General features: G+C 38.8%; 2 protein-coding genes and 1 long non-coding RNA gene across 9 annotated transcripts; 1 reads left to right on the forward strand and 2 right to left on the reverse strand.

Annotated features, from left to right (window-relative positions):
* Window positions 1-6,219: 6,219 nt before the first annotated feature.
* On the reverse strand, window positions 6,220-96,870 carry ZNF275 (zinc finger protein 275). 7 transcript variants are annotated; one of them, XR_001625484.2, is made up of 5 exons: window positions 96,583-96,746; window positions 20,589-20,782; window positions 19,835-19,890; window positions 14,155-14,221; window positions 6,220-10,128 (listed from the first exon to the last, which is right to left on the reverse strand). XR_001625484.2 is itself a non-coding variant. In XM_016426726.2 (4 exons), exons 2-4 carry the CDS (start codon window positions 37,713-37,715, stop codon window positions 33,221-33,223), a joined length of 1,413 nt encoding a protein of 470 aa, XP_016282212.1. In that variant the 5' UTR covers window positions 37,716-37,808; window positions 96,583-96,870; the 3' UTR covers window positions 30,237-33,220. The 7 variants fall into 7 exon arrangements, 2 of the variants coding, with proteins under 2 accessions (XP_016282212.1, XP_016282209.2); XR_474698.2 differs by having other exon boundaries at window positions 20,154-20,782; window positions 96,583-96,695; XR_008914396.1 differs by having other exon boundaries at window positions 14,155-14,216; window positions 96,583-96,692.
* A 20,359-nt stretch (window positions 96,871-117,229) lies between these two features.
* Window positions 117,230-118,788, reverse strand: LOC107650334 (uncharacterized). Its single transcript, XR_008914344.1, has 2 exons — window positions 118,517-118,788; window positions 117,230-117,850 (listed from the first exon to the last, which is right to left on the reverse strand). It is a non-coding gene; the product is annotated as an uncharacterized LOC107650334 (long non-coding RNA).
* A 17,993-nt stretch (window positions 118,789-136,781) lies between these two features.
* On the forward strand, window positions 136,782-139,227 carry LOC100026632 (transmembrane emp24 domain-containing protein 2-like). The gene is made up of 3 exons (XM_007507337.3): window positions 136,782-137,636; window positions 138,093-138,145; window positions 138,996-139,227. Exons 1-2 carry the CDS (start codon window positions 137,014-137,016, stop codon window positions 138,115-138,117), a joined length of 648 nt encoding a protein of 215 aa, XP_007507399.2. The 5' UTR covers window positions 136,782-137,013; the 3' UTR covers window positions 138,118-138,145; window positions 138,996-139,227.
* The last annotated feature ends 4,952 nt before the right edge of the window (window positions 139,228-144,179 follow it).

Below are 144,179 nucleotides of genomic sequence, written 5' to 3' on the forward strand. Positions count from 1 at the left end.
CTGTATCTCACGAACTTATCTGAGGACGATGGAGCTTACGTGGCACAGATGGTTGTCGTGAGACTTGTTCTACAGACCTGGAGCAGGACAGTCTTCCTTCGAGAAGCCCCTGGAAGAAAAATCCTCAGTACCTGTGTCTTTGACCTTTGATATCTCATCAGAGATCCCAGCTGATAGAAAAAAATACCTTTCAATTAATTTCATTAGGTTACATGAGTTTGGGGGGAGAGGTGCAGGTAGGCAGATATAGGGCTATAATTCATATTTCTGGCATTTGAGTGAACTTACCACATAAATAATCCATTTAGAAGTCATTTTCTGACAGTTGGTGAATAGGATAGATGAATCACCTCTTCAATGCCCCCCCAAAAGTCCTCAGAACCTAACACATGAATATCCTGGACTCAGATCTCCTGACCCCAGAAAAAGAATTCAGGCTTAGCAAAATCATAAGAGTAAACTATTATATGAACAATGAGGGGGAAAAAAGGTAAATTCAAAAAAAGACGCCTTCATTGAGTATTATTAGTAGTAGTAATATAAATGTTCACTTAAGTGAATATTTACTATTAAAAGAAAATGAGCAAATAGGGAAAACAAAGGAGAAATGCAATAATATAGCTCTTATGAATATTATACAAGTATTTCAAGACAGACCTTTTGTTCTTAAAAGTGGTTTAGAGATCTTAATGCTTCCACTACTCTAGAGGGAAATGATATAAGAACATTAGAGTAAGTAGGAAATTTATAGTAGCCAGAGAAAATAGTAAGCATATTCATATAGAGTGAGAAAACAAATTAAGAAAAATTACTTACATACATTTTCTAGTAATATAACTTAGATTATTTAAAAACGCTCACTTAGAAATAACCTCTAATTTATAGGAATATTAGAAGATGGGAAAAGAATATGCAAGAGATGCAAACGGTCAAAATAGTCTGTAAAATGGATTAATATTAATGGAAGAATTTTTAAAAAATAAGAAAAATTCAAAATGAACAACATCCATTCAGGGGCAAAATTCTTTATCTTCAAATTTAAGGAAACTATCTAAATAGAAAAAAAATTACTGCATAAAAATAACCACCAATTTTGCAAGAGCCATGCTGTTTAAAAAAATATGCGTCTGTATAAACTTCTATGCTTCAATAGTGTCACAGAAAGAGAAATCTAAGAAACCTCCCAAATAATTTCTAGCTAAAATAATCTAATGACAAAAGGAAAGCTTTTTTTGTACCAATTTAAAATCCACAAAAGTTCACGAGTATTCAGAAGATTGGCATCAGAAAAAAGATATGTTCCCAAAGAGAATAAAACTGTTTTAACACAATCACAAAAGGGGCAAATATAACAAATTAATTAGGAGGAAAGGAAAGCACTCTCTCCTCTCCCTTTCAGTAGACAGTATAATAACTCACGAAGTTAAAAAAAGGAGTTAAACCTCTATCAAGAAATAGGAGAAAGGGACAGATCCACTGTTTGATGCAAATGAAGTAATATGAACCAAGAAGAGAAAGCAAGGTTCTCTTTTGTTATCTTCTTGATTGTGGACAATGGCCTACAGACAGAAAAGGGTAGGAAAAAAACTTTAAAGGGATCCAAAGCCTGAGATGGGCAAGAAAACACTGAGCTAATCATCTACCTGCTTTAAATAATTTCAAGTCTCCAGGTCCATCCTAACATACTGAAAAACCTTGTAGAGAAAATTATTAAACTGCTGTTGGCAATCTCTGAGGAGTCATAATGAATATGAGAGGTACCACTGAAGAAATAGGAAATAGTCCAATTTGGAAAATGGCAAACTACATAAAAATGGACTAGTGAGCTTACTGCCAGGCCTTGGCAAAATTCTAAAATGAATTTTAAAAATCTAATTTGTAAGCAGTAAGAAAACAATGATCATTAGAAAGCAGGTTCAACAAGAATCCAGGGTAACTACCTCATGTGAAGAACAAACAGTTGGAGGAACAAAAGGTACTGAGAATAGAAAAGAGAAGACATATGAGTAGATGTGATCACCCTTCAAATACCCTGGGACTATCATATGGAGGAAAACTTTTTCTTTAAGTTCCAAAAAGGGGCAGAACTGTGACCAAATGTGATATGCAGGAAGATAAGACTATGTATGACTCAGTAAACTAACCTTACCTTTCTAAAACTGTACTAAGAGGCACAGTGACAGTCCTTGTCACTAGAAAATGTTCAAAATGTGGATGTTTATAACAACCTGTCAGGGAAGTGGTAGCTTGGATTTTTCTTCAACAGATGGTGAGAAGTTGGACTACATGATCTAGGAAGTTCCTCACAATTCTTATCATTTTATATAGGATTTCGGCTCTTAAAGACTGAACTGCATGGTACATAAAAGACCAACTGATACGAGGGAGAAAAAAATCTAAAAGAGGTAGTAAATCAATATTAAAAAGAGTATTTTTTTATTTTTTAATTACCTAAATAACATGTTAAAAAACACATTACTAATAGCTAAATAGAATTTTAAGAACACATCACTAATATGTAAGTAAACTAAACTGCCCTGATATAGTTGAGCAGGCATACTAAGAATATTAATATACATAAATTTAATCAATATTCCTAGAATCAAACTGGATATAGATTTACCACATTGAGAAAATGGCAGCTTTAAAACCACGAAAACAACTCAGTACCAGCTATTCAGGTAAGTGCATGTAATATTATGACATATCGAAGAAACTATATAGGGTCATTTTAATTTTTTTTTTTAACCCTTATCTTCCATCTTGGAGTCAATACTGTGTATGGCTCCAAGGCAGAAGAGTGGTAAGGGCTAAGCAATGGTCACTAAGTGACTTGCCCAGGGTCATGCAACTTGGAAGTGACTGAGATCAGATTTGAATCCAGGACCTCCCGTCTCTAGGTCTGGCTCTCAATCCACTGAGCCACCCAGCCGCCCCCACCATTTTAATTTCTAAGAAAAAGCAAAGTTAGTCTCTACTGCGGGGGGTGGAGGAGTGGGAGGGAATAGCAATTAATACTAAGTATAAATAAATGGTATAACAGAATTAGCTCAGACAAAAAAACCCAGCAAAAATATTATAATGAATTAAATATAAATTCTCATATCTGCAAAAGCAAAGTAAATTCCTAAAAAAAGAATCCATCATACCGTTATAAATAAGTTATAACAATTGCTGGAACCAATTTGACCAAATGCAGCTAAAAAGCAGAGGGCACTAAACTGGCAGATAATCTGTGATGGCCTCCCCTTCTACCTCCAATCCCACCTCCACTTGAACTGACCACTGAACTCTTCCTACACCACTAAGCCTGCTGAATTACCCAGGAAATAGGAAGATCTTTATGCAATATCCTATTTGGGGCCTTTTAACTCTTTCTGGCCCTTAATTCCATTTGCAAATTCTCTGCTTATACTATAAGCTACTGAGCACTCCTTATTCTGTAGCTAGCAGATTTTTAACCTCCAGCTCCCCATAAATCATCCTGAACTACTACATAACTACAAAATTCTCTTTCACTGCTACTTTTCTCCACTCTCATCCAGATCCACCCATGGCCTATAGATAGCATTTTGTTCTGTGCTTCTCATGTAATACTGTGTTTTCCAATTATTTATATTGGCTAGACTGGTACAGGGACTGTATCTTATCCAAAATTTACATCTCTCTAGTGCTCATTTTAACTCTTTACCCATTTCCACTGCGATCTCTGGAAAACCCTTTTCCCTGTTAATATCCTCAATTTCCTCCATTTCTTCTACCTACTAGCACTAACTGAAAGCTGGCTTTATCTTCTTTGATGGTCACCTCATTGACTTACAGGACTCATCCATCAATCAGTATATCTGTGTTGGCATAATTTTTGCTGACTTGCATTTGGTAATCTGCTGCCACCTTCAACTATCACTTAACAGCCTCTTCCCCCTGTTGGAGTACAGGGGATCTAATTTTACTTACCTCTCCTTAAGCCTTGGATACACTCTCACCTTCCTGGATAACTTTGGAACTTGGGTTCCTTTTTTCCACCCTTACTCGACATCATATTCAGTGGCTTCAGCAGTCTATTGACTCCAACCACCCTAACCTCCTGGTTTGTCAAAATCAATTGAATTCAGTAACATCAAGCGGTCACAGAATCAACTCTACTATTACTTGAAACTTTCACCTACATGAGGCTAACCTCTGAAATTCCCAAGTCTTTCATTCTCTCATTCCTCCTAGAGGTCCTCTTCACTCCCAATCTCTTCTTCCTTGCTCTCATCACTATTCTAAATCTTAAGAGTTCGCCATTGCAATAAAGTATTCTTTCCATTTTTAAATCCTGTCCACCATTCCATCATTCCCACTCCGATAATCCATAGTCCCTACTTCTTCACCTTATTACCTGATTTCTCTACTTTTTCAACTGCAAAGTCACAAAACTGAGATGACTCCCCAAGAATACCATGCTATTTTTTGTATGTGGCAATTCTTCACGATTATCTCCTTACCTCACCATGATGAAATTTTTCTTGTGTCTCTATTCCATCTTTACAGTAGGTAACTTTGACTTCTTTTTAAATACTGAATCCACCAGACATTAGCTTCATTTTTCTCCACATCTCAAAACTCCTTTATCTCTTCATTCATCCAGTTCCAGAATTAAGTGGACCTCTTGATCCCATGCCAACCCATTTAGCATTTTCTAGGACCTTGCTCTATCAATTTTTCTGCCTCATGTTTAATCCTCATCCTTTCTAATGATTCCTTTCCTTCTGCCTACAAGCTTTCATCTTCTCTAGCCTAAAAGAAGCAAGAGTTTCCTTGACTCAAATATCCCTTCAAGCAATTCTTTATCTCTCCTAACTGCTAAACTTCCAGGAAAAGTAGTCATGTTTTTCTCTTAGTCACCAATTCTCAACCTTCTACAACCAGTGTCAATAACCTCCACCCTTGAAAATTTCTCTTCTTTTAGCTGTCATGATATTGCTCTTTCTGGGATATTCTTCCAAGTGAACATTCATTATTACTATCCTTTGGTTCTTCTCCTTTTGCTAATCTCATCCATTCCTATGACTTCAATTACCTATACAGCCAAATGAACTGGTGGAGTAAGACAATTCCAGCCAATACACCAGATATCACATGTCCTACTAGAAATCCCAATCCAAGAAATCTAAAACTGAACTCATTTGCTCACTTAAACCTGCCCCTTGCTCTCAAACATTTCTATAAACATACTACCATCCTTTGAAGTCATGTAGCCTCAAAACTTGAGTTTCCTTTAGATCTTCTTTCTCCCCATCTAGCAAATTGCTTAATCCCATTAATACTATATTCATAAATCTCTTCAATCTATCTCTTTCAATCTGAGGCCACTGCCTTGATTCAGACCTTATCTCCTATCCCTTGAATTCTTATGATCACATTATTTTTCCTAGATTTAGTCTAATTCATCCTTTACACACCTGCAAAATCCTAAAGCACAGGTCTGCTCTTATTCCTCTACCTAAAACACCTTTAGTGTCTCTAAACTGTCTACTATATGATAAAAAAAAAATACACTCCTCATCTGGCACCAACTTACCTTTCCAGTTAAACTGGATTACAAGATGTTTCTCAGTCTCTTCTTGCTTATTCCCGCCTCTATCATCCACCAACCATACCTAGAGGCTCCCGTTATTACAATACCTATTGAACTGCATCTCATCCTTCAAGGCCCAGCTTAGTAACCACCTCATTTGAAAAGTCTTCCCAGATTCTCCATCTGAAGATAGGGATAGTCAAATAAAGATTTTACCTGAGGCTCCAACCTCTTCCCCATAAACCCTCTCAATGTAGTGTTATCCACTTATTTCTAAGAGTTTTATCTCAACCTTTTTCTTTGCTTTCATTCCATACCTATCTCACACTTGCTTGTGTATATATAGACCCCTCCCTGAGCAAACATTGTCTTGTTTTACCACCTACCTACCACAGTGCCTTAGGCAAGCATTACATTTTGTTGAATCAAATATGTTGACCAGCTTCATAACTGGTGGACATGTAAAACTAGTATTGTTCGGGGGGGGGGGGGGGCTACATAATAAAAGTGATAAAAGACATATCCCCTGCTGTGCACAAGTTGTTCCATAGGAGGACAGGACCTAAAGAAATTCAAGACAGAAAATTGAAACATATTACATTAAGAATGACATTGGCAGCAAATTTATTTTGCAGCGCAATGAAGGAAGAGTTGTACCATCTTTAAATGCACAGTTTAATAAACTATATATTTTTATAACATTAGGAACATAAACCACAATATAATAAACAAGACATGTAACAAATCTGAGATGCCAAAACCTACATTTAATATAATGAAAAATATCTAAGTTCAGAGAAAAGTTCAGAAAAACATTTTGTACCATCCTAAAATAAATTTCAGAAATACCAAAGGGGCAATTAAAAGCAAACACAAATACTTTAGTCAAAGAAAACTACACTCATCAACCTCTCTTTTCAAGTTCACACTATGAAAATATGATCTATTGATTTCCAGGATATTTGTCAATCCTGCTCAATGCTATCAACAAATGGCTCAGTCTTCCTCTTCATCCTGTCCCTTTATCATCCTCATTGATTGCAGAATCCACATGATGGCCCTCTTAATACTCTGACCTCAAAGTTCCTGAATCTCTTCAACTCTTCAATTTATCTCCATTTCATTTCTATTACTGCCTAGCATCCTATTATTTCTTTGAAAAATTCCCATTTACAACTTCCTAACTTCTAACATTCCCATTTGCTGACTCTAAACCTGATTTTCACCTTCACTTTGACTTCTGGTCCATTCAACCTTCCCCAGTCACTTGCCTCCCAACCTGGCCTGGAGCCCATGGTCAGATACCATGATTTCAAAAATAGAACTTTAGAATTTCTTGTCCCCATTTGAGGGCAAGAGGCATATATTGCCAATCTTCAACTTTGAGTAGCACTCAAAAGCAGGACTAGTGGCCTTGCACATGGTATCTTACTAATAACTCCAAGTAGTATATGGGATATTTACTTAGAGGACTCAGCTAGCTTAGACTGCCTTGCTTAGGGAAAGGGGTATCTTTACAGAAAGGTTTATATATAATGGCAAATGCTGTCACAATACAGACACAAAATGACCAGCCATGGGTCACGGGTTTCTTCTCTGCTTAAGTAAGGTGAGAGGCTGGTCAAGCCCAGCTACATGAGTCTGGCCCTGTCTAGACACAACACTAAGCTAAGAGAAATGGGCCAATACAATGTAGGGAGAGAACTCTACCTAAGAGCATATTTGCCTTTCAACTTGGAGAAAATGGTTTACTATTCTCTGAAACCTGAACCTGAAGCAGGTTATTCTCATTCAGGTCTTTGAGACCCCTACTTGGTGAACTATCTTAACTTCTTATAATTCAGATCTTGGATACATAACTTGAAGAGACTTGAAGATCTAAAACAGTTTTATGACCTTACTGTGGGTACTAAACCCAGCAGTTAGCAGCCTCCTTCTATTGTAGGTCTTTGTAAGTTCATTTGACTTCTCTGAGGAAAAGCTACTTAGAAGTCCAATCCTGGGCTGTAGCCCAAAAGAAAAAATTAGAAAGTCTTACATCAGAGTTTCAACAGCACACCCAGAGAAGATCTATTCAAAAGATGACTGGATAGATACAGCTTGATGAAGAGTTTGTTCAGGGCTAAAAACCCAGATGACAAATTTAAGGTAGAGTCAAATTTTGAGAGATCAGTGATTCAACATTCGATCCTCGAGAACATGTGAGATGGATCCATGCGTCTCGGAGCTGTGATTTCAAGGTGGTGCATTGCCCAGACAGTAAAGTTGGTCCTGCAGAGGTGTTTTCCACTAACCAGCCTGCAGGATCCTTACACATGACTTTATAATACAGACAGGTACCTCCAGGCTCTTACAATTTATTTAGTCCCAGAAGTCAAAAATGAAAAAATTCAGAGATTGGGGATATATATATATATATATATACACACACACACACACACACAGATATACAGATCTATCTACCTATCTATATCCACATACAAATGTACATGTGGATATATATCTCTCAAATAGCTACTAACTCAATCTAGGGTTCTCAACCTAGGGTATGCCCCACCTTGACAGGGCACAGGGGTTCAGCCCTGATTGTCCTGAACTTCTAGCATTAAATACATCCACATTGTCATTCCATTGTCAGTAAACCTTCCAAATCCAAAACTCCCCTCCCTCCTTGATCTCTGCCCTCTGGTTTCTGATCATAAAGAAAATATCCCAAGAAAATAAAGTATCTTTTCTTGGGAAAAGGTGAGGGCTTAGTTCTACCTTAAGGAAGGTCAGCACAAACCTTTGCCAAAACACAAAACTGTGGTAACAGATATCTAAACAATCTTATAAAACTTGCCCATTTCCCAAACATCCCAGAAAGCACACATAGATAGGCACTACCCCAAACCCAGGACAGCAATAGCACAAAGTTGATAATCAAAGATACTCAATCAAAAGTTTTCCCAAACATCATGGCACCCTCCCCATCCTGTCAAGTAGTTGAGGCAAAATTCCTTGGCTTGAGCTAGGAGGAGCCTCTGTGGATGTGGGTGGAGCACAGAACCAAACCTGGTGTTTTTGTCGTCGTTGTTGTTGTTGTTGGGAAAAAGAGCAAAGCAGGTCAGACTAAAAAGAGAGGTGGTCAACAGGTAAAAGCTAAGCTGACGGGGGTATGACTTCTTCGAGAGGCTTGAAAGGGTTGTTTCATACGTTCGAGGTCATCAACTTGATAATATGCAGGGAAGGCAGCGTCTACAGGGCTCACTGTAGTAAGAGTGCTTAGGGAGAGCAGTTGCGTCAAGAAAGAAACTCGCAGGTTCTATTCTAGTCTTTTACCCTGGGAATGTCAGGGTCTTAAATATCAAAAGCTTTATAAAATCTAGGGCTAGTCTGGATACTTTGAATTGCAACAAATCGTAAGTCTCATTCCTATATTACTTTCATCAAAGGTTCAAATATCAGATTTGAATTTTTCTGATGCTGAATGAAGTCCAAGCTCTAGATGAGAACTTTAACACTGTTATGTACATTCATAGGGTTATTTTTCACTCAGACATTTAATAGCATCAAAGATCTACGTGAAGACTTTCCAACATTCTTTCCATTCATGGGATATTTCTCAAATATGATTTATCTTAAATGTAATAAAGATGTGCTCCATGAAGGCTTTCTCATATTTGTTACTAAGAAAGTCAATCTAGTGTGAATTTCCTGATCAAGGCATGCTGAACTCAGTTTGAAGAGCTTCCCACATTACTTACATTCACGGGGCTCCATTGCAAATTCTGATATCTAATGAGGTTTGAAATGATAGGAGGCTTTCCCATATCCATGATCTTCACAGAGTTCCTTTCCACTGCCAATTCTCTGGTATTCATTCAAAAACCTACTGTTAAAAGGCTTCTCCACACTCAAGTCTAGGATTTAATTTCAATGTAGATTCTCTGATGTTTAATGTCATCTGAGCTCCTGCTGGACTCTTCTATAGTCTTTATAGTCAAAAGGTAGTCTCTTTCTAGAATGAATTTTCTGGGGTTCAGATAACTGTTTGAGTCAATCCTGATGCCTTTCTCACATTCATAACACTCAAAAGGTTTCTCTGTACTATGCAATTCCTGATGATGAATAAGAAATTCTGATTTATCTTTGTAGAAGGTTGTTGGGGGGTTTTCTCCCCACATTCGTTTCACAAAGTTTCTTTCTGTCATCTTAAAAGTTCTGCATTCTACTTGAAGCTGGGGTCATATAAACCATTCCTGGGCTCTCCCTCCTATAGGCTCTCTCTTATGTAAATTGTCTCACATTCGATAACATACATAGCCTCTCTCCCCAGTGAGGACACTCTTGTGCTAAACGTTACATGACTGAAACCTTTTTCCTGAGAATGATCGCGAGAGACTGTTGCAGTGGCGTTTTAGGCTGTGTCTCTAACCTACAATCACTGCCAGAGGCTTGTCCACAGTTGGGACCCATGAGAATGTTCCTTGGGAATCCTGATGATAATATGCCCTGTGATTGGACTTCTTCAGAAATTTCCCACTTCGGAACAGACTCCATTCTCTCAGTCTCAGTCCTGTCATCTGAAATGATAAATAGAAAACACCAATGGGGCGCAGTAAGAGTACAAGGGAGCCAAGCTCCTCATGATTCCCCGGAAAAACTATCAATAGAAATGTCTCATAGAAACCATATCACTCAACATTCACACAAAATTTTAAAAAGACAATGAGTAAACCAAAGAGCTATAATATAATACAAAAATAAGGAAAGCAATGATAAACAGAGCAAGAAATGTACATCAAAAGGAGAAACAGCACAAGAAATCCTGAGAGATCTTCAAAATGGAGGCATTCAAAGAATTTAGGGAAGAATTGGCAGGAAAATAATTAAAAGATGTCAATGAAGCTAAAAATACCTAGAAAAACCCCTCAAATTCCACCCATAAAGACTGATTATAGTCTGAAAACACTGATGTTTAAAAGTAAAAGCAAAATGAATGCAACTGAAGATCAAAACATAGCGGTGAAAGCAGAAAAAACAAGCCTCAAAATAACCAAACTGGAAAGAGATTAGGAAACCATTTAGCTGGCAGCCATAGATCTGCAAGATAATTCAAGAGCACCCAACATCAGGGGCTCCAATAAAACATTAAAGAGTCTTACCCATAGGTAACTGTTCTGCTCAAGAAAAGCAATTGACACTGCAAATGGGAAGAATCTACATAATCAAAGGAAAGCAGAAAACTCAACTCTCCTAGGTAGCTGCCAGAAGGAAGATAGATGCTAGCTATCAAAACACATCAATTAAGCACAACTAGATCTTTCTAAGAGAACCAAGAAAGAACAGAAAAGTACACAACAGAATACAAATTTTAAAACCATGGGCTACAGCCCAGGTTAAATTTCCCAGAAATTCTAAATAAAAGATTTGAAAGGCAAGAGATGGACATTTAAGAAGGAATACAACTCTCAAGAATTTGGATATGTATGTATTTCAAATAGAGGCTTCAACACTTAAGTGGCAAGTAGTAAGATTAACTATTCCAAATCTGTCATAAAACTAGTATATTTGCTAAACACTACAAAAGGGAGCCCAATGGCTCAGATGGAAAAAGAGTTGGGAGGAGAAAGGGAGGGGCAAAGCACAGCAATACCCGGAACTGAAGCTACAATCTTTGAGAGAAAATAATAATGATAGCATAATAGAGAAATCTTCTTACGTGTTGTTTTGTTGTTTGATTTGATAATAGAACTTAATATTCCTTTCTGACAAAAAGTAATTTAACTATCAAAGGCCAGAAGTCAAATTTAACTGCAATATTTAATATAAACATACAGAGCACTGCTAACAAGAAAATGGGCCACAGAATGGATCAAAAAGAAGAAAATTCAACTACATCTGATCTATAAGAAGCACATTTAGTATAGGTTTATAAAACTTTAGAAGTTAAGTTTGCCACTTAAAATAAAGAAAAATAAGACTGGTGACTTCTGACAAAGGCGAATGCAAACCATAAAGCATTAAGAGAAATAAGGAAATTATATTGTCTAAATCGGAATACAAATTTTAAATATGTATGCAACAAATTTGACAGCCTTTTAGAAAGAAATGCCTGCATTCTTGCAACAAGTGGTAAGACATATATAGCATTAAGAGATTTCAATACCTTAGTATCGGAGTTTGATAAATCAAGCTAGAAGATTGATAAGAATTTTACAATGGATTAAATAGTTATACTAAGAAAATAATGGGAAAGGCTAAGAATTACTAGTCAGAGGAATCATAAAAGTGAATTCTAGAAGGCAAAAATTATACATATTAAATTTATGGACCATAATGCATTGAATTAAACTCTTTATTAAATATGTCTAGGCTGAAAGAGGAAGTGATAAAAGATTTCTCAAAGTTATGGACAGCATAAATCTATAGGATGTTGTTATGGTCATGTTCAGATGTAAATTTCTAACACAGAATATATATATCTTAAAAAAAGAGAATTAAAGAATTCAGAAAAGGATCAAAGCAACACCAAAGGAAAAAGCATAAAAACAAGAGCAGATGGAATGGAAAATAAGATCAAGTGAAATCATAAATAAAATGAAGTGCTGTTTTTCTTTTAAACAATCATTAAAACTAATAAGCAATTAGTAAAAAAAAAAAGGAAGACCCTCAAATGATATGGGAAAGGGAAGATCACAATAAATTCCAAAGAAATTAAGAAAATTATCAGAGACTACATGTATAGGATTATACTAATAAATCCTTTCATGAGCCATGAAGAAATGGATGAAAATCTATCAAAATACAAAATGTCCAAAAACTGGCAAAACAGGAAAAAAAATCTAAAATGAGAAATCAGGCAGACCATTTAAGAAGCTATACTTCCCCAATCCCCTCAAAGGATACCAATCCCAAACCAAGTCCAATAAATTCTCCCAAACCTTCAAAAACCAAACCATCCCCATATTACATAGACTACTTCTAATTAAAAATATTACATGCAACCTAGTTCTTTTTATGAGGTATATATGGTTTTGGTCCTCAAATCTGGCAAAGATAAAGCTGAAAAAGAAAATTAATGTCCAACATCATTAATGAATGATGCATAAATATTTAATTAAAATCCTAGCAAACAGAATCCATCAACATATTTTCCCCCCACCCAACCAAAATTATTTATCATGACAAAGTAGGATACCTGGTATAATCAATATAATATATCATATCAACCAAAAAAAAATCCCTATATATCAACAGATGCAGAAAGTCTTTGATAAAACATAGCAATGACTTGTTTTAAAAATGTAATATAGTCATCAAAGGGCCAAAATATGAAAAAGAAAAAGAGTAAAATATCTCAATTTGCCAGTGACATAACTATGTATCTAAAATATCTAAGAGACTAGACCAAAAAAAAAAATATTTGAGGTAATAACCATAGCAAGTTAGTAGGATATAGGATAAACCTATAAAAATGAGTTGCATCTTTGTCACCAACAAAATGGATAAAAAGTGACAAGAAAACAAATTATCACTAGCCAAGACACAAGAGACAAATTTGAAACAATCTTTAACTTAAATTAGATATCACCTCCAAAGGGTTAGAGGCAAATCTAACATAAGCATCACTACTTCCTAAACTAATGAATAGATTTAATTCAATACCAATCAAAATACTAATGAGCTACTTCATCAAATTAGATAAACCTATTAAAAATTCATTAATGTAAACTCAAGTAAGAATATCAAAAGAAAATATGGGAGGGAAAGGCTGTTGAAGAAATAGGACTCACTCCTATCATTTTTCAAATAACTAAAACTGTCATTTGATTAAAAAAAATATCAATAGGAAAAAACCCAGAAAATTCAAAAAGCTAGTATATATAAGTGCCAGATATAAAACCAAAAGGAAAAAAAAGATGCATTAAAAAAAATTTTTTTTTTCAGAAATCTGAATAGCAATACAGGAAAAATATTTTTTGAGGCATGTCACACCACATATTTACTAAAGTAAATTTCATCTGGAACAGTGATCTAATGATTTTTAAAAGTCATAATAAAATTCACCTCAATTGTGGAAAAAACAAAAACTTTTTGTCTACTATCAAATGGCCTAGAACTAGAAAGTAGAGAAAAATGACAAAAATAAAAAGAACTATTATTTCAATTGAGAAGTGGTTAAAGGAGATGAAATATAGTTCCCAAAAGGAAAAACAATGTCTTCGTCAATAACCACTTGAAAAGTGGTTCAAACTCTCTACAAGTCACAGAAATACCAAATGAAAACAACTTTTAGGATATTTCCTTATAATACCCAAATCAACTGGGAAAAAAAGGCCCCAAACCATCAAAATTCAAGTCAGTGGGAATGTGGGAGGAAAAAGGCATTTTATTTCATTGTTAGTGAAATTATAAACTTTTGAGGTGACTGATCTGGCAATACACAATAAGAATTAGAAAATCAGTCATATTCTTCAGTCAAGTGATCCATCCCACTGCTGGGAATATGTTGAAAAGATGCTATCCATTTAAAGGAAAAATGCACTACCCATACAAATATAGTCATAATTCTCATTTGTAATAATGAAAAACTGGAAACAACTTACATGTCCAACGACCAGGAAACAGATGAATAAATTGTAGTATAGCAATGTATGATGGACTATGGCTGCACTGTAAAAAATAACAGTTATGAAGAATACAAACAAATATAGACATACAATTGAATAAAAACCAAAGATAGTAGAATTAAGCTAACTGTGCACAATAACTATTACATAAAAAAGACAACAAAAATAATTATAGTCAGAAAATAAACTGAAAAATGATATAAAAAATAAATCACTATTAATTATTTTTCAATTAAAATGTAACTAGATCCTATTTTATGGATTTAATAATATGGATATAATTCCAAATTCTGTTTACCACTTAAGAATGCTAGTTTTGTTTTAAATTTGTTTTAAAACAAATTAACAAAAAGGAAAGCACCAATGCTAGCAGTCTCCCACAAAAGGAATCAATTCATCTGAAACTGGACAAAAATACCAAGGAACTAACAACAAGTTTTCAGACAGTTCAATAAATATTTACTAAACACTACCCAGGGAGAATGACAACAGAGCATGATTCATTCAACAAGCATTTGAGAGCCTACTAGGTATTCAACACTGGGCTAGCTGTTGGGGATACAAAGGCAAAAACAAAACTGTCCCTGTCCTCAAGAAGCTTATATTCCATTGGAGGAAAATGCACATAAATAGAAAATTATATACAAAGAAAGTAATTCTCTAGGTGAAGACACTAACAAATGGGGACTATTAGGGTAAGATTCCTATAGGAGTTGGCAAGTGAGCTCAGCTTTTAAGGAGGGATGAGGTAGACTGTCACATGCAAGGAAGGGAAAGCAGGTTAGCTTAGCTGGAGAATAGTTATAAATGAGAATAATGTGCAACAAGTCTAGAAAGGCAGGCTGGATCCAGATTATTGTGTGGTCATTCCTCACTACAAGATCACTTTGGCAGATGATTGGAGAGAGAAGAGACTTGAGGTAGGCAGACTTGCCAGTGTCTAGGGGCAGCTAGGTAGTGCTGCTTAAGTGAGGAAGACTCCTCCTCCTACATCCAAATCTGACCTCAGATTTATTAGCAGCATGACCCTAGGCAAGTCACTGAACTCAGTTTCCTCATCTGGAAAATGGCAAGCCATCCAGCATTTTTGCCAAGAAAACCCCAAATTGGGTCACAAAGAGTCTGACATGAATGAAAACAACTGAACAACAGAGGGATGATGTCCACACCAGGGTGGTGGCAGAAATAGTTAAGTATTAAAAATATAGTAAGTATGGTAGCAAAGTAAATTACTAAATTTAGTAAGGTCAGTGTTGTGTAAATTAGGATAATAACCCTATATGGGCAATTGGTGAGTGAGCTAAGATTTTTCTTAAGTGTGTTTTGGTTAAGGATTCCTCGTCCACCTAGAATAGCTGATAGGATGCTTAGGGATAGAAGTACTAGTATATTTCAAGATGGTAAATTTTGATGTAGAATTGAGATTGAGGTAATTTTTTGTCAGATGAGTAGTATCATACCTAATACTACTCAAACCTGTCTTGACATCTGGGTGTCATCTGGATGGGTGACATCTGGAATCAAAAGTGGAAAGGAGCAAATCCTAATTTTAATTTTATAGCTAGGAATGTTATTAGATGTGATGCTCATGGATGATTAGAGTTGGAATAGGGTTCATTGGTTGGTTATTGAGGCATGGTAAATAATAGAAAATATAATAATTATAGATGCTGTAGCTTGAGCTAAGAAGTATTAGATTGTGGATTCTATGTGTGTGGTGTGGGTAGGTTATTATTGGAATAATGGCTAATGTGTTCATTTCTAGACCTATTCAGGCAGGCAGTCAATGGTTACTAATTAGTGTAATTGATGTACCTATCAGTAGGCTAAGTGAGACGATTAATACATGAGAAGACATTAGGATGGGAAGGATGTAAACCAACATTTCAGGGTATGAGTCTGATAGCTTATTTAGCTGATCTTACTAGAATGTGGTGTAAAGGAAACAGAGAATTTTGAGTTCTTAGATGTAGGTTCAATTCCTATTGTTCTAGAAATAAGGGAATTTAAACTCCTATAATTTATCCTATCAAGATAATTCTTTTGTCAGACATATTTCTTATATTTGTGGGAGATGCTTAATAGTGCAATTGTATTAAAGATAAATCATAAGCAGAGTACTAGTGTAATCGGTAGGAAGTTTTTTCATAATGAGTATGTTAATTGGTCATATGATGCTTGAATTCATAAAAAGGCTACTGTTAGAAGTAGTTTTAATTATAAAGGTTGTTGTATTGAGTTAAGGGAAGTTGTAATCAATAGGTGATCCTAGAAAGAAGATAATTCTTATGACATTACAATATTAGCATTCTGCTATGGAAAATATGGCAAATGGTCCTATAGCGTGTTCTACATTAAAACCTGATACGAGTTCTGATTCTTCTTCTATCAGATCAAATGGAGCTCAGTTTGTTTTGGCTAGTGTGAAAGTATGCCATATTACAGCTAAGGGCCATGTTGAGGTGATTAGTCATGTTTTCTTGGGTAATTTTTAGTTTTTTTAAGGGAGAAAGAGACATTTTCAGAGATGTTACATTTGAGAGAGGTTACAAAGGTAGAATCCACAGGACTTGGGAACTAATTGGATACAGGAGTCAGATTGAGGATAATACTCAGTGTGAGCCTGAGAGGAAAGTGGTGCCCTCAACAACAATAGGTAAGTTAAATGGGAAGGTTGGAGGAAAAGATGAGTTGAATTTTTCACATGTCATCCAGACTGAGATGTTCAAAAGGCTGTTAGAGATGCAAGTCTGGAGGTAAGGAGAGAAGGTGAGGCCAGATAAATAGATAGGATATTTGCATAAAGGTGAAAGGTGAATCCACAGGAGTTGGATCACAAAGCAAAAATAGTTTAGAAGAAGACAAAGTCTAGAGGGAACATTGGATCCAGCAAGGACTAAGGAGACTCATAGAGGTAAGAAGAGGACAAGATGAAAACAATGAACCCAGAAAGAAGAATTATGGCAGATAATAAAATCTGTAAGTTTCAAGGATAAGGACCTTAGAAGAGGATATTAGATTAGGCAATTAAAAAATAACTGGAGGGGAAAAAAAAGAAAATTGCTAACTGTGAAGAGAGCAATATCAATTGATGAGGTCAGAAGCCAGACTGTATAAAGTTAAGAGAAGGAAGGAGGTACTATTAGTAGAGGGCTTTCAAGAAGGTTAGCCACATAAAAGATAGGACAGTAGCTAGCAGAAACAGTGATCAAATGAGAATTTAAGAATGCAGGTAACATGGGTTTGTTTGTAGGCAGCAGGGAAGCAGCCAGTAAATAAGGAGATGTGAGAGTGAGGATAAATGAGGCAGGAATTTGCTGCAAAAGATAGGATTGGATGGGATCAAAGGTACATGTAAAGAGTCTACCTTGACAAGAAGGTCTGTCTCTTCATGTGAGATAAGGTAAAGATAGCAGAAGAAGGTATCTGAATGATGGAAGACTGGAGAAGGGGGAAAGATGCTCACTGAAAGGTCTTGTTTTTTTTCAAAGAAACATGAGGCAAGACTTGTAGCTGAAAGGGTTAAAGGAGAGCAAAGAAATGACTGAGGGAGAAAAACAGTTTGGAAAAGTCACGGTGATGAGTGGTCTTTTAGAGAAGTGTCACAGTGAGGGCTCAAGTTGAAACTATGTAATATAAATCTGGAGTGGATCCAGGCACAGCACAGGTGTGATTTTTTTTTTCCTAGCTGCTTTCAGTAACACATAAACAGGATCAAAGGCAATAGATGATGGGAGTAATCTGAGATTGAAGACTGGCAGGGCAAGATTGGCAATAAGATAAAAGAAGAGAGGACTAAAAATATCAAAGTGTAGAGCTGAACAAGTCCAAGCACAGAAGGTAGAAAAGCATAACCAAAGAAGGAATGATGACCTAGGAAAAAAGTGAGGCTAGAGAGATTAGAGGTCACAGTGGACTAACATGTAAGTAGAACATTTATGGGCAATAGAAAGAATAAGGGTATGACCATTTCGATGTGGACCAGAAGTAGGGTAATGGAGTAGGTCAAAAGAAATTAGTAAATTGAGAAACTGTGAAGTTATGGTGTTTGAGGGCATATCAATATCATTAAAGACCTCAATTATGAAAACAGGAGAAGGGGAGGAGAGAAAAACTGAATCAGGCACTGAATCAAGAATGTAAGTTAACCTGGAAATTGGAAAAGCTAAGTCCCCCCCCCTCAAAAAAAAAATGTTGGCCCAAAGCAGAGACAAAATTTAATTCAAGACTCCAAGCATAACAAACCAAAAAACTCGCCTTGCCCTCCCAAATCCATTTCTAGAAATAGATGTATTTCATAAAGATATTTGACATGAGAAACATGATTCCCAGAGGCAGAGAATTTGAGATATTAGGGTAAATTGCATGATGGAGAATCCCAATTTAAACCCCATTTAAGCCTATAATGCAGCATACCAAATGAATCTTTGATGACAACATCCTTCAAGTTCACAAGATAGTAATTTCCTTGTTAAAACAGAGCTTCCTCCCCCACTTAAAAATAAGAAAAATCCTGCATTTTGATTCACTTTCTATTGGAAAAATAAGTAGATACAAACATTCTCAATTACCTAAAAGCTCTTTCGATAAATGCTGGTCCTTTTTATCTTTAGCACAGTTCCTTTCACATAGTAGGAGCTTCCTAAGTGTTTTGATAAACTGAATAAACTAGTAATTCCAGTCTGAAGGCTCTTTCAGTTACAATATCAAAATAAAAATTGTAAAAAGCTTTCAAAATTATTTCAGTTTTTTAAACTGATCTTGCTTCCAAACTGCCTTTCAACGCCCAAGAATGAAGGATGAGGTGAAAGGGGGGGAAACATCTTATTTTGAGACTATTAAAACTAAGTAAACTCCTTGAAGGTAGGGCCCAACTGACTTCATTTCTATCCCCAGCACTTATGTGTGGCACATGGCAGTCTTCATAAATGTTGACTAACAGATACTTTAGGACCACAAAATTTACTCTTTATAAGGGCCCCCTAAACTCTCAGAAATGGCTTACTATTCAAATCACACTCAAGTCAGTTTTTTAGAGGGCAGCAAACTCACTATGTACAAGGAAATCACGTAATTACTGATGCCAGCTTTGACCAATATAAAGAATTGTTTTATTTAAGGATTCCTCTGGCCTAGGTACTTGGTCTTTTGCAAACCAACTAACTGGTAAAGGGTAAACTATCTTAAAGGGGCTTTGCAGCAATTATCCAATTACTGGGTCTTACAATATGGGGACAAAGGCTAATCTTAACAGAAAGAACCAGTTAAGGCAAATACCTTTTTAAATCCATTGCCTCCATGAAAATACCTAGTAACTCAATTTTGTTTAGAGGTACCTCCTCCCCAGGTATAGGAAATATTTGCCATGTGATCTCAGACAAAACTAATCTCTCTGAATCTGTTTTTTTTTAATTGATAAAAACAAAGAATTTGGTCAAGATGAACTTTGGGCTCCCTTCCAGCTCTAAAGTTGTCTGAATATCCGATCTGGAGAAATGGAATGCTATTGTCCCAACCTAGATCGTAAATCTCGGCCAATAGCTCCTCCTCCTTTTGTAGCCCCATATGGTACCTAGTAAAACTGTATTTGTTTAGAATTTTCTAAATCACATTCATAGAACACTATTTATAAAGACGTTCTAGAATCCAAACTTACCAAAAAGATCTATTGGACGAGTCTTTGCCGTACAAAAGACTGGACCCCAAGTTCCCCTAAATAGTGAAAATACAAAGGCTGAAGTTTATCACTCAAAAATTACAGTTCTGAGCAAGAAGAAAGGGAGACTTTGGGTGAGGCGCATTATGGCTTAGGCCATAGGCCTCCAGGGGAGTACGATGAGGTGCATTTAACAATAATCCTAGCTCATAGCAATAAAGCCCTCTAAAGGTTAAAATCGATTATTTCACAACGTTGCAAAATATTTTATTCTCCACTTTAGAGGGAAAATAAGGCTAAAAGATATTAAGTGACTTACCCGAAAGCACGCATCGGGATTGCGTAGGATAGATAAACTCTAAACTCCTTAGTCGGATCAATTCCGGCCTTCCCCAGGTCGGGCCTCGATATATTTTTCCAGCCTTACCTCCACGCCAGGAAGCCCTGCTCCCGCCAAACTGGGGCCCTCATGGCAATAAGGGCGGGGTCTCGATTTGTAACTCGGGAGGAAGGCAGGGGAAGCCACGGGGCAGGGCGAAAAGGACGAGATCGGCCTGCGCAAGGGGGGGGGGGGGGGAGGCCGCATGGCGTGGGCTGGGGGCGGCCGTAGGACGGGGGGAGGGGAGGAGGGGAAGAGAAGGACAGCACCGGGAGCCAAGGGAAGAGACCAAGTGTCCCCGTCGGCTCCGGGAGCGAGGGCCAAGCCCGGGAAGAAAGTTAGAGAAGCAGCTTTGGCACCAGCAAACCCACTCACCTGAGGCGCGAAAGGACAATGGCACCTGGGTTCCGACTGGGCGAGGCGCGGACTATAGAGTCTTCCGACGCGCCTCCCTCTCTCTCTCTCTCTCTCTCTCCCTTCGAGGGCACTTCCGGCTCCGCTCTAGGACGCTCTGGAGGACTCCCTTTCTCATTGGTCCAGCCCACCAACTGCAGCGAGGAGGAGGGGCCCTGAAAGAGAAAGGACCTAGTTGGGAGGGGGGGGAGGAGGACTGCGCCCCCAAAATGAAGGGGGAGGCGAAATGGTGCGAGGAGGAAAAGGGAAGAGCGGACAGAGTTGCTGCCTAAGAGGGAAGATCGATTGGGGACTCGTTGAGTCAAAGATCCTAGTTCTGGATGGGCCCCCAAAGATTATCTAGTCCAAACCCCTTGCTTTACAGATGGGGGGTGGGGTGGGGGAGGGGTTACTGTCTTGCCTTGGGTCATCCTTTTTTGGAAGTATTGAAGTCGTTATTCAAACCCAAGTTCTTGGATTCCAGATACAAGGCCCTTCCCACTGTACCACGGTATGGTTCCAAATCTCTCCATCTCCAGTTTCCAAGGAACGGTAACCAAGGATACCAAATTGGAATGACTATTTTGAGGGCTCACAAGATCATAGAATCATAGATTTCGAGCTGTTAGAGATCTCAGAAAATCATATGCCAATCCTCTTGTTTGATGGAGAAGGAAACAGGCCAAAGGAGGGGAGGGACTCACTATAAGGTCACATAGATAAGTTTATAGTGGATTCCCTCCACCTACTCTGAAAAACTAGGCATCTCTCCTTGAAAAATTATGTCTTTGGATGCCTTTATATGTCTGATTTATTGGGGGCTCACCCTGAGAGGTGTCTCTCTTCACTGCCCTAACACCTTTCCTAATAAAATATGAAATCTTTGGAAGATCGGTGAATCAACCCATTCTGGCACCAATCCTCAAAACTTCAAAGAAAAGGAGTTGTGTCACAGAATCCTAGAGTCTTAAAGTAATAAGCAAGATATTAGAGATCTAGTCCCACTCTCCTTCTAAGTGAAAGAATCCCAATTGTAGCATTCCTGACAGCCCAACTCCTCCAAATCCCACCATAGCTCTCAAGGAACAATTCCCCTGGTCTAGTGGTACTGGGGCCAGAAATGGCTTTGCCAAGGCTAAATTTCAAATAAGGGCCCATTCCTCATCCTAAGAGCCCATACCTCATCACCTGCCAACAAGTGCTTTAAGCTCTCTTCCAATGATGCTAGAACAGAGAAATTAAATTTGGGTGGGTGGGGAAAAGCAGTTGCACTAATATGGACAAAAATCCATTTATTAAACTAGCTGTGGGGACAGGATTGTTGTTGAGGCTCCTCTGAAGCTGCTAAAATTCTTATAACTCAGAGAGCCAAGAATCCAAGAGTCTCAAATAGTACACTTTAGTGTAAAACAAAACAAACAACAACAAAAAAAACCTCCCAGATGCCTGAAATTTCTGTAATTACACAAAGCTATTAATTCCCCAGAGAGAGATAAGGGATAAAGGGACTATCTCTCACTCACAAGTTACTGTGAATTCCTCCAGTGAGATTATACCATTATTATACACCACAATGAGAGGGAATGGGTATTTCCAAAGGGGAAGAATAGTAGAGAGAGGTATTTTGGAGTCTGGAGAAAACTTTGAGGTGGGGGATTTGGCAGCCTGAGTGGTGGCTTCTGGACACTAGGCATTTGGCAAGAAGGAAAAAGGAGACACCCCAAAGCTGAAAGAAGAGCAAAAAGGGAAGTGATATGATGCTAATATTTATAAGCACCAGTCCTTGCATCTTCTTGAGACTGGTCAGTCACCTAATTTTTATTGAATGCCTACAATGCACCAGGCACTGTACTAAATTCTGTGGATACAAAGTGTGTCAATGAAGCTCATCCCCTCCCCTTCCAAAAGAGAGGCAAAAGATATTCCCTGTTCTCAAGAGGTTCATGGTCTACTTGGGGAGACAATTTGCAAACAACTGTGTACTAACAAGATAAGAAACAAGATAAATTGTGGGGTAATCTCAGAGGGAAGGCACTAAGATTAAGGACTAGGAAATGTTTCTTGCAGAAGTTGGACCTTTGGCTAAGGCTGGAGAGAAGCCAGAAGGCAGAGGTGAAGAGAAAGAGAATTCTTAATGTGGGGGACAGCCAGTGAAAATGTTTAGTCAGGAGAGAAAGTGTTCACTGAGAGAAACAACTTCTGTCCCTGAGGGAAAAGGATTAAAAAAGAAGGAAGGAGGCAGCTAAGTAGATCAGTGAATTGAGAACCAGGCCTGCCTAGAGATGAGAGGTCCTGGGTTCTAATCTGACCTCAGACACTCTCTAGCTATGTGACCCTGGGCAAGTCACTTGACCCCCATTGCTTAGCCCTTACCACTCTTCTGCCTTAGAACCAATACACAGTATTAAATAAGATTCTAAGACAAGATGGAAAATAAGGGTTAAAAAAAAAAAGTTGAAAGTCCCCTGGCCTTTTGTTCCCATTAGGTAAGGTTATCTAATCCCAGTGTAGTTGTAAGGATTGGATGAGGTAACTTTGCAAATCTTCAAGGGTTATCTCCATGCTACCTGTTCTTATTTCTTAGTTTCATATGGAATTTGATCTTCCTCTAACAATTCTGTGATATATGGTCAGATGGATGAAAATGACTCCCACATTGGTAACCAGTCATTTCCTATTAAAATAGAATCATTTACATTTTGACTTGATTTGGGGTTTAATATATGCAGTCCCTCTTGCCTCCCTCAAAGAAAGGATTCACAATTTATAGGCACATCAATATCTCTTCTGCCTATTTTTGCATTGAAATCACCAACTATTCAAGAATACATCGACTTAAATTGGAGAGCCTGATATTCTTCTATGATTTCTCTACCCCCTCATCCTCTGCAAAAGATGCTGGTATATAAACTGCAGTTATCACCATCAGAATCTTGTCAAAGTTTTGCTAGAGCACTGTAATGTGAGATGATGAAAGAGCTCATGAAATCATGTCTCTTGTGCTTGTGGCATGGGACCTTATACCCCCAAATTATAGGAGTGTTTCAGGTCAAACTGTAAGCAAGAAAATTCCTTTGCTTCCTTGAATTCTTGTGACTGCTAACCCTAAAACATTAAAGAACTCTTGATAAGGCCCCAGACATCCAAGGGAAAGTCCCTTGAGACAATTATCCTCCTTGGATTGTCCCCTAGGTTTCTAGATGGACGCAGATACACCTCCAGGCTATGCTTTAATACCATTGAGTTGTATCTAAGACATTTATTTGTCTCCTAAATTATGAGGGTCACCCCCTATGTTTTCAGGACACAAGACGCCACTTGGAATGTCAACAGACTATAAGTTGTTCCTGGGCATCCTCTGCCCACTTTTCTGTCACTCTCACTGCAGAATCAGAAGAGGGCTGTAAAGGAGTAAGAGTCTTTTTGTATCTTCCTTTGGTTTGTGACCTGGATACTGAAAAGTGGGGGGATGCAAGAGGGTTACTACTAACCAATCTGGGTTCTTGAGGTAGCTGTAACAATTCAACTAAGAATAAGGCTAGACATCTCAGTGTATTGAGAGTCAGACCTGGAGACAGGAGGCCCTGGGTTCAAATCTGCCTTTAGATACTTCCTAGCTGAGTGACTCTGGGCAAATCACTTGATGCCCACTGCCTAGCCTTTACTATTCTTCTGCCTTAGAACCAATACAAAGTATTGATTCTGAGACGGAAGGTAAGAGTTGTTTGTTGGTTTATTTTTTTTAAAGAGTGAAGCAATAAGTCTTCTATTTCTAGCCAGGGTACATACTAAGGTGGCAGAAATCTACAAGGAACCTGATGTGAGAGGTTCCTTAAGTACAAAATTTTAAGGCAACAAATAAACTAAACAGTATTCAATGCATCACTGCCTAAAACAAAGAAAAGAGGGCTATCATTGAAACACAGGTGATTAGACCAAAAAAGGATAGTATACGTATTGAAAAATGCAGATTATTAGTTGTGGGATCTGTTTAAAGGCGTCATGGGCTTTCCCAAAATCAAAGAAAACTACCTGATAAAAGGAGACACTGAAACTCACTTGACTGCTATGGTTGGGTTTGTAGTTCGCTAGAGGTGTGTTACAGCAAATTCAGTGATAAAGAACAAGATGCAGTCAGCATGCCCTCAGGCAGGGCTACTTCTAAGAAGGGGACCATCTATGTATCACAAATATGTCAGAGGAGTTTGTAATACAATAAGGAGGGTTGGTAGAGGGGTTTTGAAAGACAGATTAAGGCAGGGGTGGTGAGGAGGCTCATTAGAAGCTGTCAATCTCGGGAAAACTGCTTTAGTCAGTCTCTGGGGGCCATCTGGGAAGAGTAAATTCGGTCCACTTCTCTCACAGCTGCCATGACCAAAGAGCCTCTCCATGTTTGGCTAGGCTGGTCCTCAAGAAGCAGATATAGTCTAATGCTAGGATCAAACTCTCCTATTGTCTATTATTATTAATAAACTAATATAATAAGGTAGTTTTGAGGAAATACATATGCTATATCACTTGAGAGGCTAAGAATTTGCTGAAAAAGTCACCATTTCTCAAAGTAGAAGATAAAAACTGGTAAGAAATAGATAAATTAGAGACCTTAAAACTACTGAATGGAGTTATGGTCCTGGAGAAGTCTCCCAAGTCCCAGTTTCAAGTTTTGCTTCTGATGCACACAGGTTGTGTGACCTCCTGAGCAAGTCACTTAAACCCTCACTGTTCCAGGCAATTCTCTTAAGACTAAGTTGTTAGTCAGATGAATCTCTGCATTGGTAAAGGAGTTTTTCTTCCTGGGAGCTGTCTAGGCCAATGAAGTCACAGTTTTGATCAGAACAAACCAACAAAAAAAACCCTCTCTTCTATCAGAATGAAAACTCAAATAGACAAAAAAGAAAATAAACCGGGAATTGGAAGAGAAATAAATAAGGCAGAGTCCATTCAATTCCATTTAAAACTATTTATTGAATACTTTCTAGACACAAGGCACTGTGCTAGACTGGAGGGGGGGGGGTTACAATGATCAATAGGAGACCTAATCCTGGCCCTCCAGGAACTGACAACTGTAAGGGAGAATGACACAGATCAACCAATTAAGAGTTCAAGGCAAACTATGCCAGAAAAGTGGGACCAACAAATCAAATGTTATTTCACAGATTCTTTGCTTGGGACTAAGGGAAAGTCTCATCAAGGAAGGTGCATTTGATCTATGTTTTGAAGAATGGGAAGAATGGGAGAGGCATCAGCAGAGGCACTGGAAACTGGTCTGGGTTTGGTGTCTGAACACTGGGGAGGAATTACACTTGGAATACTGATTTTCTATGTGACCCGGAGCAAGTCATAAACTGAAATGCCACCTACCAAATGTCTTCTTTCTCTCTCTTTCTCATTACACCTATTTCACATGAAGAGTTGGCCCACCTCAAGGCAAAGCATTCTAAGTGTATAAGCAGTCCTGTTCTTTCCTGTCTTGTCTGGCAGGTTACCCCCTCTAACATTCCTATTCTCCCACTTACCTTCCATCGCTCCCCAGCCATTGGGGCTTCACTAGTGCCTAAGAACATATCTCCCCCATCCTCAAAAAAGCCCTCACTTCATTTGACAGTTCCTACCAGCTATCATCCCAGTGACTTCTTCCTTTTGTGGTTAGATTCCTTGAGGCCAACTATAACTGATACTTTCACCTCCTTTCCTCTCACTCTTATTAACTCTATACTGTGGCTGCCACCCCCATTATTCAACCAAAAACGTTCGCTCTAAAGTTATCAATAATCTCTTGATGGCCTTTTTTCAGTTTCTATCTGATTATTACATCCTGCATCCTATCATTGTCGAGGGCACCACTATCACCCAAGCCCACAAATTCTCATTCTCACCTCACCGTATCTCATCTCTTTCTAAGGCCTGTGCATTCCATGTTTGGGACATCCCTTGTATACACCACACCACCTTCTCTTCTCTTGACACTGCCTCCACCCTGCTACAGGCCTTCATCACTCATACCTGGACTACTGCATTAGCCTGCTAGTGGGTCTGCCTGCCACAAATCTCTCCCAAGTCAGGTCCATCCTCCTATACTCAGCTGTCAAACTAATCTTCCTAAAGCACAGATCTGAACAAATTCTCCACTCCGTTGGCTCCCTATCACCTTCAGAATTAAATATAAATCCTGTTTGACATTCAAAGTCCTTCACAATCCAGCCTCTTCCTGCCTTTCCAATCTTCTTACATTTTACACACCTTTCTCACCCATGCCATTGCCCCTCATCCCACACACACTTCCCCTATACTGGAAAATCCAGTGACAATGGCCTTCTTGCTGTTCCTTGAACAAGACTCTGGGTGTTTCCATTGGCTGCTCCCCACCCCAGAACACTCTTCCTCCTCATCCCTAGTTCCTTCAAGCCCTAATTAAAATCCCACCTGCTATACAGTCTTTCCTGATCTGCCTCCCCAACTAATTCTAGTGCCTTTCCTTTGTTATTTCCCATTTATCCAAAGAATACATAGCTTGTTTGGACCTATTTGCTTGCTACTTGTCTCAATTAGATTATAAGCTTCTTGAGGGTAGGAGCTATCTTTTTCCTCTTTTCATGATGTTAGAGTGGGTACAGTGCCTAACACATAGTAGGTGCTTAATAAATCTTATTGACTTACTGACTTTAGAGGTCCCTTTATGGATTACCAACTGAAGCCAAGAGAAGTTAAGTGGATTGCCCGGTTCATATGAGTAAAAAGCACAAGACAGAATTTAAACCCGAGTCATATCCTTCAACAATAGACCCAACTCTCTACTTATTGCCTTGCCAACCAATTTCTGCCATCCTAGTCACCTCTCAGAAGTCTGAATTTTCTTGTCTGTAAAATGAGGAAAGTAAGATTTGTCCAGTTTGGCTCAAAATGCTCTTCTCAGGAAAAATGAGGTGTTTCAAAAGGCTTAGTGCAACAGTAAGACTTTTGGGACAACTTGTATACTTGTGAATCATTATTATTATCATTCCAAAAAATCCTAATGGAATAAGCCAAAGCATATTAGAGAAGGAGTGAGGAAGGGAAATATGGCTGGGGAGTAGCATATACAGAAGAAAGTAGTAGAAGAAAAATCTGGAAAAATAATATATTTAAGAGTTGGAAGGGACATTCATAATTCACAGAGGAGACTGACCTTAGAAGTCATCTGGTCTGACTTGTTCATTTCACAGATGAAGAAACTAAGGCCCAAGGAGGAGAAATGACTTGTCTAAGGTCACACAGAGTCAGGCTTTGGACCTAGATCCTCAGCCTCAAAATAAAGTACTCTTCCCTCCAGATTATGCTACCTCCCAAAGTGCCCTCACACAGTTCCAACTCTTTGTTTTTCTTCTGAAGAAACTAAGACTCAGAGTGACTTGTCAAAAGTCACATTCTTAACAAGTACTTGGGCTAGAATTTGAATCCAGGTTCCTTGTTTACAAATCCAGTACCTTTCCAATTAGCACCTCATGTCTCTAAATTGGGATCAAAAGTGTGGAGGGCCTCCAGTACAACCATGATAGAACTACTGAAGGTTTGTTTGCAAGGGAGTAACGTTATGAATGATAATACAAGGAATGGATCAAAAGGCAGGAAGAGAAAATAAAGACTCCCCCCCCAAAATATATATATATATAGAAGTGTCATTCCCTAAAATCAGTTTGATTGGAGGCCAAAAAGGTGCTCCTAGCAAATACAAAAAGGCACAGATTTTACACATTCTCAGATTATAATCCAGTACAATGAAAAATAAAAACCAGACAGAATTCAAAGGCATACAGAGAGACACTCCAAAATACTCACTTTAAGAACTACCAGGGTCAAAAAGGAAAAGGGGACAGAGACACAAGACACAAGAACATATTACAGTGAAATATGAGGGAGGAGCTTCTCAGCCGGTTAGTCATTGCTCTAAATACTTCTAGTAGTACAAAATAAACAGTGAAATAGAGCCAAGTCAGACTCTCCCTACAAAACTTCAATCAACAAACCACAACAAATAATAGATATAAGTGTGAAGAGAGAGTGGTAAACAAAATCAACCTTTGGTTTTTCACAAAAATTAACAAAAATGCCAATCTCAGAGCACAGTTACTAGAGAGGAGGAAGGAAAAAAATAAACAAAATCATGAACAAGAGGGGAGCTATCACAATATAATAAAATAAATGGGACATAATAAATACGAAGGGTGTTTAGGGGACAGACTTTAATGAATATACAGTAAGATGTTGAGAATCAAGGAAAAAAACAGTGAATATTTAACAACTGACAAGAGACTAAAGAAACAGAGAACAGGAACAAATGAGTAATAGAAGAAGAAATGGATTCTCTGGCAAATTTGTCTAAATTTTCCCAGAACAAAAATGTTTTAAATGGCCTGAAGGGTTTTTCATCTTAACTTACTAAATAGTATATAGTTAAAACAAGTTGCTAACATTACACTTGATGTAGAGTACTAGCATCATTTTTTTTTAAAAACCCTGACCTTCTGTCTTAGAATCAATGCTGTGTATTGGTTCCAAGGCAGAAGAGTGGTAAGGGCTAGGAAATGGGGGTGAAGTGACTTGCCCAGGGTCATACGGCTAGGAAGTGTCTGAGACCACATTTGAACCCAGGACCTCCCATCTCTGGGCCTGGCTCTCAATCCACTGAGCCACCCAGCTGCCCCGGCATCATTCTTGAAAACAGAAAGAAAACAAGGTGTGTCCTATCCACTTTCATCTAACTGCTAGTTAAAACAATTCAAGAAAAAGCAGGCCCCTAAAAACATGTTTATTATTGGAAAAGAATTAATATGGAAGTGAGTATGTAACCTTGAAGGAAATCAATCCCCAATTTACTACCAATAGAGAATAAGCTCAACAACACTGAAGGTTATAGAAATCTACAAAAATCTGCTGCACTCATTACAAAGGGATGCCAAGCAGAATATCAACAAGAAACAAATCATTTGAGTATAAGCTTAACTTAGGACAGAGGGATTTGATCTCCTAAAAGGGAAAATAAAGGAAGATATGAATAAATGAAAAGAAATGAAAAGTCTTTTGCTTCTGGTAAAGCTTAAAATATTACAGAAGTTGATATATACATTTAATAAAATGCTGATTAGTGTTCCTGTGGGATGTTTTAAGGAAAATGAAAAATTAATAGTAACGTGTAACTGGAAGAATAAGCAGACAAGAATACCAAAGGAAAACTTAATGAAAAGAATTAAAAAAGGTATTCATCCTACCAGATTTTAAAACATATTATGGACAATTAGCAAAAACCACACGATTACTGAATAAGACAGAAAAAAATTACTAGTTCCATAGAATAGATTCTGGAAAAAGAATCAAAGTATTATTCCACGATTTAATGAATTACATATCAAAAATAGGGAAGAATTAACTTGAATTCATACGCCACATTCCAAAAAATCTGAATGGTTCAAAGAGTTTACATTTTTAACTATATTAAAATAGAAGAATAACATTTCTCCCAGATAGAGGGGTAATTTCTGAATATTAAAGAGTTGGAGGCGATAAGACAAGATGATGTTTATACATATAAAATTCCTGCACAATTTAATTTACTAACACAGATATCAAAAGAAAAATCAATAGGATAGGAAAATATTTTTTAAAAACTGATACATTTTTATTAACTGAGAGAATGCATGTGAGAGCACTTTTGTAAAACACAAATCACCATATACATATAAACTATGATAAAAAAGATTCTGTAACCAAAACATATAGAGAATTGACACAAATATATGTAGTCAATACCTAGATTCCATTCAATCCATGACATAAAAAGTTTACACCAGAGGAAATATACATAATAAATTACTGAATTAAAGCATTTCTGAGTTGAAAGGGACTAGACAATGGTGCAGTCTGGTCCACTCATTAAGGGCACTGAGGCCTAGAGAGGGCAAACGGTTACATCGATAGGGAGTGGCAGAATCAGGAGTAAAATCCATTTCTCTTGACTGCCAAGACATCAAAACAATAACTTCACAATCAAACATAGAAATGCACATCAAAACTTTAAAGTGACACTCATACTACACTTCTGAAACTAGGCAAACAAATGAATAAAACAATATTGGTAGGGACATGGAAGAAAAGGCCAGTGGAGCCAAGACTGAGGTTGATGTCTTGATTCTGTGGAGGAAAGACCTCAACAAGAAAAGGGACTTGCACTACAATTTGCAAAGTCCCACTATAGCAGAGAAACTGACAGCAAGATAGTCAATAACACAGCATATTCAAGCAAGTTATAGCATATTAAGGCAATGCTTATTTTTAAATAACTCAGATGAGGATTATATTAATACACACAAGTAGACATAGGAAAAACCATTAAGTGAAAAAATCAGTATATAAAACAGAAAAAAATAGACCCAGAGAATTAGGAGGGACCTTCAAGGTCATCTAGTCCAACCTCTTCCTTTCAGAGATGAGTGGAAATGACTTGCCCAAGATCACACGAGAAGTAGCAGCGTCATTATTCAAACCTAGATCCTCGACTTCAGAAGAGAATCTAGATGGTTACAAATAGGGCTTAAACATTTATTAGGCTATTTTTGTTTTACAAGGATACTGAAGATTCATAATATTTATTTAAATGCATTGCAACAAAACATTTAGTGTTTCTGGAGGGTCCATTGCCCTGCAACTTATATTTATGATGCAAGTAGAAAAGAAAGTAAAGAGAAACTGCCATTTCTGGGCAATACGCTATTTTTAGTACAGCTATCCACAAGCCATCACATTAGATGCCACCATCCTGAAGAAAAGGGTGATAGGATGACTTTCTAACTTCCAAAATGTAGGTCATTGATATTGTAAACCAATAGCTAAGGTCAGAAGGTAGCTTCCCCTGAGCTCAGCCATAGGATCAGATACTTAGAGCTAAAAAGAGACCTTAGGGGGCAAAGCCCAATTCTTCTCCTCCTCCCATCATTTTCCTGATGATGAAACTGAGGCTCAGAGAAGCTAAATGACTTTGCCATCATCATACAACTAATAAATGTCTGAGCTGGGATCTGAACCCAGGTCCCCTTGACTTTAAGTCTAGGGCCCTATCTGTTAGCAGAGGTGTCTAGCTCATGGAGGCTATCAGAGAGAGGTAAAAATGTAACTGGAAATGTTTAACGAAGTAAATTAAATTACCATGCAACATAATATTCAGTTGTGATTGACTGCCTACAGGGATCCGTTTCTACTTGAGTTTGACACCACAGCACTATAGCATACAGATTTAGAAACTTGTCAGTCTATTTGGAAGTAGCAGGATCCAGTCAGTGGATTCAAGCTAAATAAACTGGTAAGGGTGTAATTTATATTTAAAGATACTTATTTATTAAATTACAATCATAAATAAAATTGCCACATTGACAAGAGGTACATTTTTCTTTCCATGAGGAAAATCTGCATAGAGAAACTGATTTAAGAGCCCTGGTTACTTGGACCACTGCCTGTCTGTTTGCATTTGTTACTACTCTTTTACATCTCAAAAGACTCTCATAATAGATTACTTATGATTCCCAAGTGTACAGATTTTTCATTTATGACATTTTAGGCTAGTTGCATACTGATAACATGGAGCGATATCTTAATTTCATCAGTAAATATTATCCAATTGATACCGTTCAATGGCTAGATTACTGCTGGGATGTTTTCCTATAGAGAGCTAATCTCCATTCTGTGAGAATCATTGTTAGTCTCAATCACAGAGGACAGATGGCCTTTCCACAAAGTGAATGCCCAGGACTCTTCTTAAACTTTTGGTATATATAATGTCCATACCACACATAGGTCTTTTATGTGGTATGGCATACAATTAGATGCCATTGCCAAGTCAGGTTCTTGAGCAGTAGAGTGTGGCATGATGAAATCTTCTCTGCAGATTAATCTGAAAGCTGGGAGCAAATGGATTATAGGAAAGAAACACTGGAAACATACAACCAGAGGGAAAGTAATGAGAGCCTGGTCTACAGTGGTGGGATTGGAAGAGATGAACTGAATAAATATTGAAGAATATTTACTATTACATTGTCACTGGAGTGTTCTTCTCTCCGTACTGGGCAAGAGAAAAATGTGGTATGTGCTTTCCAAAAGCTTCAAAGTGTTTGCTAGAGATTGGCTCAACTGTAATTGTAGTGCTTCATAAACTGTAAAGTGCCATGTGAATGTGAATTACTGTCAGTCATATTTTTGGGTATGCAGGCTGTGACAATGCTACCTTTAAAGAGCAGTTTGTGCTTTGTATTTGCTAATATGATTGAGGCCTACACTCTGACTGAAGGGTTTTTCCACATTCACTACATTCACAAAGTTTCACTCCACCATGAATTTTCTGATGATCTATATACAGTGACCTCAGACAGTCCATAAGACTGCAGCAATAATAATGATTAAGCATAATTCATTGGGTTCTTCTCCCACATGAATTCTCAAATAATGATTAATCCCTGATTTTTTCCAAAAGGCTTTCCACATTCATTACATCATCAGGGGTTTGCTTTACAATAGTAAAATTGTGTCTAATGTTTAACAAAATCCAAGTGCTTTCTGAAAGTTTACACAAACTGAATACTTCCAGTGGATTTTTAACTACTGTGAGTTTTTTGGTGTCTGTAAAGGGCTGAACTCTTCTTAAAGGCTTTCCCACACTCACTGCATGCATGGAGTGAGGCTACACTATGAATTCTCCGATGTCGATTAAGACCTGAACTCCTCCTGAAAGTTTTCCCACATTCGTTACATTCATAAGGTTTTGCTCCACTATGAATTCTCCTATGTTTAATAAGGTCTGAAGGTCCCCGGAAGGTTTTCCCACATTCAATACATTCATAAGGTTTCTCTCCTGTATGAATTCTCTGATGTTCCAGAAGGCTTGAGCTCTGCCTGAAAGGTTTCCCACATTCCTTACATTCATAGGGTTTTTCTCCTGTATGAATTCGCCGATGTTTGGTAAGCTCTGAACTCCTTCTAAATGCTTTCCCACACTGAATACACTCAAATGGTTTTGCTCCACTATGAATTCTCTGATGTTCAAGAAGACCTGATTGGCCCCGAAATGCTTTACCACATTCATCACACTTAAAGGGTTTTTCTCCAGTATGAATTCTCTGATGCTTAATAAGGTCTGAATGTTCCCTGAAGCCTTTTCTACAGTCACTACATTCAAAAGGTTTCTCACCACTGTGAATTCTCTGATGCCTAATAAGGTGTGTGCTAACCTTGAAGGCTTTCCCACATTCATTACATTCATAGGGCTTCTCTCCACTATGGACTTTCTGATGTTGACTAAGGCCTGTACTTCTCTTAAAGGATTTCCCACATTCATTACATCGATAGGGTTTTACTATACTATGAATTCTCCTATGTCTACTAAGGCCTGAGCTCCTCCTAAAGGCTTTCCCACATTCCTTACATTTATAGGGTTTTGCTCCACTGTGAATTCTCTCATGTTCAATAAGTTCTGAGTGTCCCTTGAAGGTTTTCCCACATTCCTCACATTCATGGGGTTTCTCTCCACTATGTATTCGCTCATGCTGAATAAGTTCTATGTTAAGTCTGAAGGCTTTCCCACAGTCTTTACATTCATAGGGATTCTCAACCCTTTGCTCCCATTTCTGCTGCTGTTTCATAAGGTCTGAATTATTTGTGGGGTTGCCACATGAATCAGATGTCTGGGCTATATCTCCAACAAAGTTTCTCTGCTGCCTCTCTAACCTGCCCTCAACATCATAGAGTCCTCCAGCTACAGAGTCCTGGTGAATCCCCTGTGGGGATCCTGCTGATAATATTCCCTGGGTTTTCACTTCTTCACCAACTTCCTGCTGTGGAATAGATGTCTCTTTCTCAGTCACAGAGCTCCTAGCTGAAATGATAAATAGAAAATACCCAGATCAATAGGGTGTGAGAACCATTATATAAATGAATGCCTACTAGAGGCAGATCTTTGAAAGGACTTCATTACAATCCCTAAACAAGGCAACAGATGAGAATTTAGGCGAGTAAAGAAAGGAAATGAAGACACAAGAACAACAGCTGGCACAAATGGCAAAGTAAGTAAAGAGATGGGACCATCAAAAAAAGGTGGGCATCATAACAAAAGTAGAAGATGGGAGAATGAGAAGTAAGAAGAGAAGTAAGGAAAAGCAAAAGAGAGAAGGCAGGCCAAGAGTTGTGGTCAAGAGGAGAGAAGTGATCAGGAAAGGTGAGAATGCCTGTTAGTAGAAGTATAAAGTAGTGGAGCATCTATGATGAAATGGGCCCCAAAAGTGCCAGCACTGCTCCTTGCCCAAGGATTACTGGATCTCCTTTTCAGGATGCCAAAAAGCAGAGGTGGACAAAGCAAAGGCTCTGCCTTCCTGGATGCCACATCCCAAGTAGTACAACATCTGTTTATCTCCTTCACAACTCTTCCTCCATTTCAGTCAAAGAAATCTAGCATTAGCAAGACCACCAGCCAGATAATAACCTTTACTATATAAAGGGCTGACTCCAAGGATATTTTTTACAACTAAGAAATATTAGCTTATGAGTCCAATATAATTTAGTACTTAATTGTCTTGCTTGCTCATATTGGCATCCCCAGTTCATAGCACAATGTCTGGCATATAGGAAATTCTTCTGCTCTATATATTTAGCCAGTCACCACAGCAGGAATAGCCTTAGGCTCTTTCCTAATGCATAAATGACTTTCACAAAAAATGTCTTTCCTAATGAGACAATATTTAATCCAAGTTTGTTTTTTTTTACAAGATAGTTCTGTAAGCTCAGACATTTACATTTGAGCCCAGACAAGCTCCATTTATCCCAGCGCCCATGGTATATTTCCCAAACACTCCAAATTTGGGGGGAAGAAGTGGTCCTTTTTTTTTAAAAATGACATGGGATAGGAACCACTGGGGTCTAAGGAAGAGATGATCAGAAGAAGAAATGGAAAGGGAGATACTGTTAGGCATAATGGCACCTTTTACTTTGACAGACAAAAGTAGCATCAAGGAGACTATGCCCATATATCTATAGATATAGATAGATCACACAACTGTCCCCACTTTATTGAATAACTAGGCTTCTGTGTATTCACTCACCACCATGGATCTCTGGAACCTCAGTTCTGGGAAGATCTGGCAAGCATGGTACTTCCCCTTGCTCCAGCTGGGAAATCAGGTCAGGTTTGGAAACAGGAAAGCCTGGTCATGGGAAAGGAAGCCACATGTGGCCATTTGGTCTTAGGACTGCCCCAGTCAGACTGTGTTAAGGGATTGTACAGAGAGACTAACAAGGTCCAGATGAAGACTACCTACCCAGAGCAAGGTTTATAATAAGCATCCTCTCCACTACTAGAACCTAAAGTTAAGTGGGTGAGGGATAACCATCACAACCGAGATTTTACTGATTTAGGAAACTTAGGTTCTACCAATGCAGTTTAGCACTTAGTTTGCAACTTAAGAGCCTTTCCTGGATCACTGAAAAATAAAGTAACTTGCCCAGTATTACAGAGCCTCCATTTTACTAGCTGTCAGAGGCAGAACTTGATCCCAGAGCTTTCTATAACTCCAAGGCCATTCTCAGGAGTCCACAAAATGGATTGAATAAAAAATGTTTACAGTGTTTCAAAGACTCCACAATAGGAAAAGCAGAGTACTTTAAGTCCAGAGATCCAGGCTCCAGTTAGTTGTGGAAGTTCAGGCAAATCAGCTTCCATGATCTCTGTGAAATGAGTCTTAAGTGAGATAATCTCTTGAATCCTCTCTGTTCTCTGAGTCTAAATGTGAGTGATTCAGAAACACCTGGACCAGGACCACCACCATGCACACTCAAAAAAAGGCCAAAGCGTACAGAGGAAGTCAATGACAATGATAATTAAGGGGAAGGAACCCTCTTGTCCTTTATGCAAAAGACACTAAAAAAGATAATTATTCTTCAGCTCAAAAAGAACAAACCTGATAGGGGATGTTATCAAAGTGGAAAAGGAGGAACTCCACTCCAACCCTAAATTTGAGTGAAGCAACTTTTAAGACAAAAGGAAGTCCTATTTTACACATAGAAGCATATAGGAAAAATTCAATTCAAGTTTGTATACTTTCAAAAAGAATTCTTTGAAGTGTTGGGTGTAAAGCAGTACTTATTTCCTCTGGTTTATCCCCTTATTTGGGTAGTTCTTTGCCAATTTGAGGAGCAGCCATAACTCAAGAGGCCCAATAATGATGAATGCTAACCACCTCCTAATGGCTTGGGGATTCAGGGCAGAGGAGGAAATTGAGGTTTGGGGGCACGGTCAATTACGGAACTGCTTTTGCTTGAATTTTGTTTATTTTTTACATGAGTTTTGTTGTTCTTTTCCCTTTTTCTAGTGGGGAGGCGGGTTGGAGAGAGAAAAAATGTTTAATCAATGAAAAGAAAATGAAAAAGAACTAAAAGAGTTAGAAAAGCTTCATTCCAGTCTTAGAGAATATGAAGAATAAAGCCATGCTCCTCTGGTCATCTGACTCATGGTTTTATAATTTTCAGCCACATCCATTCATGCCTGCTACTTTTTATCGCCTAAAAATTCACTAAGTCACTTCTCATGTAGAAAATGCCACATTTTTTCATTTCATTTCACATCATTTCAAATGTGTTTTCCTTTGGATGGTCTATAGATTTTCTGTGTCTTTCTTTAAGTGTGGTGACCAAATTCTATTCAGCATCCCAGGTACCCAACCAATGCAAAGTGGGCAGAAGGCTATGCTATGCTAAACTCTCTCTGAAACAAAGTGGAACAAGCTTGACATTTAACCTTCAAAATTATTTAGGAAATCTAAAAAAGTAGTCTATGAGTAATATTTTTAGCTAAGGAGATTTAGGATTACCTCTAATCTTTAGTAGTCCACATCACGGAGAGAAACGACTGCACATTAGCTGCTGGAGGCTCTGGTTGCCAAAGGCAGAATCCTGGACTGAAGGGTTATTGGTAGGACTCTTCCCGGACATTTATGTGCACATGTGTTTCCAAAAACGGAAACCAAAGAAGAGATTATGACTCCAGTGGTAAGGCTAGAGGGGGTCCTTACCCAATGAAACGACATTCTCATAATTCTCCAGCATCACGTCCCTGTAGAGCCTTCTCTGAGCAGGGCCCAGGTGTTCCCATTCCTCTTTTGTGAGATACACGGCCACATCCTCAAATGTCACCAACTCCTAAAAGAAAAGGTTCCTGCTGCCTCCAACAATAATCCCATCAGCCAGGACTAGGGGCAAAGTAAGCAGCCCCACAAGGGTTAGGTCAAGATGGCTCAGGGTCTGGAGGGTGGCTGTGTGTGCACAGCTGGGGACAGGATTTGGGGAGAGGGAGAGAATGAAGGTAGAAATACAGGGACAAGGAAACCTAAGTCACATGATATAATACAAAGAACATGTGACTGTAAGTCCTGAAGCCTGGCTTCCAGTTTGAAATCTCTTAAGAACTTGTCAAAATCTCCAAGACCCTGAAACAGTTTTCCATTTCATGAAGTGACAGTGACAATAGTTACATCCTCTACTCAGTGTGAGAACTCGGGCTCGGGTCATTGGATTCAACACCATCAGAAGAGATGCTGAGTGAAGGAGCCTTGAGCTATCCTCAGGGAATAGCAATATTCTCACATCTTGAGAAAGGAAGAGAGAACCACAGCTCACCTGGGGCCTGGCTGTCAGAAGAAGAGCTGCCATCAGTTCCGCTCCTGTGCTCCCCTTTCGGGAAAGTGTTAGACTCTGGGGAAAAGGCAAAGCTAAGAAAGTGAATAAAGGCATGAATGAGACCCAACCCTGCCCTGTGGGTCTCCCACTAATGAGACACAGCATCCTCTTGCTGAATTTTAGCTTTAAATGTAATGGATGGAGTCAAGACACAAAGCAAAATGGGTTAACCCAATAAAACTCCTTTAAAGAACAGAAGAAGTGAGCAAGAAAACAAAAGACCAGAAAGATAGTGAGAAGGAAAGGAAAGAGAAGGAAAGGAAAGGAGAGAAGGAGGGAGAGAGAGAGGGAGGGAGAGAGAGAGAGAGAGAGAGAGAGAGAGAGAGAGAGAGAGAGAGACAGAGAGAGAGACAGAGAGAGAGACAGAGAGAGAGAGAGACAGAGAGAGAGAGAGAGACAGAGAGAGAGAGAGACAGAGAGAGAGAGGGAGAGAGAGAGAGAGAGAGAGAGAGAGAGAGAGAGAGAGAGAGAGAGAGAGAGAGAGAAAAGGAAAGGAGATTAGAAGAGAGGAAAGAGATGAAAGAAGACACCGATTCCTTCAAAGTCTATTACTAATAGTTATTATGATGGGAAAGAACAAAGAAATAGATGAGAAAAGGAAAAAATGGCTGAACCAAGAAGTTCTGAAAGGCCCAAAATATTAGGAAGCAGGATGTAAAAGAATCAAATGCTCAAATGACACAGTGAAGAAATCATACAAGAAAGATTGGAAAAGTAACAATGAATAAACCTGAAATCATATCAATCAAATCAATCAATAAATAAGTATGGATTAAATGCCCATTCTGTGCTAGGAACTGTAGAAGGTGCTGAGATTTAAAGCAAAAATTAAATAGTCCCTCTGTTCAAAGAAAATAATAGGAAATTCCCTAAATAGATACAAAGTGTAAGTATAAGCAATTTTATGAATGTAGACTCAACAAGTGGCCTATGATCAGAAATGATGGAGATCTAGAACAAACCCCTGGTTGGGAGGTTGGGTGACTGGCTAATGATGGACATGTTCAACCCAAATAGGAAAGTTCTGTGGCGAGATGGGTTTGGGGGAAAACATCATGAGTTCTCCCAGGAGAAGACATCATACACTAATAGCATGATAAAGAAAAACAACTCAGAGAGATTTGAGGATTGTGATTAATGCAAAGGACCAATGATGAAGTATGTTACACCTCCACTGACACAGACACATGATGGGATCAGAGTGCAGAATGAGACAGACATCTCTAGACCTAGCTAATATGGGAATTATTTTGCTTCACTCTGTGTACTTGTTATAAGGGCTTTGTTCTTTTCTTTTTTCTAACAGTAAAATAGGGATGGGGTAGCCAAAAAAGGGAAAAAGAAAATATGATAATTTGGATGGGTATCTTTTTAAAATGTACGGAAGAAAAGAAAAGGCAGGCCAGAAAGCAGCAGAGATGTGTAGCACAGTTTAAGAGTTCTAGGTGGAGGGAAGCTTTTTCTTTGTCTTCTACTATGGCCATTTCATTTGATGTTTCTGAAGTTCAGAATAAAAGTTAATACTTTTGAAAAGGTCTGTTCAAATTCCATCTTCTGTAGCAGGCCTTTTCCAGTTCTCCAGCTGTCAGCACCTTCTCCTGTAAGATGACCTTTCTTCTTATACGTATCTATGTGTTGTCTCCCTCATTGGTCAGTCGATAATCATTTACTGAGGACCTACTTTGTGCCAGGCACTGTGCTAAGTACTGCGCATATGAAAAGAGGCAAAAGATAGTCCTTTTCCTCAAAGAGCTCCCAAGGTAATGGAGGAGACAACAAGCAAACAGATATGTACAAACAAGTTAAATAGTGGAAAAGGGCACAAAATAGTTTTGCTTTTCTTTATATTCCTAGCACTTATTAGTACAGTGCCTGGCACAGAGTAAGCACTTAACAAATTCTTCATAATGAGCTGGAGTGTGGGAGGGATTTAGGAATGAGAGGAGAGGGAGGGGGATGGAAGGAAGGAAGGAAGGAAGGAAGGAAGGAAGGAAGGAAGGAAGGAAGGAAGGAAGGAAGGAAGGAAGGAAGGAAGGAAGGAAGGAAGGAAGGAAGGAAGGAAGGAAGGAAGGAAGGAGGGAGAGAGGGAGGGAGGGAGGGAGGGAGGGAGAGAAGGAAGGAAGGAAGGGAGGAAGGGAGGGAGGGAGGGCCAAAGGAAGGGAGATGAGTTCTTTTTGGATATGTTGAGTTTGAGATGCCTATGGACACCTAGCAACCAGTGATTCAAAACTGGAGCTCAAGAGAAAATAGATGGAGATAACAGCAAAGTAGCTTATGAAAGTAGAAGGCAAGAAAGAGGAAGAAAGCAGAAACAAAAATCTCTTCAACCTAGGCAATGAGCAATAAGACTTGAAAACCCCTAAAAATCAGCCAAGGAGAAATATCTTCTCTAATTCACAGAAATGTCTGTGACATGAGAGAAGGTCCCAAAAGAAATCATCACAAATGTTCTGTAATATGAGCAGGTGAATGAAGAAATGATTACTGGAAGCATACCCAAAATGAAGCAGTATGAAAACAAAACAGGGCAAAAATTTTTAAGGAAACAGAAAAGATTTTTTAAAACACAATCTTGTGTAACTCAAATAGTCCCAGACCTCCCAACAATCATGCCAGCAAATTGGTCACAGTCCCCACAGTTCAATCAATTAAACCATAAAAACAGGATCAATAAAGGGCAAAAAAGATTGATTTTATACCTTATATTCTATCTCTAATACATGCTTCAGTTTCCTAAGTGTGTAAAAGTCTTCTGATGCACACACACACACCTAGCTTTAGTGTAACTTCATAGATGAGTCTTTGAAAGGTGTTCAAGGCTCAGAGAGGTGTCAGAAAAAGGATCCTCAGAAGTTCTTGACTCTTGAGACTAGCTCTCCATTCAACAATATAACAAAAGTCTTTAGAGTCAAGATTGCTTTTGTAACAAATATGGAAAAGGAAAGGGGGAAATGGAAACTGAGGACACTAAATACTGTAGTATCTGTTTGCATATTCTGTTAATAGGAAAAGGAAAAAGTCAGATTTGAGGATACAATGCTAGTTTGCCTTCTACTGAAGTCCTGCTCAGAGACTGCAATCACAGCTTGGAGGTGATCCTGGGGTCTTAGAGGCTACACCAGCACAGGCCAAGCTCTGGCAAGTCTAACAAATCTGGAGAAGTTCTAGTAGAGGCCAACAAATGAACCTCAGTCATTTCCTCAATTACCAATCAACCTAGCTAAATTCAGACAGGAATTCAGACAGCAAAGGTTGGTCATGAGGTGAGGGATGGTAAAATCCATGAAGTAAGCTTCTACATCCCTAAATTATTATAGTATGGTAGATTTACACATGAAATGTGTTCTGTTGATAGCATGCAGGAAGAGGCTTTGAGAACAATAAGATGACCTATAGATTATTTATGTAATCGAAGCACTGCTAATTCAATTTAAAAAGATGTATCGCGGGTCTACTATGTGCAAAGGAGGGGCAAAATGGTACCAGTCTGACCCAGGAAGATCTGAGTAAAGTTCCACCCCCAACACATACTAACAGTGTGACGTTGAGCAATACACTTAGCTTCTTAGGACCCCTAGACAACTCTTTAGACTCCAAATTACAGATGAGTTGCTAATCTGTGGTGGAAGGACTTTTCACAGTGAGAACCTTCATACTCCAGTCGATTCATAGGTCTTGAAGTATAAGTTACTGTGGGTGCAATCAAGACAAAACTGAAAATCTCTGCCCTTAAGGAGTGAACTTTATACTGGGGAGATTACAACCTTAACAAAGACAAGCCAGCTCAAAGCAATTCTAGGAAAGAAAGTGCTCTAACACCCACGGAGGATCTCGGGAAAGGCCAGTAGCCCAGAACAAAGGAGCTGAGGCAAGGCATTCTGTGTCGGGGAGACAACCTTGTTGAGGGCATGGAGGGAGACATGGCCATCAAAGCAGGGTCAGGACACTGCACAGGCCAGTTTGGGAAGAATGTAAAGTGTCCAGAGTGGAGCAATGTGAAACGTCTAGAAGGGTGGGTACAAGCCTGACTGTGTGCCTGTCACAAGGGCTTATATTTTGTCCTATAGCTAAAGGAGACTCTGACTAGAGGGTGGAATGGTGGCCTGTCATCCAGAAAAGAGGGAGGTTCAAATCCCGTTTCTGCCTTATAATGGTTATATATGTGACCCAGGGTTAGTCATAACTCCTATGTGCCCCAAGCAACTTCCTAGGACTGTATAATGAAAAGTACAAGCAAAACTGTATTGGTAGAAGTAATTCTTCACCCTACAGCAAAGAAATCATAGGAAAAAAGATAGCCGGAGGCACTAAAGATTCTAAAGCAGAAGAGTGGCATAATCAGACTTGGGAATTAATTACAAAGAGCAAGCCAGCTAGCTATGTGAGGGATGGGTTTGAGAGAAGACAATCAAACGTATGGAAACCAATTGGGAAGCTGCTGGAATAGTTCAGGAAAGAGATTACCAGGACCTGAACCTGGTGATGGAGGTGAGGTGTTGTGGAGGCAGACTCAAAGACAACACTTGGCAAATAATTAAATGGGCATAGAGAGTGAGAGAGAGAAGAGTCACGGGTGGGCGGGCGACTGAAATGATCGACCTGGGTGAATGGAAAGATGTTGGTACACTCCACCGAAATTGCTAAAAATTAAAAAAAAAGATTTGATACAGAAGGAGGAGAGACAAAGAAGCAAAATTGAACACAAGTTTTGTTTCCTTAATTATGAAAGAAATGAATGATACAAAGCAATGTCAAAGGTCTAGAGAGTAGATTAAAGACAAACAAAACAATGCATGCTATACATAGAAAACTGGTTTCATAAAAAGATTCATTTACAGACTAATATCAATCAATCAACAAATATTTATTGAAGGTGGCCTACTATGATCAAAGCACTGTTCCTGCCCTCTAGGAATCACAGCACACTCTTGGAAGCAAAGTATAAATTCAACAAAAATTAAATAAAGATGCAAAAGTTTGGAAGCAATTAAAGCAGTGCAGGACAAGTCACAAAGTACTACATGAGTAACTGCCAAATGATGGAGACAATGAGTGCTGAGAGTCCCAGAATTTCAAGGAGCTACCAGCAAAGGAAAATTCATAGGCTGGCCTTAAAGAATGCACCAAGACCAAAGACCAGTTAAGATCAAAGGCATGCATTAAGGAGCAACATTCCAGGGGGAATTTTTCAATGCTAAAAAAAATGCTTAATCAGGTCAACAGGGAAAAGTAGGTGACTAACTTCATATACTAAATAGGAAATCTTATGAATTTACTTTAATTTGCATGATGAAACTGCTGAAATTGCTTAGGGATACATGCAATGACATAAAAATTGCCAAATAGATGATCAATTATCCTTTTATAAATAGCAACATACCAGTCCCTTTCGTGGAAATCAGGGAGTCTAATCTGCCTAGAGAAATGCAGCCTCCTGGCACCCATTTGACATATCAGCTTTCTGCCAGCCCCACAAGGAACTTTCCAGCTCCAAAGCAGGCAACCCTCTTTTGGGCCTCTTGCTTTTCAGGTTCAACAAAGACAAAAAGTAGGTATACACACTTTAAATCAGAATTATTTTAAAGCAAAAAAGGTCACAAGATGAACAGCATGCTACTTAACAATAAATGAAGTCATTTTAATAGCCTGCTTCTAATGAGAAGTCCTCCAAATTCTGCAGAAAATTTAAAATAAAACTAGCACAAAAACAATGGGAAAGCCAATAAGTAGCATAAATAACAACAGGATATATGTACATCTTGCTTTTGGACAAGCATAGCAAATTATGAATATCAAAAACAGTAGGAGAGGTAGCCAAATATAGTGGATCATGCTAGACTTGGAGTCAAGAAGAACTAAGTTCAAATCCTACCTCCAAAACTCGGTAGTTAAGTGATAAACAGTTTCCTTATCGGTAAAGGAGGAAAATAGCAGCACCTACCTCCCAGAGTTGTTCATAGGCTCAAAAGATTATCTATAGCACTTCACTGACTTGAGGATGCTATACAAATGTGATCTACTTTTTCTTGAATTAAATCAAGTCCTAGAGTAAAGTCAGACTATCTAGATAACCCATAGAGAGAGAAATCAAGCAAACCTTTCTCTCCCCACTGAGGAACCTTGCCTGAAACAGGTCACTGATCAGCAGACAATTAAGAAGTGTACAAGAGAAACCTATAAATTAGCATTTGGGGGCTGAATCAGAGTGCAGTGCCACAATGGAAAAAAATAGAGCAGGTCAGTATAGCTATTACACATAGAAATGGAGAAAAACATAGAAATGGAGTAACTGCTTATGTTGGAAGGAAATATAGGAGATGGTGAAAACAATGAATGATTTACCAGAGATGAAACCAGCAATTAGGGAAGGCAGCCAAAGCAGAACTAAGGGAAAAAGCAATTCCTATGTTACCAAAATTAAAAAAATAAAAAGCACACACCATCTAATCAAGGAAACAGAACCTAGAAAATGAGTAATTACCTCAACTCCCTACCCTCTCACTCTCAATCCCTTCCTTCCATCCCTACCAGACCCAAGAGAATACTATAAGGATTAGAACAGAAATCAATCCATTTAAACCAAGAAAAAAGCAGTAGCCAAAAGAAAGAAATCTAAGCATTGGTCATGCAATGGGGCACTTCACAAAGTGAGCCCAGACACCTGGAAATTCAATTATTGGAACCGTGATTTATTGATAAAATAAAGAATAAAGAATCTACCAGCTAGGACAGCCTTCCCTAGTGGAAGCTGTATCAGACTGACATTACAGGGTAGTTTATATAGTTACAAGATACAAAGTCATTTCCTTTCACTTATAGGTTCATATTTGAGAATCAATCAAACCTTATCACAAACACAGTCAGTGACAATACTCCGGTTATTCAGGAGTGGTTAACTTTCACAGGTACTTAATTCACTTATCCCTAGTTAGCTAACTGTTATCTTGCCTTCCATCCTGACCTCTTTGATGTTCCTGATGTTCCTTTGTTTCCTAACCTTCATGATTCTCATCCTTAGGCTAATTAGAGTCTAGTCTGCCACCTGCATAAGTTGCTTGGCCTTCTGGGGCGGCTGGGGTTGTTTCCTAAAAATGCAGGAAGGGATTGATCTGCTTTATCGACTTCAATTTTCTTATCTTCCCTTATTCAGAAGACTTCAGTCATTTGGGCCAGACTATAAAAAATGAAAAGAGGGCAACAAGAATTAGATAAAGAGACATTATCATACCAGGAAGCAAAATAATTCTTTTTAAAAAGCCTTGCTCAATTTCACATGTTTTAATAGTCTTAGTGCTGCTTAAGAGGGGGAGGGGTGTGTGTCCATGTGTATCCTGAGATAGACTATGAGGCCATTTAAAAATTCTTAAATGCCTTGAATACCGAACCTTAACAGGTCTGTCATAAAAGAATTCAATGTCCGCACTACAGAATTTGAATCAATCAAGGAAAGGAAAAAAGCTCCCTTGCCAACAACATCCCAAATGCTGTCAAAGTCATGCCAATATTATAAACCATTTAAATGAGGGATGTGAAGATGGGATTAACTCCACCCTACTTATTCTTTAGATTTTTAGCCACTAGGGATGTATACACCCCCACTTAAGGATTAAGTGCGGGGGGGGGGGGGGGGGGGGGTCTATGACCCACATGTGCTGGCAAGTGACAAATCAGAAACAACTGACTGCGCCCTGAGCAGTCCGAGGCCAAGCTTAAGCTGCCATTAGTACACGTAAAGGTGGACCACAGGCATAGGAAGTGACACAAAGAACTGCCTTTAAATTTGGTGGTCACTTCCTGTGAGGGTCTCTCTCTCTCTCTCTCTCTCTCTCTCTCTCTCTCATTTCACTTTCTTTCTCTTTCTGACTTGGGCAATTCATTGAAATTTAGTAATTAAATTCCTGGAGACCATACTCTCAAATATTCAGTCCAACCATAATTTTTACCCCTTACAGTCTGGCTAATCCACGAAGGTTGTGACAAGAACCTTCAATCTCCCTAAATTTTCTTTCTTCTTTCTCTCTTTACTACCTCCTCAAATCAGTCTTTTAAATAACTGAGTCTGCAGTTCCAAAGCTGCCAGATCAGGTGAGTTCAAACTTTTTTTTCTCCTTAAAATAAATAGAACACAGCCGTTTTTAATCTTAGCAAAAGGGCCATGAGGTCTCAGCTGGGGAAGCTGTTTCCAATGTCCCTTGCCTTAGGGAACAAACAACCCAATTAGCTGACCCTCAGGTTGGGGGGCAGGGGGCTCCATATTACAAAAACAAAACAAAAACTGCTAGACCACTGGAGTAAAGGCAGTGAATCAGCTCAGCAAGTTTTTCATTAGACAGAGTGATTGTATTAAAGTTTTAGCCTTGTTCTGCTCTTGGAAGTCTATTTTCCTTTTTTCCAAGCCCCATGTGTCTTTAGGTTTTTTAAATTTAAGTGAAAAGTAAAAAAAACCTGGAGAGGCCAGCTAGGAAAAGCAGCAGTTTTTGCCCCAAAGAGGGAGGCACGGAATAATAGTGGTTTTAGCCTGAGGGGGAAGGATAGAAAAAACTTTCCAAAAACCTCTTAATTAAACTACAAGCTGCAAAAGCTTGGGCTGTCTCTCCTTGCCCCTCCTAAATTTAGCCTCTCTAAAAAAAAACTCAGCCTTGAGCTAAAGGCTTTCTTCTTCTGCCTGCCCTCCACCCAGAAAGTTAATGGGATTAAGGTATCAGCAACAAAAGGACCACACTCCACCACCTAGCTGAGAGAAAGAAAAAAAACCTAGTCAATAGCACCATCTACTGATAAAAAAAAGCAAAATTACAAGCATTTTAATAATTAAATTTTAAAAAATATGGTTACAGCCAATGAACAGCTTACTTAACAACTGCTTTTCAACAGCATAACCAAATTTGGATAAATATTGTTCCTTTTCTATTTGAATTGGCTCATAATCCCAGAGAACATATCACAATGGTTATACTCAGCACTGTTCCTGGGTTTGATTGTAACTGTAGGATGTGGAGTGTTTTATCTCTTCCTCTCTAGGAGAGACCTGGCAAATACCCTAAGTATGCTAGAGAATCAAATAAGAGATTCATGTCAGTCTCTAAAGTGTGTACAGCCTGCTCTACCTGCCAAGCATATAACCAATATACCTTTCGTGGCAAGACTTTTGGTGGGCGTTCTCTGGCTTACACACCTTTTGAGCACCTGCAAATAGATTTCGTAACAATGCCAAAGGCTGGACATTATAAATTTTGTCTAGTCAGAGTGGATCAACTGACCAGATGGCTAGAAGCATTCCCTACTACCCGAGCCACAACGACTTTTGTTATCAAGGTGCTTTTAAAAGAGAGTATTCCTTGCTTTGGCCTGCCAGCACATATTGATTCAGACAGGGAAAGTCATTTTATGACTCAGTTTTATCTCAGATACATTCTTATTTGGGGACAACTCCCAAATTCCATGTACCATGTCAACCCAAGAGCTCAGGCCAAGTTGAAAGAATGAACAGAGAACTTAAAACTACGATTGGCAAATTATGCACTGAGACACATTTAAAATGGCCTGAAATTCTCCCTCTGGCCCTATTTTATCTTAGAAGCATGCCCAGGAGAGATCTATAAATCTCACAATTTGAGATGCTTTTTGGACATCCACCTGTATAGGCTAAGCCTTTCCCCCCCCCTGCATATACATCACTAGTAGGGGGAGATACTTCTATTGCTTCCTATATACATGAATTACAGCACAAACTGCATGAACTCTATGAATCTGGAGCTGCAGTACAAGAAGGACCAACAGAATTTTCACTTCATAATCTGAACCCAGGAGACTTCCAGCACACTGGAGCAACTTGGCCTTCCTGGGAAGGGCCGTTTCAAATATTGTTAACAACTCCAACAGCTATAAAAATTGGAGAAAAGGACTCTTAGATTCATTGCTCACATGTAAAGAGAGCATCTTCTATTGAAACTGATTGACTGTATCCTATCACATGCATTGGAGATAATACTCCATAGACAAGTGGATACTGTTTTTGGGAACACATTGAATTCCTGAATTTTTATTTTATTATTGCCTTTCTTTTATTTTAATTAGAATATTTGATTTTTTCCCTTTTCTAATTTCTTGTACTTAAGTACATACAATCATTATTAATTTTTTTATTATTCTACAGTAATAAAGTTATGTATATATTCTATAATATTATTGCATAACCAAAAGCTTTAGACTATGGAAACCTGCCAATTTATTGATAAATATTATGGGACTGTGATTAATGATTGTGTCTGATTCCAGAAGGGAACAAAAGAGCCATTATCCAGTACCAAGGAGCACAAGGTCAAGGAGACCAACCAATCCCAATGGGGTTGATGAGAATCTGCACAGTGCCTAGGAACACAAGGTCAAAAGGACCAAACCAATTCAGGTAGGATTGATGAACTTCTAAGCCAATACAAAAGGACTTGAACCTAGTGTGACACTTGAGGTTTCGTCCCTTAACATATGTTAAGATGCAGGATGCCTTGTACCACACTCCTTGTGAAATACTCACAGACAAGTACCGAAGTTTGGTTATCATCCTAGCTCCCCCTATCTGTGAAAGTAAAGGTAAAATCATACCAGGGAATGACACTTCCCTATCACACAAAAATCTAGTCCTTTTTTCTCTCTTATAGTATGGCAACTTCCTGTAGTCTTGGCTGGAAATAGATAAGTGAAATATTACTATATTTTGTCCTACTTGTGGGATTAAGAAGACTTGTGGGATAAAAATTACTTTAATTGGACCCTAATACAAGGGCCTGTTATGAATTTATTAAATTGGACCCTCATATAAGGGCCTGGTATGAATTTATTCTTGTTTATTCAAAATTTTATATACATAGATTTTTTATTTATTTTGATTCTGATTTTGAATTTTTTCTTTCTCCCCAAAAGTTTAATTTTTTTCCATTTGTTTTTCTTTTATGTTTTTTGGTTTTTCTTTTGATAATTGACTCATACACCCCATAACTCAACCATGCATACTGAGCTGAACTGGGTGTTGGTCAACACCCTCTTCAGGGGGAACTGTACTTTCATAAAAATCTAAGATTTAAAATTTTGTTCAAAAAAAATTTTTCAGGGAAAGAATCTTGCTCACTCCTTAAATCCAGAGAATGAACTGTTTGCAAAAAGATGCCTGCAGAAACCAAGAAGATCCAGAATGAACTTTGGGGTATAGTTGATTGAACTGAAGGGGGTTGGACATTTATTTTGAATGTACACTCTTATGCCAAAGGGGACTGCCCCCCTAATTGGTTTTTATCAATGTGCCCAGCAAAACATTGGTTTTGCTTTCTCTCTTCTATTTTCCTCTTATCTCTAATTATTGTAGATTCCTCTTAGAAGGTGCAATATTGTATGCACCTCTAGTTAGAAGATTTTTAGAGGTACAAGATAATTATGTTAAATGATCAATTGGGGAGATTGGTCAACCAAATGATCATCAGGGGGATTGTGAAGATGGGATTAACTCCACCCTACTTATTCTTAGGTTTTTAGCCACCAAGAATGTATATGCCCCCACTTAAGGATTAAGTGGGGGGGAGGGAAGGTCTATGACCCACATGTGCTGGCGAGTGACAAATCAGAAACAACTGACTGCCCCCTGAGCAGTCCGAGGCCAAGCTTAAGCTGCCATTGGTACATGTAAAGGTGGACCACAGACATAGGAAGTGACACAAAGAACTGCCTTTAAATTTGGTGGTCACTTCCTGTGAGGGGGTCTTCGCCTTTGAACTTGGCCTTGGAAGAGCTCAGGCTTGAGACCTCAGACTGCTTCCCTTTGGACTGACACATGGTGAGTGAACAGGGTTGACTCCCTTTCCTTGGCTTTTCTGGAGGCACTAGCCTCTGGAGAGGCCCCTTGTCTTGGAAGAAGTCTTGTATCTGGAAGCCTTGTTAATCTAATCCTGAATCACTGCCTGGTTTAGACCAGGCCAGAGCAGCTCTCTCTAGCTCTCTCTCTCTCTCTCTCTCTCTCTCTCTCTCTCTCTCTCTCTCTCTCTCTCTCTCTCTCTCATTTCCCTTACTGTCTCTCTATTTGTAAATAAACTACCATGAAAGCCATTCTGATTTGAACAATTCAGTGGAATTTAGTAATTAAATTCCTGGAGACCATACTCTCAAATATTCAGTCCAACCATAATTTCTCCCCCTCGATTTGTAGTGGATGAACAAATTGTGATATTTGATGGTGATGGAATACTATTGTGCTATAAGGAATGATGAACTGCTTGATTTCTATAAGAACTAGAAAGACCTACATGAACTGATGCAGAGTGAAATGAGCAGAACCAGGAGAACACTGTACACAGTAATTGAAATATTGTGTGACCATCAAATGTAATAGACTTTATTACTAATGGCAATGCAATGATCCAGGACAACTCTGAGGGACTTATAAGAAAGAACACTATTCACATCAAGAAAAAGAACTGTGGGAGTAGAAATGCAGAAGAAAAACATGTGATTCATCACTTGTTTATATGGGCATAGGATTTGGTGTTTTGGTTTTAAAATATTTCTCTATTATAAAAATAAGTAATATGGAAATGGGTATTGATTGATAATGCATGTATAACCCAGCGGAATTGCTTGTCAGCTCCAGGAGTGGGGAGGGGAGAGGAGAGGAAGAGAATATGAATTATATAATCAAGGGGAACTACTTAAAAATAAATAAAATTTTTATAAACCATTCTACAATATCCTAATGAAAGGGTGCCAGAAATCAATGCTACTTCTGAAATGAGGGTTAACACAAATGCTAATGTCAGGTCCTAAACATAAAGAAAATGACTTTCTATTTAGAGCGAAAAGAGAGTTGGGAGGTAGTTTAACCCATACACTCATTTTGTAGATGGAGGAATGGAAATTAAAGGTCTTGCCCATGGTCACACAGGTTGCAAATGGCCAATCTTAGATTTGCACCCAAATCCTCCGATTCCAAATCCAGCCTTTTACTGTACATCTAACAGAAAAAACAATAACCACTAACTAAATATAAAAGACAACTGTTTGTACTAGCAACACATTAAAAATGATGTAGAGCACAGCACAAAGCTTACTTTAAAACCTTAGAAACATAGAGCATATAGTGTATAGGGTAACTCTTATATTTCCTTAAAATAACTGGAAAATAGCCATTCTGGGGGGGCAATTTGGAACCATGCCCAAAGGGCGCTAAAAGACTGCTTGCCCTTTGACCCAGCCATAATACTGCTGGGTTTGTACCCTAAAGAGATAATAAGGAAAAAGACTTGTACAAGAATATTCATAGCTGCGCTCTTTGTGGTGGCAAAAAGATTGGAAAACGAGGGGATGCCCTTCAATTGGGGAATGGCTGAACAAATTGTGGTATATGTTGGTGATGGAATACTATTGTGCTCAAAGGAATAATAAAGTGGAGGAATTCCATGGAGACTGGAACGACCTCCAGGAATTGAGAGAGTGAAGCGGAGTGAGAGGAGCAGAACCAGGAAAACATTATACACAGAGACTGATACACTGTGGTACAATCGAACGTAACAGAATTCTCCACTAGTGGAAATGCAGTGAACCTGAGCAATTTGGAGGTATCTACAAGAAAGAACACTATCCACATTCAGAGGAAACACTGTGGGAGTAAAAACACCCAAGAAAAACAACTGCTTGATTACATGGGTCTAGGGGACATGGTTGTGGATATAGACTCTAAATGATCATCCTAGTGCAAACATCAACAATATGGAAATAGGTTATGATCAAGGACACACATAATACCCGGTGAAATTGTGCATTGGCTATGGGAAGGTGTGGGGGAGGGGAGGGAGGAATAGAATATGATTCTTGTAACCAAGGAATAATGTTCTAAATTGACTAAGTAAAATTAAAAAAAAAAAGAATCTTCCAGTCTAATGGAAGTGACAACATGAACATATAGGAATATACAAAACACATGTGAAGAAGGTATGCAGTAACCTTAGAGAAGGGGAATGAAGGAGAAAGAGCCAGTAAAGATCTCATGTAGGAGGCACTTGTGCTGCATCTTGAAGGATTCTAAGAGGTGGGTGTGAGAAAGAAGATCATTCTAAGCATGGGGATACCCAGTGCAGAATATAAAGATAAAAGATATATCATATAACTATTAACAGCAAGAATCAGTCTGATTAGACTTCAGGGTACATAGAGGGGATTGATGTGAGGCTGTGAAGAGTTTTAGATATTTGATCCTACGGTTAATGGAGAGCCACTGGAATATAGTGAGTAGAGAAGAATTATGATCAGACTTGTGTAAAGGTCATTTTGGAAAATGTTTAATTACTGGCTAATTAAACAAATGATCAAAGGATATGAAATCAATTTTCATATGAAGAAATCAAAACTATCAGTATTCATATAAAAATGTCCTAAATCACTCTTGAGAGAGAAATGTAAATTAAAACAATGCTGAGGTACCACCTTACACCTATCAAATTGGCCAATAGGATAGTAAAGGAAAGTGATAAAAGTTGGAGGGAATGTCGGTGGAATTGTGAACTGATCCAACCATTCTGAAGGGCAATCTGGAACTATGTTCAAAGCACTACAAAACTGTACATGCTCTTTGATCCTATAATAACACTACTGGGTCTGAATCCCAAAGAGATCTTTTAAAAAGGGAAAGGTCCTATTTGTACAAAAATATGCATAGCATCTCTTTTTGTAGTGGCAAAGAATTAGAAATTGAGGGGATGTCCACAAATTGGGGAATGGCTGGACAAATTGTGGTACATGTTGGTGATGGAATACTACTGTACTATAAGAAATGATAAGCAATATGATTTCAGAAAAATCTAGAAAGATGTGCATGAACTGATGCAGGGTAAAATAAGCAGAACTGGGAGTACATTGTTCACAATAACAACAATATTGTATGATGATCAACTGTGAAAGCTTGGCTACTCTCAGCAATACAATCATCCAGAACAATTCTGAAAGACTTATTAAAAAAATGATAAGGGGGCAGCTGGGTAGCTCAGTGGATTGAGAGCTAGGCCTAGAGACGGGAGGTCCTAGGTTCAAATCTGGCCTCAGACACTTCCCAGCTGTGTGACCCTGGGCAAGTCACTTGACCCCCATTGCCTAGCCCTTACCACTCTTCTGCCTTGGAGCCAATACACAGTATTGACTCCAAGACGGAAGGTGAGGGTTTAAAAAAAATGATAGCCACTTCCAGAAAAAGAACTGTTGGAGTCAGATGGAGGTGGACCAAAGCATACTATTGTTCACATTAATTTTGCAGTTTTATTTTGGGGTTTTGATTTGGTATGAATGTGCTCTTACAGCAATGACTAATATAGAAGTGTGTTTTGCATGGTAATACCTGTATGGTCTAAATCAAATTGCTTACCATCTCTAAGTGGGAAGAGGGAAGGAAGGGAAGGAAGGAAATGGTTTGATTCTTATAATTTGGGAAAACACATGTTGAAAATTATTATCACATGTAATTGGGAAAATAAAATATCTTTGCATTAAAAAAATAATAACTGGAAAAATCAAGAGGTATTACTGTTCACCAAAAATAGGGGAATTAAGAGGGAAGCTATCCCATTGAAGGCAATTCATAAAAATTCAAAAGCTTGTTGGCTTATATGGATAGAGAGATGAATAAATATGGTAAATAATGTCTAATTTGATCTAAATGAATATATCAATAAATAACTGGCTTTTGGCATTTTCAATAAAAATCCCACCAGATTTCTTCATAAAATTGAGCACATGATTAAAAGATTTTATTGGGCAAAACAAAAAAGTCAAAATGAACAGAAAATCATTCATGGAAATAAAAGAAAATGATGAATTGATTCTTGAATTTTAAGTCTTATATGAAGTCATTCTTTTGACCATATGGCATTTGTACCACATAAGAAATCAAGAGATACATGGAAGTGGAAATAAGCCAGTGGCCAGTGATGATCATTAATAAAAACCATCTTGGGAAAAGTAAAACTAATCCATTAAGTAAACTGGCTTGGCAAAGCTGAACAGTTGTTCTAAGAACAGCATTAAGAATCCTCAGGGGGGCAGCTGGATGACTCAGTGGATTGAGAGCCAGGCCTAGAGATGGGAGGTCCTGGGTTCCAATCTGGCCTTAGACACTTCCCAGCTGTGTGACCCTGGGCAAGTCACTTGACCCCCATTGCCTAGCCCTGACCACTCATCTGTCTTGCAGCCAATACACAGTATTGACTCTAAGACGGAAGGTGAGGGTTTAAAAAAAAATAAGAAAGAATCCTCAGCCATCCTGTGGAGAATACAGGAAAGTTTTGGCTATGTGTGTGGGCCAAATCTTTTGGATTAGTAAGGTAACTATAACTCAAATCATATTGGATACCAGCCTTTAAAAAACTGACCATTCTGAATGGCAAACTTTCTAAAATGAACACTAAAATGGAGCATGCTACATACAAGTCTTTTCTAGAGGACTCTGTTTCTGTACTGGGGGAGCACAAGATATCACCAGGCCTATTAAACCGTGTGGGGTTGACTGTCTACAGTTAAGTGGCTCCGCAGGACATCTGTGAGTATATGAGTCTGTTTTTCTGTTTCTTCCCTCATTGGCACTGGCACTGGCACTTCACTCAGTGTGGTGGCTTCTAACAGGGCCCACCTCCATTGTGATCTGCTGAGGGCGGGAAAAATAGCCAATCCAGCTAATCTGAAGTGTGTGTAAATCAAGACTATATGACTAAAGAGGTTCTCAGTGAGTAGCTGAAGGGATCATCCTCTGAGGAGAGAAGAAAATGCAGGGATTTTGTCGTAACTGTTGGGCTGCCTGGAAATCACCTTTATTTATTTGCTGGTTCTCAGCTTTGTTCCAGAAAGACGAAGCTGACAGTCAGTTGCATTTCAGGGAAGCAAGATATTACTGTACATTAACCTACATACAGTATAATCAACAGCCACGTTATCAAAATGACTCTGAGATCTCTGGAGTATCAAGACAACAGAAGCCCAGAAAAAAGGTAAGGGCAGAGAAAACAGCTTTACCTTCATTATTTAAAAGTCAGAAATAGAAGAAAATATTGCAACATGCAACAAATGACACAAAATAGTTAAGAGCAATTTGTGAGAATATACAAAGTTTACAAGCTCTGCCAGAAAATGAAAAAGGTCTACAAAGAATAATACAAAACCAAAAGGGCAGAATGTAGAACGAATTAACACTGATTCCAAGCAGGACTGCATTTGTTCAGTCACCTTAATCTCAGAAGCAGTTGTAGATTCAGTGTTGGTTTTCGTTGACAAGCTGATGGAATGTATATAGTCTCTACCAAAAAGAGAAAAATGAGGAGGCATCACTGGGAACAACCAACAAGCAGGATGATGTGATCACAACAAGAATTGGCAGGGGGAGGAATTAACAACAACAAAGTGGAATTTGATGCAAATTAAAAAATTCAGAAGAGGTTCACATCCAAAAACTGGGCAAGGAATGAGCACTACTTTCACAACCAAAGACACAGTCTTGCTTTCCACTAACCTGCTGAGCAGCTATAAGTAAAAGGAAAAATAGTAATTGCTGGAGACAATCAGGTCAAATTCTCAACTAGTGAAGAGCCTGGAAAGGAACAGAGATACAGAAGTGATGAGTGGCAGGTGCATAAAACCCTAAATAAGGTCCTGTCCAATGGCAGAACAAATATTAGAACAACAGCCGCTGTCAGCAAACAGATTGTGGCACGATGAGAAGATAATCAATCAAATAGGATTTTTAGTGGAGACCCTGACAGAGTTGTTGAGAGTGGGGGGGGGGGCTGTGTGCAAAAACATGAAAAATGAAAATTCAGAGAAACAGTATGAAAGAGAGCCACGTTTCCAAAATAGATGAAAATAAATCTCTACCTGAAAAAGAGTCTCAAAAGTTGTTTAGAAGAAAAGATATTTTTGTAAGCTTAAGGTGGAGATGATTCACTATTGCCTGAAAAAATGCCCTCCTGGGTAGTGGTGTTCTCCCAGACTCTAGATAATGATGTGCCCCCAAATGGGATGGTTCATCCCCTTTGCAAAAGCACATGACAACTTCAAAGTTCAGTACTTGCTAGACTCAAAAAGGGCTTGAGAAGCTCTGCTAGACAAGGCTAAAGCTCTTTCTTTTTCAAAAAGAAACACTAGTTCAGGGAGCGCTTTCCTTGACAATGCTAGGAGCTACAGAAAATAAGGAGGAAGGAGCTTCAAACAACACTGAACTTCAGAACACTGGTTCTGTGTACATGTTCTGAAACAATTATTTTACTCTAAGTTAAGAGCATAAAGTTACTTTGTTCTTCTAAACTTTTGATTTCATTAGTTCCAGGAAGAAACTTTCTCTACTAATGCTGATCAGGAACTGTTCTACAATGTAGAATCTCAGGGAGTTGCCTAGGGACATTAAAAGGTTCAGTGACTTGCCCAGGGGCACAGAGCTAGTATACTGATTTGAACATAGAGACATGATTTGAACTCAGGTCTTTCTGACTTTGAGAATAGTTCTCCATCCACTAAGGCAGGAACTCTTAACTTAGTGTCTATTGATCCTTTGCCAGATTTCAGGGAGTCCTTGAAGTAAGAAGGGAAAGAAAAATTTTTATTTTCATTCATCTCTAACAGAAATTTACCATTTAAAAATGTCATTCAGATGTAATGGACTTCTCCATTAGTGGCAATGCAGTGATCCTGAATAACCCAGAAGGATCTATAAGAAAGAAAACTATCCACATCCAGAGGAAACACTGTGGAAGCAGAAACACAGAAGAAAAACAACTGCTTGACTACATGGGTCGAAGGGGATATGGTCGGGGATGTAGACTCTAAAGGAACATCCTAGTGCAGACACCAACAGCATGGAAATAGGTTCTGATCAAGGACACAAGTAATACCCAATGAAATTGCACGTTGGCTGTGGGAAGAACAGGTGGAGGGGAGGGAGGGAAATAATGTGATTCTTGTAACCAAGGAATAATGTTCTAAATTGACTAATTAAATGTCATTCAGAGCCTGCAAAGATATTAAATTCTGTGCCCAATTTCCTGTCAATAATAATGAGGACACTTGATATTTACAGACTATTTTACCAACCTTGAGACAGGGTAGAGTAGTGGCTAGAGAGCTGGCCTCAGAGTCAGGGAAGTCTAGGGTCATGTCCTGCCTTTGCCACATATTAGCTGTGTGAAAGTGGGCAAGCCATTTTATGTGATTTAATCAGTGTTTTAGGACTGACCAACCTCACTTCTCAGGCCCTGGAAATGTTACGATGATGCTAAGGCACAGAGGAGGCACTGGCCTGTTTGGGTACAAGGAACTGCCTTACTGGAGTTGAAATGAAATACCAAATCTAATCCCTAACCCTGGTCCACCTTACCTAGGTTATCTCAGATGACCCTCCCAGCAGCCTAAGAGAGAGCTAACCTCTAATATCATTGTCCTCATTCTATGCAGAAGGAAACTCAGACTCTAAGACTAAGTTGCCTCTGGTAAAATTGGTAACCAGTGTGTGGAAGGTTAAGGACTCAATTCCATATTTGAGTCAAATGGTCTTTCAAAAGAACATATAATTTATTCTCTGCACATCAGAGTAGAGGTTGAATAAATTGAGGATCTTTGGAGCTTAGTAAGACAGGCCTGAAACTATATCTGAGTAGGGTTTTTGGCTGTATATAAAGATTGTTTTAAAAATAAGTGTTTGGCAAAACTGTTGAAGCATACCTTTTTTGTCAGTCAATCAATGAGTCAGTCACCTATAACGTACCAGACACTGTACTAAGCTTCTGAAAGAGAAACTAAAACATGTAAAAAGAATTCTACCGTTCCTCTGATTTAACCAAGATTGGGTGACCATGAAGAAGCCACTGAACTTCTCTGGGCCTCAATTTCCTCACCTGTAAAATGAAGGGGCTAGACTAGATGGCCCCTAAGGTCCCTTCCAGCTTCAAATCTATGATTCTCTGATCCCAACTGAGGTATGAGACACCTGGCTGCAGGCAGATCACCTAAGAGAAAATAGATTGGTTCTTGATGGTAACCCAAAGATAAAATGACAAGAAAATATTCTAGGCCCACTCAGCCCTTCCCTTCACATCATCTCAAGTCATCTAGGGTCCACATTGCGCAAAACCTTCTTCTATGACACCTGAGAGTACAAGAAAGGGAACAGTGGGTCCAAGATTTTCTAAAGCACAAACATGGAGAGCATAGAAAAAGCAACCCTGAGAGTGAGTGTCCTCACCCTTGGACTGCTCAGATTAAAAGAAAGTCAAAAGAGACAAGGAAAAAAAAAAAGAGGCTGAAATGTGAGGCGGGCACTGGCTCCTGATCCTGGAGCCATGCTTTGATGGTGCATTGAGAAGCAGACAAAGGCTGGGAGGAAGAAAATTCTTTGGTTTTGCTCCCATGGACAACGCCACATGACCTATGGAACAATCATAGCATATGATAAGCAAAGGTTCCAAAAGAACTGAATCCAAAGTTTTAAGTCCTGGGAGGGATGGGAAAGTTATTAACAAGCTTGTCTAAACAGATTTCAAATTGAGAAATGCCATAGAGATAATGGTCCCTAACCTTTTCAAACATAAGGATCCCCTTATAAAGCCCCCAATTTTCACAGCCCTACATGTGACAGTAGCTATGCTAGCAGTATTCAGTGACTAATATCCTCTATGAAAGCTACTACAAATTCAGAGGTGCTTTTAAATCACTTTACCTTTAATCTACCAAAGTAGCATCTCTACACATGCAGAGCTATAGAGAAAACAACAATGGTCAGGTGACCACAAGGATTTAAGGAACCCCACCCCCACCCCATGTCATAGCCCAAATGCTTTTGAAGACATTACCAAGGAATTGTGATCAGCATTTCAGACCATAAAGGCCTTGAGACAACATCCAGGGTTCTCTTGGGAGAGAAGTCTTGTGGCCAGATCACACCTGGCCCTGTTTCTAGCTCATTTCCTCACAATAATTTCAAAAGTTGATAATAGGGTCAATCTGCAACTATTAGGGAAAAGTCAGCTATGGCTCACTCTACCTAGAAAGAAATTTTCAAGAGCAAGACTAAATTATTCATTAAACAAATATGATAATGATGCCATAAGGAAAATCTATTGCCAGTAAATTATTGCCTATTATTTAAATAAAGAATTCGGCTTTTAAAGCAACAGAATTTCTGCTGATAGGAAATAAAAATATTTTCTTCCTTTGCACTAATTCTAAAATTTTAAATGGGGGAAGGTTTGGAGAAAATGAAAAAGTAGGAAAGCTCCTTCTTTTCTAGTCTATGACTAAAAAGAAAGGCAAAGAATAAATTAGTCAAATTATCATAGCATTTCAATCCCACATATTGATTTGACCAAAAATCTCCATTTAGTGTTGGCTTACTATTAGATTAAAAAGTAGATTAAATGGGGGCAGTTAGTTGGCTCAGTGGATTGTCTTGTGTTCAAATCTGGCCTTAGATACTTCCCATCTGTGAGACACGTAACACCCATTGCCTAACCCTTACTGCTCTTCTGCTTTGGAACCAATACACAGTATTGATTCTAAGATGGAAGGTCAGGGTTTTTTTTAAGCAAATTAAAAATAACTTTACAGTTCTGAAGTGATCATGCTTATCTTTAAAATATGCATTTCCATTATTGAAGAAAAAACCGTGCACAAGATTTAAAAGAACTGTGTGTGAGTTTTGCTTCTGCCACTAACTGCTTTACCTGGAACAAATCATCTAATTTGGGGGGGGGGGGCCTCAGTTTCCTCATCTATAAAAATGGGACAGTGATAACTACTGGTCTCACTTTTTCTTTCCTTTATTTTTTTTGGCTATTCAACATTGGCTCAGATATTTATTTTAATCAAAGGAAAGTTTTCTTTACATAGCTGATATTTTCAGGGAAGTCTTGATTCTCTCCTTCCCATGCCAATACTACCTCCCTCCCCAATCCTTTAGCTTCTTTTTCCAGATTACATGTCTCTACAATTTTTCTTAAGGGAAAGACCAACTCCAGACGCATAAGATGTTAGAAAACATTCTTTACAAGTCTGAGAGAATCAGTTAAATAAGTGATATTAATCAGTGTTGGCTGGGGATTTGGGGGTGGAGTTATTGTCCATTTAATATAGGGTGGTAAAAAAAAAGAAAAAATTGTCCTAATTATCCAGGCTGAATTACAGATGTCTCATCTCCCAATAACTTCATCAGGATCTATTTAATTAGCTTCTCTTGACAAAGAAGATAAATCATCTTTTATTTTCTCTGCTATAATAGGTGATATGAAATATTAAAATTTGTAATATGTCTCCTAAAAATGAATAGCAGCACCTATATGGAAGGAGAAGACAGTGTTGATGATATCACATCTTCTGATTTTTAAAACTGGTTCTAAAAAAGTTTCCTTTATGCTTTTTGTTTCCATACCACTCATTTCCTGCTAGTCTTCCCTGATGGAACCCAAAGAAAACCAGTTCAGGGGCTTCTGCCTTGACTTACAATGATTTAGTGCAAGTCCAAGCCTTCCCATGGGAGATATTATGAAGCTTTGTCAAACTGGGACCTATTCAAAGAACCAGAGTTGTCACTGCAGTAGAAAGTGAGATATCCTAAAGCTGTACTTCAACCTAGGAAATTCATTCCTGTCCTAGAAAGTGCTCAGAGGTCAAGAGTCAGAGCCAATCCAAGAGACCTAGGATCCAACCTTATGCATATCAGGCACCAGGATCCATTTTGTTGTGGTTGTTCAATCATTTCAGTTATGTCTGACTCCTCATGATCCCTTCAGGGGTTTTCTTGGCAAAGTTACTGAGGTAGTTTGCCATTTCTTTCTCCAGTTCATTTTACAAAGGGAGAAACTGAGGCAAACAGGGTGAAGTGACTTGTCCAGGGTCACATGGCTGGGACCCTAGTAAAAATAACTTCTAACCCTAAAATAAGAGAATAGTCATTGATTGATTCAATAAGAAACTGACAATTGAATGATCATATACTGAGTACCTCCTAGGTGCTCTACAGCAAGAGCAAGGAGGCCCACTCTCCTCCCTCAGGGTTCTTACAACCCTATTAAGATGATGCACAGATACAGATTATTTACTGCCTCAGGAAGGGGGAAGGAAAGAGAAAATCTGAATCTTAAAATGTCGTAAAACAATTGTCAAAAATTATTTCTACATGTAATGGAAAAAACAACTCCCATAATACACAAATAAAATGATTAGAAGGCAGTAACAAAAAAAATAACAAGCAAATGAGAGCTAGTGTAAATTTGGGGAAGAGGAGATACTACCACTTAACACTGTATCTTGGAAGAAAAATATTCATGTTATTTCAGGTACTGAAGTGAAAGTGTGTGTGTCCCCTTCTTTCCCCTCCCCTGGCCACTGAGAAATGTTTAACAACTTACTCTCCAGGGGGAAAAAAGGAACACACAACACAGTTTAAAATTTAATCATCATTATCAACATGTTCTCCATCACTTGCTTAACCTAAATGATCAATGAAGCAATAAATCAAACCCTAGTTTGTAGCATTGCCAATTTATGAGGCATAAATGCTCATAGAGAAAATTTAACAATTGACTCCCAGGCTGAACTGACTCTAGCACATCCCTGATCATAAAATGATGTTTCTGTGATGGAAAAAAAGGCAGCATGGCATACCAAAAAGGGCCAGGGACCAGGGAACCAGAGCAGATGTTCAAAAGCCATCTTGGACCTTTACTAGCCACATGATCCCCAGCAACTCACTTAACCTTTCTGAAAATGTTTCCTCACCTGTAAAATGGAGGTAACACAACTGGTATTAGCTTTCTCATAACAGTGTTGGAAGGGATGCACTTTGTAAATCCTGGCATGTGGCCAAAAATGTCAGGCGTCAATAAACAAGCAAGTCTTGATTAGGCACTTACTGTGGGACAAAAGGAAGAGGTCTTTGCCTTGAAGCGCTTGATTCTAGCCACATACACACACACACGAGAACATTTAAAATACAGACAAGGGAAGGGGGGGCACCAAAGGCTTCCCAGAGAGGTCTTCTTGAGCTGGGCTCCAAGGAGGCTGGAGAGTCTACGAGATGGCTGGGGGCCAGATCCCGTTCCCTCCCCAAGTCCCGGAGGGGCCATAACTAAGAAGGCTCCCCAGGCACTTGGATACAATCCATTACTGGGATCTTCCTAATCGTCAGCTCAGCCCCTAGTTAGCAGCCAGACAGCACTCTCGCCTCCAACAGGAAGAGGTGAGCGTGCATCCGGCAGGTGTCCAGCGTTTGTCTTTGTGCCAACCTATCCTAAACAGAGAACTGGAAGGGCCCCTCCCTTCCAGGGCGGGGAGATGCCGTGGCCATGGTTACACAGGTAGCGAGCCAGCGGCAGAGCCAGGGCGCCTGGTCCCTCCCCCTCGCCCCTCCAAGAGGCTAGGATCCCGGATGAGGGATGATAGGCAGGGGATGCGGAGGCTGGCCTGAGAGGGCACTGGGCAGGTTGGGGAAGTCAGAGGCTGTCAGATAACAGCTCATAGGGATGTCCACGAAGCTGAAGGTTACAAAGCGCTGATCTAGAACAGGCGGCCCCTCAATTTTACAGAAAAGGAAAGGCGCCGGAAGCAAGGTTACGAGATGATAAAGATAGTAACTGTCAGAGGCGGGATATGAATTCAAGTGCTGACATACCCGAGCCCTTTCCCCACATTCCGCTAGATGTCTGTCCCCACACCAGCGAGGGACAAGTAAGTAATACAAGCTCATCCCATTTTACAGATGGGGAAACTGAAGCTGGCTAAGGAGACTTTAGTGAACGGTCCCTAAATTCAGCGCTCTCAAGGGTACCCCGCCCCTCCTCCCCACAGCCCTCGGGAGCCGGGCTCCAGCACCCAGCACTTACCGAGCCCAGAGCTGGTGCTGTCGTGGCAGGAAGTACCCCCAATGGCCTGAGAGCCGAGGAAGCCTCTAGCCCCTTGCCTGGAGCTTCCGGGACCCCTCTATGATGTCTTGGAGGTCTGCACATCTCAGTGGCCCAGCTCCCCACCCAACCTGGGGAGTGGGGAGGGGAGGGGAGGGGAAAGGGGCCACGATAAGGGGAGGCCCCAGAGGAGGGGCGGGGCACCCGGACCCGGAGGACTAGGATGGAGGATGGAGGGAGGAACTAGAAAGAGGGGAAAGGCGATTCCCTGGGTGCCCAGGGCCACAGCCGGGCGGAAAGACCTCCGGATTCTAATCAATGTGGCAAGCCTGAGGTGAACCACCTCCTCTCTCCTCCTTTGGACAGAAGTGGAGAGCGCCAGGTGCTGAATAAGGCATACCTGCCAGACAGCGCCTCACTGTACAGCATTGCTAGGAGCTCAGAGGAGAGGAAGTCCTCAAACAGCAGCCTGGGTCTCTGGGCACCTCTTTGAGCCTCAGGCTTTTCATCCGGAAAGGGGGGATATAATTAAAGCAGCCACTGAATCCGGCTGCTGCTGTACGGTAGTCTGCCAATCGCTCTCTGCTGGAGCCATGGATCTTTCTAGGAGGAGAGACGTCACAACAAGGAGCCTCAATTAAGGAGCCTTTATTAAGGGTGGAGAAGAGAGAGGAGGGACAGTGCTTTGGGGTGCAGGAAGCTATTGTTGCTACTCCCTAGGGAGGGAGGGGGGAGCAGCAGCAAGCAGAGGAGCTCCCTGAATGGGGCCGGGGCAGAGGGGAGTGAGAGTCACCACTGGGAAGAGGGAAGCTGGAGCTGGACCCTCAGGTTGTTCACACGCAAATCAGGAAGGAGGCTGAAGGGGATCCCAGGTTTAGGGACTAGTCCAAGGCAACAGAATGAATGGTCCATCAGCTTTGGGGGTCGCCATGCTCTTCCATCCACTCCATCCCCATCCAGGAAAACCTCAAGCTGCCCAGACACATCTGCCTCCTTCCCATCTTGTACTTATCAAGTTGCTTCCTTGCCCCTCTAGGCCTTTGTATGTGGCATGTCTGCAATTCATTAGGAATTACAGAGGGCTTGCCAATCTGCTCTACTGGAGGAAGTTTTCACACCATGAGATCCCTAGCACTCAAATAATTAATGATGATTCTCATCATAGCTAACTTTATAGAGTGCTTACTATGTGCCAGGCACTGCGCTAAGTGCTTTACAATTATACTTTCATTTGATGGAGTGGGTATAATTATCCCCATTCTACAGATGTGCAAATTGAGGCAAAGAGTAATTAAGTCACTTGCTTACTTACTTACTCACACAGCTAGTGAGTGTCTGAGGCGACATTTGAACCCAGGCCTCCCTGACTCTAGAGCCAGCAGTTTATCCACTGTACTTCACAGGGAGAAGAAAAAAAAACTTAAATCAGCACAGTAATAACAAGCTCACAAGAACAAAAACAGAAAAATTGACTTAAAGGATTTAGATACAAATGCCAGCCTATGAAGACCCGGCCTACCATCTCTTTAAGCCAGGCCACCTCTTGAAATCTTTGGAGTCAACTGGCTAAAATGAAAACACAAAAATTCCAGATTCCTAATAGGTCCACTGGCTCAGCTAGACCTGACCAGCAGACTTACAGGGACCTAAGCTGGCCACTTTACTGGCACATGGAAGGTAGCTATGAGTTGGATCTCAAATAGGTCTGCTAGCTCCAACCTCCTTCTTACTTGGGATTCTTGAGGATAGAAATGGACTCTCGTCAAGTTTGGCTGGACAGTGGGAGCTCTGGGCAAATGGACTGCAAGAGGGGACAATTGGGTTGCCCTGACAGAAGGCAGCCCCATTAAAGAGGTCATTCCACTCATTCAGTCTCTAGTCGATTAAAAGTTCAGATTCTTTTCAGATAGATTGCTGCCTAGATGTGATTCCTGACCATCTGATACTTGTGTCAAGGGGCAGATTTCAAGAAACCTAGGAAGAGTTTTTTTTAACTGATGCAGAGGAAATTATGCAAAACCAGAACACAGATGAAAACAACTTTGAAAGACTAAGAACCCAGGTCAATGCATGGAACAGTCATGATTCCAAAATACTGAGGATGACACTTGCTTCCCAAATCCTGGGAACTAGAAGTGCACAATTAAGAAAGTTTTCTGACAGTCAATAGGTGAATTAATTTTAATTGATTATACTCATTTGTTACAAGGGAGGGCTTTTTTGGGGGAAAGGGAAGAGAGCTATCAAGGGGCAGTTATAGTGATGCAAAAAATCCAACAAGTGTCAAGGAAACATTAAACATACTCCAAAAAGAGCTGGAAGTTCAGAGAGGAACACAGACAAGCAGAACAGTACTGATACAATGTGAAAAAAAAAACAGACAATACATAATATTCATGGTCTCATACAACCTTCTTTTTCTGTCCTTTGTCTATGAAAATGTTTGTTTCTCATAATAACAATAATTTTTAAATATGGAGCATTCTTTCATTAGAGGTGATGGACTACAAACACAAAACGAGGCACATACAGACCAACATGGTTGGCTAACAGGTGAATTTCCCCCCTTAATTGTATTTCTGTTGCTGCAAGGAAGAACTAGAGAGAAGTGACAGCAAAAGGGAACAAAACTATATCAAAGAGACATTCCTTGGTAAAAGGAGAATTCATTTCAGGAAATATGGTCATCAAGGAAAGGCCCCCTTCTTCCCTGAGGACAGAGACATCCCTGCCAGGTTGGAACCATTAGCACAACTGGTCAGGGAGTCCCGCCACCTGACAGTCCTAGAGAAACTGAATCTCTGACAATGCTTTTCCTGGATTCCTCATGGAGCTGTTGGTTTACACTGGCCACATCACTACCCTGTTTTCCTGTCAAAATCCTTTTCATAAGCACTTGCTATGTTGATGAGTTAATTTTACAAGCATTACCCCTTTACTTTACCTGACACCAATGGGTTTTATGATCTTGTCAAGTCACACTTCTCCATATATGGGTTTTCTCTACTATAAAATGATGGGGTGGAGATGATCTCTAAAGTCCCTCCCAGTTCTATAATTCTATTACCTTGTGATTTAAATTTCATCCAAATATGATCCTGGGCAAGCCAAAATCAGGATGATAACAGCACCTATCTCACAAGGTTGTTGTGAAGATCAAAAGTCATCATCTATAAGATTAGATAAGAGATACCTTAAAGGATTCTAGAAATATAAAGTATTCTAGATCTTCTATGTACCCATATCTGGTCATGTTATCTCCCCATTCAAATGTAAGCTCCAAGAGAACAGGAAATGTTTTATTTTTGGATTTACATGTTCAGCACCTGGCACTTAAAAGTAGGCACTTAAAAAATGCTTGCTGACCAACTCCTCCTAGAAGGCTTTTCCTACCAATAGCTGAATGGACTGTTAGCTGAGACAGCGGAAAATGGTGCTTTCTTGCCTTGAGTGTGAAGCTCTCAGCTCCTATTTTAGAACTGGGAGGGATGACAGATTACATTTGGGGCACATATCCCCATGTCAAATAGCCTCACCAAGCAGCAAAATTTAGATTTGAGAAGATAAGAAGCAATATGTTATCTTATTGATTACAAGAGAAAGGACATGATGAAAGTTGGATTTTTAGGAACCTTAGATTGGACAGTGTATGCAGGACAGAAAGGAGTAGGAAGAGGGGGAAAAGACTAGATGCAAAGAGACTTAGTTATGTGTTAAGAATCGTTCTATAGGGTTAGCTATGTGGCTTAGTGGATAGAGTGCCAGCCTTGAGAAAGGAAGTTCCGAGTTCAAATTTGGTCTCAGACACTTCCTAATTGTGTGACCCTGGGCAAGTCACTTAGCTCCAATTGCCTAGACCTTACCATTCTTCTGCCTTGGAACTAATACTTAGTAACCATTCTAAGACAAAAGGTACAGGTTTTAAAAAAAGGAATTACTCTATGGAGAGAAAAGAGGGAATCCCAAAGACATCATTTAAACCATTCCCTAAAGGTGAATCAACATTAGATAGTTGGCATTAGAAAGCATGATGAGAACCCTATTTTTCAAAAGGTGGCAAACATTTATGGAAATAGACTCCATTGTGGATTGTCAGAGATATAACAAAGCCAAAAAGCCTCTTGTGCATGTAAAATATTCAAAAGGTCACCCATTGATGTAATTTTTATGATGCTAAGTAAGTCCTAAAGTCTTCTCATTGAAGATTTTCTCCACATTCATTGCATCCATAAGGTTTCTCTACATCATGAATTGTCTGATGACCAAAAAAAAAAAAAAAAGCTTTTTGATTGAAGGCTTTTCCACACAAGACATTTATTGTGGTTTTTCTCCACTATAAGTTCTCCGATGTTCAAGAAGTACAAAGGTCTGCCTAAAGAATTTCCCACATTTGTTGCATTCATAAGATTTCTCGCCACTATAAATTCTGCAATAATTGACTAAGATTGTGTGTCCACCAAAGGCTTTTTGACATTGAGTAAGAAGACAACAACTGCATTCATAGGGTTTCAGTACACTATGAATTTTCTGAAGACAAATAAGATCTGAGTTCCTACCAAAACCTTACTCAGAACATTCATAGTCCTTCCCTTCACTAAGAATTCTCCAGTGTCTTCTAAGACTTAAAAGACCCCTGAAGGCTTTCCCAATTTCATATGATTTCTCTCCACTGTGAATTTGTGCATAGTTCAGTGTTTAATAAAATATGATTGGCCCCTAAAGGCTTTTCCATATTCACTAAATCCATAGATTTTCTTTCCACTGTGAATTCTCTGGGGTTGAACAAAATGTGATTTCCTACTGAAGGCCCTGCCTTTAGACTTTCCCACATTCATAATAGCATGGGACTCCGGGTTTCCTTTTTTTTTTTGTACATCCTAACCTCCACAGGTATTAAAGCAGGAAAATTCCTTTCCTTCCTTACATTCTTGTAGTGCTGAGGAAAAGGTGACTCTGGGCATCAGAGACTCATGACAAGGGAAGACCCCCGAAAGGAATGTAAAACTGAGACTTGAACTCAAACTAATTTCTACCTGCCTCAGTCTCCCTAAATTTTAATCTTTACAGGAATCTTCTCCTTTGATTCTCCCCTAGATTTTGAGATGGACACAGATATACATCTTCTGGTTATCTACTTGTCCCCTAAACTATGCCAGTCACCCCTTGTGTCTTTGGGACACAAACCCCAGTCAGATAACAAACATCCCCCAGTCCTGCCTAACCTCATTCTATTCCCCCATTCCTGGTCACCAAGCCCCTGTTGTCAAAAGATATAAAAGATCCAGAACACATCTCCTGGGGGAGACAGTGACCATTCTTGTGCCTGTCCTCCCAGCCATTTCAACATGAATTCCAAATTAATAAATTTCTCTTTTTATTTCTAAGCTAAGTTATGGAGTCTTGCATTCTTGCAAAGGGTACTGTCCCAAACCCCAAGGGTTCAACTCAAGCTCCCCACAACAATTACATTCATAGGACTGTTCTCCTTTATATATACTCTCATTTGCCATAATGTCAGAATTTTGGACATATGCTTCCCCTAGTAGATTTCTTTCTGACAGGATGTATCTGTTCTAGAATAAAGTTTAGGATTCTTTCAAAGTCTCTCTCCTCTATGAAGCATTCCTGTCGGCAACAGTCATATACCTGAAACCTGTCTCTATGGAAAGATTATGTGCCATCTCCACTTGAAAGTGTTTTCCTGTTGTCTTTCTGTCACGATCTTCTCCTTTTTCCTCTTTTGGTGTCCGGCTGATAGGATCTGCTTTGAATGAACCTTCTTCAAAAATTTCATCCTTTGGAACTTATTCTCTATTTTCAATCTCAGGCCTATTATCTTAAATTATTAAGAGCAAGAATACTACTGTCACCTTTCTGCTGTTCTGGAAGAAGGGAATCAGTTCATCTGAAACAAAGGGTCAGGGACCTTCAAATTGCCTATTAGATATATAAAGCTTCACAGCTTTATATGTATACCTTCAAAACCAGAAGGAGGGGACAGGAATAAAGGAAAAAACGGTGATCAACAAAACAGACTATCTTTGACATCAGTGTATTACAACAATGACCAATATGGAAATGTGTTTTGCATGATAATAAAAATAAAATTTTTTAAAATGTGATCAAAGTAGTGATGACATGCAAAGAGGGATGGTGCTTGGCACAAAGAAGACAAGGTAAGGATTAGCTGGAGGTGGGATTTTAGGGAATATGGGAATGACAGACAGCAAAACTAAGAAGATATAGTTTAAGTTTAGAAGAGAAGTGGAGCAAATAATGGAGTTGGGAAAGGAGATTATCGAGGGATAAAAAAGGGAAGGTCAGTTTTTCCCTATTAGGGTCCAGAGTACCTACCACTTCAAGAATCTACTGGACTGAGCTCTGGGAAACCACTGAGGTGGAGTCAAGATGACGGAATAGAGGCAGCGAAAGTTCAGATCTCTGAAAACCCTTCCTTACCGATTACAAACTAAGTGCTCGTAGGGGACTGAAAATCAAATCTAACAACAAGACAGAGCCAAGGAACCCTCCTGTTGGACTCAACTTGAAAGGTACACCCACAAAAGCCAGAATTCAAGAACACTTGGGTTTAAGGGGAAGGAAGAAGGAAGGTCCTGGGACCTCTCCCCCACCTAGAACGCTAATCCTCCAGCAGCATCTGGAACCTCTGGGCGGGCAAAGGTGCTGGTCTGGAGGGAGTACCTTGAGGGTAAAGCTGTGCCAGGCTCAGAGCGGGCAAAGGTGCTGGTCTGGAGGGAGTACCTTGAGGGTAAAGCTGTGCCAGGCTCAGAGCGTTGAACACAGGCGGTGGGAAAGCAGTTGGAGAAGAGCAGAGTGCAGAGCGGGAAGCCTAGTTGCAGCAGGGGAGACACTCCATATTGCCCTCCCCTTCCTGAAGTTTTGGCCTCAGGGCACATACAGCTCAACCCAGCTGGACTTAATCCCATCAAAGCCTTAAGAGGGCAGGGAAGTTCAAGCTCCAACACCCTTCCCCACAGACCGAACTGAGAGATTTGCTGACAAAGCTCCAAGGGGGGAGGCTAACAGAAAAGCCCAAAACCATAAAAAAATGAGAGGAGCAACAGCAGGGAGTAAAGAAGGGGTAAATATGAGCAAACAACAAACAACAAAAAGAAAAAAGAAATTACAATCGACAGCTTCTGTACAGGCAATGAACAAAGAGCAAATGGAATAGAGAAGGATGAGGGAACATCAAGCAAAAAAAAACAAACAGAAAACCCAGTGAATTGGTTACAGGTTTTGGAAGAACTCAAAATACAATTCAAAACACAATCAAGAGAGGCTGAAGACAACTGGGAAAAAAAACTTAAGAAGTAAGATAAGTCATCTGGAAACAGAGGCACTTGAACTAAAATGAGAAAACAGTGTCTTGAAAGCCAAAATTAAACAGCTTGAAAATGAGGCAAAGGAGATGAAAGATGACCTCCAAAGAAAATCAGACCAGAAGGAGAAGGATGACCAAAAAGCCAGGGATGAAATCCAGTTTTAAAAAAACAAAATACAACAACTAGAAGCAAGCGACTTCACAAGGCAGCAGAACACTATAAAACAAAATCAAAAGAATGAAAAAATTGAGGAAAATATGAAGCACCTCATTCACAAAACAGAAGATTTAGAAAATCGTTCCAGGAGAGACAAGGTAAGAATCATTGGTCTACCGGAAGACCATGACAAAAGAAAAAGCCTGGACATCATACTACAGGAAATTATCCAATAATCCACTGGACTTACTACCACATGACACCTTACCCCAATGACCTCTGCACCTGTGGCATCCGGATCCTCCCAAGATAAATCCCACTCCCATCTCTTATAAGTAATGTAAAAATGGAGACTTGAACTCTGGACTCCAATCCCCAGGAGTCCTTGCTAGCTCCCAGAATGCCCTCTAATCTCACTGAGATTTCCACCTGGGCAAGGTCAAAAATTTCTATTTAACCTGGCTGTAAAGGCTACTGGGTGTCTTTTCCTACTTCAGCTTCTGAGCACATGCAGCTTTCCACCTAGCAGGCAAGATGTGAGTGGTCGTGAATAGGCTCTCTGGGCCTAGCACGTGCCTTTCTTACTTGTATTTTCCTAAATTCCTTATCTTAAATAAACCTCTAAAAATATAATACTCCTTGCAGAGAGAAACTAATGTTTACCTGCCTCAGTTTCCCCTAAATTTTAATCATAACAGTTGAATTTTAACTGTTATAGTTAATCAATCTGTGGTTCATTTCATCTTTCTACAATGTTGACTAAGACTTGAAAACTCCTTGCAGATTTTCTCACATTCATTATTATATTCAAAAGGTTTTTCTCCAAATCAACCAATTACCCATTTCCTAAGGTAAGACACTGGGAGTAAGCAAAGTTGGCATCTGATTTCTCTTTACCTTTGAGACTTGCTGTATACAACAGTGCTTTGCAGGATTTAGGTATATTTGGTGAGACAGCTAATTTTGATAAATAGCTTCTTTCTCTGGGGAATTACTAATCAAAGAATAACTGCAATATGAAGGAAAGGTAGAGGAAGTGAAAAGAAGTCCCCCTCAGTACAGGAAATATGAGAGAATAACTACTATGGTTGAGGGAAGAGATAACCACAAGAAGAGAAGGAAAAAGCCCTAATCCTCTCCTCTACTTGCTTTCTCTTTTCCCCTCTTTCCCTCCCTCTTCCCCTCTTTTTTCTCTTTCACCTCTCTCACTGTCTCTCTCCTCTCTGTCTTTTATTCTCTCTCTCTCTCTCATTCTTTTTCTTTCTCTTTCCTTCTCCCTCTCTCCTGAGTTGTCTTATGGCACTAATCACCTGGACTGACCAATAGAGACAAAACAGCTATGACTTCACTCAATAAAGGAAAAGTTACTCATTCCTGACTCATATGGTTGCTTATCTCTCCATCATTCATCACCAAGAATTTCTCCAATCTTGGTCCCAGGCAGAGCTGACACCCACAGCCACTTCCCTTTGCTCCAGGTGATAAAACATAGTCAGGCTAGGAAAATGGAAATATTGCTCTTGGGAAAGGAAGATAATGATGATGGCCAAGAGAACTTTGGACACCAAGCTAAACTCTCAGTTATGGCCCCAGAGTTTTCAGGGATGGTGGCATAAACACAGTTTATAGAAGATATCAGGTCATGCTGGGGAAAAGAAGTGAAGGCCCCTTCTAAAGGGGCCTCAGCAAGCATGCAGGGATGATTGATTAGATATTCCCAAGCAGTCTATGATTTGGACAGTGAAGTGTAATTTATTTCTTTGCTCCTAAAGCAAAGGATTCTGATCCTTTTTGTGTCATGGATTCCTGTGAAAACCCAAGGACTTCTCAAAAGTATACAGCACTACAAAGGAAACCAATTATAATGAAATACAGTTTCCAGGAGCCATCAAAGAACACACTGTTTGACACAGTCACACGTGGAAACTTGGGATTGCAAAGCAGTCTAATTACACACCTCCTATCTCCAAGCCTAACTCTCCATGTACTGCACCCCTGTGTTCATGTTTTCAGTCTTCAACCCTTCTGTTCTTCCCTTACCTTCATCTATGCCTTTGGCCACATCCTTTCCCAACTCTTACAGAATTCAAACATTTTTGCCTCTTTTCCAGAATCCCCAATTACTCCTGACTCCTCATTGGATCTTTCCTTCTACCTTCATATCTAGGCACATGTCTCTAAACCCTACTGCCACCTCGAATACCTTTCCCATTTTTTCTACACTTTTCAAACAACTGACTGGTATTTCTCCCTGGTACTCAAGTTTTCTTGAACTACCTTCAAAGGCCACATATGTCACCAGTCACTGCCAAGTCCAGTGGCCCTTTTCTCTATTTCCCCTCCATTTCTGAGCCACTGCAGTATTCTGTATCTGAAGCAATCCAGACCAGCCATCAGAAGAAGATATACCTCCACCAATGTGATAGTAAAGGAAAATGATAAATGTTGGAGGGGATATGGCAAAATTGGAACACTAATGCATTGCTGGTAGAGTTGTGAAGTGATCCAACCACTCTGGAGGGCAATTTGGAATTGTGGCCAAAGAGCTATAAAAGAATGCATGCCTTCTGATCCAGTAATATCACTATGAAATCTGTATCCCAAAGAGATTTTTAAAAATGAGAAAGGACTTGTTTATACGAAAGTATTTATAGTTGCTCTCTTTGTGATGGCAAATAATTGGAAACTAAAGGGATATCCCTTAATTGGGACATGACTAAAAAAATTGTGGCATATTACCATAATGGAATACTACTGTGATATAAGGAAAGATGAACAAGATGATTTCAGAAAGATCTGGCAAAACCTACACAAACTAATGCAGAATGAAATAATGAGAAGCAGGAGACCATTATATACAGGAATTAAAACATTGTGGAACAATCAAATGTGACAGACTTTGCTACTAACAGCAATACCATGATCCAGGACAATTCTTAGGGACTTGTGACAAAGAATGCTATCCACCCACAGAAAGAACTGTTGGAATAAGCACATTCCATATGGATGGAAGCATATGATTTATCACTTGTTTATTTGGGTATATGTTTTAGAGTTTTGGTTTTATAAGATTATTCACTTACAAAAATGAATAATATGGAAACATGTTCTGAGTGATTAAAAAGTTGATGGGGGGGGGGGGAAGGGGGAAGGGGGAAGATGCAGCTCCAGCTTGGTCCCTGTCTGGTCCTCGCCAATTCTCTTTAACTATTTTCCTAGTAAGTCTTGAGTTCCTCAGACAGAAACTAGAAATGATAATACTAATAAGATTATTATATATAAATATATATATATAAAATAATATATATATTATATGTATATATATATATTATAAAAATATATAAAATAAATAAAATAAAATAAATATATATAAATATATATAAAATTAAGTGTGGTTGGGGAAAAAATGGTTTATCAATCATAAAGCATTATACCAATGGGAAGCATTAACATCTTATCCAACACTTTCTTCTAAACCCAAATTAAACTAATGACAGCCAGCCTTTATATTGGGATATCCTATAAAGAGCCTAAGTCACAGCTTGCAAGGAATTTCCCATTTAGTCAGCTTCTCATTTTCCTCCCAGCCTTTAACTGGATATCCCTTAAAGTAAGCCTTCTCTCTGTTATTCTCCCTTTACATACTGTCCCTGAGAGGACTCACAGTTTCCCATGATTCCAAGGTATTTCCTCCCTCACTTGTAGGTCCTCCCTTTCTTCCCCACCTTCCTTCTAGCTGAAGGACATGTCCAACTGCCTTTGGACAATTCTTTGTGATGCCATTACCTGAAATTCAACATTCCTAAAACTCAAATTTATTGCCTTCCCATCCAGCTCCACTATCCCTTCAACTCTCATCTGTGCCAAGAACACAACCATTGGCCCAACCATCTAGGTATGAAACCAGTGAAGCATTCTTGATTTTTCCTTCTTTCCTTCCTGGTATTCAATCATCAAGTCCCACTGCTTTTTCTTCCAAATTCCCCTTATGTCCATCCTTCTCCATTCACATTGTCATTACCCTGGTCCAAGCCTTCAGCATCTCCAAGTTTTCCTGTTTCGATTCAACCTACAGAGTGCTGATGCTTTATTCGCTAAAACTTGAGGGTTTCTAGAATAACAATAATAAGTATTTTAAAGCATTTCAAAGTTTGTAAAATTAAATCATTTACTCTCATTTGAATAACATAGAAAGCACTCAGAAAGCATAAGTAACTACATAGAGTTCAGTCTTCCAGCCACACACTGAACAATCTCTCTATGTATAAGGATACCACAGGATGGCCTACGGATATTTCTTAGGGTCTGTGTGCACTTTAATACTTGAGAAGAAAAAGGGAAGAGGCAGCTCCTACAAATAAACTAATTTAAGGTAAGCCAATGGAGGAAAAAGGGAAAGGAATAATAAGCATTTCTGTAGCAACTGCAACATGCCAGGAACTATGCTAAGACCTTTATAAAGACTACATCATGTGATCATCCCAACAATCATGTGAGTTAGGGGATGTTATTAGCTCCATTTTACAGCTGAGGCAACTAAGGCAGTGTGAAAGAGAATTCTTTACTCTATTGTCTATCCTGAGTTAACACTAATTTAAGTACCTCACTAGATTGTGAAGACTGGATTAATAATCCTTTGTCTACCTTTTGATTGAATCAACACAATCTTGAACTAGGTGGAGGAGCTGCAAACTACTTAGTGAATTCATACCCTCAGAAACTCAATCAATTGGGATGAGTATTCACCTCTCCAGAAGGTGAAAATTCACACCCTTAGATGAGAACTTAACCTTCAGAAGGTGAGAACTTAAGCATATGAAAGTGAGAAGTCAATCCTACAGACACTGTCCCCCTGGGCAGTGCTAGACAATTTGGAAACTGTGATTGGCCCCTGTGAAGAGAGGAAGGGACAAGGAGCCATGAAATCCTTTGGCTTGAGGGAGATTGTCTTTGAGAAGATAGTTTGAAGAGATTGTCTTCTGACTAGGGAGAGTCTTTGAGCAAGCTTAACTGGAAACTGCGATTTGGATCATGGACTTGGAGCTCAGCTTCAACTTAGACTCTGACTATTGGACTACTTTGTTGGGTGAGTGAAAGGCTGACTCCCTTCCTAGTTTCCTAAGATACTAGCTTCCATCTTGGAGGAGGCCACGTGGTTACTCACAACTGGCCGTCCTGGCTGAGGACAAGTATAGGTATTTTCTCTAACCTCTTTCACACATCTCTACTTTATTGTTTCTCCTCTATGTTGGTAAAGAAACTTCTGACTTAAGATAAGATGATTTCAGCAACCACGTTATTTCATATAATTTAAGTCTAACCATTAAATTTAACCTTTAGAGCAGATAGAGATGAAGCAACTTGCCCATGGATACACAGGTAGTAAGTTATCTTAAGGCCAGATTTGGACTCAAATCTTCCTATCTCTGGGTCTAGCACTCTATCCACTGTGCCAAGATAGGACTAAAAGCTGACATGGTAGAATTTCTTTATAATTATTAATTCCTCTGTATGACCCTATCTGTACATCTCTCTTTTCTCCAATGCCTGATGATCAAAGTGACCTGTATCACCTATAAATATAATTTAAAATTATAATAATTAGCTAAGAGTTTAGCTTAAGAAGAAGGTCACTGAATTATCCTTAGGTATTGGTGTTCTTTAAAAGCTTGTTCTAAGGGGCAGTTAGGTGCCTCAGTAGATAGAACACCAGACCTGGAGTTGTGAAGACCTGGGTTCAAATTTGACCTCAGATACTTCCTAGCTGTATGTCCCCGGGCACATTACTTTATCTTGTTTGCCTAGAGCTTGCCTTTCTCTCTTAAGAGTTGTCACTAGGCCTGAAAGTAAGAATAAAAAAAAAGCATGTTCTAAATAAATAGCCAGTCCTATTTTTTTATACAGGTGAGTAGTGATATTTAAGTTTAGAATATGCAGATGTTTTAAGAGTTCATATATACACACAAATATAGGTAAAAAGAATGAAAACTGGTGATCATTTATCTGACACATGAGAGACACTGGGAAATGTGAATTTTAGATTTACTCCACCCTGCTTAGTCTTTAGAATTTTAGCAACCAGGAATGTATATACCCCGACTTAAGGATTAAGTATAGGGGCGGAAGGTCTATGACCCATACGTGCTAGCAAGTGACAAATCAGAACACAACTGACTGACCTCCTGGGCTGCCCAAAGCCAAGTTTAAGCCATCATTGGTACATGTGAGACACAGGAAGTGATGTAAAGAACTGCCTTTATATTTCACATCACTTCCTGTGAGAGGGATTTTGGCGAGCTTGGTGGTGGAACTTGGCTTGGAGGAGCTGTAGCGTGAGACATCAGAATGCTTCCCTTAGACTGTCCCGTGGTGACTGCAAGGCTTAATCCCCTTTCCCTGGCTTTCTGAAGGCACCAGCCTTCAAGGAGGCCCCTCATCTTGGAGGAGGCCTCATAGCTGGAAGCTGAACTAGATTTAATCTTCTGGGAAGGTCCCTTGGCTGAGGCCTCTGCACTCCCCCTGGCTCAGATCAGACCAGAGCAGATCTTCCCTTTCTCTCTCTCTCTCATTCTTAATTTCTTCCTTCTATTGTAAATAAACCACCATAAAATTCCGTTCTGAGTTGAGTATTTCATCAGGATTTAGAATTTAAATCCCTGGTGACCACTAAAATTATATTCAGTCTCAATGCTAAAATTTACCCTTAACAGAAAAGGGAGTAAAGCTATATAGTAGGACCTGCAGAGCCAAGATGAGCAGCCACAAACTAGTATTCAAGGGAAGAAAAAACTAAAGGCAGATTGTATATAAGTATTTACTGACTGATGGCATAAAGCAAGGCAAACAGAAGAGCAGAAAAGCAACTTATGAGGCAAGATGGCCTCCAAAATGAAGCTTACTATCACCAACTAGGAGATGGTTGAAAACACCTTGGTATCTGAGTGTAATATACTAATCTTGAGCTATAACAAACAAACACTAAGAATTCTTAGAAATTTGGTCAGCTCTATAGGAACTGATATAGAGGAAAGTAAGAATAATCAGAAAACAATTCATATGATGAATGCAATAATATAAAGAAGAACAATGAATGACATTAGACCTCTGATCACTGCAGTAAACCATGGTGACGACTTAAGAAGATTTGTGCTTAAGCATACTCCCTTCTTCTTGGCAGAGAGTAGTACAAAATTGTTAGAGAATGAAGCACACATTGTTAGATGTGACCAATGTGTTGATCAGTTCTGCTTAACTGTTTTGTTTTGTTTTTCATTCCAAAGGAATGTTAGTTGGAGGGGAGAGAAGAAATCTAGTGGGAAGTGATAATGATATAAAAAGGAAGAGAAATTAAATGGATGAAAAAAGTCATCATTGCACTAAGACTCAGATGGATCCAGAACCATTCTGCTCCCCTATTTCAAATGCTGTGAAATGAGCATCATCCAACATTGAACAAGAGTCCACAGATTTCTTTTTTTTCTTTGCCAGAGAAGGAGGAAGGGGGAAGAAAAAGAGAGAAAGAGTGAGCAGGTATTGACAGAAGATCATTAAACTGTAAACAGAATGGAATGGATTTCTCTAAGCAAAAATTTGGAGCATAAGCAAGTAAACAGATCTCCAGATGTCCTCCCTCATCCATGTTCCTTGGATTGTTTCCATGGCTACAGAGAGATTGAGACAGAGAGAGGGGAGGAGGAGGAGGAGGAGGAGGACAGCTGCTGAAAAGATATTTACTCTCAAAATTACTCTTGATAGTTTTAAAATACTAAGTAATAATACTAGCTAACATTTCTATAGTACTTTGAGGTTTGCAAAGCATTTTAGATAGATTATTTCATTAGATCTTCACAATAAATCAATGTAACAAAAGCAGAAAGAGAGGCAGAAAGAAGTTAAATGACTTGTTCAGGGTCACACAGCTTGGAGAGAAATGTGAGAAGCAGGATTCAAATTCAGGGCTTCCTGACTCCAAGCCTAGAGCTCTATCCACTGTACCCCCTTACTGATAGAAATGATCTCTCAACAAGTTACACAATCTATAACTGCTCCATTTCTGCAGTGATTTGGAGATTACAAGACACTGTCCCTTCCTGAAAAGCAGGAAATCTAATTACTCTCATCCCCATTTTTAAAGAGAAAAAGGATCTGAGGTTAAATGACTTGCCTATGGCTGTAAAACTAATGAGTGGAAACTGGACTTGAATTCAGATCTCTTGACTTTTAAGTCCTGAGATTGTTTTCTATTGTTTCTATTAATAAGTGATAGAGAAGCTCTGAACCTGTCCCTAAAATCTACCTGGGGTCATAAGACACAAGAGAATGGACACACAGGAAAAATAAAGGCAACCTATGATCAGTGTCCAATGAGCAACTCAGAGAATGAATACCAGACTGCAGGCACCCATCACTGGGGTCAGGGAGCAGAAGATGTACTCAATCAATATATGCTTGCAAAAGGGGCAGCTAGGTGGCTCAGTAGATAGCCTGGAGTCTGAAGGACTTTGGTTTAAATCTGGCTTCAGACACTTCCTAGCTGTGTAACCCTGGGCTGAATCCCCATTGTCTAACCCTTTTCTGCTCTTCTGTTTTAGAACCAATATATAGTATTAATTCTAAGACTGAAAGTAAAAGTGTGTGTGTGTTAACCTTTGGATAAGAAAGCATGGCCTTGGTTGCTGAGGGTCATTCCAAGGGACTAAAAGAGGGTAAATAAAGGTGAAAGGGAGAGAAAGTTTTCATTAAGTTAAAAACAAAAGTAAAGGGCAGAGTTGGGGAAGGGAGGTGAATAAGGATACGGTTTAGTTGTTTAGGGAGGATTTTGGTTTCATAGGAAAAGAAAGTAGGGCAGTTGGGTGAAAAGCATGAGAGAGAGAGCCTCCAGCTACAGTGGAAAGTGTTGGGACTAGATTCAGGAGGTTGGAGGTCAAAGCTGAGCTCTGGGACTTCCCAGCTGTGTGGCCTTGGGCAAGTGCCTAAGCCTATCTGGTGCCCAGTTTGCTTATTTCCAAAATGAGGTTGGATTAACTCACCACTAAGGTCTCTTTTGGCTCCCAATGCAATAACCCAGCATGACAAAAAGGAATCAGAGATCAGAGAGGGTGGGCTGGGAAGGAAACAACAAAAGGATGAGGTGAAGCTTTTGTGACACCAGGGTTCAGGAATGTCATGACAGGCACAGTGGCAGAGAGGCTAGAAGTTGGGCCTGGAAGTCAAGAAAACCCTAAGTGTGTCCCCATGGACAGGGTATTTAAAATCTCAGTGAAAAGAGACTCATTTCCACATCTTACACTGTGGGTAATATACAGAAGCTCTGACACCTGAAGAAAACAATAAGAACTCACATTTCTTGAAGGCTTACTAAGTGCTTTCCACAAAAATTAAGGTTGTCCTAAGTATTTTTCTTCCTCCTATAGATGAAGAAATTGAGGCTCAATAGAGGTCAGATACAACCAGCATGAACCTACATACTCAGGCTCCAAGAGCACTAATGACTTGTACTACAAATACCACATTTCACCTTCTCCAACATTTATTTGATCACGGACTGCTGACCAAACATTAAGTCCTACTACTCTTTTTCTCTCTTTCCCAATTCTTTTTCTGCCTTTCTCTCCTTTCCTTTTTTCAGTTAGACACGTGCCTTTTCCTAGTATTGCCAGCCCCTCTCAAATGACCCAGCATGTACATAATCATCTCCATAGGAAGCAGGTGCTCACAGATCACCTTCCTCCACAGCTCAGAGACTAATTAAGGGTGAGTCACCAACAGGAGAGCATTGCCAAGCAGTTAATTAGAGGAAAGGTTACTTAGGATCAACTACCAAGACAACTACTCTTTTTACAGAACCTAGTACAACAAGGGCCTGAAACAGAATCTATTATGCTTCAGCTAAAGTAATAAAAGCAGGAGAAGCAATCAGGATCTCAGACAAAGCAGAAGCAAAAATAGCCCTAATTCAAAGAAATAAGCAGGAAAATGACATCTTGCTAAAAGGTACCACAGACAATGAAGTAAAATCAATACTAAGAACAAATGTACCACAAGGCATAGTAGCCAAATTCTTAAGAGAAAAGTTAAATTGTGGAGAGCCATCATACCCCCACTGTCTGACAGAGTTGCAGTCTGGGGAAATGGAGGCTACAGAGCAACCTTCAGAAAGATGAACTGAACCTTCCCCCCCCCCATGTGACTTCTCTCTCTAATAGAATTGTTATAATTATTGTTCTCTCCCCAAAACAGGAAAAATAACATGAGATCAAATACTTACAGGATTAACACATATATAATCCACCCAGATTATTACCCCCAAAAGATTATAATCACAGAATTAAAACCTAAAGACCGATACCCACTACCCCTCCCTTCTCTCACAAGCAGAGGCACACTTAAACACTCCACACCCATTGTAGACAAAGCATGACAGGCAATTGATCATTCCTTTGAAACAACACACTCTCCACTGATTTATTATGTTTATAACAACCAAGCAACCTTGCTAGGTGCCTGAATCAAGCACAAGAAATATAAAACTTGGAAATTGAGGAAAATCCCAATTCTGGTCTGTCTTAAATTACCCTCTAACCCTGTACCTAGCTACAAGATGTTTTGTTACCCATCTCCTAAGTAATTGTGATTGATTGTGAAAACTGACCAAAAGTAACAATGATTCCCCTAACTTGTCATCCCCTAGGTCAGGAGGGACTAACCTCCAGATCACCCTATCCATGTCATTCATCTCCATTTCTGTTATAGCAATAATTTTTTGTTGACTATCTCCTTAAGCTTCATGTCTGTTGCTAGGTTCTATGGAAACATGTATATTGAGAAATGATTGTGTGCCAAAACTGTAGGCACTCACTGAACCTACAAAATAAATGCAAACCCTGTGCATGGCAGAACACTGGGTGATGCCTAAACACGGATTGAGCATCCAGTGTCTCTCATCATTTATCCAACTGGACCATCACATCTAGACAGAAGAACCCTTCCCTCTGTGAGACCACTGGCTTGGCTCTCAAAGTTAAATGAGTTACAGGAGGAAATAGATAGTAAAAGTATACTAGTGGGGCACCTCAACTTTCCCCTCTCAGAACTAGATACATGTAACTACAAAATAAACAACAAAGAAGAAAATGAATAGAATTTTGGAAGTTAGATATGTTAGACATCTGGAGAAAAGCAAATGGGAATAGAAAGGCATATAACTTTTTCTCAGCTGTACATGGCACTTACATAAAAAAATGACTATGTATTAGGGCATAAAAATGTCACAACCAAATGCAGAAAAGAAAAAATATTGAATGCATCCTTTTTTAAAATCATAATATAAAAGAAATCATATTCAATAAGTGGAAACATTAAAAATTAATTGGAAATTAAACAATCTAATCTTAAAGAATTAATGGGTCAAAGAACAAATCATAGAAACAATCAATAATTTCTTTAAAGAGAATGACAAATACTATGGGAGAGATTAGGTTTGGCGCAACATCTCACACCCTACACCAAGATAAACGCAGAATGTGTGAATGACCTGAATATAAAGAAGGAAACTATAAGCAAATTAGGCAAATACAGAATAGTATACTTGTCAGATCTTTGGGAAAGGAAAGACTTTAAAACCAAACAAGAGTTAGAAAAAAGCACAAAATGTAAAATCAATAATTTTGATTACATCAAATTAAAAAGGTTTTGTACAAACAAAACTAATGCATCCAAAATTAGAAGGGAAGCAACAAATTGGGAAACAATCTTCATTACAAAAACCTCTGACAAAGGTCTAATTACTCAAATTTATAAAGAGCAAAACCAATTGTACAAAAAATCAAGCCATTCTCCAATTGAAAAATGGGCAAGGGCCATGAATAGGCAATTTTCAGTTAAGAAATAAAAACTATTAATAAGCACATGAAAAAGTGTTCTAAATCTCTTATAATCAGAGAGATGCAAATCAAAACAACTCTGAGGTACCAGCTCATAGCTGGCAGATTGGCTAACATGACAGCAAAGGAAAGTAATGAATGTTGAAGGGGATGTGGCAAAGTCGGGACATTAATGCTTTGCTGGTAGAGTTGTGAATTGATCCAGACATTTTGGAGGGCAATTTGGAATTATGCCCAAAGGGCGCTAAAAGACTGTCTGCCCTTTGATCCAGCCATAGCACTGCTGGGCTTGTACCCCAAAGAAATAATAAGGAAAAAGACATGAACAAAAATATTCATAGCTGTGCTCTTTGTTGTGGCAAAAAATTGGAAAATGAGGGGATGCCCTTCGATTGGGGAATGGCTGAACAAATTGTGGTATCTGTTGGTGATGGAATACTATTGTGCTCAAAGGAATAATAAAGTGAAGGAATTCTATGGGGACTGGAATAACCTCCAGGAATTGATGCAGAGTGAAAGGAGCAGAACCAGGAAAACATTGTACACAGAGACTGATACCCTGTGGTACAATCGAATGTAACAGACTTCTCCATTAGTGGTAATGCAATGACCCTGAACAACTCAGAGGAACCTACGAGAAAAACCACTATCCACATTCAGAGGAAACACTGCAGGAGTAAAAACACTGAAGAAAAACAACTGCTTGGATACATGGGTCGAAAGGATATGGTTGGGGATGTAGACTCTAAATCAGTGGTTCTCAACTTTTCTAATGCCGTGACCCTCCAATACAGTTCCTCATGTTGCGGTGACCCCAAACAAAAAAATTATTTTGGTGGCTACTTCAAAACTGTAATTTTGCTACAGTTATGATTTGGAATATAAATACCTGATATGCATTATGTATTCTCATTGCTACAAATCAAACATAATTTAAACATAGTGATTAATCATAAAAACAATATTTAATTATATGTTGAGAAATATTAATCCAGCAGGAGGCGGCCTGAGCACTGGGACGGGAGGTAAGTCCTGCCGGGGGGGGGGGGGGGGGGGGGGTCTGCAGACGCTGTCTTCTTCTTCCTGTCGTCTCCCTCCAGCTCTAGCTGAGGCTTCACATTGCTGGGGTTACTCGGCTCTGTTATCCGCTCCAGGACTCTTTCTTAACCCCTCCAGAACCAGCACCCGGGTGCTCTCTCTGGGTTTGAGTCCGTTCTCCAGGCAACAGGGTAAATCCATCTCCCCTCATAGGGGGAGGGCTGCTGATAAGTAACTAATATTAGTACAATGTGCAGGCAGCAGGGTCCCCGTTCTTTCCAAGATCTTGCTGTAAAGTAGTGTGATTTCTCAGCGGCTAAAGCCATCAGAAATATGTATTTTCCGATGGCTTTAGGTGACCCCTGTGTTTTGGTCTTTCAACCCCCACTGGGATCACGACCCACAGGTTGAGAACTGCTGCTCTAAATGAATATCGTAGTATAAACAACAACATGGAAATAGTTTCTGATCAAGGACACAAGTAATACCCAATGAAATTGCAAGTTGGCTGCATGAAGAGTGGGTGGAGGGGAGGGAGAGAAATAATGTGATTGTTGTAACCAAGGAATAATGTTCTAAATTGACTAAATAAACTTATTCAAATGGGAAAAAAATAAAAGGAATTACTCTTCGCTGGAAAAAAATAAAGAGAATGACAACAATAAGATAATATACTAAAATTTATAAGGTGCAACTAAAGCGGTACTCAGGGGGAAATGTATAGCTCTAAATGCTTGTAACAATAAAACTGCAAAAGAGAAGATCAATGAATTGGGCAAGTAACTAAAAAAACTGGAAAAAGAACAAATTTTAAAACCCCAATTAAACACCAAACTGAAAATCCTAAAAATTAAGAGATATTAATAAAATTGAAGGCAAGAAAACCATTGAATTAATAATAAAATTAGGAATTGTTTTATTAAAAAAACAATAAAATAGATAAACCACTGAGTTATTTTATTTTATTTTTACTAATATTTTATTTTCTCCTATTGTATGTAAAAAGAATTTTTAACATTCTTTTTTATCTTGAATTCAAAAGTTTTTCCATTCTTCTGACTCTTTCTCCCTTCCTTTCTCCCTCCCTTTTCCCCTCCCTGAGACAATAAGCAATCTGATATAGATTTTAGATTAATTCAATTTTTAAAAAGAAAGAAGAAAACCAAATTATTAGTATACAAAAAATGAAAAGGGTGAATTCATCAACAATGAAGATGAAATTAAAGCAATTATTAAGAGTTATTTTACCTAATTATATACCAATAAACCTGACCATCTAAAAGAAATGGATGAATATTTATAAAAATATAAATTATCCAGACTAAAAGAAGAGGAAAGAGAATATTTCAATAACCCTATCTTAGAAAAAGAAATTGAACAAATCTTCAGTAAGCTCCATAAGAAAAAATATCTCCAGGAGCAGATGGATCACAAGTGAATTCTACCAAACATTTAAAAAACAATTAATTCCAACAGTATGTAAACTATCCAGAAAAGTAGTAAAAGAAGGGGTACTACTAAATTCCTTTTACAACACAAATATGGTCCTGATACCTAAACCATGAAGAGCAAAAACAGAGGGAAAAATTATCAATATCCTTTCCACATTGCAGGGATTAGGGACATGGTACCCCCACAATCTAGAAAATCCATGGGAAAAATTTTGGTCCTCTCTTTATAGCATAGAAGTCCTAATTTTTTTTTCTTTTTTTTTTTAACAGTACCACACTGAAAATGTGGGTCAAGTATTTGGTCACAGGCTATGGATAGGTAAATGTTAAATAAAAAATACTGTATAAAAAGAAACAAAAATGCAAATTATTAAATCTTTAAAAATAAGACCAAAATGTTGATATTATACAATGCTATGCATATGCAGCATTTTATGCATTTCTGAGTTTCTAAATTTTCCATTTGATTTCTTATACTGATCTGCAATGTATTGAAACCATGATGGGGAAGACATGATGTGGAAGGGATTTCTGTATAGACTTAGATGAACTGATACAAAGTGAAAAGAACAGAACCAGGAGACACTGTGTATAGTAATGACAATACTGTACAATGAATAACTGTGAATGATTTAGCTATTTTTTTAAACCCTCACCTTCCATCTTGTATTGGTTCCAAGGCAGAAGAGTAGTAAGAGCTAGTCAATGGGGGTCAAGTGACTTGCCCAGGGTCTGAGGTCACATTTGAACCTAGGACCTCCCATCTCTAGGCCTGGCTCTCAATCTACTGAGCCACCCAGCTGCCCCCTGATTTAGCTATTTTCAGCAATGTACTGATCTAAAACAATTCCCAAGGACTGAGGATAAAAAATGTTATCCACCTGCAGAGAAGGAACCAATGGAGTCTGAATGCAGATTGACGCATGCTTTTCTTACTTTATTATTCTTGGATTTTTTCTTTTGCAACATGGCTAACATGGAAATGTTTTGCAAGACTGTGTACATATAACCTCTATCAAACTGCATCTCTTCTCAAGGAAAGAAGAGAAGAGAGAAGAAGGGCAGAATATGGAACTCAAATTTTTCAAAAAACGTTGACATGTAATTGAGAAAAAAATTAAAATTATATGTAAAAAAAAGAAGCTACACAAACTTCCTGATGAAAGTAAAAAACAGTACACTAAAATGTCACAAATCTAAAAATTCCAAGATGAACTCTCCTCTTAAGAAAAGATTCTTCATAAGATAGCTCTTGCTAATACAAAGAAGTCCAGTTAATGCATTTTCAACGAAAACCATTTCCAAATAACAGGCCTTTGTCTACCCCTGTGTCCCCCAAAGTGTTTCTTTTATTACTATGCTTGATTAATATTTAATCAACAATTAATCATTTAATGTTAAGTCAGTGAAGTAGTTCATTTGATAGGAGTTCCAGGTTTGGAGGCAGGAAGATCTGAGTTCAAATCCACTATCAGGCGCTTACTAAGAGTATAACCTTGGGCAAGTCACCAAATCTCTTTTTGTCTCAATTTTCTCATTTGTAATGGGAATAATAGCACCTATCTTCCAGGGTGGTTGTGAGAATCAAATGAGATTATAACTGTCAAGCTCTTAGAACAGGGCATTGCAAATAGGACTCACCATGAAAAACTACTACAACTACTATTACTACTACTTCTTAGGATAAAATGTCATGACAACTACTCCTTTAACTTTAATAGAAGCCAGGTCAACAAAACTCAACATTCACAAATCTAAGAATTCCAGGATGACTTTTCTTCTCAGGAAAGGATTTTTCATATGGTGGTTCTGTCCTATAAGAAAGAGTCCAAGTAAAGCATTTCAAAATTCTATTTGGTTCAATAACAATCAAACCCTAATAACAAGCATATATCTATCCCTTATTATGCAGTGTCCCTAAGTATGTTGTTGATTAATATGATTTATTGATTTAATCAATAATATTGGCAATATTACTGGGTCAGGAATCAGGAAGACCTAAGTTTAAATCTGGCTCCAAACACCAACTAGTTGTCTGGCCCTGCACAAGTCACTGAACTTCTGTTTGCCTCAATTTCCATATCTGTGAAATTAGAATAATAACAACACCTATTACCCAAGAATAATTGCTAAACCCTTATAACAGTGCTGAGTCACAGTAGATACTATATAAATATGATTTGTATCATCATCATCATCATCATCATAATTATTTAGAATCAGAACCTAGTACAACTGCAAAGAGTGATAGCTTGGTCTCCTCATTGCCAATTTTAATACCTTCAATTTCTTTTTCTTCTCTAATTGCTACTGCTAGTGTTTCTAGTACAATGTCAAATAGTAGAGGTGATAATGGGCATCCTTGTTTCACTCCTGATCTTATTGGGAATGGATCTAGTTTATCCCCATTGCAGATGATATTAGCTGATGGTTTTAGATATATACTGTTTATTATTTTTAGGAATGACCCTTCTATTCCTATGCTTTCTAGTGTTTTTAATAGGAATGGGTGTTGTATTTTATCAAAGGCTTTTTCTGTGTCTATTGAAATAATCATGTGATTTTTGTTGGTTTGCTTGTTGATGTGGTCAATTATGTGGATGGTTTTCCTAATATTGAACCATCCTTGCATTCCTGGTATGAATCCTACCTGGTCATAGTGAATAACCCTCGTGATCACTTGCTGGAGTCTTTTTGCTAGTATCCTATTTAAGATTTTTGCATCTATATTCATTAGGGAGATTGGACTGTAGTTTTCTTTCTCTGTTTTTGACCTCCCTGGCTTTGGGATCACTACCATATTTGTGTCATAAAAGGTATTTGGTAGAACTCTTTCTTTGCTTATTATGTCAAATAGTTTGTATAGTATTGGGGTTAGCTGTTCTTTTAATGTTTGATAGAATTCATTTGTGAATCCATCTGGACCTCGGGATTTTTTCTTAGGGAGTTCTTTGATGGCCTGTTGGATTTCTTTTTCTGATATGGGGTTATTTAAGAAATCAGAGGAAAAACTGTGGGAGCAGAAACACAGAAGAAAAACAACTGCTTGATCACATGGTTTGATGGGGATATGGTTGGGGATGGAGACTCTAAATGAACATCCTAGTGCAAACATCAACAACATGGAAATAGGTTCTGATCAAGGACACAGTGGAATTATGCATCAGCTACGGGAAGGGTGGGGGAGGGAGGGAAAGAATATGCTTCTTGTAACCAAGGAATAATGTTCTAAATTGACTAAATAAAATTTTAAAAACCTCGTACAAGTTTCCTGCTGCAAACAAAAGCCAGTAAACCAAAATTATAATATAAAAACTCCTGGATGATGCCTAGATAGGGATTCTTCATGTGACATTTCTTTCTCATGGGAATTCAACTAACATATTTAAAAATACTATTTGTTTCATAAGAACAAATTCTAAATAAAAGAGATATGTCTATCACTTATACTACTCTGTTCCCAAATATGTTATTTGGTTAATATAATTTATTAACATTTAATTAGTAATTAATAAAAATATTGAAGTGACACAATAGAGTGCTAAACTGGGATTTAGGAAGACCTGAGTTCAGCTCTGTCCTCAGATAAATGATAAGCTGTGTAACCTTGGGCAAGTCACTGAATCTCTCTTTGCCTCAGTTTCCTTATTTGTAAAACATGGATAGTAATAACACCTATCTCCCAGGATTGTTGGGAAAATTAAATAATAATTGCAAAAGCCCTCAGCAAAGCACTTGGCAAAGAGTAGGCACTATATAAATGTTCTCCATTTTTGCTATTATTTTGTCATTGTTTCAGTCATGTCTGACTCTTCCTGCCCCCATTTGGTTTTTTTTTTTTTTGGCAGAGATACTAGAACCATGTTGGCAAAGATGTAGCACACATGCCCCAGTGGCACCAAGGGGACTGTTCAGTTTCCCCCTCTCCACAGCTCCTGAGGACATTTTTCACATGCCCTGCCCCTCTGTCCAGCTGCCCAAAGTGAGCACTTCCTCCCTGTGCTGTCTGGGGTAATGCAGGAGGCTCATGTGCAGTTTGGGCACACGATCTCTAAAAAGTTTGCCAACACTGGTCTAGAGGAATCCATTGCCATTTCCTTCTCCAGCTCATTTTAGAGAAGAAACTGAAGTAAATAGAGTTAAGTGACTTGCCCAGAGTCACACAACTAGGAAATGTCTGAAGATGGATTTGAATTCAAAAAGAAGAGTCTTCCAGACTCCAGGCCCAGCACTCTATCCATGGTACCACACCACCTAGATGCCCTGAATTATTCTTATTACTTACCATCAAGTATTAGAATAAATGTTCCTTTTACAAAAGTCAGTACAAGTGTCCTGCTGAAAGTCAAAACTAGTGAAACAAAATGCAAAATTCATAAATAAAAATTTCAGGATGAATTTTTCTATTGGGAATGAATTCTTCATGATTGTTCTAATAAGCTTTCTTATACTTAATGCATTCAGATGCTATTTAGTTAGAAAACAAAGAAAGCATGTGACTATCCTTTATTTTGCAGTATCCCCAAATGGGTTTAATTAATATTTAATTGATAATCAATAATCTTGAGGCAACAAGGTGGTACAGTGGGAAGACTGCTTGGCCTGGAGTGAGGAAATCTCAGTTCCAATACGACCTCAAATGTTGACTAGCTGTGTGACCCTGAGCAAGGCACTGAACCTCTCTTTGCCTGAGTTTCCTGAATTGTAAAATGGAAATAATAATAATAGTAGCACCACCTACCTTCCAGGGTGGTTGTAAGGATCAAATGAGATAATATGTTTACCACAGCGTCTGGATTAATAGGCACTATATACATATTAGCATTATTATTGTGGTTGTTATAATTATTACTTAGGACCAAGTATTATGACAAATACGTCTTCTATAGAACGTGGACCAGGGTTCCAATGAAAGGAAAAATGACGACACAAAAATACCAAATTCACAAATCTAAAAATGCTGCCAAGAAGATTCTTCCTCTCAAGATTCTTCATATGAGGGGGCAGCTGGGTAGCTCAGTGGATTGAGAGCTAGGCCTAGAGACGGCAGGTCCTAGGTTCAAATCTGGCCTCAGACACTTCCCAGCTGTGTGACCCTGGGCAAGTCACTTGACCCCCATTGCCTAGCCCTTGCCACTGTTCTGCCTTGGAGCCAATACACAGTATTGACTCCAAGACGGAAGGTAAGGGTTTAAAAAAAATTAAAAAAAAAAAAGATTCTTCATGTGAGGGTTCTTTCTTATTCAAGAGTTTGACTAATGCATTTTAAATTGCTACTTGGTTCAATAAAAATAACCCCAAATAACATGACTATATCAATCCCTTACCTTGCAGAGTCTCCATATCTTTTTTATTAATGATTAATATTTAATCAATAATTAATCAACACTATGGTGGCAGCAAGGTGATACTGGGGATTGAGCACCTGATCTGGAGTCAGGAAGATCTGAGTTCAAATGTAGCCTTAGAAACTTATTAGCAGTGTGTCCCTGGACAAATCAATAAACTTCTATTTGACTCAGTTTTCTCATCTGTAAAATGAGGATAATAAAAGTATATCTCCCATGACTATGTGTATAAAATGAAATAATCATTGTAAAGCCCTTAGCACAGTGCTATGAAAACAGTAGGGACTGTATAATTTCAGCTCTTATTCTTATTATATTACTATTATTTTTATTATTCCTTAGGATCAAATACCATGACAACCACTCTTTTGGCAGAACTGACAAGTGTCCTGCTAAGGGAAAAGCTAAATGGCTCAGTGGACAGAGCACTAGGAGGGAGGTCCTGGGTTCAAAATTGGTCTCAAACACTTCCTGGCTGTGTGACCCTGGGCAAATCACTTAACTCCAATTGCCTAGCCCTTACTTCTCTTCTGCCTTGGAAGCAATAATTAGTATCGATTCTAAAACAGGAGGTAAGGGGTTTTGAAAAAAGTATCTTGCTGCAACTAAAAACCAGTAAACCAAAATGCAAAATTCCCAAATCTAAAAATCCCAGGATGACTCTTCGTCTCAGGAAAGGATTCAATGTATAAGAGTTGTTTTTTATAAAAAATGGACCAATTAGGGGCAGCTGGGTAGTTCAGTGGATTGAGAGCCAGGCCTAGAGATGGGAGGTCCTGGGTTCAAATCTGGCCTCAGACACTTCCCAGCTGTGTGACCCTGGGCAAGTCACTTAACCCCCATTGCCTAGCCCTGACCACTCTTCTGCCTTGGAGCCAATACACAGTATTGACTCCAAGACGGAAGGTAAGGGTTTAAAAAAAAATGGACCAATTAATGCATTTTTAAAAGCTATTTGATTCAATAACAACCAATTATAAATAAGAAGCACAAGTCTATCCTTTGTTCTGCAATGTCCCCAGATATGTTTGCTGGATTAATCTGACTGGTTATTATTTAATCAATAATTAATTAATAATAATAATATATACAGGATATAGAGCATTGGGACAAGAGTTAGGAAGATGATTTCAAATCTGACCTCAGACAATGAGTGTCCATTTAACCCTAGGCAAGTCGCTGAGCCTCTCTTTTTCCCTTAGTTTCATTATCTGTAAAATAGTGCTAATAATAATAGCATCAACCTCTCAGAGACTGTTGTAAGGACTAAATGATAATATTAATTATGAAGCTCTTAGCACAGTACCGAGGATATTGGAAGCATTACATAAAAGCTTGCTATTATTATTATTATTATTATTATTACTACTACTTATGACCAATTACTATGACTCTTCCTCTCAGGAAAGTATTTGTAATGTAAGGGTTCCTTCTTATAAAAGAGATTCTAATTAATGCTTTTAAAATGCTATTTAAAATGAACTGAAATAATAGGAATATACCTATCCTTTATTTGACTCCCAAATGTGCTCTTAATTAATATTTAATCAATAATATTGGGGCAATATAACATGGTACACTGGATACAGAGCTTGGCCTGGAATCAGGAAGGCCTGAGTCAATCTGGTCCTCAGATATTGACCAGCTCTGTGCCCCTGAGCAAGTCACTGAGGGTTGAGCAAGTCTTATTTGCCTCAGTTTGATTATCTGTAAAATAGGGATAATAACAGCCCCTACCTCTAAGAGCTAGTGTGAGGATTAAATGAGCTAACTGTAAATCTCTCAGCACAGAGTTGGGAACATTGTAGGCTCTAGCTAAATATAATCTATTATTATTTTTATTGCCATTCTTGTTATAACTTAAGATCAAGTACAATAAGAACTTGACCCTTTAAGAACCTAGACAAGTGCTCTGATAAAAAAAAAACACCAAAATTAAAAATTCACAAATCTAAAAATTCCTGGATAACTAAAGATTCTTCCAGTGAGGATTTCCTCTTTTAAAAAAGGTCTAATAAATGCACTTTAAAATATTCTTTGATTGAATAGCAACCAATCATAAATAACAGTCCCATGTCTCTTTAATATATTGCTTTGTTCCCAAATGTGCTTGATTATAATGACTGCTGTGGTGCAGTAGATAGAGAGCTGGGCCTAGAGTTCAAATCTGTCCTCAGACACTTATTAGCTATGTGATCCTGAGCAAGTCACTTAACCCTGCTTGTCTCAGTCCCTATAAAATATGCTGGAGAAGGAAATGGCAAACCCCTCCAATATCTCTGCCAAGAAAACCCAAATGGGGTCATGAAGACACAATTGAACAACAACAACATTTAATCAATCATTAATTGATAATTTGGGGGTATCTATGTAGCATAGTAGATAAAGTGCTAGGCTTGCAGTGAGGAAGATGTTAAGTTCAAATATACTCTTAAGCAGTTAATAGCTTTATAACTCTGTATTCCTCATTTTGCAGATATGTAAAATGGGAATAATAATAGCACTTATTTACAAGGGTTCTTCTGAGGATCCAATGAGATAATAATTTTAAAGCACTTGGAATATAGTAGGAAATATCTAAATATTATCTATTATTATTGTGATTATTATCGCTACTACTTAGGATCAGAGACCATTTTTAACAACTACTCCTTTTATAGAACCCACTACAAATGAATGCTGGAGGATGACTCTCAGGAAAGGATTCTTCATGTAAGGGTTCTTTCTCATACAATCAACACATTTAAAAGGCTAAATATATTTAGTTCAATAACAACCAAACCCAAATAACATATATCTATCCCTTATTCTGCTGTGTCCCTAGTTGGGTTGGTTTAATTAATATTAAGCAATAATATTGAGGCAGGAAGGTGGCACAGTGGATGGAGCATCATCCAGGAGTTAAGAAACTGAATGCAAATCAAGACTGGGATACCTACTAGCTCTGTGCCTCTGGGCAAGTCACTGAATGTCTGTTTTTGCCTCAGTTTTCTCATAAGTAAAATGAGGATAACAATAACAACTAAATCCCAGGGTTTTTCTGAGGATCAAATGAAGTCATAATTATAAAGCCCTGGACAGTATCTGGTATGGCCTACATAAATGTTAGCCATTATTACAATCATTATTACTATGACTACTTAGGATCAAATACCAGGACAGATACACCTTTTACAGAACCTGGTTCAAGTGTCCCAATGAAAGTTAAAAACCAGCACATCAAAATTCAAATTTTACAAATCTAAAAATTCATGGATGACCTTTTGCCTCAAGAAAGGATTTGTCATGTAAGGAAGGGCTCTTTCTCTGAAGAAAGTTAGATGAATGCATTTGAAAATGCTTTGTTGGGCTTTAAAAGACTGTCTGCCCTTTGATCCAGTCATACCACAGCTGGGTTTATACACCAAAGAGATAATAAGGATTTAAAAGACTTGTGCAGAAATATTCGTAGCTGTGCTCTTTGTGGTGGCAAAAAAAAAATGGAAAATGAGGTGTCCTTCGATTGGGGAATGTCTGAACAAATTGTGGTATCTGTTGGTGATGGAACACATTTGTGCTAAAAGAAATGATGAACTGGAAGAATTCCATGTATACTGGAAAGACCTCCAGGAATGGTTGCAGAGTAAGAGGAGCAGAACCAGGACAACATTGTACACAGAGACTGATACACTGTGGTACAACCGAACGTAATGGACTTCTCTATTTGTGGCAATGCAATGACCCAGGACAGTATGGAGGGACTTATGAGAAAGACACTATCCACACCCAGAGAAAGAACTGTGGGAGGAGAAACACTGAAGAAAAACAACTGCTTGATCACACGATTCAATGGGGATATGATTGGGGATGTAGACTCTAAAGGATCACCCTAGTGCAAATGTCAATAATATGGAAATGGGTCTTGATCAATGACACATGTAAAACAGTGGAATTGCACGTTGGCTATGGGAGGAGGACGGAAGGAGGGGAGGGAAAGAACATGAATCATGTAACCATGGAAATTTTTTCTTAATTAATCAATAAAATTTAAATTTAAAAATGCTTTGTTTCCATAACAACCAATTCTAAAAAACAGGCATATATCTATCCCTTATACCAGCACTGACTAAACTTTTTTCCCCAGCTCCAGTGGTGAGAGGGCAAATTCAAGCTGTGAGTCCCCAGATTACCAGAGAGAAATGAAGGAGAAAGTGTTTGCTTTGGGTAGCTGGACAAAGGGGCGGGGCATGCAAAAAAATGTCCTCAGTGCTGGGAAGAGGGGAAAAGGAGCAGCTCCCCAGAGTGCCAGCACTGCAGGTGTGCCACAACTTCACCAACACTGCCTTATACTATTGTATCCTCAAATATGTTTAATATGACTATCTAAGATTTAATCAATAATACTGGGGAAGGAAGGTGATAGAGTGATTAGGCTAAATCAGGAGTCAGGAAGACCTGTATTCCAATCCTGTCTCAGATACCGACTATTGTCTTAGTCTGGGCAAATCACTGAAACTGTTTTCTTCAGTTTCCTCATGGGTAAAATGGGGATAAGAATAGTAGCTCCCTCCCAGGTTTCTTCTGAGGCTCAAATAAGAAAAGAATAGTAAAGTCCCTAGCACAGTGCCATATCCATTAAAATAAGCTATTATTGTTGTTGTTAAGGATTTAGCACCAGGACTACTGTCAACTTGGAATCTTGGAACCCCAAGTTTGCCCCCGGGGGGGAATTCTAATGGGACAAAAGGGCAAACTTGGGGTTTCTAGATTCCAAGTTGACAGTATTAACCTTTTGCAAGTTCCCCACTGTGAGCAAAACTGAATGCACTAATGTGCAACATTCGCAAAGCTAAAAAGTCCTAGATGGCCCTTTTTCTAAGGAAAGGATTCATCATGAATTCCTGAGTCCAATGAATGCATTTTAAAGTGCTCTTTGTTTCAAAGACAACCATTCCAAATAACAGACATCAGTCTATCCCTTATTCTGTAGTGGTTAGAGCACTGGTTCAGGAGTCAGGAAGACCTAAGATTAAATGAGGCCATAGACACTGCCTACCTATCTGGCCCTGAACCTCTGTTTGCCTCAGTTTCCTTATCTGTGAAATGGGGATAATATCAACACAATTCCCAGAGTTGTCGTGAAGATCCATTGAGATGATAATTGTAAAGTGCTACAAAAATGCTGGCTCTCACTCTTATTCTTATTATTGTTGGTGTTGCTGTTGATTTTCAATGTTCAATAATATTGCCACGTGCTTGAACTATAGTTTTAAACTGAACTAAGACTTCTAGGCCATACTGTCCAAGAGACAAATCTCAGCCTGCCTGGAGCCAAAGAATAGGAGTAAGAATGCCTGTTTGAAGCCCTGCTTACTTGTTATCTCACTTGATGCTCATGAGGATTCTTATAATCTCCATTTCAGAACGTAGGAAACTGAGGCAGACAGCGAGTAAGTGGCATGCGCAGGGCCCCCAGCTAGGAAGCACCTGGGAACTTGAGTAGAAACTTGAACCTGGATCTTCTTGACTCCAAGACCAAATCTCATCCCCTCCCATGGTCCCCTACTACCTACCAAGTGAAGTTCAGGCCTTCACTTTGCATGTACTTGGCCTTGTATTCTCCTGCTTCTGGCTGGTTTCTATTTCCCGATTCCCCCCCAAAGCCTACGAAAGGGTCTGCGGTGACTCCCTAAATGCACAGCCTTGGCAGCGCAAATTTGTTCTAAAGTTATTTCTTCCAGTGGTCAGGGGTGTCAAAACTCTGCCGCGGGGGGCCACAACACACACAACGTTCATCGGTGGCGTTCCAGGGCCTTTTTCGTTTGAGTAGGACACCCCTGTTCATGGCTCTGTTGTCTATGAGGACAAGGACAAGGTCTAACAAGTTCCCATCTCCCCTCAGCACACTCATTAAACCACAGCAAAGCAGAAGGGGGAGAGGTCAAGCAGCGGGAGCGCAGGCCGAGTGGGTGTGGTCGCGCAGGGGAGGGGGGCCGCTAGGACGTACGGAAAGAACCGGAACATAAAGTAAAAGGTCTGTGTCCGTCGTCGTTCCCCCCTCCCCGCCTCCGAGCCACGTTTCCCCGGCGAGTGAACTCCCCGCCCGCCCAGCCCCAGGGCTTCCTCCCCGGCACTCACCCCAGCCCCTAGAGGAAGACAGCGTTGGGCTGGGGGCCCCTAGACGAGGTGGCCAGAAGAGCGGCTGGATCCGGCTTCCCTGCCTCCGGGAGTGGGAGGGGGCGCATTTCCGGGGTCTCTCTAGCCATCTTTGGAGGTCTCTCTCGTCTCGGTGGTCACGTGTGTGTGTGTGTGTGTGTGTGTGTGTGTGTGTGTGTGTGTGTGTGTGTGTGTGTGTGTGTGTGTGTGTGTGTGTGTGTGTGTGTGTGTGTGTGTGTGTGTGTGTGTGTGTGTGTGTGTGTGTGTGTGTGTTATGAAATTTACACCGTGGCCATGGCTCTCTCCTTCAGCACCTCGCTGAATATTCCACGATATTCATATTCCCCAAGTGAAAGGCAATCCAAGGCACTCCCTTCTGTTGTCATTTTTTTCCTTCTATTTTAAATCGTTTTAATCTTCCTTTCAGCATCAGGAAGTTTGTTTTCCTTTTAACCATTCCCCCTTCCCTAGCTCCACATTTCCTGATCCGAATTTTTAGACCAAACTGTGTTCACTAATTGGAGTCGGGGCAGTGGGCCCTGAGAGGCAAGGCCAGAAGCAGGACCCTCATGTTCTGAAATATGGAATTTCCCATCAGTGTCACCTTTGAAAAACACATGAAAAAAAATAAACACATGTTCAAGTTAAATGTGCCAACAGGAAATTTGGATGACTCAGTTTACCTCTGCCCTTTGAAAAACCTTAGTACTAAGCACCTAATTCTATGTAGGGTGAAATCACTGGGTACTTGAAGATTTATTATTCAGTCTAAGACAAGGTCAGTCAGGGACTTCCCTTAAGGCAAGTTCCTAAGAGACAGTGGAGATTCCATAAACAAAGTTGACATCAGTTAGCACTAGTTAAGCATAAATGGTAAAATCTGTAGGGTCAGCATTAGTTAAGTATAAATTTCAGAATCTGTATTGTTGATCAGTTATCCTTTCTGTATCATCAATCACCCGTACTGGATGTATAATGTTCTACATTGGGCATCAGCTTTGTGCCAGCTCTACATTATTAATTACTCATATTGTTCTTTACATTATTTCTAGACTGTTAGACATTATTAATTACCTATAGTGGTCATCTACTGTGCTGAATCCCCCCACTCCATGTTCCCATAGTAGAAGGGTAGTGAAATATCTCCCACATTGGCAAATGATTCCAGGTGGGACCATGGGTGCTAAGGGCTCTGGTATTCCAGAAGGATCCCCCCAAACCTGCACATGCTCCTTATTCCCTTTCTGCTGACCCCAAGTTCACCTATGATGAGTCAAACCCAAAACCATACCTCCATCTGAATCTGGCCAGATCCATTTTCCAAGGTTTTCTGGAAAGGTGGAGATTTCCCTGGAATGGGAGATGACCCCCCCCCAATAAACCATGATCTATAGCTCTGTTTCTAACCGCATACCTGGGGATGCTACTTCATTATGTATTGGGCTATTCCATTGATTCCAAGAGCAACTCCTCTAGCTCCAGGGTTAGTAAGCTAAAGGGGTACAGAAGCCTTCAGTGTCCCTATCACTCCTATTCTGGGTGCTTGATGGCTTCTGGTTCACTCTGAGACAAGGGTCAGTCTGAGAGTTTCTTGAAGGCAAGTTCCCATAAGACAAAGGTAAATTTGGGGTTTCATAAAATAAGATTGTTACCTATTTAACGTGAAAAGGAAGATACAAAAAAGAAGCTTAACCATGAATATCTCTCAAGGCTCTATTTTCCTTTTACACAATTTTGCTAGGTGCTAACCATCTGTTCTCAAGAATTCAATTATCATCTCTATGTAGATAATTCACATATACAGATATATGTATGTAAATATGTATATATGTGCATATACACACACACACATATATCCCCAATCCTACTCTCTCTTCTGACCTCCAATCCCACAGCACTTTAGCTGGAGGTCTCATAGGTGTTCTGAACTTAACATGTACAGAACAAAATTCCAGATTATAGCTCCACCTTTGTGAAGGGTTACAGGACAGTTCTGATTAGCTGATAACCCTTCTCACCCTTCATTTCACACTCCTTTCTTCAAAAAAGGTGTTGGGCTAGAACTTTATCTTCTGACAACCTTGTCTTACGAAATCCCAATTTTACCTGTCCCATGGGAATTTGCTTTTAAGGAACTCCCAGACTGACCCTTCCCCCAGACTGAATAATAAAGCCATCAGGCACCCATTAAACACCCTAAATAGGAGTGATAGAGATACTCAAGTTTTATGTACCCTTTTTGGTTTCTTGGTTTCTCTTATTATATTTGGGCCATATGTAACTACTCGGTTGTTTCTCTGGTTATACTTACCAAGTATATATGACTCCAAGCTCTTCTGTTCAAAGGAAATTACCATGATGGAGATTCCCATTCCTAGTGTATGTTCCCGGAGACATTGTTCCTAGAGTCTCAGAGCCTAGCTCCATGAAGTGGGATATTGTTGTATGTACTGCCAATCTTGAAAAACACAGAACCACTAAAGTAGTTACAAAGAATAAGTCTTTAATCAGGAAAAGGGAGACAGATGGTCACCATACATAGTCAAGCTCTGGGACTCTGGGAACAATGTCTCTGGGAAAATGCACCAGAAAAAAATGGAAATGTCCATCAAACTGAAGAACTTGGGGTCTTATACACACTTTGGAGAACAAAGGAAATGGAAGGATAAATGATTAGCTTACATGGAGGCTAGGGAAGGAGGATTGCAGCCAGGAACTGGGCTACCTGGGAGAGGTCTAGATGCAATGGGAGAAACTTCTAAGACAAAAGGGTACTTGAGATTTTATTATATCTACTAATTCTACAGAAAGTTTATCATTCAGCCTAGGAGAAGGGTCAGTCTGGGAGTTCCTTGAAGGAAAGTTCCCAGGGGACAAAGGTAAATTTGAGGGATCCATAAAACAAAGTTATCAGTGCATATGACTCTGTATGGTAGCCATAAGAAGTCTGTCTTGCTTGTCCTGATTAAAGACTTATTTTTTGGAAACTACTTTGGTGGTTCTGTGCTTTTCCCAAGTTAACATTTTTGGAGGCACCAGAGAGATTCCAAGTTGTTGCTGCCTAAGCCATCAGCTAGAGCAGTTATGGCAAACCTTTTAGAGATAAAGTCCTGGACTCCACCACTACCCTACCCACCCAGGCCAGTGCCATGCCCCTCCATCCAGAAGCCACCTGTTATGCCCCTCCCCCTTACCCAGTGATGGGCAAATCCTGCCCCTCACCTTACACCACACTGGAAGGAGAAAGTGCTCCCACTAGGCTACTGGACAGAGGGGTGGGTGAAGTTAGGAATGTCCTCAGTGAGTGAAGAGAGGAGGGGAGTAGCCCAAGTACTCCACTCCGCTCCAGCTCTGCCACCTGTGAGTCAACCACCTTACCCCCTGTGTATTCCCATTGGGCTGCTGGGCAGAGTGGCAGAGGGTGTGACAGTGAAAAAATGTCATCAGGCATGGTGGAGAGGGGGAGGGGAGCAGCTCCACCCAAGTCCCCCTACCTTTCTAGTAACAAACTCTGTGGGGGAAGGTAGCACACCTGCCCACAGAGAGCACTCTGCATGCCATCTTTGGCACCTCTGCCATAGGTTCATCATCACTATGTTAGAATGACTACCAGATGTGTGGATCCCACAGGAACCCATTGAGTTCCAGTCCAGACTCAACTTGGCAGGGTGGCTAGGTTAGTGAAATTGGATGACAAACTCTTGGGTTTGGGAGACTGAACCACTAAGGAATTCCTTGAACTACAGATCATCACAGAGATGTGCCTGCTCCAGCAAGTCCTGTGGAGAGGACTTACTGCTGGATATGGCCTCGAATTGTGGTCCAGGTGGACCAGGAAGTGTTTAGTCTAGAGATGTTGAGAAAATTGGCAAAAGTTCCCTAAATTGAACCCTAAGCAGTTTTTGCCTAATTGGAGTTCAGTTCAGCCAGGAGTTACAACCTCCACACTGTGAAGATTGGATTTAGCTATCCCCTGATTGTAACAAAGAGGGTACTTAGCTCTTCCTTTATTGGGAAGATTGAATTGTAATCCACAATCTATTTTTAGATTTTAACCCCAAAAGGTGATAACTCAGTATTTTAAGTAGATCTACCCATTTTAACTACAAAAGGTGAACTAACCAAAAAAGGTGTTAAGTAACCCAAAAAGGTATAATCTAACCAAAGAAGGTGTGAACTAAAGAGTGGGCAGTCCTGGAGAAAAGTGTCTGCTGTGATTGTTAGATGTGAAATTTAGGGGAGGTGACACAAAGGAAAAAGATCTTTATTTTTTTCCATTTGAATAAGTTTATTTAGTCAATTTAGAACATTATTCCTTGGTTACAATAATCACATTATTTCCCTCCCTCACCTCCACCCACTCTTCCCACAGCCAATGAGCAATTTCATTGGGTATTACTTGTGTCCTTGATCAGAACCTATTTCCATGTTGTTGTTTACACTAGGATGTTCATTTAGAGTCTACATCCACAACCATGTCCCTTCAACCCATGTATTCAAGCAGTTGTTTTTCTTCAGTGTTTTTATTCCCGCAGGGTTTCCTCTGGATGTGGATAGTGGTTTTTCTCATAGGTTCCTTTGAGTTGTTCAGAGTCATTGCATTGACACTAATGGAGAAGTCTCTTACATTTGATTGTACCACAGTGTATCAGTCTCTGTGTACAATGTTTTCCTGGTTCTGCTCATCTCACTCTGCATCAATTCCTGGAGGTTGTTCCAGTCCACATGGAATTCCTCCACATTATTATTCCGTTGAGCACAATAGTATTCCATCACCAACACATACCACAATTTGTTCAACCATTCCCCAATTGAAGGGCATCCCCTCATTTTCCAATTTTTTTGGCACAACAAAAAGCGCAGCTATGAATATTTTTGTACATGTCTTTTTCCTTATTATCTCTTTGGGGTACAAACCCAGCAGTGCTATGGCTGGATCAAAGGGCAGACAGTCTTTTATTGCCCTTTGGGCACAGTTCCAAACTGCCCTCCACAATAGTTGGATCAATTCACAACTCCACCAGCAATGAATTAGTGTCCCCACTTTGCCACATCCCCTCCAGCATTCATTACTTTCCTTTGCTGTTATGTTAGCCAATCTGCTAGGTGTGAGGTGATACCTCAGAGTTAATTTGATTTGCATTTCTCTGATTATAAGAGATTTAGAACACTTTTTCATGTGCTTATTAATAGTTTTTATTTCTTTAACTGAAAATTGCCTATTCATGTCCCTTGCCCATTTTTCAATTGGAGAATGGCTTAATTTTTTTGTACAACTAGTTTAGCTCTTTATAAATTTAAGTAATTAGACCTTTGTCAGAGGTTTTTGTAATGAAGATTGTTTCCCAATTTGTTGCTTCCCTTCTAATTTTAGATGCATTAGTTTTGTTTGTACAAAAACTTTTTAATTTGATGTAATCAAAATTATTGATTTTATATTTTGTGTTTTTTTTTTCTAGCTTTTGCTTGGTTTTAAAGTCTTTCCTTTCCCAAAGATCTGAGAAATATACGATTCTGTGTTCGCCTAATTTGCTTACTTTCCTTCTTTATATTCAGGTCATTCACCCATTCTGAGTTAATCTTGGTGTAGGGTGTGAGATGTTGATCCAAACTTAATCTCTCCCACACTGTCTTCCAACTTTCCCAGCAGTTTTTATCAAATAGTGGATTTTTGTCCCAAAGGCTGGAATCTTTAGGCTTGTCATAGACTGTCTTGCTGAGGTGAATTGTCCCAAATCTATTCCACTGATCCTCTTTTCTGTCTCTTAGCCAGTACCAAATTGTTTTGATAATCACTGCTTTATAGTATAGTTTGAGATCTGGGACTGCAAGTCCTCCTTCCTTTGCATTTTTTTTCATGATTTCCCTGGATATCCTTGATCTTTTGTTCTTCCAAATGAACTTTGTTATGTTTTTTTTTCTAATTCAGTAAAAAAGTTTTTTGGTAGTTCAATGGGTATGGCACTAAATAAGTAAATTAATTTGGGTAGAATTGTCATTTTTATTATGTTAGCTCATCCCAACCATGAGCAATCAATGTTTTTCCAATTGTTTAGATCTAGTTTTAATTGTATGGAGAGTGTTTTGTAGTTGTATTCTTATAGTTCCTGTGTTTGTCTCGCGAGCTAGATTCCTAAGCATTTTATTTTGTCTAGGGTGATTTTAAATGGAATTTCTCTTTCTAATTCTTGCTGCTGAAATGTGTTGGAGATATATAGAATGCTGATGGCTTATACGGGTTTATTTTGTATCCTGAAACTTTGCTAAAATTGTTGATTGTTTCAACTAGCTTTTTGGTTGATTCTCCTGGATTCTTTAAGTAAACCATCATATCATCTGCAAAGAGTGATAGCTTAGTCGCCTCATTGCCAATTCTAATACCTTCTATTTCTTTTTCTTCTCTAATTGCTACTGCTAGTGTTTCTAGTACAATGTTAAATAATACAGGTGATAATGGGCATCCTTATTTCACTCCTGATCTTATTGGGAAGGCTTCTAGTTTATCCTCATGGGAGATGATGTTTGCTGATGGTTTTAGATATATACTGTTTATTATTTTTAGGAAAGGCCCTTCTATTCCTATACTTTCTAGTGTTTTCAATAGGAATAGATGTTGCATTTTATCAAAGGCTTTTTCTGCATCAAAAAAGATCTTTAAAAAGAGGATCAGAGGCCAGAAGATAGAGATTTCAATTCGAGATTCGAGTTGGAAGGAGAGATTCTCTCGGACTCTGAGTTGGACTGGAGGATCAGTCTCTTGATATTCAATTCGAGGAGATCGAAGAGCTCTCTGACTAGGAGGAGAGACTGGAAGACAGACACTTGAGGAACGACCAGAAGACACTTCTTTCCATTTAGACAGTCACCATTGATGAGTGAAAAAAGGCTGACTTAGTGACCCTGTCTTTTCTTGGAGGTGTAAACCTCCATGAAAGGCCCATCATCTTGAGACTCTTCCCTGATTAGGGCCTTACTATTTCTACTGGGCTCAGAGGAAGCCAGAGTCCCCCCCCCCTCATTCCTTAATATCTTCCCTCTATTGTAAATAAACTACTATAAATTCCATTTACTTTAGTAATTCATTTGGGATTTAGACATTAAATCCCTGGTGACCACCTAATTAATTTATTTCAATCTCAATCACAATTAATTTTAAGAGCACTCATATGTGTGTATGTGTTTGGTTTGATGGACGTGTCTTTGGTCATACGTGAGTGAAACAAGGCATCTGTGGGTCTCTCCCTACCCTTAGGCCTATGGGAAGTAGGAGAGTAAATGATGTCATACAGAGGAGAGATGCAAATAGCAGCCTGAAAGAATCTGTTTGGATGGTTGGTTGAAGCTTTGAATGGAAGCTGAGCTGGAGTGTTGGAGCTGAGGTTGGTAAACCCCAATGTGTTTAAGCAAAGTCTGGGGAGCTGCTTGGGAGCAATTAAAATGGAGGAAAGTTCCTCTTAGCATGAAATGCTATAACTTGAGGGTTTCTGTGATATTGGTTGTAAGATTTGTAGGAAAAAGTTTCTCATAGAAGTTTGAGAACTGAAGTTCTGGTTTGTTCTGGGTTTTGTCCATGTTGTCTTTCTACTGTACTTCTCAGATGCAGGTTTCTCTGTAATGACCATAAATGTTTGCGATTTCAATGGTAGCCACTAATGACTGAAATCATTCTGACTATTGATCCCTCCAAAGCTGAGACTCCAGGACTTATGATCTGGGTATCAAAATCTCCATCAGGAGCCATCATGACATTACATTTTAGTGTTTGCCTTTACAGTTTTTGGAATGGTGAATGGGGAAAATATTGTCTATCAATGGCAGTTAATGTTTTTAATGATACCAGTAATGAGATACATCTTATTCTAGATATTAACTCTTCTGATTTGAATGCTAAAATTTCAAATTTGGAACAGCTATTACTTATTCTGTCTATAGAACATAGAGCTTTCGTGATTGACATCTGTGTATTCTGGAGCATAAGAACAACCCAGGCTTCTGAGTTTCTGCCTTAGAACAAAAGAGACATGTTGGGGGCATAGCTGATGCAAAGGAAATCCTTTTTTGGAGCCACAGGTTAGAGTAGAGTAAAAACAGAACTCATTTCCACATTCCCCTCTGCCCATGTGCAATTAAGAGAAATTTTCAAGCAAAAATAATAATAATAATAATAATAATAATAATAATAATAACTAAGAAAACTGAAGTTGAACCTCTGGAGCTCTGTTGTCTCAGTCATTTTTTAGGGATGTCCATTTTTGTTGAAGAAATTTGGGAAGAGATGTTACTGGCAACCTCAAGTTTGGTATCCCTAAATAAAATAGGTGTTTGAGTGGTCAGAAGGGGATATTCTAGACTCAAAACACATGGAGAGAATTAACCCAGTCAAGCTTGATTAACCCCAAAGTCCCACAATTTCCACCTTCTCACCTCTGTACCTAATTGGCTTGTGGGGAGGAGCTGTGGGCAGGTTCCTCCTGAATCATCTATGACTGAGAAAGGGGAGATCCAGCTGGGCAAGCTGGAGGATGAACTCTCTCATGGCTTACTCTTCTCTTGGCATTTCTTGCTAAGGTTACTTCTCTACTCCTCTCTCAGAGGAAACAAGGAAGAAGAACTGATGGCAGCTGCAGACCTGAGGGTCAGGTCTCAGGTGAGTTAGAGTTGACTTTGTCCTTCCTGAGGAAGATCCTCATCTCTGTTGATTAAATGTGGTCACATCCCTTTCCCTAAGAATTACTGCTCTGTGTCCTGGAATCCTGGCTTCTTCCCTCCAGTCTGTTTGCTTTCTCCCAAGCGTTTACCTAATAATATGAAAAATGCCTTAGTTTTAAAATCTGCCTTTTCTCATTTTCAGAGCAATTATTTGAAATTTGAAAATTTGAAATTTGAAAAAATATTCCCATTTTGTAATAGAGAGATGGGTATGAGGAGATCATTGGTTTGCCTGAGGTTACCTCCTGAGGCTTGTAACTGACAGGACTAGCTTCTTAGTATGCTGTCAATTCCACTGATTTATAAGAATATGCATATAAATTATGTCTATCAGGTTTTTCTTTGGAAGCATAAATGCTAGTTCTGTATCTGTATGTATTTTTCTCTTGGTTCCACTCTTTTTTCTCTTCATAATTGCATGTATGTCTTTCCAAATTAAAAAAAAAACTAACCTCTCTGATCTTCTGGGATAAAAACTCATTGTGAAAACATTTTGGCAGAAACTAGATATAGAGCAATATCGCACAACCTATATCAAGATGAGGTCAAAGTGAGTGTGTGATTTAGACATAAAGGGTGATAACATAAAGAATAGTTGATCTGTCAGATCTATGGGGAAGAGAAGAACTTATGACCAAACAAGAGATATGGGAACCTTACGAGATGTAAAATGAATAATTTTGATTATTTTAAATTAAAAGGTTTTGTACAAACAAAACTAATGCAACCAAGATTAGAAGGGAAATCACAAACTGAGGGGGGGGGGAATTTTTACAGCAAATTTCTCTAAGAAAGGTCTAATTTCTCAAATATATAGAATCAAATTTATAGGAATACAAATTATTCCCAAATTAACAAATGATCAAAGGATATAAACAAGCAGTTTTCAGATGAAGAAATTAAAGCCATCAATAATCTTATGAAAAAATATTCTAAGTCACTGTGGATTAAAGAAATGCAAATTAGAACAACTCTGAGGTACCACCACACATCTATCAGATTGTCCAATATGACAGTAAAAAAAAATGATAAATGTGGGAAGGCATGTGGCAAAATTGGGATACTAATCCATTGTTGGTGGAGTTGTGAATTAATTCCGCCATTCTGGAGAGCAATTTGAAACTATACCCATAGGGCTAGAAAACTGTGCATACCCTTTGATCCAGGAATATGACTACTGGGTCTGTATCCCAGAGAGATGAAAAAAGTGGGAAGGATGGACCTATTTATACAAAAACATTTCTAGCTTTTTTTTGTGGTGGCAAAGGATTGGAAATTGAGGGGATGCCCATCAGTTGAGGAATGGCTGAACAAATTGTGGCATATGATGGTGATGGAATACTATTGTGCTTTAAGAAATTATAAGCAAGATGATTTCAGAACAAGCTGGAAAGACCTACATGAACTATTTACAAAGTGAAATCAGCAGTACCAGGAGAACATTGTACACAGTAACAACAATATTATATGATGATCAAATATGAAAAACTAAGCTACTATTAGCAATACAATGATCCAAGACAATTGTGAAGGTCTTAGGACAAAGAATGCTATCCACCTCCAGAGAAAGAACTGTTGGATTCATGCTATTTTTTATTTTATTTATGGGTTTGGTTTTTATACCAGTATTCACTTATAACAGTGACCAATATGGAAGTATGTTTTGCATGATAAGACATGTATAACCCAGATGAAATTGCTTACCATCTCTGGGAGGTAGGAGGGAATGGAAGTGAGGGAGACAATTTGAATCTTATAATTAAGAAAAACATAGGCTGAAAATGGTTATTACATGCAATTGAGAAAATAATGAAAAATTAAAAACTTAAATGTAAAAAATTAACCTGATTATCATTTCTTGCTATGCAGTAATATTCCATCATAATCATTAGATGCCACATCTTGTTTAGCCATGACCCAACTGATGGACATCCCCTCAGTTTTGAGTTCTTTACCACCACAAAGAGAGACGCTCTAAATATTTTGTAATATATAGGTTCACTGCCTTTTTACCTAATCCCCTTAGGAAACATTCTTGTTGGTGGTATTGCTGGGTCTAAGAGTAAACATAGTTTTATAATTCTCTGGGCAGAATTCCAAATTGCTCTCCAGAATGGTTAAATCAAGTCACAGTTCTACCAACATGGTATTAGTGTCACTATTTTTTCCACATTCTCTCCAACATTGATCATTTTGCACTTTTATCATTTCAGCCAATCTGATGGGTATCAACTGTTATCGTAGAATTGTTTTTATTTACATTTCCCTAATCCATAATGATTTAGAGCATTTTTTTCTTATGCCCATGTATGGTTTTGATTTCTTCATTCACAAATGTTATATGACCATTTCTCAGTGGGGAATGACTCATATTTCTATAAATCTGATAAAACTCTGTATTTGAGTTATGAGACCTGTCTGAGAGGCCACCTAAACAGGTTTCCCAAATTCTCTACTCTCAATTCTATTGCATTCTGAACCTTCACAGTCACTACTGAGCTTGTAGCACTTCTCCAGTCTTTGAGGTAAGAATCAACTCTTCCTGTCATCCTGCAACACTCATTAAGTAGACAACCTTTTGTTTCAGGGTCCTGTGAAGTTTGAGGCTGTGGCAATATACCTCTGGAAGGAGGAATGGGAACTAATGGACTCCACTCAGAAGAGACTGTACAGGCAGGTGATGCTGGAGACTTACGAGAATGTCCTCTCAGTGGGTAAGCATGCCATTGTGCTCCATTTTCTGCCTCCTAGCCTTCCCCTTAACCTGTCCTTGGTTTCATTTGTTAATGATGGCAACTAATAGTAATAGCAACTTTTAGATAGTGCTTTGATGTTTGTAAAGCACTTTACAACTATCTAGAGCCCTCAGAGGTAGGTGTTTTTATTTTTCATTTTACAGATTTGGAAACTGAGGCATAGAGATTAAAAGACTGGAAAAAAGAGTCTCACAGAGCTGGTAATTTTCTGAGCCATAATCTAAACTCGAGCCTTCCTGACTCCAGCTAGCACTTCTATACATCATGTTGTCCAGTAGTTTGACATGGCATAAAGGCTATCTCAGTGGTCTGGCTCTTACAGGCACAGCTGCTCTCATTTGTATGTCTTAAAAGGTGTGAAGATTAAATTAAATCTCTCCCCTGTTTGTGAAAATGAAATTAACTCCCCTGCCCATTTTTCGATTTAATCACCGAAAGTGTAAACACCTCATTCACACTTGAGTGGGGAAGGTCTCTGACCCATGTGTGCAATAGTGGGTGATGAATCAGAATCAAACTGCCCCTGGGCAGTCCTAAAGCAAAGCTTCAACAGTAATTGGTAGACATAAAAATTGGAGAAAGGCACAGAAAGTGCCGCAAAGGAAAGTGTCTTTAAAAGGGAGTTACAATTTCTTGTGGAGGGAGAGCCATCTGAGATTCATGAGATATTAGTCTGAGATCTTCATCTGAGATCTTCAGAGGGGACTTCAACTTCTGGAGTTCTGAGTTTGAATTGGAGGCTGGAGAAGAATCTGCTGACTGGACCTGAGACCTGTACTTTGGTCAGACTGTTCTTAAATCTTTCCCTCTGGGAGGCAGCTGGGTGGCTCAGTGTATTGAGATCCAGGCCTAGAGTTGGGAGGTCCTGGGTTCAAATCTGGCCTCAGATACTTCCTAGCTGTGTGACCCTGGGCAAGTCATTTAACCCCCATTGTCTAGCCCTTACCACTCTTCTGCCTTAGAGTCAATACACAGTATTGGCTCCAAGACAGGTCAGGGTTAAAAAAAAAATCTCTCCCTCTGGACTGACTGGTGAATGAAAAAAAGGCTGACTTCTTTCATGGATTTTTTGAAGAGACTAGCCTCAGGAGAAACCTATCCTCTTGAGAGAGGCTCCCTGTATCCCCAGGTCCTCTGCTACAAGGGCCAAGGCCCCTGGTTAAGGACTAAACTCCCCTACCTGTTTTTGAGCCAGGAGTCAGAGCAAAATACTTAGTGCTTAAGCTAGATATCTTACCCTATTTTTCTCTCTGAATTTCTAATTTCACTCTTTCTATATTTTGTAAATAAATATCTTTGGAATTAATTAAATTCCTGGCAACCCTATTTTAAAATAATCCAGCCCAACCTTTTTATAATTAGCCCCTTTTTCCTCTTACAAAAGTTAGCAATGTACCTTGAACAAATAAACAATTTTACAAAGAAATGTATTTCCTGTGGAAATTTTTTAAAAATCATAAAAATTAAATGAAATTGTTGGTGAATTACAATTATAATTTCAGGTTATTAAAAAGTTATTTTTTTTTTACAAACAAGTGGGGGCCTTTTTTCTTCCCTTTCACCTCCTTACCCACATTTTTTAAGAAAAGAAAGAAAAGCAAATTGTAACAGTTAATTTAGTCTCTTGTAATAAAAGTATTATAATTTTATGAGGTTTATTAAAGATTACTAGAAATCAAGGATATAAAATAATAAACCACGTGCCTAGGGCTGATTAGCCCATTCACAGCCTAATTTCTACATGTTGCAATGTTTCAAGTTGAGGAAGAGAGAGACAAAGTAGGCATTACAGCCAGTTTAAATACAATTTGTGTTTTCACCCAGGTGGGGACTCAGGTGAGATTATAGGGAATTCTGGGAAGTACCAAGGACTTCTGGGGATTGAAGTCTGGGGTTCAAATCTTCATTTTTTACAATCCCCTCCCTTTGATCGCTATTGGGAAACCAATTTCCCCAAAAGGATCATGAAAACATAATCAACTTAAAGATTACAATAATTTGAGGATAAGAGGAAAAAAGAACAAAACCAATAATTGCTAGATGCACTGACAAAAAACCAGTTAGGGGGAAGTCCCCTTTGGCATGAAAGTATACATACAAATAAATGTTCAGTCAACCACATCCAGAGTTCATTCTTGATCTTCTCCTGCAGCTTGTGGTCTGGAGGCATATTCATGGTGTCTTCTCCAAACATTTAAATTTCTGTATTTGGAGAGGTATCATGTTTCTTAACCTAAAATTCTTCTCAAAAGGAATTTAAACTTTGCAATTTAAAATAATAATATTTTTACATTCCCCCCCGAAGAGGGTGATTGAAAAACACAGAGATCATTTAGGGATGCATGGCTGAGTTATGAGGTATATGAATCAATTGGCAAGAGAAATTAAAAAGACATTTGAAAAATCCAAATAAAAAAGATAATTTCTGGATGAAATATAGACTATCAAAGTCTTATGTGTAAAAATTCTAAGTACAAGAAAAATAAATCTATAGCAGGTCCTTAAATCAGGGCCCAGTTAAAATGATATAAGCAATTAAGCATTTACCCAGTCAGTAGCCAGGACTACAGAAAGTTGCCACACTAGAAAAGACAGAAAAGGGACTAGATTATAGGAGCCAGGTAGGAGCCAAGTTTGAGATACTCGTCTGTAAGTATTTTCAGAGTGTGGATACAAGGAAGGCCTATGTCTTAACATATGCTAAGCATCGCAACCTTGAGTCTTCACACTAGGTTCAAGTCCTTTGTATTGGCTTAGAAGTACATCAGTCCTTCTTGGATTGGTTTCTTTGGCCCTGTGCAATGGCTCTTTTGTATATCTTGTCCTGGAATCAGACAGAATCATTGAGCAAAGTCCCATAATTTTTTTTAATAATTAGTGGCATAATTTTTATATTCTCAAGCTTTTGGGGCATGCATTGACATTAAAGCAAATATATTTTAAACTTATATTACTGCTAAATCAAAAAAGTTAAAAAAAATCTTAATACTGATGACATGTGCTTCAAATATAAAAAGGAGAGAAAAAATAAAAAACTGAAATAGTATATTGCACATGCAGGAAAGATATAATAATAAAAGTTTCAAAATTCAAAAATATAGCTTATAATCATTGACACACTGTGTCAGCTAAGAAAATATAGAATACAAGGCTTCTCACCAAAAATGAGATCCATTTCCTCTTCATATCTGGCCATGATCCACTGTGAGTACAAGCAAATGAATTTTACAAGGTAACATTTTTTTTAATAAAGAACGGTAGTACAAATATGTAGTTATCAATATCCCCAAAATTCTCAATAGCCCAATTAATTACAATAGCAAAAAATACACTATCATTTTTTAAATGAGCCTGCTGTATGACATTTAAAGAAAATGGATACTTGTCACAAGTTTTTACAGACATAGCAAATCTTTCAATCTTGGTAAACATATTTAAACAAAGTAAAACTTATTTGGGTCTAGAACATCATCAAGAAATCCAGATATCATGTAAAAAAATGTGGCAGAGGAGTCTAGAAAAAGACCCAAACCTCTGTACTATTGATGTTGGGTAAAGTGAGCTGAAGAGTTATAAATGAGAGATGCTCCTCTTTTGGGAGTGCTCCAGGGGTACTATATGCCCTGGGATTAACTCCCCAGCTCCTTGGTATGATACTGTGATGTCCCATCCATTCACGTTGTTATAAATGTGGGAGGTGGTAATTAAAATTGTATTTCACTTCAGCTACTAAAATGGACCTTACCTCCTGTTAGGGGAAGGCAAAATGACCAGAGATTGTTAAAAATTTTCTAAAAATCATTTCTAAAATACCCCTTAAAATCAATTTGCGATATTTAGTGCATTAAGTTTTCCAAAGGTTTTTATACAATTGTAACCAGTTCTGATGAAGTCCATCTATCCTCTTTGTGACAATTTACAAATTCAAAACAGAAAAAAATGTTGTTTTGATATATGAGCTTATTCAATAATATTTGTTCAGTATAGTTATAGGGGAAAAGCAACAGAATATAACAGTAGTTAAAACCCAGTACATTAAAATGATTCCGTGTAACAGAATAGTATTGAATACATTAATATATGAACTTAAAACCAACAAAATTAAATCTTAAAAGAAACAATCAGTAAAATGCAATAAAATACAGAGATTTTTATAAAACATTGGAGACTGAAATGACTTAAAAATATAACCTCCAGTCTCTTTAAAGTTCCTTGGGTTTCTTATCCATTCAGATGCCTATTGTAAGAAGGCAGAAGATTGTTAAGGGGTAGGCGATGGGGGTCAAGTGACCTGCCCAGGGCCAAACAACTAGGAAGTGTCTGAGGCCAGATTAGAACTCAGGGCCTCCCGTCTCCAGGCCTGGCTCTCAATCCACTCAGCCACTGAGCTGCTCTCCCATAGTGAGAGTGGGTTTTAGGAATCTCAAATTTGGCTAAAGAGTTGCACAGAGTTGAATTTTACCCCCGAATCTCAGGTGATATAAATAACAGAATCAATGCACTCAAAAGATATACTTTGAAATACCCCATGCTTGTAGTCAACTTCCTGTTTGGAAAAGTCTCTTCTTTCTCCCCCACTGTGGTCCCCTGTCCCCTGCCCCCTGCCACATGGAGGCTAATTGTAGCCTAAAGAAAGAACACCCCCATTTTTCCCAGCTGGTTTTTGATCCTGAAGAAATTGGGTCTGCTACCAGCAGCCTGGGGCGATCTTTGATCTGGGTTGGAGGCCAGAGTTTCTGGAGCCGGGGATCAGCTGGGCCAGGTGAGCGAGAGAGAGGCCAGGAGCAGGCCTTCCATAGAGGATCGGGAAAGTATGGAGGGAGGAAGGGGGAGACTGATCAGATAGGAGAAACAGGATCATGAGAATGTTTGGGTAAACCCAGGGTGGGGCTAGCTCTGGAAGAAGCAGGCTTTTATTCTGTTTTTAGAAAGGTGAGAGATAGGATATATCTCTCCTTGCTGACATGTAGACAGCAGTGCTCTGCTTCTCTGGAAGAGCAATCCATCTACTTACTTAGAGGTCCTTGATTTCCCTTTTTGTACTCACAAAGAGACCGTGCCAGTTGGTCCTGTTTGAAAGGAAGCACAAGTGCCTCTGGTGTCCCAATTTGTGCCCAACCCGGGTGCCCAAGGGTATGCCCATGTCACCCATCCTTTGATGCATCCCTGGAACTGGTTTGGCCTTTGCCTGTTTTCCTGAGGATGTGCCTCCTCTACCCCCAATCCTCCTCGTGAGCCCTTTAACTTCTATGCTACCAGCAATTTCATCACTAAATAGCTGGCCTGGGCAGGATACCACGAGGTCCTCACTACTGAGAAGAGGCACTAAGTGAAGGGCACTCAATGGTTAAGGAACTTGCCCAGAGTCTCTCAGTCTGAGGATCTGTTTCTGGTTACTATAACCTAGGTTCTTGGTGCAGGGTCTAAACAGAAGGTATATGTGGTCCACTTTCCCAGCCACACGGGGCTGAGTTCAAATGATGCAGTAAGGTTTTTCCCAGTTACATAACTGAATAAACCTTCATCACAAGACAGAATCTGGACTGGGCCCATGATTGAAAAGAAAAGAAAATGAGCTAGCTGCAGAATCAAGTCACAAGATGGAGTCAGTGTGGTTCACTCAATTCCCACAATTAACCGCTTGCTGTCCAAATCTCAATTTTCTCACAATTTTCCCCCTTTTTATTTGGGAGGCAGGGTGCCCACTCCCCCATGGATCACTTATCTATACGCCACATCAATCAGGCTTTTCCATATATTCTTAACCAGTTACCTAATAGTTATGTTACAGATCAAACTCCTTAGAGGGCTTACAAAGGACTAACTTTGAGAAGGGCGACACCAAGGTAGCCAACAGAATAATGGTCATCAATATTAGCTACCATCAAGTTTCCTTGTTTTTTTATTAATTAGTTAAATTAGTTAATTTAGACTATTTCCCCATGGTTACGTGATTTCCCTCCCCTCTCCCTTGCCCCTCCTGTAGTTAATGAGTCATTCCACTGGGTTTTATATGTATCATTGATGAAGACCTATTTCCATATTATTAATATTTGTAATAGAGTGATCATTTAGAGTCTATATCCACAATCATATCCCCATTTGAACCATATGATGAAGCAGTTACTTTTCTTTTGAGTTTCTACCCCCACAGTTCTTTCTCTGAATGTGGATAACATTCTTTCTTATAAGTCCCTCAGAATTGTCCTAGATCAATAATCAATAACTTAAGCAAACTTGCAATGCACAAAATAAACCTACATAAGTCATCAGCATTTCTATATATCTCCAACACATCTCAGCAGCAAGAATTAGAAAGAGAAATTCCATTTAAAATCCTAGACAAAATAAAATACTTAGGAATCTCCCGAGACAAACAGAGGAACTATATAAACACAACTACAAAACACTCTCCACACAATTAAAACTAGATCTAAACAATTGGAGAAACATTGATTGCTCATGGGTAGGACAAGCTAACATAATAAAAATGATAATCCAAACAAAATTAATTTACTTATTTAGTGCCATACACATTGAACTACCAAAAAACTTTTTTACTGAATTGGAAAAAAACTATAACAAAGTTCATTTGGAAGAACAAAAGATCAAGGATATCCAGGGAAATAATGAAAAAAAAAATGCAAAGAAAGGAGGCCTTGCTGTCCCAGATCTCAAACTATACTATAAAGCAGTGGTCATCAAAACAATTTGGTACTGGCTAAGAGACAGAAAGGAGGATCAGTGGAATAGACTTAGGGTAAATTACCTCGGTAAGACAGTCTATGATAAACCCAAAGATCGCAGTTTTGGGGACCAAAATCTACTATTTGATAAAAACTGCTGGGAAAATTGGAAGACAGAATGGGACAGATTAGGTTTGGATCAACATCTCACATCCTACACTAACATAAACTCAGAATGGGTGAATGACCTGAATATAAAGAAGGAAACTATAAGTAAATTAGGCGAACACAGAATCGTATACTTCTCAGATCTTTGGGAAAGGAAAGACTTTAAAATCAAGCAAGAGCTAAAAAAAATCACAAAATGTAAAATCAATAATTTTGATTACATCAAATTAAAAAGTTTTTGTACAAACAAAACTAATGCATCCAAAATTAGAAGGGAAGCAACAAATTGAGAAACAATCTTCATTACAAAAACCTCTGACAAAGGTCTAATTACTCAAATTTATAAAGCGCTAAATCAATTGTACAAAAAAATCAAGCCATTCTCCAATTGATAAATGGGCAAGGGACCTGAATAGGCAATTTTCAGTTAAAGAAATCAAAACTATTAATAAGCACATGAAAAAGTGTTCTAAATCTCTTATAATCAGAGAAATGCAAATCAAATTAACTCTGAGGTATCACCTCACACCTAGCAGATTGCCTAATATAACAGCAAAGGAAAGTAATGAATGCTGGAGGGGATGTGGCAAAGTCAGGACATTAATGCATTTTTTGTTGCTGGTGGAGTTGTGAATTGATCCAACTATTGTGGAGGGCAGTTTGGAACTGTGCCCAAAGGGCAATAAAAGACTGTCTGCCCTTTGATCCAGTCATAGCACTGCTGGGTTTGTACTCCAAAGAGATAATAAGGAAAAAGACTTGTACAAGAATATTCATAGCTGCACTCTTTGTTGTGGCAAAAAAAACTGGAAAATCAGGGGATGCCCTTCAATTGGGAATGGCTGAACAAATTGTGGTATCTATTGGTGATGGAATACTATTTGCTCAAAGGAATAATTAACTGGAGGAATTCCAAGTGAACTGGAATGACCTCCAGGAATTGATGCAGAGTGAAAGGAGCAGAACCAGGAGATCATTGTACACAGAAACTGATACACTGTGGTACAATTAAAATATTACACTGTGGTAACATTAAACAATAATTGCCATTATTGGCAATGCAGTGATCCTGAACAACTTGGAGGGATCTTCGAGAAAAAACACTATCCACACTCAGAGGAGGAACTGTGGGAGCAGGAACACTGAAGAAAAACAACTGCTTGAATACATGGGTTGAGGGGATATGGTTGGGGATGTAGACTCTAAATGAACATCTTAATGCAAACAATAACAACATGGAAATGGGTTATCAAGGACATGTGTAATACCCAGTGAAATTGCACGTCATCTACAATAAGGGTAGGGGTAGGGGAGGGAGGGAAAAAATTATTATTGTAACGAAGATATAATGTTATAAATTGACTAAATAAATTAATTTAAATAAAAAAAGAATATTCATAGCTGCGCTCTTTGTGGTGGCAAAAAATTGGAAAATGAGGGGATGCCCTTCAATTGGGGAATGGCTAAACAAATTGTGGTATATGTTGGTGGTGGAATACTATTGTGCTCAAAGGAATAATAAACTGGAGGAATTCTATGGAAACTGGAATGACCTCCAAGAAGTGATGCAGAGGGTAAGGAGCAGAACCAGGAAAACATTGTACACAGAGACTGATACACTGTGGCACAATCGAATGTAATGGACTTCTCCATTAGTGTCAATGCAGTGATCCTGAACAATGTGGAGGGATCTACGAGAAAGAAAACACTATCCACATTCAAAGGAAAAAATGTGGGAGTAGAAACACAGAAGAAAAACAACTACATGATTACATGGGTGGAGGGGATATGATTGGGGATGGAGACTCTAAATAAACATCCTAATTCAAACACCAACAACATGGAAATGGGTTTTGATCATGGACGCATGTAATACCCAGCGGGATTTTGCATCGGCTATGGGAAGGGTGGGGGGGAGGGAAGGGAGGGAAAGAATATGATTCTTGTAACCAAGGAATAATGTTCTAAATTGACTAAATAAATAAATAAAAATCCTATTCATTATCTTGAAGAAAAAAAAAAGAATTGTCCTAGATCATTGCATTGCTGCTAGTAGAGAAGTTCATTATGTTCAATTGTGCCACAGTATATCCGTCTCTGTGTACATTGTTCTCCTGGTTCTGCTCCTTTCACTCTGCATCCATTCCTGGAGGTCATTCCATTTCACATGGAATTCCTCCAGTTCATTATTTCTTTTACCCAATAGTATTCCATCACCAACAGATACCACAATTTGTTCAACCATTCTCCAATAGAAGGGCATCCCCTCATTTTCCAATTTTTTGCCACCATGAAGACGGAGGCTGTTAATATTTTTGTACAAGTCTTTATTCTTATGATCTTTTTAGCGTACAAACCTAGCAGGGATCAAATGGCAAGTAGTCTTTCAAAGCCCTTTTGGCATAATTCCAAATTGCTTTCCAGAATGGTTGGATCAGTTCACAATTCCACCAGCAATGCATTAATGTCCCAATTTTGCCACATCCCTGCCAACATTCATTGCTTTCCTTTGCTGTCATATTAGCCAACATGCTAGATGTGAAGTGATACCTCAGAGTGGTTTTGATTTGTATTTCTCTAGTTATGAGAGATTTATGGCACTTTTTTGTGTTTATTGATAGTTTTGATTTCTTTATCTTAAAATTGCCTATTCATGTCCCTTGCCCTTTTATCAGTTAGGGAATGGCTTGGGTGTTTTTTGCACAATTGATTTAATTCCTTATAAACGTGAGTAATTACACCTTTGTCAGAGGTCATCAGAGGTTCTTCTATCCTAATATCATCTCCCAAGATCCATTTAGTCAATATGTTTTGCATCCCAGATGTCTCAGTCATCTGATCCCTTCTGTTGAACATTCTGGAGCAGGATTCATCCTCAGGAACAGCTCAGAAGGCTCTGCTTCACTGGTTCCAAATCACTTGTAGAGGTTCCTAGATTCAAATCGGCCAGGAACAAAATTTTATACAATAATTTCACTTTCTTTGCAGTAATCAAGACAATTGTATATGTAAAATCCTTAATCCAGTTTTGAAAACTTATTACTAAAACATAATCAGAGCTTGAATTTCCTTGCTAGACACATTTGGAAGCCAATCATATGCATATGTATAATTATTTGAATAGTCTAATCTTGCTGCTTTCTCAGAATGTACTCTTCCATTTAATTAGAAAAGTTGTACATCCTTGTCTTAGTCCCTTTTAGGAAGATATCATCCCTCCATTATAATTTTACCAGAAATGTAGATTAAAATTGTATGATTTTTCATACTACCATCCTATTACAGTAAATCAGATATGTTCCAGTATCAATCATTAATTAAGATTCAATATTGTACTTAGAAACCTTCTACTCCTCACCTACTTTGATTATAGGAATCCTCTATGAAAGGAAAAGAAGGGACAGAGTTATAACAATGTCTTAACAGAGGAAATGAAAACTCCCTTAGCTTTGTCTGATTCCAAGCATGAATCATATCTGACTCTCAATCATGTAGGCACAGGCTATCAAAAGCAAGGCTCAGGATTAAGCAAGTAGGAACATTTCCTGATTAGAAAAGAAATATTACAATGGTGAAACTGAATCAAGAGGCTCCTACCTTCGGCCAAACCAAGATCACCCTCCTAACTTCCCAGGCACAGCCATCCAGCAGTAACATTTCCCAGATTGTAAAACATTCCATTTTCTACTACTGGTTTTATGAAAATTCAGACATCCTTGTAATTAAAACAAAACAATAGTAAATTACAGTCCCAAGATTTTTTACCTCAAATAGCAAAATTTCACTAACCATAAGGTAAAGTATGCTTTTATCTTTCTCATATTTCCCTAACAGTTAAATTTCATTTATCTTTTAGTTATAAATTAACCACATATATCCGTAGTTGACTCATACTATCAATATAAACATTTAATTATTGTATTATAGATTGTATTAATAATATTACTAAATATTAATAATTAAATAATAAATATAAATAAAAAGTTGCATATTTAAACCATCCTATACATTTTCATACTTTTTATGAGTATAGTCAAACATTTCCCAATGAAAACTCACTATTATTATAATAAACTTATGATTATTTGTTTTAAACAAAACATATTCCTGGGTTCCCACTCGTTTTCTGAAACCATGTTTGTGTGACTGATGTTGTACTCCATTAAATATTCAAGTTTTCAAATATATCACATTCTTTTTAAAAACTCAATTTATAATCTAACAATATCCAAAGGAACAACAGTCTGGAGGCCACTTTGGCTAGAATATAAACTCTTATGGAGTTGGTATTGTTTTCAGTCTTTCTATCCATATGCTTATACTTGTGTCACATAGTAGATGCTTAGTAAAAGCTAATTGTTTGACTGATATGAATACCTGAGGGGGAAGGAATGGGCAAATTATCTGGAAAGAGAAGTTTAGAGTCAGTTTGGAAAGGGCTTTAAATGCTGGATAGAGTAGTTTGCATTTTATTCTCCAGGCAGTAGGGAACCACTGGAGCTTCTTGAACAAGAAAGAGTGAGGTGATCACAACTGTGCTTTAGGAATATAATATTGGCAATTTTATGGAGGATGGATTGGAGAGAGATCTCTGGATGAAGAGAAACCAATTTAGGAGTAGAGTTGAAGGATTTGGGCTTAGGGTTCTCTTATAGTATAGAAGAGATTTAGGCTTGGACTTGTTAAGGTTAAATTTAGGGGTTTAGACTGAATATAATAATTACTGGTCGCCAAGGATTTTATTTGTAAAATCCTAAATGAAACACTCAAGTCAGAATGGAGTTTATGGTGATCGAATTACAACAGGAGGAAGAAATTAAGAGAGAGAGAGAGAGAAGGGGAGAGACAGAGAGAGAGAGAGAGAGAGAGAGAGAGAGAGAGAGAGAGAGAGAGAGAGAGAGAGAGAGCGCGCGAGCAAAACCAATGTTTTGCTGGGCGCATTGACAAAAGCTAATTAGGGGGCAGTCCCCTTTGACATGAGTGTACATTCAAAATAAATGTTCAATCAACCGCACCCCAAGGTTCATTCTGGATCTTCTTGTAGTGTAAGGGTTTTAGGTATCTTTCTGCAAACAGTTCATTCTCTGGATTTAGGAGTTAGCAAGCTTCTTCTCTGAAGATGTTTCTCGAACAAAATTTTTAAATCTTGGATTTTATGAAAATACAGACTAAAGTGGTGGTTATATGAATGGAAAGAAGGGAGAGAATGAAGGAGAGGCTGTTAAGCTCAGTAAGCATTTTGTAAGGTACAGGGTTCATCCTAAAATCCACACTAAGAAACTGTCCCCAGCTTTGACCACAGTGAAAAGTAGTCCTTTTTCCTCAAAAAGACCCCTTTCAAATGAAGAAAACAAAAAAAGAATTTCAACTCTATAGCACCTTCATGTTTGCAAAATGCTTGTCTATAACAACCCCAAGGGAAGTGTTGCAAATATTATTATCTCCATTTTCCAAGTGAGTAATGTGAAGCAAATGATTGGTTCTTGGTAGTACAGCATTAAGACATTGGATTGGAATTTGCCCCTGGAGCTTTGCTATAACATATATCTTCTCCTATTGTTACTGTTCAGTCATTTTTCAGGGGTGTGACCCTATTTGGGGTTTTCCTGGCAAAGACATGAGAATGATTTGCCATTTCCTTCGCCAGCTCATTTTACAGATGAGGAAACTGAGGCAAACATGGTTAAGGAACTTGCCCAGGGTCTCACAGTTTGTCTTCTCACTGTGCAAAGTTTTTTTTTTATCACACTCAGGGAGATGGATTCTTTAATATTTGCAGTAGTGTCTCCATTTCATCACTCACAAAATAAATACTGGGGATGGGATGGCATCCTGGGTAGAGGGCTAGTGTTGGAGTCAAGAGACCTAGGATGAAGGCCTGCCTCTAACACCATGGACAAGTCACTTAATTTCTCATTGTCCCATTGTTAAGGCATGAATGCATTGGTGATCTACATTGGTGGAGGCAGTTTCCCTCCCAGTGTTATAAAAGTTCCAGACCAATGACTAAAGGAGTGACTACACCAACAAAATGAATTGACCCCAAATTAACCTCACCTCCTCACCAAGGAGAAATCATTTCCCTCAGATCTTTCACATTTAAAAGCTTTGCTCTCTGAGGGCAATTCTGAACTGGTATCATCCTTGAGCAGAGTCATGTTAAGACTTGTACCTTGAAGAGAGGAAGAAACCTACAAAAAAAGAATCTCTGATCTCCTTTATCTAAAAATTCTGAGTATAGACAATATTGTAGAAAGAAGTGATATGTTCTCGGGGATAGCTATTATTTTCTCTTTGTCATTTCAGGTGATGGGGCAAAGACTAAAATTAAGGACTGTTATCCAGAACAGGAAATTAATGAAGATATAGGATCACAGAGGATGTTATCAGCAGGAGTCTCAGGGGCTATTGTCCAGGACCCAGAGTTTCAAGAAAGTTCTGATCATGAAGACAGGTTAAAACTGAAGCAAGGAAGCACAGTAGGCAACAGACTCAGAAAACCTGAAGAGAAACATTTCTGGCATGTGAGTCTTTTTCCCAGAAATGCCACTGCAGAGGAGACAGGCCATGAGTGCAAAAGTATCCTGGATCTGAACTTAATGATGGTTCCACACCTAAGAAATCATTCAGGAAAAAGAGCTCAAAAATGTGATTTTCATAAGCACAGTCACAGACAAAACACGGTGTCTTTAAGATATCAGCTACCTAATAATGAAGAGAAACCCTCTATGGGTGGGGAAGCTGGCAGTTGGCATTTAGGCTTTGATTGCAGACAAAGGAAGAGTAAACTATATAAATGTAATGACTGTGGGAGAACCTTTGAATGGAACACATATTTTATTAGACACCAAAGAATTCATAGTGGAGAGAGGCCCTTTGAATGTCATGAATGTGCAAAAGCTTTCAGAACAAATTCAGGCCTTACCAGGCATCAGACAGTTCATATAGGAGAGAAACCTCATGAGTGTAAAGAATGTGGAAAAAAAGTTTCAAGGGAGAGCAGATCTAATTCATCATCAGAGGACTCAAAGTGGAGTAAAACCCTATAAATGTAAAGAATGTGGGAAAGCCTTCATGAGAAGCTCAGATTTTAGTCAGCATCAGAGAATCCATAGTGGAGAGAAGCCCCATGAATGCAAAGAATGTGGGAAAGCCTTCTTACAGAGTCAGACCTTAGTAAGCATCAGAGAATCCATAGTGGATAAAAGCTCTATGAATGCAAAGAATGTGGGAAAACCTTCAGACTGAGCTCAGACCTTAGAGAGCATCAGAGAATGCATAGTGGAGAGAAACCATATGAATGCAAAGAATATGGGAGAGCTTTTCCAGTGAGGTCAGGTCTTACTAGACATCAGAGGATCCATAGTGGAGCAAAACCCTATATATATGAAAACTGTGGGAAAGCCTTCAAGCGGTATTCGGGCCTCAATGACCATCAGAGTGTTCACACTGGAGAGAAGTCTAATTCATGTACTAAGTATGGAAAAGTCTTCAGAGGGTGCTCACATCTTACCAAATATTGGAGAATTCATACTGGTGAGAAACCCAATGAATGTAGTGATTGTGAGAAAGCCTTCCATCAAAACTCTAGTTTCATTCAGTATTTAAAAAAAAGGTTAACGAGTATAGTAAATATCAGAGAAACTTCTGTCAGACTTTTTTCATGGATCCCAGAGGGAAAAAAAGCAGGATCAGATTCTATAAATAATTATAACTTCTGTAAAGGCAGAGCTTTTATCTCTGATTTGTTTTTTTTTGTTTTGTTTTTAATACTATTTTATTTGATCATTTCCATGCATTATTCATTAAAGACAAAGATCATTTTCTTTTCCTCCCTCCCACCCCCCGTAGCCGACATGTGACTCCACTGGGTATCACATGTTTTCTTGATTCGAACCCATTGCCATGTTGTTAGTATTTGCATTAGAGGGTTTGTTTAGAGTCTCTCCTCTGTCATGACCCCTCAGCCATTGTAGTCAGGCACTTGCTTTTCCTCGGTGTTTCTACTCCCTCAGTTTGTCCTCTGCTTATGGATAGTGTTTTTTCTCCTAGATCCCTGCAGATTGTTCAGGGACATTACACTGCCACTAATGGAGAAGTCCATTACGTTCGATTATACCATAGTGTGTTTGTCTCTGTGTACAATGTTCTCCTGGTTCTGCTCCTCTCGCTCTGCATCACTTCCTGGAGGTCGTTCCAGTCTCCATGGAATTCCTCCACTTTATTATTCCTTTTTGCACAATAATATTCCATCACCAACATATACCACAATTTGTTCAGCCATTCCTCAATTGATGGGCATCCCCTCGTTTTCCAATTTTTGGCCACAACAAAGAGTGCAGCTATGAATATTTTTGTACAAGTCTTTTTGTCCATTATCTCTTTGGGGTACAGACTCAGCAGTGCTATGGCTGGATCAAAGGGTAGACAGACATTCTTTTATCGCCCTTTGTGCATAGTTCCAAATTGCCCTCCAGAATGGCTGGATCAGTTCACAACTCCACCAGCAATGAATTAATGTCCCTACTTTGCCACATCCCCTCCAGCATTCATTACTTTCCATAACTGTCATGTTAGCCAATCTGCTAGGTGTGAGGTGATACCTCAGAGTTGTTTTGATTTGCATCTCTCTGATTATGAGAGATTTAGAACACTTCTTCATGTGCTTATTAATAGTTTTGATTTCTTTATCTGAAAACTGCCTATCCATGTCCCTTGCCCATTTATCAATTGGGGAATGGCTTGATTTTTTGTACAATTGATTTAGCTCTTTATAAATTTGAGTAATTAAACCTCTGTCAGAGGTTTTAATGAAGATTTTTTCCCAATTTGTTGTTTTCCTTCTGATTTTAGTTACATTGGTTTTGTTTGTACAAAAGCCTTTTAATTTGATGTAGTCGAAATTATTTATTTTACATTTTGTGATTCTTTCTATGTCTTGCTTGGTTTTAAAGTCTTTCCCCTCCCAAAGGTCTGACATGTATACTATTCTGTGTTTACCCAATTTGCTTATGGTTTCCTTCTTTATGTTTAAGTCACTCACCCATTTTGAATTTATCTTGGTGTAGGGTGTCAGGTGTTGATCAATTCCTAATCTCTCCCACACTGTCTTCCAATTTTCCCAGCAGTTCTTATCGAATAGTGGATTTTTGTCCCAAGACCTGGGATCTTTGGGTTTATCGTATACTGTCTGGCTGAGGTCACTTGCCCCCAGTCTATTCCACTGATCCTCCTTTCTGTCTCTTAGCCAGTACCAAAATGTTTTGATGACTGCTGCTTTGTAATATAGTTTGAGGTCTGGGACTGCAAGGCCCCCCTCATTGGTGTTTTTTTTTTCATTATTTCCCTGGATATCCTTGATCTTTTGTTATTCCAAATGAACTTTGTTATGGTTATTTCCAAATCGGTAAAGAAATTTTTTGGGAGTTCCATGGGTATGGCATTAAATAGAAAAATAAGTTTGGGTAGGATGGTCATTTTTATTATATTGGCTCGTCCTACCAATGAGCAGTTAATGTTTTTCCAATTGCTCAGGTCTAGTTTTAGTTGTGTGGCAAGTGTTTTGTAGTTATGTTCATATAGTTCCTGTATTTGTCTCGGGAGGTAGATTCCTAGGTATTTTATTTTGTCTAAGGTGATTTTGAATGGGATTTCTCTTTCTAGTTTTTGCTGCTGAGCTGTGTTGGAGATATATAGAAAAGCTGATGACTTATGTGGGTTTATTTTGTATCCTGCAACTTTGCTAAAGTTGTTGATTATTTCAATTAACTTTTTGGTTGAATCTCTAGGATTCTTTAAGTAGACCATCATGTCATCTGCAAAGAGTGATAACTTGGTCTCCTCCTTGCCTATTTTGATGCCTTCAATTTCTTTTTCTTCTCTAATTGCTACTGCTAGTGTTTCTAGTACAATGTCAAATAGTAGAGGTGATAATGGGCATCCTTGTTTCACTCCTGATCTTATTGGGAATGCATCTAGTTTATCCCCATTGCAAATGATATTAGCTGATGGTTTTAGATATATACTGTTTATTATTTTTAGGAATGACCCTTCTATTCCTATGCTTTCTAGTGTTTTTAATAGGAATGGGTGTTGTATTTTATCAAAGGCTTTTTCTGCATCTATTGAGATAATCATGTGGTTCTTGTTGGTTTGCTTGTTGATGTGGTCAATAATGTGGATGGTTTTCCTAATATTGAACCAGCCCTGCATTCCTGGTATAAATCCTACTTGATCATGGTGGATGACCCTTCTGATCACTTGCTGGAGTCTTTTTGCTAGTATCCTATTTAAGATTTTTGCATCTATATTCATTAGGGAGATTGGCCTATAGTTTTCTTTCTCTGTTTTTGACCTGCCTGGTTTTGGAATCAGTACCATGTTTGTGTCGTAAAAGGAGTTTGGTAGAACTCCCTCTTTGCTTATTATGTCAAATAGTTTGTATAGTATTGGGATTAACTGTTCTCTGAATGTTTGATAGAATTCACTGGTGAATCCATCAGGCCCTGGGGATTTTTTCTTAGGAAGTTCTTTGATGGCCTGTTGGATTTCATTTTCTGATATGGGATTATTTAAGAATTCTATTTCCTCTTCTGTTAGTCTAGGCAGTTTGTATTTTTGTATATATTCATCCATATCACTTAAATTGGTATATTTATTGCCATATAATTGGGCAAAGTAATTTTTAATGATTGCCTTAGTTTCCTCTTCCTCAGAGGTGATGTCCCCCTTTTCATCTTTGATGCTGTTAATTTGCTTTTCTTCCTTCCTTTTTTAAATTAGATTGACCAGTACTTTGTCTATTTTATTTGTTTTTTCAAAGTACCAGCTTCTTGTCTTATTCATTAAATCAATAGTTCTATCACTTTCGATTTTATTAATTTCTCCCTTAATTTTTAGGATTTCTAGTTTGGTTTTCTGCTGGGGGGTTTTAATTTGGTCACTTTTGAGTTTTTTTATTTGCATTTCCAATTGATTGATCTCTGCTCTCCCTAGTTTGTTAATATATGCACTCAGGGATATGAATTTACCTCTGATTACCGCTTTGGCTGCATCCCAAAAGGTTTGAAAGGATGTCTCGCCATTGTCATTTTCCTTGATGAAATTATTGTTTCTATGATTTCTTCTCTAACTAAATGATTTTGGAGTATCATATTGTTTAGTTTCCAATTAGTTTTTTATTTGGTTTTCCATGTACCATTACTGATCGTTATTTTTATTGCCTTGTGGTCTTCTGCATTTGTGTGCCATGTTTCTGTGACCTAATGTATGGTCAATCTTTGTGAATGTGCCATGTGGTGCTGAGAAGAAGGTGTATTCCTTTTTATCCCTATTTATTTTTCTCCATATGTCTATTAATTCTAATTTTTCTAAGATTTCATTCACTTCTTTTACCTTTTTCTTATTTATGTTTTGATTTGATTTATCTAAATTTGATAATGGTTGGTTCAAGTATCCCACTAATATGGTTTTACTGTCTATTTCTTCCTTCAATTCTCCTAGTTTCTCCATTAGAAATTTGGGTGCTATATTATTTGGTGCATACATGTTGATTAGTGATATTTCCTCATTATCTAAAGTCCCTTTTAACAAAATATAATTACCTTCCCTATCCCTTTTGATCAGGTCTATTTTTGCTTTGGCTTTATCAGATATCATGATTGCCACTCCTGCCTTCTTTCTGTCAGTTGAGGCCCATACTCCATCCTTTAATTCTGACCTTGTGGGTGTCTACCCGCCTCATGTGTGTTTCTTGGAGACAATATATGGTAGGGTTTTGGATTCTAATCTATTCTTCTATTCGTCTACTTATTATGGGTGAGCTCATCCCATTCACGTTCAATGTTATGACTGTCACTTGTGGACTCCCTGGCATTTTGATATCCTTCCCTAATTCTAACCTTTCTTCTTCAGCTCTACCTTTTAGTCCAGTGATTTACTTTAAATCAGTCCCCCTTGTATTTCCCTTTCTACCCCCCTCCCTTCTTATTCCCTCCCTTCTTTTCCCCTGTAGTCTTTTTAAAAATTCCCCCCCCACCCTCTCCCTCCCTTGTAATGCTTCCCTCCCCACCAGTCTGTTTTTTACCCTTCTACTCCCCTATAGGGCACAAATATATTCTCTTCCCCAATGGTTTGGATTGTTCTTCCCTCTTTGGGTCAGTTTCAAAGTACGTAAGAGTTGAGTATTTCCTATCTCCAACCTCTTTACCCTTCCAGTGTATCGATGTTCTCCCCCCTCCCGCCATGAGCTTCTTTGTGACATATAAATTTACCCCCATTTGTTTCTTTTCCCATTTCTTTTAGTCATAACCTCTTTTCTTTTTTAGCTTTAGTCATGTATATATATGTATACATATATATACATACACATGTATATGTATTTATGCATGCATATATCTATATACCTATTTATGTCTTGTCCTTTCATCCTATACAGATTGTCACTGTTCCCTCTGAGTGTAATTCTTCTAGCTGCTTAGGTGATAGCAACAGTTTTTAAGAGTTGCCAATGACCTCTTTTCTTATAGGGATACATATCATTTTAACTTATTGAGTCTCTTAAAAAAAACCTTTTTTGTTGTTGTTGTTTTTCCCCTCTTTTTTAATTACCTTTTGATGATTCTCTTGAGTTCTGTGGTTGGACTTCGAATTTTCCGTTCAGGTCTGGTCTTTTATTTATGAATGCTTGGAACTCTTCTGTTGTGTTAAATGACCATACTTTCCCCTGTAAGAATATAGTCAGTTTTGATGGGTATTTTATTCTTGGCTGTAGGCCTAGTTCCCTTGCTTTCCGGAATATCATATTCCATGCCTTTCTGTCCTTCAGTGTGGATGCAGACAGATCCTGTGTTATCCTCACCATGTTTCCATGGTATCTGAATGGTTTCTTCTTGGCAGCTTGTAATACCTGTTCTTTCATCTGATTGTTTTTGAATTTGGCTATAACATTTCTTGGTGTTGTCAGTTGGGGATTAAATACAGGGGGTGATCTGTGGATTCTTTCAATTTCCACTTTCCCCTCTTGTTCTAGGATTTTGGGACAGTTTTCCTGGATAATTTCCTCTAGTATTATGTCCAGGCCTTTTCTTTTGTCGTGGTCTTCTGGTAGTCCAATTATTCTTAAATTGTCTCTTCTTGAACGATTTTCTAAATCTTCTGTTTTGTGAATGAGATGCTTCACATTTTCCTCAATTTTTTCATTCTTTTTGTTTTGTTTTATAGTGTCCTGCTGCCTTGTGAGGTCACTTGATTCTAGTTGTTTTACTCTGGTTCTTAAAGATTGGATTTCATCTTTGGCTTTTTGGTCGTCTTTTTCCTTCTGGTCTGAGTTTCTTTGAAGATCGTCTTTCATCCTCTTTATCTCGTCTTTCATCTCCTTTGCCTCATTTTCCAGCTGGATGATTTTGGCTTTCAGGACACTATTTTCTTGTTTTAGTTCAAGTGCCTCTGTTTCCAGATGACTTATCTTAATTTTTAAGTTCTTTTCCCAATTGTCTTCAGCCTCTCTTAGTTGTGTTTTGAGTTCTTCCACAGCCTGTATCCAATTCGCTGGGATTTCTGATTTATCGTTTGCTGATCTCTCCCCCTCTGTTCCATTTGGTGAGTAGTAGCTGTCTATTGTAGTTTCTTTCTTCTGTTTCTGTTGTTTGTTCAAATTCACCCCTTTTTTCCTCCCCGTATTTGTCTGTGCTCTTGTTCCTCTCATTTTTTTGTTTTTTAGGGACTTCTATCAGTCTCCCCTCTTGGAGCTTTAACAGAGGATCTCTTGGTGTAATCTCTGAGGGAGGGTTGTTGGGGGTTTGAGCTTTCCTGTCCTCTGGAGGCTTTTGATTGGCTTAAAGTCCAGCAATCAATGAGGATGGATGGGGAGCCTGGGCTTCCCTGTGTTCTGGAGACTTTTGATGGGATTGAGTTCAGCTTAGTTGGGCTGGGTTTACTCTGAGTTTTAAACTTCCTGGACGGCTGGAGCAGATATGGAGGATCTCTAAAGCTCTGGCCAGGCTGCCAGGTCTATGCTCCTTCTAGGCTGTCATCTTGACTTTGCCTCTAGGTTTCTGTTTTTTCAGAAGACCCAGCTCTCTAAGGGGGGAGGGGTTGTGGCTTGCCTGGACTCTGATGGCTCCTGATGGGATTAGGTTCAGGTGGTGTGGGCCGAATGATCCCCGAGCCAAAAAAAGAAGAAAAAGAAAAGCAGCAACCTCCTCTTCCACAGTCTGTGTTGAATGCCCGGAAACTGGCCCGGGTTACTTTCAAGGTAAGCTCTTCGGAGCAACCCCTTTGCCAGCCCTGAGTTTTCTGTCCTTTCAGTAGCTCTGAGGGCTCCTAATGGGATTGGGTTCAGCTGGTGCCCTAAAGCTGGGACCTCCCTTGAGACTCAGATGGAAGAACCCAGCCGGGGGGCTACCGGCTTTCCCCTTCTCTCTATGTTTCCCTGCCGTCTGTGTTGGGTGCCCCAGAGACTGGCTCGGGTTGTTTTCAAGGTGAGTCCTCAGAGCCTTGAGGTTCCCGTTGCTGCCTTGGGCTCAGCACTCTGGGTTGGGGGGGATGGGTCCTGGGACCTTCTTTCTGTCTACCCCTTAGATCCAAGTGATCTAGGGTTCTGGCTTTTGGGGTGTGGTACCTTTTGATCCAGGTCCAGGAGGAGGTTTCCCCAGGTCTATCCTGTTGTTCAGCTTGAATTTCGGTGGCCTAGGAGCACTCTGTTTGCAGTCGGTAAGGAAGGGTTTCCGAGGTCTGAACTGTCGCTGCTTCTACACCGCCATCTTCTCTGATTTGTTTTGTACAGCAAGTAAATGCAATTCTGGATTGGTACCTAGTCAAGACATTTTGGCATTGGCTGATAAAAATGGCATTGAGGGGATAGTTGACATTTCTCTCCACCAAATCCCCACTCTTTTGCTTTCAGTTCCCTTTGGCATGGCCTTTGCTATCACTTTTCATCTCTCTACCTCTAATCTGACATGCTCCAAAGGCTGATAATAATTTTATGGCCATGTGCTCCATCCTAGTGTCCTCATCTCCTTCAGTCAGTACTAGTACATTCTCTCAGGCTGAAGTCATCTCCATTTCAAATGGTTTTCACCATTTGAATTTACTTGGATGTTTTTTGCATCTATACTTAAATGGATGTTATTTATGTCATTTTCCTAGATAAAATGTTAGCTCCATGAGCAGCAGGGTCATTTTTTCCATAGTTACCTGGTTTTGTGTGTGTGTGTGTGTGTGTGTGTGTGTGTGTGTGTGTGTCTGGCTTCCCTGTCTGATTTGTATTCCTTTTCAATAGAGAGATGGCTTTGGAGTCAAGGAGATCTGGGATCAAGGTCTACCTCTAACATTTGGCAGCCTTGCAACTATGGGCAAGTCCCTCAATCCCTGGCAACTGTAAGGTATGCATGTTTTATTATTAAGCCCTTATTAAGAATCTACTCTGTGTCAAGCACTAGGAGAGAATATGAAGCTGAAAACTCCAAACAGGGACTGCCCTCAGAGAATTTCTTTTCTATTAGAGGAAGAGAGGGAGAGAGCATGTGCACAAATAAGGTCTGAAGAAGAAAGAGGACCCTAGATGGGAGAGAATACAATCATCAGAGAGGATCAAGGATGTAAGATATGAAGGAATCTATACTCTGAGAGGTAGAATGAGATGGAAGGCAGCCCAAACATGGTGCAAATGCATGGAAGGAGGAAATAGAATATTGAGTTGAGCAGTCTGACTTGAATATATAGGGGGAAAGGGGGAAAAATATAAGGATGGACAGGTGAGTAGGAATCAATATGCAGAGGACCTCAAGGCCCTTATATATTTCCTGAATGCTTCCCAAAGATCCACCTTGAGTTCTACTTTCTCTTAAGCTTTTGATGACTACTAAAGTACATCCACTGATTATTCCCATTTCATAACTCTTGTAGCACTGATTGTAATGATTGAAGCCATGTTTTTGTATTACCTTAAATTCTTTGAGATCAATGTAGTTATCTTGGTTATTATTTTATCTCCTAACAGTAATATCTCTTTTCTGAAAGTCCTCATTTGGGTAAAATGAGAAGGCAAGATTGGAAGCACTGAGACTCTGTAACCTCCTAGGTCAGTCATGGAATTGTTTTTATTGGACAGTCAGCTTGCTGTGTTCCTATATGTTCTCTCAGCACATAACAGGGATTCCAGGAATGAATGTCCTTGTCCCATCACAGCCATTTCTGGGACAGTACCAGGAAAGGGGCAGGGTCCAGGATAGCCCTGGGCTCACTACTTACAGGAGAGGTGGTTCCTTTTTCCAAACAGTAGGACATCTGACCCTAAAGAGAACTAGGTGGAGAATAAGAAGGGAGGGAGTGGGAAGGGGAGTAAAATAGGAGTGAGGGAAAGGGAGACTGATTAAAAGCAAAACACTGGTGTGGAGGGAAATAATGATAGGAGAAAGGACAGGATTAAAAGGGGGAAAATGATGGGGAATACACAAATGGTAATCATAACTCTGAATGTGAATTTAATGAAATCACCCATGAAACAGAAGCAGATTAAAAAATCCAACCACATGTTGTTTACAAGAAACATACATGAGGCAAGTAGACAGCATAAAAGTAAGAGGCTGGAGCAGAATCTTTTAGGTATCAATTGAGAAAAAGAAGACAGGAATGGCAATCATGATCTCTGACAAAACTAAAGCAAAAATGGATCTGATTAAAAGAGATAAGGATGGCAATTACATCCTGATAAAAGGCAGTATAGACAATGAAGAAATATCAGTATTCAGCATCTATGCACCAAATGGTATAGCATCCAGATTTTTAAAGGAGAAACTACTGGAGCTTAAGGAGGAAATAAATAGTAAAACTGTACTAGTGGGAGATTTCAACCTTCCTCTATCAGATCTAGATAAATAAAACCAAAAAATAAATAAGAAAGAAATAATAGAAGTGAATGAAATTTTAGAAAAATGAGAGCTATTAGATAGCTGGAGAAAAGTGAATAGGGATCAAAAGAAATATACCTTCTTTTCAGCAGCACATGATACATATACAAAGATTGACTACATACTACATCATAACAACATTGCAAACAAATGCAGAAAAGCAGAAATAATAAGTGCAAATTTTACATCTCATAATGCAATAAAAATTATAATTAGTAAGGGTCAATGGAGAGGCAAATTTAAAATTAGTTGGAAATTAAATAACCTAATTCTCTGAAACTTGTGGGTTAAAGAACAAATCATAGAAACAACTACTAATTTCATTGAAGAGAATGACAATGAGGAAACAACATATCAAAATGTATGGGACACAGCCAAAGCAGTACTCAGAGGAAAATTTATATCCTTGAATGCCTATATTAACAAAAAAGAGAAAAAAGAGATCAATGAAGTAGCAGGCAACTAAAAAAAGCCTAGAAAAAGAACAAATTAAAAATCTTCACATAAAGACCTAATTGGAAATCCTAAAAATCGAAGGAGAAATTAATAAAATTGAAAGTAAAAGAAATATTGAACTAATAAATAACAGTAGGAGCTGTACTATGAAAAAAACAAATAAAATAGATGAAGTATTGGTTAATCTACTTAAAAAAAGAATTAAAGGTATCATGAATGAAAAGGGCAATCTCACTTCTAATGAAGAAGAAATTAAGGCAATTATTAAGAGTGATTTCTTCCAATTATGTAGGAATATTTACAAAAACATAAATTGCCTAGATTAACAAAAGAGGAAATAAAAAATCTAAATAATCCCATATCAGAAAAAGAAATTGAACAAGCCATCAAGGAACTCCATAAGAAAAAATCCCCAGGGCCAGATGGATTCACAAGTGAATTCTATCAAACATTTAAAGAACAATTAATCCCAATACTCTACAAACTATTTGACAAAATAGGTAAAGAAGGGGTCTTATTAAATTCTTTCTATAATACAAATATAGTGCTGATTCCCAAGCCAGGAAGACCAAAAACAGAGAAAGAAAACTATAGAACAATCTCCTTAATGAACATAGATGTAAAAATCTTAAATAGAATACTAGCAAAAAGACTCCAGCAAGTGATTATGAGGATTGTTCATTATGATTAGGTGGTATTTATACCAGGAATGCAAGGCTGGTTCAATATTAGGAAAACCATCCACATAATGGACTATATTAACAACCAAACTAATAGAAATCACATGATTATCTCAATAGTTGCAAAGAAAAGTCTTTGACAAAATGCAACACCCATTCCTACTGAAAACACTAGAAACTATGGGATTAAAGGGACCTTTCCTCAAAATGTGAAGGATGGGGGCCTAACAGTACCAGATCTTAAACTGTACTACAAAGCAGTGATCATCAAAACAATATGGTACTGGCAAAGAGATAGAAGGATAGATCAATGGAATAGACTTGGGATAAATTACATCAGCAAGCTAGTGTTTGATAAACCCAAAGATCTGAGCTTTTGTAACAAGAAGCCTCTATTTGGTAAACACTGCTGGGAAAATACGAAAACAGTATGGGAGAAATTACGTTTAAATCAATATGTCACACCCTTTACCAACATAAATTCAAAATGGATAAATCACTTAAATATAAAGAGGGAAAGTATAAGTAAATTAGGTGAACATAGAATAGTATACCTGTCAGATCTATGAGAAATCTAAGTCCAAGCAAGAGATAGAGAACATTACAAAATATAAAATGAATAATTTTGATTATATTAAATTAAAAAGGTTTTGCACAAACAAAACCAATGCAACCAAAATCAGAAGGAAAGTACAAACCGGAGAAAAAAAATTTAACAAAGAACTCTGACAAAGCTCTAATTTCTCAAATTTGTAAGGAACTAAGTCAAATGTACATGAAATCAAGCCATTCCCCAATTGACAAATGGTCAAGAGATGTGAATAGGCAGTTTTCAGATGAAGAAATCAAAATTATTGATAATCACATGAAAAAGTGTTCTAAATCTCTTATAATCAGAGAAATGCAAATTAAAACAACTCTGAGGTACCACATCACAGCTAACAGATTGCCTAATATGACAGCAAAGGAAAGTAATGAATGTTGGAGGGGATATGACAAAATCGAGACATTAATGCACTACTGGTGGAGTTATGAATTGACCCAACCATTCTGGAAGGCAATTTGGAACTATGCCCAAGGGGCGTCAAAAGACTGCCTACCCTGTGATCCAACCATACCACTGCTGGGTTTATATCCCAAAGAGATCATAAGGAAAAAGACTTGGACAAAAATATTTATAGCCACCCTGTTTGTGGTGGCAAAAATTTGGAAAATGAGGGGATGCCCTTCGATTGGGGAATGGCTGAACAAATTGTGGTATACTATTGTGCTCAAAGGAATAATGAACTGGAGGAATTCCATGTGAACTAAAAAAACCTCCAGGAAATGATGCAGAGTGAAAGGAGCAGAACCAGGAGAACACTATACACAGAGATGGATACCCTGTGGCACAATCAAATATAATAAACCTCTCTACTAGCAGCAATGCAATAATCCAGGACAATTCTGAGGGTCTAATGAGAAAGAATGCTATTCACATCCAGAGAAAGAACTGTGGGAGTAGAAACACAAAAGAAAAACAATTGCTTGATCACATGGGTCAAAGGGGATATGATTGGGGATATAGATTCTACATGATAACCCTAGTGCAAATATTAATAATATGGAAATAGGTCTTGATCAATGACACATGTAAAACCCAGTGGAATTGCTTATTGGCTACAGGAGGGGGGTGGGAGGATGGGAGGGAAAGAACATGATTCATGTAATCATGGTAAAATATTCTAAATTAATTAATTAAACTTTAAAAAAAGAACAGAAGCTAAGCTTAGTTGTCTTGTGATCAAGGTACAAATTCTTCTAAAGCCCTCATTAACTTCATATTTAACCTGCAAGACACATATTGAGGAAGGAGGTTCTTTTGTAATAATTTTTTAATTTGTATTAATCTTTCTTGTAATAATTAAAATGGGTTTGACAAATAAAAGGACTAAAAAAGTTGTGGTCACCATTTAATAATTAAAATATTAAGCCATGAGGCTGTTAGTAGCTTTTGTAGCTTTCTTACAACAAAATAGTGATAGTAAGAGAGGGAAATGTAGGAAAGAGGTAGAAAATATTGCCTCGTTAAAAATCCCCTAAGTTCTGGTCCAAGTGCATCCAGACAGCTAATTTGAATCCGAATCTGAATGTGAAATCTCACCATCCCACGAGGCTGAGTGGAAAAGGGCAGTCTCTCACACCAAGGAGGCAAGAGTCTCACCCAAGTAAGTGTCCTTCTTCTTCAGCCCCAAGTCTCCAAGGCAGAAAGCCGAATCTTCACCAGAATCCAAAGTCCAAATCGGGAAACCGAAATCCAAGAGACCACACACACACACACCCAGGGTCCCAGAGGCTCCTGCTTATAAGCAGTTTTCTCCACCCATCAGCAATCCTCATCACATCTCAGGAATCAATCACAGTCTTCCAATTTGCCTAGCACTGGGGGGTATGGGAGGGGGGGTGTACTTATGGTCTTTTAGGGTATGAACTTCCTTTTCTAGTAAAAAGTTCTAAGTGTTAATGACTAGCAGTGTGAAAGGCGTGGAAACTCCAAGTTCTTGATTAAATTAAAATAAACAAAAGGAGTTTAAATTCTCTTTCACATTCCTTTTTTTGTTATTGTTGTTGTTCAGTTGTGCCAAACTCTGTGTTTCCATTTGGAGATTTCTTGGCAGAAATACTAGAACTTTCCTTCTTTAACTCATTTTCCAGATGAGGAAATTGAGGCAAACAGAGTGAAGTGATTTGCCCAGGGTCATAGGGCTAGGAAGTATCTGAGGTCAAATTTGAACTCAGTTCTTTCTTATTCCAGCCCTGGCACTATTCCACTGCACAACCTACCTGCCCATTTTTTCTTATCCCTAGAGAGTAATAGAGGGTAGAGGTCAAGGAAGGAATTTATAGTGATTATTGTTCTGGAATGGTAATCCCAAACTGTATTTTGACATATTATGACATTTTCCTTGTTTGAAATTCCCAGAAATGTTACCTCAAATTACCCTAATGAAGAGCTTGTCTGAGGCATGGGGTCCGGGTGGGGGTAAGGCTTATGCCAGTTTGTACATTTCTCTATAGACAAGAAATATTGGTTTTCATGATAATGTTTATGATTAAATTATAATAATAATTGATTAAAATTGTTTCTGGCAGACTTGTGCCTAAAAATTAGAGTATAATATTAATATTTTTCTTCTACAACCTTATGCAGAAAACAAAATTAATAGAAGATAATTTCTTCAGGGGTGGGGATTGGTTAATTAGAAAAAACTCAAGGTCTAGTATAGAAAGTATCCTTTGAGCAGAGCTTTTTAGGAAATAAGGGATTCTAAGAGGCAAACGATAGCTTGTACAAAGGGATGGAGATAAAAGACAAAAAGTTAAGTCTGAGGAATAGCAAATAGGCAATTTGGACTAAAATGACAGTAGGGGAATGTTATATGATAAGTCTGTAAAAGCTGATGGAGTAGGATTGTGAAGGGCCAACCCAAAAAGTTGTATTTTATCCCAAAAAATATGGAACCATGGAAAATTCTAGCACAAGTTAAGGGTCTACTTAGATTTGAGTTTTACAAAGTATTAATCTTTGACTGGAAGGAAGATGGATGAGAGAGGGGCAAGATTGGAAGTCCAAGTAGCAAACTGTTGCAACAGGGGCTATGAGAGTTTGAAGTGGTGGTCAGTGGAAAGTCCAATAGAACAGCTGAACATTAGGGACCGTTGCTTAGGGGAGTCATGTACTGATTATGTGTCCCTGGGGAGCCAATTCGGCATGAAAGTCACTTGAACTCATGGCTACAAATGACTAAAGGGGGAAAAGTTTGGAGTAGAACCTGGCAAAGTGAACTGAGAAGACTGGCAAAGAGAATCCGAACAGTTACTTACAGTCCTAGGGGAAGGGGGGTGGAAAACTTCCGGGGTAACAGGGGGTTACCAAGCCAAGGAAATTGGCCAATCAGCAGCTTCCATCTTACCCCGCCCCGAAACTTCTCACTAGGACCTCGTGGAATCACTCAGAGGCTGAAGTGAAAAAGAGGCTTAAGTCACGGGTCAGCTCTTCCTCATCATGGCTGCTCCGTGCACCCTGTGCCTAACCCTGCTGGTACTGCTGACCACCCTGCTCCAACTCCACATCGCCTCTGCATTCTATGTCCAAATCGATGCCCGTGGAGAGGAGTGTTTCTTCGAGGAAGGCAAAAGAGGAACCAGAATGGCCCTCAGCTTTGAGGTGGTACAGGGCGGCTTCCTGGACATCAACGTGGACGTCACAGGACCTTACAACGACCCTGTCTACCAAGTCAGAGAGATGAGTGGTCGCTATGCCTTTGACGTCTCCCAGGATGGTTCCTACAAATTCTGCTTCAGCAACCACAAGTCCAGCTTGACACCCAAGATGGTCATGTTCACAATTGATACCAGCCAGCCCCTGGATACCTACCACGCCCGGTTGGAGGAGGAAAGTCTTCACTTTCAGCTGGAGGAGACAATCAAGCAGCTGGCCCAGGCAATCATGGCAGTCAAACAGGAGCAGGAGCATATGGCGGTTCGGGAGAAGATCCATCAGTCCATCAACGAGGACATAAACCGGAGGGTGGTCGTGTGGTCCTTCTTCGAGGCTACCATCCTGCTAATCATGACCTTGTGTCAGTTTTACTACCTGAGGAGCTTTTTCAAAGTCCGAAGAACAGAGTAAGTAGAAAGTAGAAACACCAATGGGTGTTTTTCCCTTCGCTCTGCCAAAGTCAAGTTAACCAATTACTGCTGCATCACAGCAATAATTCTTGGTTGAGCTTTTCTTTTCTTTTCTTTTCTTTTTTTTTTAAACCCTGACCTTCTGTCTTGGAATCAATACTGTGTATTGGTTCCAAGGCAGAAGAGTGGTAAGGGCTAGGCAATGGGGGTCAAGTGACTTGCCCAGGCTCACACAGCTGGGAGGTGTCTGAGGCCAGATCTGAGGCCAGATTTGAACCTAGGACCTCCGGTCTCTAGGTCTAATTCTCAACACACAGAGCTATCCAGCTGCCCCCTGGTTGAGTTTTTTTAAAAGAGATACCCTTTCAGATTTTTCTGTTCATTGAGGGAAAAAATAACCAGTATACCAAGCAAATCTGAACTGAAACCTTTCTTTTTTCCCCTAAACTCTAGATATCAAGGGGACAGCATGGCTTGACAGTGAATCACATAGACTCTGGAGTAAGGTAGGTGACACTGACTTCTAGAGAGCCCTTACAGCAAATCAAATGGTGGCCCCACCCCCATTTTTTGCCTTAACTTCTCTATTGTTTTAAAGTTGACATGTTTTGTACAGAAAAGAAGAATCTTAGGAGTCCTTTACTAAAATGATTCTACTCTTGTTAGGAGTTTGGGGAGTATGTAGAGTAGATGTTAGGGGTTAGCTCCTACAGTGCCTATTGGGGAAAAATAATTTTATTTCTCTTATTCTTACAATTGACTTCTGTTATTCTAATGAAACCTTATTATTGTCATCACATTAATGTGTTATTAGGAAATCATTAAGTTATTATTAAGGCACAGTGCATTAAATCATTAAATCTTCTAAACATATAATATTGCACAGTTATTGGACTTTCCAGTATATGCTATTCAGACTGGATACTTCTTCCTCTTTTAACTTTACTTTTATTTTTAAAGCCACCCAAAATATATTCCTAAGATCCGAGATTGAAAAGTTTCTGACATTGGGCCCTAAGCCTCAGCTGCCTACATCTGAACTACAGAGTTGTCTAATATAGAATAAGTAGTTAACAAGGTTTTCTGTCTCCCACTACTACTACAGCAACTTGGGGTGATATTTCAGTAAACGGTAGTCTTCTAATGTTACTCTGGATCTAGTCCCACCCCTCCCCATACTCCTATATAAGCACGTTGTTAGCATGTATTAGTTTAATTGGGAAAAACCTAGATACTTATGGACAAAGTTAAAGGTTTGGGGATTTTGTTGTAATATTAAGAAATTAACCTATTATTTGAGGCAATAGCACTGGAGATATACTAACCAGAGCTACTTCTTTCCCTCTTTCATTTTAGACTTTTTTTATCTTGTTTGGAAAATTACTCCTTGGTTTCTGAAGATGAATTTTGAATCAAAACATCTGTGTGCAGTTGTGGGATTGATTCAAGGATCATTTTTGGAGCTAATATTATATTGCTTTCTTTAAAAATATTTTAAAGAGGGTATCAAAAGCAATAGATTTTGTAATATCAATCTGAGATTTATTACCTGTTTTCATATTCTAAATAAAAAATTTTTGAGCTTCAAACAAAATACTTGCAGTATTTCATTGAAAAATTTACTTGTTTCATTTTGCTCTATTTTTTGAATACAAGTTTTTTTGAGGGGATATCTCTGAATAACAATTCAAAATTAAATTAAAGATTTGAGTTAAATAAATATGGATCTATAGATGCAAAAATCTTAAATAGGATACTAGCAAAAAGACTCCAGCAAGTGATCAGAAGGATCATTCACCATGATCAAGTAGGATTCATACCAGGGATGCAGGGCTGGTTCAACATTAGGAAAACCATCCACATAATTGACCACATCAACAAGCAAACTAGCAAGAACCACATGATTATCTCAATAGATACAGAAAAAGCCTTTGATAAAATACAACACCCATTCCTATTAAAAACACTAGAAAGCATAGGAATAGAAGGGTCATTCCTAAAAATAATAAACAGTATATATCTAAAACCAACAGCTAATATCATCTGCAATGGGGATAAACTAGATGCATTCCCAATAAGATCAGGAGTGAAACAAGGATGCCCATTATCACCTCTACTATTTGACATTGTACTAGAAACACTAGCAGTAGCAATTAGAGAAGATAAAGGAATTGAAGGCATCAAAATAGGCAAGGAGGAGACCAAGTTATCACTCTTTGCAGATGACATGATGGTCTACTTAAAGAATCCTAGAGATTCAACCAAAAAGCTAATTGAAATAATCAACAACTTTAGCAAAGTTGCAGGATACAAAATAAACCCACATAAGTCATCAGCTTTTCTATATATCTCCAACACAGCTCAGCAGCAAAAACTAGAAAGAGAAATCCCATTCAAAATCACCTTAGACAAAATAAAATACCTAGGAATCTATCTCCCGAGACAAACACAGGAACTATATGAACACAACTACAAAACACTCGCCACACAACTAAAACTAGACTTGAGCAAATGGAAAAACATTAACTGCTCATGGATAGGACGAGCCAATATAATTAAAATGACCATCCTACCCAAACTTTTTTATCTATTTAGTGCCATACCCATTGAACTACCAAAATACTTCTTCACTGATTTAGAAAAAACCATAACAAAGTTCATTTGGAAGAACAAAAGATCAAGGATATCCAGGGAAATAATGAAAAAAAACACATATGATGGGGGCCTTGCAGTCCCTGACCTAAAACTATATTACAAAGCAGCAGTCATCAAAACAATTTGGTACTGGCTAAGAAACAGAAAGGAAGATCAGTGGAATAGACTGGGGGAAAGCGACCTCAGCAAGACAGTATACGATAAACCCAAAGATCCCAGCTTTTGGGACAAAAATCCACTATTCGATAAAAACTGTTGGGAAAATTGGAAGACAGTGTGGGAGAGATTAGGAATAGATCAACACCTCACACCCTACACCAAGATAAATTCAAAATGGGTGAGTGACTTAAACATAAAGAAGGAAACCATAAGTAAATTGGGTAAACACAGAATAGTATACATGTCAGACCTTTGGGAGGGGAAAGGCTTTAAAACCAAGCAAGATATAGAAAGAATCACAAAATGTAAAATAAATAATTTTGACTACATCAAACTAAAAAGCTTTTGTACAAACAAAACCAATGTAACTAAAATCAGAAGGGAAACAACAAATTGGGAAAAAATCTTCATAGAAACCTCTGACAAAGGTTTAATTACTCATATTTATAAGGAGCTAAATCAATTGTACAAAAAATCAAGCCATTCTCCAATTGATAAATGGGCAAGGGAAATGGATAGGCAAATCTCAGATAAAGAAATCAAAACTATTAACAAGCACATGAAGAAGTGTTCTAAATCTCTTATAATCAGAGAGATGCAAATCAAAACAACTCTGAGGTATCACCTCACACCTAGCAGATTGGCTAACATAACAGCAAAGGAAAGTAATGAATGCTGGAGGGGATGTGGCAAAGTAGGGACATTAATTCATTGCTGGTGGAGTTGTGAACTGATCCAACCATTCTGGAGGGCAATTTGGAACTATGCCCAAAGGGCGACAAAAGAATATCTACCCTTTGACCCAGCCATAGCACTGCTGGGTCTGTACCCCAAAGAGATAATAGACAAAAAGACTTGTACGAAAATATTCATAGCTGCGCTCTTTGTGGTGGCCAAAAACTGGAAAACGAGGGGATGCCCATCAATTGAGGAATGGCTGAACAAACTGTGGTATATGTTGGTGATGGAATACTATTGTGCTAAAAGGAATAATAAAGTGGAGGAGTTCCATGGAGAATGGAACAACCTCCAGGAAGTGATGCAGAGTGAGAGGAGCAGAACCAGGAGAACATTGTACACAGAGACTAATACACTGTGGTATAATCGAACATAATGGACTTCTCCATTAGTGGCGGTGTAATGTCCCTGAACAACTTGCAGAGATCCAGGAGAAAAAAACACCATTCATAAGCAAAGGATAAACTATGGGAGTGGAAACACCGAGGAAAAGCAACTGCCTGAATACAGAGGTTGAGGGGACATGACAGAGGAGAGACTCTAAATGAACACTCTAATGCAAATACTATCAACAAAGCAATGGGTTCAAATCAAGAAAACATCTAATGCCCAGTGGACTTACGCGTCGGCTATGGGGGTGGGGGGGAGGAAAAAAAATGATCTATGTCTTTAACGAATAATGCTTGGAAATGATCAAATAAAATATATTTTAAAAAAATAAATAAATAAATAAATGTGGATCTAGTATGATCCAAGTTCAAGAAGAAAGCAATTGTTTAAAAAGAAAAAAGTCAAGAAGAGAGATTAAGAAAATTCCATCATATTTATCATTTCTGACCTCAAACATTATTGACGACCTCTGAGATAAAATCAAGAGATTTAAGGAAAAATTAAGAAATTTGAAAGAAAATTGAGTGGTGGGGGTTCTGGAGCCATTTTTCAGGGGGTTGTCAGTCAATCTGTCATCTGGCATTTATTAAATGCCTTCTATGTGCCAGGCACATAGCAGACACAAAGAAAGGCAAAAGACAGTCCCTGTTCTCTAGGAACTCCCAGTCTAATAAAGATTCAACAAGCAAACAACTCTGTACAAACAGACAATCAACAAAGCACTAGTTAAGGGGGATTAGAAAGGCTTCCTGGAAAAGGTATGGTTATAGCTGAGACTTGCAGCTAGAGTTGTGGGGAGGGAATAGCTGTTGACATTTGAGGCACATTTCTCAAACATTGAAGTTTTCATTCCTCAGAGATTCACCTCTGCACCCAGAAACATTTGACACATTTTCTTTTTTTTTTTAATGACAGTTTCTAATTTTGGTCCTCTGTAGATTCAAGGAATTGTCATTTTATCTCTGAAATTTCATTCCCACAAGAAAATGTGCCTCCATTTTTTCTTTTGCAAAGGTAGAGGACCAGGGATGCAGAACATTGCAAATACTATTATACTTTGCTAATAGCTTGGTTGACTTTGCTAGACTGCTTTTTCTTGCCCTCACCCCTTTTCCTACACCAAATGGCCCTCTGGGAGAAAAGAGAAAGGTATTTAGAAATGAGGGTGAACCAAAAATCACCAACAAAAAAATTTAAAAGATATTCTTCTGCTTCAAAGACTCAAGGGTCCTTGCTTTGCTGGATACCCCACTCCCCCTAATCACAATTGCTCCTTTTAATTTTCTAAAAGGAGGAAAGAGAGGATGACAACTGATCAGTCAATAGTAATTTATTAAGCATATAATATATATGCAAATTACTGTTCTGGATACCAGAGATAGCTAAAAACACCCCTTGTTCTCAAGGAGTTTACATTCTTTTGGGAGAAACAATATGTGTGGGTATGTGTGTGGCCATGTGTATGTATGTGTTGCATGTATATATATACATACATATATACACAGACATATACATAGATACACATATTAATATATTCCTGTCTACAGACACCCAAAATAGAACTAAAATAAATATAAAACAATTTGGAGAGGGAGACTAGCATCTGGGGAGAATCACCAAAGGCTTCCTGGAGAAAGCACACTTAATCTGAGGTGGGCATAAGGAAAAACTCGTACAGGGCACAGAAGCATAACAAGAAGATCGGTTTGACTTCACTGTATTGTGCATAAAAAGGAAGAGTTATAATAGGCTGGAAGGAAAGTTGGAGGAATGTTATGAAAAGTTTTAAGCTCCAGAGAAGTTTGTGTCAGATCCTAGTTATCTAGTTAGGGAGCCTTTAGAGTTTGTTGCATAGGGGAGTGACACAATCAGACCTGTGTTTTAGGAATATCACTTTGGTAGCTAAGTGAAAAACTGAAGAGAGACTTGAAGCAGAAAGACCAATCAGGTAGTTACTTCAATAACAATTGCTAATAATTACCAACGTTTATATAATATTTACTTTGTGCCAGGCACTAAACACTTTATAATTATCTCATTTAGTCCTTACAACCCTGGGAAGTAGGTGCTATTGTTATTCTCGTTTTACAACTGAGGAAAATGAGGTAAATAGAAGTTCAGTGACTTGCCCAGGAACACACAGCTAGTAAGTATCTTTAAGCTGTGTTTGAACTTAGGTCTTCCTGACTTCAGGTCCAGTGCTCTGGGAGAGAGATGATCAGGATCTCAGTTATAATGTAGACTTTGAAGGGAGGAAACATATTTCAGAGATGTTGTAGAGGAAGAATTATCAAAATTTTGACAACTGATTGTATATTTGGGGTAAGGGAAAGTGAAAGTTCAAAGATAACTGAGGTTGAAAGCTGGAATGCCGGGAAGGATGGTAGTCCCTCTCAATGGAAATAAGCGAGTTTGGGGGGAAAGGTAAGTTCTGTTCTAGATATATTTAGAGATACTTATGGGACATCCAGTTTGAAATGTCCAATAGTCAGGCAGTGATGTGGGACTGAAGGTGGGTGGAGAAGGAAGGAAAGAGACAGAGACAGAGACAGAGAGAGCAAAATGCTGAATATATGGATGTCAAAGTTATCTGCAAAC

Source organism: Monodelphis domestica, chromosome X (genome assembly GCF_027887165.1).
Source record: "Monodelphis domestica isolate mMonDom1 chromosome X, mMonDom1.pri, whole genome shotgun sequence".
Lineage (NCBI taxonomy): Eukaryota > Metazoa > Chordata > Mammalia > Didelphimorphia > Didelphidae > Monodelphis > Monodelphis domestica.

Bases quoted from the DNA above. Each gene is read 5' to 3' on its own strand.
- ZNF275 (XM_016426723.2), bottom strand. From the start codon at position 38,450: ATGCTGTGTCTCATTAGTGGGAGACCCACAGGGCAGGGTTGGGTCTCA. The intron at 37,809-38,285 runs GTGAGCTGTGGT...CTTTTCTTTTAG, and splicing joins TTCTGACAGCCAGGCCCCAG to GAGTTGGTGACATTTGAGGA. The intron at 35,819-37,681 runs GTAAGGACCCCC...TCCCATGACCAG, and splicing joins TGAGAATGTCGTTTCATTGG to GCTTTCCTGTTTCCAAACCT.
- LOC100026632 (XM_007507337.3), top strand. From the start codon at position 137,014: ATGGCTGCTCCGTGCACCCTGTGCCTAACCCTGCTGGTACTGCTGACC. The intron at 137,637-138,092 runs GTAAGTAGAAAG...CCTAAACTCTAG, and splicing joins TTCAAAGTCCGAAGAACAGA to ATATCAAGGGGACAGCATGG.